The 139,962-nt window shown below is 46.2% G+C and overlaps 2 protein-coding genes across 8 annotated transcripts in view; both read left to right on the top strand.

Moving 5' to 3' along the window:
- The first annotated feature begins 19,646 nt into the window (after positions 1 to 19,646).
- On the top strand, positions 19,647 to 89,143 carry NIPSNAP1 (nipsnap homolog 1). The gene is made up of 10 exons (XM_077296974.1): positions 19,647 to 19,813; positions 25,069 to 25,196; positions 47,317 to 47,362; positions 47,917 to 48,011; positions 48,078 to 48,148; positions 48,325 to 48,465; positions 52,136 to 52,167; positions 63,300 to 63,394; positions 85,256 to 85,339; positions 86,622 to 89,143. Exons 1-10 carry the CDS (start codon positions 19,728 to 19,730, stop codon positions 86,684 to 86,686), a joined length of 843 nt encoding a protein of 280 aa, XP_077153089.1. The 5' UTR covers positions 19,647 to 19,727; the 3' UTR covers positions 86,687 to 89,143.
- Positions 89,144 to 122,264: 33,121 nt separating this feature from the next.
- THOC5 (THO complex subunit 5) overlaps positions 122,265 to 139,962 on the top strand; it is an 83,450-nt gene continuing 65,752 nt past the window's right edge. For 2 of the 7 annotated variants that reach the window (XM_077296851.1, XM_077296834.1), the window contains exons 1-10: positions 122,616 to 122,747; positions 123,131 to 123,228; positions 124,342 to 124,485; positions 125,478 to 125,591; positions 126,103 to 126,200; positions 126,296 to 126,442; positions 126,775 to 126,889; positions 130,748 to 130,880; positions 136,202 to 136,237; positions 136,734 to 136,811. In XM_077296851.1, the coding sequence (XP_077152966.1) occupies positions 123,151 to 123,228; positions 124,342 to 124,485; positions 125,478 to 125,591; positions 126,103 to 126,200; positions 126,296 to 126,442; positions 126,775 to 126,889; positions 130,748 to 130,880; positions 136,202 to 136,237; positions 136,734 to 136,811 (943 nt within the window). In that variant the 5' untranslated portion in view covers positions 122,616 to 122,747; positions 123,131 to 123,150. Of the gene's footprint in view, positions 122,748 to 122,796; positions 122,947 to 123,130; positions 123,229 to 124,341; positions 124,486 to 125,477; positions 125,592 to 126,102; positions 126,201 to 126,295; positions 126,443 to 126,774; positions 126,890 to 130,747; positions 130,881 to 136,201; positions 136,238 to 136,733; positions 136,812 to 139,962 lie in introns of those variants that run through there. The other 5 variants (XM_077296841.1, XM_077296859.1, XM_077296869.1 and 2 more) reach the window with 5 other exon arrangements.

The following is a 139,962-nucleotide window of genomic DNA, read 5'->3' as shown; positions in this document are numbered from 1 at the left end:
GCAGAGCATCACTATCTATGTATTCCTAGTGTATGATCAGTGGCCCAAAGTCATTTAACCCCTTAAAAACATCAGTCACTTATTCAGTTCTGTGAAAAATAAGCTATTTGCCCACTTTCATGCCAATTCTGAAGCCCAGAACCCAGTTGGTCCAGGCTAACAGGACCTGGGTTTGATGCAAGGCATCACTATCTATGTAGTCTTAGTGTGAGATCAGTGGCCCAAAGTCATTTAACCCCTTACAAGCATCAGTTATTCAAATCTGTGAAAATGGGCTGTTTGCCCACTTTGATGCCAATTCTGATGCCCAGAACCCATTTGGGCCAGGCTAGATGGACCAGGTTTTGATGCAGAGAATCACTATCCGTGTATTCATAGTGTGAGATCAGTGGCCCAAAGTCATTTAACCCCTTAAAAACATCAGTAAGGCTGGTTTCATATTTGCGGTTGTGTCCGCAGCGTTTGTGCGCAATTTACCGCATGCGTCATGTATTCCTATCTTTAACATTAGGGATGCAGGTGCCTGCGATTGGTTGCGTTTTGCCGCGTTTGACGATGCATGTGTCGTTTCGCTGTCTGCGGCTTGGCACGGTAAACGCTACATGTAGTAATTTCAAAGGCGTCAATTTGCCGCCTCAAAACGTATGCGGTTGTTAGCGGAAGGAATGCGGCAAAAAAACGCATTACGGTCTATGTGAACGCATGCGTTCGCAAGCACATACGTTTGCTTGCGTTTGTGAACACATGCGTTGTACCACAGGAAAACATGTCTAGACACTGATTAGCCACCCCCCACATACAAACTGATAAAAGGAGGGAGTGGGCATTTGCAGGTCACTACTCAGACTGGGAGGAATCAACACTGTGAACAATGTGAGTATCAAAGCCAATGTCTTTATTTTCTATTTTCTGTCTCTATGTCCTAATTTCTGACTTTTTTTTCTTGCTGCATGCATCAGAATGTCATCTTCTGAGGAGCAACAGCCTGGGCCTGCACAAGGTGGAATTGAAAGTGAAGTGAGTACTCACCTCTTCAGATTGGTAAGTATTCTCTGTCACATCTACACATGTGACAATTTTTTTTTCCTTTTTTTAGAGCACTTCTTCCACTGTGGCAGAGGCTGAGCAGGAGCAGTGTGGACACGGTCGGGTGGCAAGGCGGCAGCGTGTAAGTATACCTGGCTTACTGTTTATTGCATCCTCACTTTACTATTCTTGAATGTGCATTTCTTTACTTTCCTCTTTCTTTACCTTTTTCTTCTTGACTCCTTTTTTTTTCTTGACTTTGAATATTCATGCCAGTTTTATGTCTCTGTTGTTTTCTTTCTTTTCCTTATGTTAATGTCTCCAACATTAATGTCTTTATTTATTTTTTAGGTTGCAGAATGGGATGAGGACCTCATTGACAATGACATCCTAATCTCCCTGGTCCACGAGCGAGTCCCGTTGTGGGACACCTGGGTTCCGCAGCACTCGTACAATGTGACGATCCGGCGGCTATGGAATGAGGTGGCCAAAGAGATGTGGGATGGCTGGGACAATGCCCCGACTCGGGTCCGAAATGCATTTTGTAAGTATTGCAATGCGGTGTGATGCAGCAGTGACCTTGGCCGGGATCACACAACTGTGTGTGATGAGAGAAACTCTCAGGAATTTCTCTCATCACACACAGTTGTGTGATCCCGGCCAAAAGTCCATTGTCTAACCATTCTTTGTTTTTCAACAGTGCTCAAAGTCAAAACACGTTAGCGTTCGATGAAGGATCGCTTCAACAAGGACCTTCGTCAAGAGAGCCGGGTTCCTAGTGGTTCTGGAGCAAGGATCCGCAAATACAAATATCACCGCATCCTTGCATTTTTGAGATTGGTTCTTGCCCAGAGAACGTAAGTATTTTTTGTGGTGTAATGGGTTGTGTTGTATTGCCTAATCTGTATTTTTCTATTCCACAGGAGTTGGCACTTTACTATTGTAAATGTTTGGTACTAATGTTTTTTGGTTTTTTTTCACAGCACATGGAGCAGCACTCTTGACCCTGGTTCTGGAGCGGTCCTTCGTCAAACAGCTACGGACTCGTCCCAGCCATCCAGCAGCGCTGCAGCAAGTGGACCTGCAACATAGACTGGAGTCCAGGAAACTGGTCCATCAGGTGTTCCCCTGCCCCAGTCCTCTGCCTCTGCCTCTTTTTTGGGGGGGCTCATCCCGGCAGCGCCAGAGGGCCTCGGACAGGTCACTCATGCCCGAGTTTTTGCACTTGAGCTCGGTCTTTCATGATGGACTCAAGGCGATGGGTGACCGACTGGATAGTGCCATAAACCATATGAATACACTTATCCAGGAGGTCACCGAAAGCCTTGACCAAGTGAAAGCCGACCTCCAGAGGCCAGCACATCATTTTTTTCATCAAATAGAGAAGGGCATGTCGGAACACCTTACTCCTGATCTCCAGCTTAGTGTCATGCAGGCCTGCAATGCTGCTTACGTGCAGTCTATGCAGCAGAGTCGGTATTTTCAGCAGCCAGTGGTGGCATTTCCACCTGTGCCAACACTGTCACGCTTGACCTCAATGCCAAGCTCTGCTGCATACCACTGCACGGCCACCACCATTCCAAGCACTGCCGGAAACCACTACAGCACCACCACCATGCCGAGTGCTGTTGGACAGCCCACCGCCATCACCATGACAACTGCTGCTCTTGCTTGGACCTCCTCCACTGCCACCACCATGCAGGAGCAGCAGCAGCAGGACCCAGGCATGGCCTTCCGCTCTACCACCATGATGCAGCAGCAGGACCCAGGCATGGCCTTCTGCTCTACCACCACGATGCAGCAGCAGCAGGACCCAGGCATGGCCTTCCCCACCACCACCATGGAGCAGCAGGACCCTGGCATGGCCTTCCGCTCTACCACCACAATGCAGCAGCAGCAGCAGGACCCTGGCATGGCCTTCCCCACCACCATGCAGCAGCAGGTTCCTGGCATGGCCTTCCGCTCTACCACCACAATTATGCAGCAGCAGCCGGACCCTGGCATGGCCTTCCCCACCACAACCATGCAGCAGGACCCTGGCATGGCCTTCCCCACCACCACAACCATGCAGCAGCGGCACATGGACCCTGACAGGTCGGCCACCATCACTGGGCCGCAAGAAATGAGCCCACTGACGCTCCCCAGACCGCAGCGCTGATCCCAAAAAGGGAAAAAGAAACAGCGGACTATCGCTATCCCTCCCCCCTCACCTCCCAATGTGTCTGTAATGTCAGGTTTGTCTCACCCTTCCAGTGTGTCTCTGCCCTCACATGCGTCAAGCACCATCCCCGAACTCCCAGACCCCAGTACTTTAATTGCCCCTTCTCCTGCCACCCCTGCGTCCTCCACAGTTAGCCTGGCCTCACAGCTACACCCCCCCCCCCAGTTCCGTCACTCTACCCCAAGCAGGGGCAGTTAATTTTTTTTTATGTTTAAAAATAAATGTTAATGTTTTTTGCCCCCAATACTGTTTGGTTATTTGTGTATTTTGCCGCCTGCAACACACACCATGCGCCAAATAAACACACTACGCCGTACGCTTTGATTTTTTGCCACCTCATAGCTCGAGTAGTTGTTAAGTACAACACTGCAGCTTTGTGTGTTTGGTATGGAGCTATGAGTTGTCAAAAAAAATAAATACTTGTATTTTCTCCATAATCTCTTCAGTCTGCTTAATCTGTGTCGCAGACTGAAGAGACAATGGCGGTAATACAAAGCAGAACTATACTCAACAGCTCATGTGTCAAAAAACTCATTAGTTATGACACCTGACCTGGTGAGTAGAGAACTGCCTTGTATAACCTCCATTTTCTCTTTAGTCTACGTAATCTATTTCACACAAACTGAGGAGACGATGGAGGTCATACAAGGCATATCTATATTCACCTTGACAGGTGTCAGAAATAGTGAATTAATGAGGCTGAGTTTTGTGCTCATGAAGTCATTATTTCTCACACATGACTTGGTGAGTATAGATCTGCTTTGTATTATACCTCCATCGTCTCTTCAGTGTGCGTACAATAGATACCGCAAAACAGAATCAGGATGTAATGACGTCAACTACCTTACCACTAACAAAATAAGTGGTTTTTAGAGGAAATACATAGGAGACTCGGTAAAGATATCAAAACACGTAGTTTATTAACAAAAAATATTAGTAACATTTAAAACATAACTGGTACAGACCAAACCCAACAGCACATTTTACACAATATTATCTTGCCATGCCACACGTCCAATATCAGAATCAAAATAGGCAGCAAGTTGGGTCAGCATGTGGCCAACTTCAACAGTTGACCGCAGCGGGTGATGCTGGTAATCTGGCAATGGGTTTGCAACTGGTTCATCCAGTTCAATGTTGGGTCGCTCCATAGCCATTATGTAATTGGAGAACCACACAGGCTTTCACCACCTCATCGACTGTCTCCATTTTTAGATTAATGGCTGTTGCAAGAATGCACCATTTTGAGACAAGAATCCCAAAGGTACACTCCACTGTTCTTTGTGCCCTGGTCAGTCTGTAGTTATAGATCCTTTTAGTGTGGTTCAAGTCCCGACTGGAATATGGCTTCAGTAGGTTTTCACACATCTGAAAAGCCTCATCCCCAACCATAACAAATGGCATCAGTGGGCCTTGAGTGTTGGGGAGAGGTCGTGGCAGGGGAAAATTAAAATTTTTGCCATACACACGTCGGCCCATATCAGAGTTCTTGAAAGTCTGTGAGTCATTGCCACTTCCAAAAGCTCCAATGTCTACGGCAATGAAGCGACAGTCCGCATCTGCTATTGCCGTGAGCACTACAGAAAAATATTTTTTGTAGTAGAAGTACTCCGATCCAGTTCTGGCGGGTTTGATAATGCTTATGTGCTTTCCATCCACCGCTCCCAAACAATTGGGGAAATCACACATACTCCAAAATTTTTCTGCAGTTTCCATCCACATGTCCACGGTGGGAAGGGGATAAATTCATTCCGCCATAATTGCCAGACCTGAAATAACAAGCACTTTTCACCTATTGTGTCCCCCCCATTTCCTTATAGATTGTAAGCTTGCGAGCAGGGACCTCACTCCTAATGTCACTGTTTAAATTGTCTTAACTTGTATTGAATTTGTCTGTACATGTCCCCTCTTAATTGTAAAGTGCTGCAGAATATGTTGGCGCTATATAAATAAAAAATTATTATTATTATCCCGGAGAACGTTCCACAAAGCCCGGCAGGTGTCCGCAACTATTCCAGACAAGGTGGAAATTCCAAGCTGGTACTGAAAGTTGAGCGATGATAAGCTCTCTCTGGTAGCCAGGAGTCTGAAATAAAAAAAAAAAAAATACAAGCAATTCTATTTTTGGTGGTGTTTAGCTAAAGACATAAAGGAAAATACAAAGAATACATGGCAGACCAACAATAATTATGACTGGCATTTGTTTAGAATTATTACGTACCTTAATGTGACCTCTGCAGGAATCGCTCTACGGAACTGGGTGTCCTGTCTCCGGATGGCTCCATGGACACGACCAAGCAAATCCCAAAAAGAGTCTTGAGACATCCTGGTATATTCCGAGAATTTGTCCTGGTTGGCATTAAGCTTGCCATATAGCGTGTGGTAGGCTCCACGGCTCTCCCGGAGTTCAATAATGGGGTGTTTCCAAAAACGCCTACGCCGTGTCCTTCTCTATTTCTTTGTTGCTCCCAAGCAAACGCACAGGCAAGAAACCGCTTGATACTTAAATCCAGGTTAAAATAAAAGCTCTCCATGCGAAGATCCATCATGACACAGGATACAGTAGCAAAATCTGTAGATTTCAGCAGCCCAAGGGTCTATATAAAGATATCCCATAATACACGCCAACTGTAGTCCCATTGGCGGTGTCTGTTTATCTAGATTTTTCTATTGTTAAATTTTCCACCGTGCGCACAGAAAACGCAAACTCATGCAAAACGCATGAAAAAGCGTGAAAACGCAGCGTTTTTTTAACCGCATGCGTTACTTTTTTTTCTTTCTAGAAACTATACGGTGGGACTCTATTGACGTGTGGCCAACATTTTTATCATGCATCATTGACATTGAGGTGATCTTGTATACGTTTGTGTGAGATCACCCTGTACCAAAGGATTGTACATCTGCTAAGACGGCCGGCTTTACGAGGAAGTGTATGAGCTGTCTTACTGTTCCATGCTGTATCACAGGACTTGCTCTATCCGGCGCTCAAGATCTTTACATCTACCAAGATTGCTGTCTGCATAAAGTATCGTTTTATCTACTCATCAGAACTCTAATTGGTGGTTATCAATATTAGGCTGAGAGGCTGAAGATTTTTTCTGGATAGCAAGACAATGGAGAACTTTCTTCCGGACAACATATGACTGATTTGTACTTAATGTACTCTTTGATTCTTATGTACTGTACGGAGTAATCTGTGTAGATTTATTTGTAGACAAGTTATGGATTTGTAGGTAACAGTTATATTGTATTCATACTTACCAGGGATGTAGGGATGAATTGCTAAGCCTATGATCCTTTAGGTGTTGCATTTAATAATTTATATGTATGCAATGCCATATAGTTGTTTAGATTATTGGGTGGTGGACATATGAGCATCCTCTTTTTTTCATATTTATTGGATGGCCGCTTTTTTGAATTTAGACATAGTTTTAGCATAGGGTGTAATTATCAGGTTCATTTTAGGTGGCACCAATATGAGTATATTATGCCCTTTTGGTGTTGGGGTTATAGGGATAGGGTGCAATAGAACATGTATGTGATCAGGTTTATATTTTTGCAGTATGTCTTTGGGAATCCGTACGGGTTTCAGGTATTGGCCATTTTCGCCCTGTGGAAATATATGAGTTCATGTGTGGGGGTTGATGGCAGTCACTGGTGCTTCATCCTGCAGGGGTAGCTCCGGTCCTGCCTCACTATCCTGTTACATGGCCTTTTTTCTGGCGTAAGTACAGCTCGTTCACAGAGATTTGTTACCTCTATAGCAGCACTGATGGTTTAAACCACAATTCTGTTTGGACGGGCATGGTTATCCTGATACGGTGATTTATCTGAGAGATTCTATGTGTGGCATGTGTTCAAGTAGGTGCGATCGCGATTTTTTCGCAGCCTCCGCAATAGATCTATGGATGTGAGGCTGCTTTGTGATACGTCACCGTTGTAGGTGTTCTAGGAAGCATGACTCATCTAGGGATTGCCCTGCCGCGGATACCTGGATTGGTTGTCTCGGCTTTTAAAAGATAGTGACGCCTTACCTATGACACGCCCCCAGGAAGAAGCGAGTGCGAAACGCGCGTCGGGGTGACGGAGATTCAGCGTGCCACGAGGCTGAGATTCTGTGCTTGCAGCGTTTGGCTCAGGTAATATGTTTTTGAACCGGGATTATACCTATGTTCTCCACTTTCAGCACAAACCATGAATCCTCAATATAGGAGGTGCAGTTTCAGATTAGTTGGGAACCTTGTTGTGTGGTTGTTCGCTGTGTGTGACGGGCTGCCAAACTGCCCGGGCTAGCTCATCATGGGCATATTTGCTATATGATCTTTATGTCAGCGGGCGACCTGAAGCACTTTACTTGCTAATCTTCAAGTGGGGATTTGTCCCATCGCTTTATGGAGTAATTCACTCCTCAATGCGTTTATTGGAGGATAACAGGGTTATATAGTGTATTTCTTGACATTAAATGTTTTTCCCTTCCTCACCGCATCAATTTCCCAGAAAGTGAAATTATATGTGCATATATTTTTTGGAGCATGGTTTATCTGGGCACACTGTATTTATATTTCGCTGATTTCTGTCTTAGTTTATTATTTTTTGATTGTGAGGCATTGGTTTTAAATGTGTTTGTTTTATGTGTCAATAAAGTAATCTTGTTACAAAATTTAAATAATGCTTCTTGACTAAAAGGAGTTTTAAAAAACTCTGAAGTCAGTATGTTGTTATGTATATTGAAGTATTGCCCATCCAGTGTTTAGAGGAAATGGGCTGGTGCGTTGTGCTTATCATATGTTTATCTGTCTCTTGGCAGTGCACATTGGAGTCCAGTATGGACTTTACGGCCAGAGAATTGACCTGGCGTCAGAAGGCTTCCACTATTTTTCATACGAGTGCCTCACAATCAGTGACCGATGTCTCTAACAGTTACAAGGATTTAATGAAACAGTATAAAAGTTATGTGCACAAAAAGACTAAAGTATGGTGGACCAGGACCACTTTGGAGAACTATGTCTGTCAGAAAATCATTCCTAGGGGGTTAAGGGTGCAGTTGTACCCAACCTTCGATTTGGGTGAGCAACAATTGGTGGATCGGTGGATGGCGGCTGCCTCAGCTTGCTCCCTGGAATTTTTACAAATCATTATAGAGAGTAATACTCTGTCTATTAAAAAGATTGAAGATGAAATTAATAGGTTGGATACTCTCCTTAAAAATGAACTTAAGAGGGAACAACTTGAAACCTTTCTTGGGGAAATTACCAGTGACATGGAAAAATGGGAAAAAGATATTTGCTCGGGAAAAATGAAGAAATATTCGAGGGATATGTCTGACTACGAGAATGGCAGGGTGTATAGGTGGCAGGAGCCCCGCCCAAGTAGGGAGAGGAGAGAATTGAGAACTACCTCCATCAGCTCCACTTCATCTATGTCAGATACCGGCACTGCTAATCAAGGGGCCGATATGGTGCCATGGAATAAGCGCACCAGGTATGGTGGGAATTCAAGATCACATGACTTTTTCAAAAAGAGACCTTATCAAAGGAATGACAAGATGAAGGTAATCAACCTGTCATCACATGTGTTATCTGAGGAGCAGACATCCATTCTTGAAAAGGGTCTTACTTTTTGTCCCTCTTTCTCCTTAGACCCCTTCACATGTGTAAAAGATTTACATCTGTTCTCAAGAAAGCTGATTTTAAAGAGATTACATCACAAGGGGCAGGGTGACACCATTTTTGACACTGAGGAGGAGAGGGAGGCTTTGGCTAACCTAGAGGCTTTGGAATTGGAGAGTAATCCTATCGAGGTGAGTGGATTTCCAGACCATCTGGTTGGGAAGCCAAAGAAATTCCCCACCTTAAATCTTTGCCCGGCAGTGGAGGTTTTCACGAAGCTGGTGGCTGGGGATATTGAGAAACTTGCCCAAAAGGGTTTTGGCCCATCTAACATCAGGCAGTCGGAGAAGAAAGCTTTGGACATCCTCAAGGGCTGGGAGGATGTCGTTTTTAAACCGGCCGACAAAGGGGGAAATCTGGTAATCTGGCCTCACACCCTGTATGAGAAACAAGCATTTAAATTGCTTAATAATAGGGAGTGTTACAAGAAAATGGTTGGGAACCCACTTAGGTTATTTCAGGATCAACTGAGTGATATTTTGGAAGGGGCATTTGAGGAAGGCTTAGTTCCCAAAAGATTATGGGAACTTGTTAAGAACATGTATCCTAGGATGCCCACCCTATATCTTTTACCTAAGATACACAAGGACCCCGTTGACCCTCCGGGCAGACCTATTGTGTCTGGCAACGGGGGCCTTTGTGAGATTGTTACACAGGTTCTGGACTATTATTTGAAGCCCCTGGTGACACAATTACCTTCATATATTAAGGACACCACAGCTGCCCTACGTAGACTGGATAATCTTCAACTTAGCCCAAATAGCATCATGGTGACAGCTGACGTAGAGGCACTCTACACCTCCATAAAACACGCTGATGGGATAAGTGCTGTGGCATGGTATCTGGAGTGTAGCAATTTGGACAAAAAATTGGTACAATTGCTGCTTAGGTTGCTTGAGTTTGTACTTTCTCACAATGTTTTTGTTTTTGGGCGTGGCACGTATCTGCAGTTACAAGGCACCGCCATGGGGGCCTGCTGTGCCCCCTCCTATGCTAACCTCTTCCTGGGGGCTTGGGAGAGGGAGATCTTCATGAGCAACCCCATCCCCCAGGGTCATCTCATCCAGGAGTGGATGAGATATATAGATGACATCTGGTTTGTATGGGAGGGGAGCATAGCGGGGCTTAATACCATGATGACCAGTTTGAATCAGAACAACCGGAGTATTAAACTTACCTTTAAATATGGGAGGTCGGTTGACTTCTTGGATTTGCAGATACGTGCCCGCCCGGAAGGTGACATTGTGACTAATGTTTTTCGTAAAGATACAGCTACCAATTCTTTGCTCCATGCCCGGTCAGCACACTTGCCCTCCACGATTAGGGGGATCCCGATTGGGCAGTTTTTGCGGGTTCGCCGTATTTGTTCCAATGAGACGGACTTTACCACTCAGTCAATGGATTTGGCAGACAGGTTTCTGCAACGTGGGTATGGCCAGAAAACAATTAGGAGAGGGCTTTTGAGAGCTAAAAATACCTCTAGAAATACTCTACTATATGGCAATAGTGGTAACGCAGCAAGGGATAGTAAAGACCAAATACGATTCATTACGGGGTACCACAATAAATGGCATGAATTCAGGCAGATTATTGAAAAGCATTGGGCGGTTCTTCACACAGATCCAATATTGAAGTCAATTATACCTTCAAAACCAGGCATCGTGGCTAAGAGATCAAGAAATATCCGGGATATCCTGGTGCATAGTCATTACGAGCCTGAAAAGAGAAAATTGGCGCCTAATAATCTGGTTGGCTTCTTCCCATGTGGCCGGTGTAAGGCCTGTGCGAATTTTGTAAAAACTAGAAAATTTACCAACTTTGATGGGTCCAGAGTATTTCAGATTAGGAACTTCATATCATGTTCAACCAAGGGTGTAATTTACCATTCTACCTGTCCCTGCGGGAAAGTATATATTGGACTTACCAGCAGAGAACTGAAAGTACGCATCCGGGAGCATGTGCTGGACATAGAAAAAGCTAAAACAATAGATGATCTGGCCAGTTTAAAAACTCTCCCGAGGCACTACAAGAAGTTCCACAATTGTGATCCCCGTCATATGACGGTGAAAGGTATAGATCTTGTGACTGTGGGCCCTAGGGGTGGAGATTTGGGGAAAGCCCTTGCGCAGGTCGAAAGCAGATGGATATACCGCTTGGGCACACTGGCCCCGCAGGGCCTTAATGAAAATCTGGGTTTTGGCTCCTTTTTGTAGGCCACCAGTGTCTTGGTCTTTTTGTGCATATAGGAGTATTAGTCGGTCTTTTTAAACATTTTAAATTGTGTTGTTTTTGGTTTGGTTTTGTGCTGTTTTTAATTGAGTTTTTTCTTTCTAGAAACTATACGGTGGGACTCTATTGACGTGTGGCCAACATTTTTATCATGCATCATTGACATTGAGGTGATCTTGTATACGTTTGTGTGAGATCACCCTGTACCAAAGGATTGTACATCTGCTAAGACGGCCGGCTTTACGAGGAAGTGTATGAGCTGTCTTACTGTTCCATGCTGTATCACAGGACTTGCTCTATCCGGCGCTCAAGATCTTTACATCTACCAAGATTGCTGTCTGCATAAAGTATCGTTTTATCTACTCATCAGAACTCTAATTGGTGGTTATCAATATTAGGCTGAGAGGCTGAAGATTTTTTCTGGATAGCAAGACAATGGAGAACTTTCTTCCGGACAACATATGACTGATTTGTACTTAATGTACTCTTTGATTCTTATGTACTGTACGGAGTAATCTGTGTAGATTTATTTGTAGACAAGTTATGGATTTGTAGGTAACAGTTATATTGTATTCATACTTACCAGGGATGTAGGGATGAATTGCTAAGCCTATGATCCTTTAGGTGTTGCATTTAATAATTTATATGTATGCAATGCCATATAGTTGTTTAGATTATTGGGTGGTGGACATATGAGCATCCTCTTTTTTTCATATTTATTGGATGGCCGCTTTTTTGAATTTAGACATAGTTTTAGCATAGGGTGTAATTATCAGGTTCATTTTAGGTGGCACCAATATGAGTATATTATGCCCTTTTGGTGTTGGGGTTATAGGGATAGGGTGCAATAGAACATGTATGTGATCAGGTTTATATTTTTGCAGTATGTCTTTGGGAATCCGTACGGGTTTCAGGTATTGGCCATTTTCGCCCTGTGGAAATATATGAGTTCATGTGTGGGGGTTGATGGCAGTCACTGGTGCTTCATCCTGCAGGGGTAGCTCCGGTCCTGCCTCACTATCCTGTTACATGGCCTTTTTTCTGGCGTAAGTACAGCTCGTTCACAGAGATTTGTTACCTCTATAGCAGCACTGATGGTTTAAACCACAATTCTGTTTGGACGGGCATGGTTATCCTGATACGGTGATTTATCTGAGAGATTCTATGTGTGGCATGTGTTCAAGTAGGTGCGATCGCGATTTTTTCGCAGCCTCCGCAATAGATCTATGGATGTGAGGCTGCTTTGTGATACGTCACCGTTGTAGGTGTTCTAGGAAGCATGACTCATCTAGGGATTGCCCTGCCGCGGATACCTGGATTGGTTGTCTCGGCTTTTAAAAGATAGTGACGCCTTACCTATGACACGCCCCCAGGAAGAAGCGAGTGCGAAACGCGCGTCGGGGTGACGGAGATTCAGCGTGCCACGAGGCTGAGATTCTGTGCTTGCAGCGTTTGGCTCAGGTAATATGTTTTTGAACCGGGATTATACCTATGTTCTCCACTTTCAGCACAAACCATGAATCCTCAATATAGGAGGTGCAGTTTCAGATTAGTTGGGAACCTTGTTGTGTGGTTGTTCGCTGTGTGTGACGGGCTGCCAAACTGCCCGGGCTAGCTCATCATGGGCATATTTGCTATATGATCTTTATGTCAGCGGGCGACCTGAAGCACTTTACTTGCTAATCTTCAAGTGGGGATTTGTCCCATCGCTTTATGGAGTAATTCACTCCTCAATGCGTTTATTGGAGGATAACAGGGTTATATAGTGTATTTCTTGACATTAAATGTTTTTCCCTTCCTCACCGCATCAATTTCCCAGAAAGTGAAATTATATGTGCATATATTTTTTGGAGCATGGTTTATCTGGGCACACTGTATTTATATTTCGCTGATTTCTGTCTTAGTTTATTATTTTTTGATTGTGAGGCATTGGTTTTAAATGTGTTTGTTTTATGTGTCAATAAAGTAATCTTGTTACAAAATTTAAATAATGCTTCTTGACTAAAAGGAGTTTTAAAAAACTCTGAAGTCAGTATGTTGTTATGTATATTGAAGTATTGCCCATCCAGTGTTTAGAGGAAATGGGCTGGTGCGTTGTGCTTATCATGCGTTACTTTATGCGTCTAAAAAATGCTGCGTTTGCACGCGTTTGCATGCGGTTTATCATGCGTTTCAGGTTGCGGATTAAACGCTGCGGATTCTAACGCACATGTGAAACGAGCCTTATTCAAATCTGTGAAAATGGGCTGTTTGTCCACTTTAATGCCAATTCTGATGCCCAGAACCTATTTGGGCCAGGCTAGAGGGACCTGGGTTTGATGCGGGGCATCACTATCTGTGTATTCTTAGTGTGAGATCAGTGGCCCAAAGTCATTTAACCCCTTAAAAACATCAGATACTTATTCAAATCTGTGAAAATGGGCTGTTTGTCCACTTCGATGCTAATTCTGATGCCCAGAACCCATTTGGGCCAGGCTAGAGGGACCTGGGTTTGATGCGGGGCATCACTATCTGTGTATTCTTAGTGTGAGATCAATGGCCCCAAAGTCTTTTAACCCCTTAAAAACATCAGTTACTTATTCAAATATGTGAAAATAGGCTGTTTGCCCACATTGATGCCAATTCTAATGCCCAGAACCCATTTGGTCCAGGCTGGAGGGACCTGTGTTTGATACGAGACATCACTATCTATGTATTCTTAGTGTGAAATCAGTGGCCCAAAGTCTTTTAACCCCTTAAAAACATCAGTTACTTATTCAAATATGTGAAAATAGGCTGTTTGCCCACATTGATGCCAATTCTAATGCCCAGAACCCATTTGGTCCAGGCTGGAGGGACCTGTGTTTGATACGAGACATCACTATCTATGTATTCTTAGTGTGAAATCAGTGGCCCAAAGTCTTTTAACCCCTTAAAAACATCAGTTACTTATTCAAATATGTGAAAATAGGCTGTTTGCCCACATTGATGCCAATTCTAATGCCCAGAACCCATTTGGTCCAGGCTGGAGGGACCTGTGTTTGATACGACACTTCACTATCTATGTATTCTTAGTGTGAAATCAGTGGCCCAAAGTCATTTAACCCCTTAAAAACATCAGTTACTTATTCAAATATGTGAAAATGGGCTGTTTGCCCACATTGATGCCAATTCTAATGCCCTGAACCCATTTGGTCCAGGCTGTAGGGACCTGGGTTTGATGCGAGGCATCACTATCTATGTATTCTTAGTGTGAGATCAGTGGCCCAAAGTAATATAACTGCTTAATAACATCAGTTAGTTATTCAAGTCTGTGAAAATTGGCTGTTTGCCCACTTTGATGCCAATTCTGATACCCAGAACCCATTTGGGCCAGGCTGGAGAGACCTGGTTTTGATGTGGGGTTCCTAGTTCTATATGTCTGCAGTGTGATGTCAGTGGCCCAAAGTCATTTAACCCTTTGATTAACGCCCTTCGGTATCCACTTTTATCACTATTATTGTGATGATTATTTTTTGCTGTTAAACCTATAAAAAACTGAAAATAAAAAATTGCCGAATAAGAAACTGATGAATAAGAAACCAACTTCAGCTCCGAATAAGAAACTGTTGAATAAGAAACCAACTTCAGCTCCGAATAAGAGACTGATGAATAAGGCCCCTTTCACACATCAGTTTTTTGCTATTAGGCCGGAGTCACACACAACGTATGAAAATTCAGTCCGTTTTTGATTGCCGAGATATGCAGAAAATTTCCTGAACAGTGATCCGTACTCAATGCGAGGATGCGATTTTTTTCTCCAAAAATTATCTGCGTGTCATCCGTATGGCATCTGTACGGCGAGATTTTCTCGCCGGCTTGCAAAATGGACATAGAATGGATCCATGGTCTCAAATATTCGGGAAAACATATATACAGTCTATATATATATATATATATATATATATATATATATATATATATATATATATATATATATATATATATATATGTCATTGAGACACATATATATACATATATTTAAATTTCATATAGCGCTAGATAACAGAAAAGCCGGTAATTCAATTGCCGGCTTTTGCTATCTCCTTCCCATACCCGACAGGATATAAGACATGGTTTACATACAGTGAACCATTTCATATCCCTTATTTTTTAACATATTCCTCACTACTAATGCTAGAAGTGCCTGTGTGCAAAATTTGGGGGCTCTAGCTGTTAAAATAAAGGGTTAAATCATGGAAAAAACTGGCGTGGGCTCCCGCGCAATTTTCTCCGCCAGAGTGGTAAAGCCAGTGACTGAGGGCAGATATTAATAGCCTAGAGACCATGCTTATTGGCCCCCCCTGGCTAAAAACATCTGCCCCCCAGCCACCCCAGAAAAGGCACATCTGTAAGATGCGCCTATTCTGGCAGTTAGCCTCTGTCTTCCCACTCCCCTGTAGCGGTGGGATATGGGGTAATAAAGGGTTAATGTCACCTTGCTATTGTAAGGTGACATTAAGCCTGGTTAATATTGGAGAGGTGTCAATAAGACACCTATCCATTATTAATCCATTATTAATAAAGGGTTAAAAAAAACACACACATTAGGAAAAAAGTATTTTAATGAAATAAAGACACAGGGTGTTGTAATAGTTTATTAAACGCTCAATCCAATTGAAGACCCATGTCACCTGAAACAAAGTTAAAATAAAAAAACAACAATATCCCATACCTCTCCGGCATTACAGTCAAGTCCCACGATGTAAATTCATCAGAAGGGGTTAAATAATTTTACAAGCAGAAGCCTGCTAATGCAGCCACCCCTGCCTGTAAAAACTGGGAAATGAAAGGAAAGCAGGGGATCATAGCTACCTAGTCTTGCAGTGCTGTGCCCCCTGCTGGCATAACCTCATATGAACTCGAGCGTGAGAAAATATTGAGAAAAATTCCCATGCTCGAGTTCATATGAGTTTATGAGTTTATGCCAGCAGGGGGCGCAGCACCGCAAGTCTAGGTGGCTACGATCCCCTGCTTCCCATTCATTCCCCAGTTTTTACAGGCAGGGGCGGCTGCATTATCAGGCTTCTGTTGTAAAATTACTTAACCTCTTCTGATGGATTTACATTGTGGGACTTAACTGTAACGCCGGAGAGGTATGGGATATTGGTTTTTTTTATTTTAACTTTGCTTCAGGTGACAAGGGTCTTGAATTGGATTGAGCGTTTAATAAACTATTACAACACCCTGTGTCTTTATTTCATTAAAATACTTTTTTCCTAATGTGTGTTATTTTTAACCCTTTATGAACATAGGATTAATAATGGATAGGTGTCTTATTGACACCTCTCCAATATTAATCAGGCTTAATGTCACCTTACAATAGCAAGGTGACATTAACCCTTCATTACCCCATATCCCACCGCTACACGGAAGTGGGAAGAGAGTGGCTAATTGCCAGAATAGGCGCACCTTACAGATGTGCCTTTTCTGGGGTGGCTGGGGGCAGATGTTTTTGGCCGGGGGGGGGGGGCAATAACCATGCTCCCTCTCTAGGCTTTTAATATCTGCCCTCAGTCACTGGCTTTACCACTTTGGCGGAGAAAATTGCGCGGGAGCCCACGCCAGTTTTTTTCGTGATTTAACCCTTTATTTTAACAGCTAGAGCCCCCAAATTATGCACACAGACACTTCTAACATTAGTAATGAGGAATATGTAAAAAATAAGGGATATGAAATGATTTACTGTATGTAAACCATGTCTCATATCCTGTCGGGTTTGGGAAGGAGATGGCAAAAGCCGGCAAATGAATTACCGGCTTTTCTGCTATCTAGCGCTATATGAAATATAAATATATGTATATATATGTGTCTCACTGACATAGTATAGGTATATATATATATATATATATATATATATATATATATATATACACCTATACTATGTGTAGACATTAATTTTATCTGTTCTATTCTAACATGTCACTGTGATTTTACTGTACAACGCACTGAAATGCCGGCTTTTCTATAGAACACCAGTGCGTATTTCTCGCAAGTCACACTGATGGTCCGTGTGTAATCCGATTTTTTTCTCACACCCATAGACTTGCATTGGTGATTCTCGGCCGAGATACGCTGACAATTGCAGCATGCTGGGATTTCATTCTGATCCTGAAAACGGCCGAGAAAACAACGGATAAGGCCTCTTTCACAGTAGCGTCGTGCACTGCACGTGGCTATGTGTCGTTTTGCCGAAAAAATGCATCCTGCAAAAGTTCTTGCAGGATGCGTTTTTTCTCTATAGACTAGCATTAGCGACGCAGTGCGACGCATTGTCACACGTCGCAACCGTCGTGCGACGGTTGTGTCGTGTTGCGTCGGACCGTTGCCACCAAAAAACGTTGCATGTCTTTTTGGTGCGTTGTGTCCGCCATTTCCGACCGCGCATGCGCGGCCGGAACTCCGCCCCCTCCTCCCCGCACCTCACAATGGAGCAGCGGATGCGTTGAAAAACAGCATCCGCTGCCCCTGTTGTGCGGCGCTTTCACTGCTTGCATCGGTACGTCGCAACGACGCAATTCGTCGTGCGTCGTACGACGCTAGTGTGAAAGTAGCCTAAGCTGCCCCATAGATTAACATTGGGCCGAGTGCTATGCGATTTTTTTATCGCATTGCACTCGGCCGTATTACGGTCTAGTGTGACTCCGGCCTTAGTTGCAATCTGTCGAATTTTTAAAAAACGAATCCGGCGACTTATGCCGCCAGATCCGTTTTTTACTCATAGACTTGTATTAGTGGCGGATTGCGATGGATGGCCTCACGTTTCATCCGTCGTTCGCCGGATCCATCCAAAATTGTCCGGCAGCTGGAGACAAAGGACAAAGTAACATTTTTGTGTATGTCGATAAATCGGACAGCAACGGATCCGTCGCCTGCTAGAATGGAAGCCTATGGGTGCCGAATCTGTCAAATGACAAAATCCAGCGACGGATTCCGTTTTTTTTATCTGAGCAAGCTCCGATTTATTAAGGATCCAATTAGCCAGATCCGCTAGTCGGATCCGTCGAGAAAACGAATCCGTCACATCAGTTTTTCACAATCACACGATCTGTCGAGCCAATGGATTGTGACTGACGGCAAAAAACTGATGTGTTAAAGGGGCCTTAGGGTATGTTTCCACGTACATCATGGGAGGTGGAGCCGCATATTCATCACTGTAATGGGCGGCACCACGTGACCGCTCATACAGGAGAAGCTGCGGCGCGGAGAGGACGCTTCGAGGGAGCTGGGTGAGTATTTTATTTCCAGCGGGCGGGCGCACAGGGGGTGGGAGGGGGGTGGTGACAAAGATCTTTATTTCAACCGCAAAAAAACCCCACAAAACAATGATTTTTCATTTCTTCTCTCCAGCGAACGCTGCTGGAGAGAAGAATTGAATGGCGGCTTCAGCACCACCCTGGGGGGACAGCGCTTACTGTAGTGCTGTCTCCTGCACGGCACACAGACTGCACACGGACAGCATCCGTGTGCGGTACGTGTTTTACACGGACCCATTGACTTTATTGGGTCCGTGTGATCCGTGCGCTCCCACGAACACTGACATGTCTCCGTGTTTTTCAAATGGACACACGGTCCGTGAAAACACGCTGACATGTGCAGAGACACATTGATTTTAATGTGTCTACGTGAGTCAGTGTCTCCGGTACGTGAGGAAACTGTCACCACACGTACCGGAGCCACTGACGTGTGAAACCGGCCTTAGAAATACTGAGGTAAAAAACTCACCAACTACTCAGTGTGAGCACGTGGGCTAAGGCTGGGTTCACTCCAGCGTTTCTGTGCACAGCGTATGATCCACATACATCTGCATGTGTCATGCGTACATATCTTTAACATTGTGTACGCATGGACATGTTTTTACATGCGGATGCGAACGCATGCGTTGTTTCGTGGTGTGTGGCAAACACAACATGTTGCATTTTCTGAGGTGTCAAATATTGTGCAATCGTCCGCATGCGGACGATTGCGGTGATTGCATTAAAAAATGCATTACTGTCTATGGGAATGCATTGGTAGGCAAGGACATGCGTGCGCATGCGTTCAATACACATGTGTACTTTAGACTGCGCATGTCCAGAAAATGATGTCACCGCCTCCACCATGCGCATAAAAAACGCAAACGCATGCCAAAATGCATTTAAACGCATGCACACACAGCGTTTTTGTTTGCGACATGCACAAGGTGATGCGCAGGTGTAAGCATACGTTTGTGCATGCAGATGATACGCTGTGCACAGAAACGCTAATGTGAACCTAGCCTAAGAATGCTACTTTGTTTTTTGTTTTGTTTTCTCGCCCATAACCATGTATAGGAATTTGTACCCTACATGTTCTTACAAATCCCAGATATTAGCTCATGTTTAGTGCACTGCAAATCAATGGCGACACGTTGAATTTTCCAGTCAACGTCACCCTCCTAGTACAGTCGGTAGGGGGCGCGCATACGCAGATTATCTTCAGGACCTGCGCAGTGCGGGCAGTGAAGCTCCGGGGACGCGCACTGTGGACGCGCACGCTTAGTAATCCACCTGAGCTGCTCCTGTCTTGCATGTGACGCTGAGAGGATGCTGCTGTCACGGATATCCCGCGTCCCGGGGCTGAGCCGCTGCTATGGGCTCCGAGCAGAATCCGTGGCCGAGCTGAGGCGCTGGTAAGAAGGGCGGTTAGTGGCTCGGGCTCTGTAGGGTGTCGTGCAGACCTGACTACGCTCTATGCTGTAGCATGCATTAACCGCTTGTGTGCAGCTCAGTGTGAACGGCTCTCTATATGTGTGGGCAGTGTAATGGTGTTCTAGCTGCAGTGGATGTGATTGACCCTGCTGGGGAAGTTCCTGTAATGGTCCCTGGTATCAGTGTGAGCCTAGGGAGTTAATCACAAATGTCTGCCAGTGGGGATTGCTGGACTCCAGTTGTTTTTATGGTTGGTGACTGACAGGGGGCAAAATCCACTGGTGTCTGTGGCCCCCTCTTCACTGCAGACGCTTCCTTCTCGCCCGGGACGAGCTGCACCTTCTATATTTCGTGCCGTTGTCTCAGGGTCTTTATGGCAATAATGGATTCACTTTTATTGGTGTTTTCTGGGGTCCATATAACTCTGCTTTTATTGCATTTCTTGGAGGCAAAGGTGACAGAACAATTTTGCCATTATAATTTCACACGGTGAAACCAAGTATGTTCTTGATTTTATTTATTAATTTATTTTTTTTTGTTAGATTTTAATGCTCTGAAAATTAGTGTTTTTAACTTCTATATATATAATTTTTATTTTTACCTCTTGGGGGACTTGAACAATACACTTGAATATTGAGATTTTGGCGCATATTGTAAAATTACTGTTTTCCTACTGAAGCCCGGGCATACAAGCATGGCAGACACGCTGGCACACACTTTGCTGACATGACAGCTCATTGGCACCCCACTTGCTGCCTCTTAAATGCCACTTTTGCAATAGAAGTGTGTTAACCTGCTGCAATAAGAACTAGCTCCAAAGTAATTAGTGATGAGTGAACGTGCTCTGATGCTAACCGAGTGACTTTGACGTGCTCGAAAACTATGTGCGAGTCCCTGCGGCCATGTGTTGCACCTGTCAAACAGCCACAGGGACTGGGACATATCATTGGAGAACGCCGCAGACACTCGGTTAGTGCCCGAGCACATTCAGATGACACCTTAGGCTACTTTCACACTAGTGTCGCGCACCGCATGTCGCTATGCGACGTTGCGGCGCACTGACGCTAGCAGTGAAACCGCCGCAGCGGATGCAGTTTTACATTACATCCGCTGCCCCATTGTGATGTGCGGGGGGGCGGAGTTCCGGCCGCGCATGCGCGGTCGGAAAAGACGCCGACGACGCACAAAAAAAGTTACATGTAACGTTTTTTGTGCTGACGGTCCAACGCAACCGTCGCACGACGGTTGCGACATGTGGCAATGCGTCGCTAATGCTAGTCTATGGAGAAAAAACGCATCCTGCAAGCACTTTTGCAGGATGCGTTTTTTTTTCTGCAAAACGACGCATAGCAACGTGCAGTGCACGACGCTAGTGTGAAAGTAGCCTTATCTGAGCACATTCGCTCATCTCTATTAGCACTAGATCACAGCGGCATCTGCCCTGTGAGGAGCAGGCTCAGCTCCCGAGCCTGCTACATACATGCAGTGCACAAAGGGCTGTGGCACAGTCAACTAGACAACAAATTCTTGCACTCTTTGTATTCAGAAATGAGGAATATTTATTCAATAAAGCTATCCAATAAAATGGTAACATTTTGGTCATTTACTTTGACCTTCATCAGACGAATTGCCGGAGTAAATAGATATCAGTATAAAGCAGCGCTGTAGGCCGGTATGAACCCTGCTGGGAAGCGCCCTGTTGGGCACAGTCTACCCCGGCTCTACCCCAGGGTACTGGTCCTGTGTGCACACATGTATGTAAACTGAATTCAGTGTGACCTGATCTCCAGTTTTCAGAAAAGTTGTGTCCCGAGGCACAATTTATTGTGAAAAAAACAAAACAAAAAACATTTCCAACACAGTAGTCACTAAGGCGTTCAAATAAATGATTAGCTCTGATTGATTATTGTTAATGGTCGCATTTCCACGCTATCAATTTGCACACAATTTCTAATCATCCATGTGACAGATGCAGTGACTTGCCTGTAGTAACTCACTGCTACTGTGTTATGTTGTGAAGTTTATTTTTTTTAATGGTCTGCGATGCATGCAGCTTTGAAATGTCAGAAAAACAGGTACAGGGTTTGATAAATAACCTGGGCACCATTCTTTTCTATGCAAATATGACCTGGAACTGGAGCCACAATGTAGTTTAATTATGACTGCATTACCATAGCTTTGGATTGGAGGTGGCTTTACAGAAACTCTTAGGACTGAGCTCACTAGTTTTCCAGTGCAGAGACACATAAACCTGACAAAACTTGTTTACTTACTATGACTATTGAGCAAAAGGTCAATCACTCCCAAGTCCATGAAACAAACACAACCTTTACCCTCCTCGTCCCCCTTGCGTCACAGAATGCACACTTTCGGGAATACGTGACAGGTATACATGATGGAAGGTGCTTTAGATATAGAAAAAAAATGACATAGCACTGGCTATGTTTACACGTTGCGTTTTTTATGTTTTTATTTAAATTTTCAGCTGCATTTTACAGTACCAGCATAGTCTATGAGACTTCAGAATTGTCATGCACACACTTTTTTTTTTTTTTAAAGGGAATCTGTCACCCCATTTTAGGCCTATAAGCTGCGGCCACCGCCATCAGGGGCTTATTTACAACCTTTTTTTAATGCAGTAGGTAAGCCCCCGATGTATCCTGAAAGATAAGAAAAACAAGTTAGATTATACTCACCCAGGATCGGTCCTGCTGCGGTCCGGTCCGATAGGCGTCGCGTTCCGGTCCGGGGCCTCCCATCTTCATACGACGTCGTCCTCTTCTTTACTTCCTATCCCTGCTCCTGGGCAGGCGTACTTTGTCTGCCCTGTAAGGCTTCTTTCACACTTCCATCTTCTGCTGTGCGTCGCTGTGCAGTGAAATGACGTATCGACGGACGTCAAGAAAATAGTGAAAAACGTGTGTGACGCATCCAGTGTAATGACGGATGCGTCGTTTGTGTTGTTGCCACAATTTCAATGGAGACATTTCCTGGAGTCAATTGTCCGGGGACGAGAGAGAGAGAATATGAAAGAATGAAATTGAAAGAATGAAAATGAATATATTTTTTTTTTTCTGGGCATGCTCACATTGAAAAGCGGGATCCGTCGCTGGATTCCTGAGAATGACGGTCAGCGACGGATCCTGCGTCCATAGGCTTCCATTGTAGCTGACGACGGACAACGCAGGACTAGTCGCTGAACGATTTTCCGACGTGACACAAACGGTCCTCTGAACGTTTTTTATTCCCGACGGATCCAGTGCACGACGGATGAAACAGATGACCATCCGTCACAATCCGTCGCTAATACAAGTCTGGGGAAAAAACAGGATCCTGCAAATTTTTTTGCAGGATCCTGTTTTCTCACAAGACGACGTATCTCGACGGGACACTGCCGACGGAAGTGTGAAAGAGGCCTTAAGGGTAGAGCAAAGTACTGCAGTGCACAGGTGCTGGGCCTCTCTGACCTTTCCCGGCGCCTGCGCACTGCAGTACTTTGCTCTGCCCTCAACAGGGCAAATCAGTACACCTGTGCAGGAGCCGCGACAGGAAGCAGAGGACGATGTCATATGAAGATGGGAGGTGCCAGACCGCGATGCCCATTGGACCGTACCGCATCAGGACCGCCCCTGGGTGAGTTTAATCTAACCTCTTTTTCTCCTCTTTCAGGTTACATCAGGGGCTTATCTACAGCATTACAGAATGCTGTATATAAGCCCCTGATGGCGGTAGCCTTAGCTTATAGGCATAAAATGGGGTGACAGATTCCCTTTAAATTTAGGTGTGAAACACTTGCCTCATCAGGGAATTTACAGTGACACATTCCCCCACTATAGACCATCAAGAGGTGTATAAAATGTGCCGTCACCACCCAGAAACCCTTTTCAATGGCAAAATGGTGGCTGTTGGTAAAGAGCTAGGAAACGACTGAGAATTACATTTACCACCAGTCCACCTCATCAGTTTTATAGGCAGCTCATATTCTGAACATACAGAGCAATCTTTTATGTCTCTTGCTATACACCGGCTTAGTGGGAATTTGTGGGATTTTTGGCATTTTTTTTGTGAGTGAGACGTAGTAAATTATAGAGACATGGAATAACCACAGTTAATTTATGTTTTAAGGGGGGGGGGCAGTCACTTTTTCTCACAGGGCCCTGTAGGTTTAAATTTATTTTTTCCTTAATAATAAAGACCTTAATTTAAAAACTGCGTTTTGTGTTGACTTGTGTTCTTTGTCTAATATAAAAATTTGTTTTGTTATCTGAAACATTTGTGTGACAAACATGCAAACAAATAGCAAATTGGGAAAGCGTCAAACACTTTTTTTCCCCCCACAAATGCATATAATGCAGTTTCCTTTAGATAATGTATCAGAATACTTTTGCAAGGCACTGTAATTAGTGGCAGCTGCTGGGTACTACAGATCAGCCCCTTCTCAAATGATTTCAGCATATCTGCAGCTCTCATTAAACCATGCTACAGCCATAGACTTCAGTTAGGCAATCGGAGTCAGCCACGCTATTGTGTCTGGTTTAAAAGAAGGACACCGCCAGAAAGAATTGTCATACGAAGTCTGTAGCTCATTCGGGGTCACTTTTAATCCAGTTTGTGGTCTGTTGGAACCCAGCCTTAAAATTAGGCCGGAGACACACTGGTGCGAGATACGGCCGAGTCTCGCTGGTTAAAAGCAAGCTGTGGCACCTGCACTCCGGAGCGGAGCGTGCAGCTGCATAGCAATACATGGAGCCGCACGCTCTGCTCCGGAGTGCCGGTGCCACAGCTTGCTTTTAACCAGCGAGACTCGGCCGTATCTCGCACCAGTGTGTCTCCGGCCTTAAGAGGAGACTTCAAATTAATTAGAGCTGATCTGAAGTACCTGTTGCCCGACTCCCACTAAACAATGTGACAGAGCAGTGGTGTTCCACGCCATATACTGTTTGCATCCAGCTGGTAACAGCTGATCTGGGGACTTTGATGGTTAGGCCCCCACTGAGTTGGTATGAATGACCTGTCCTAAGAATAGGTCATCAATATCCTACCGTACTAGTGGAAAACATTTTTAAGACTTTAAGATACATCAAGAAACTGATCAATGCAGAATTTTAATTGAAAATAAAATTATGTTCACACTCAATTTACGCAAATTATGCTACTATTAATGTCAGCCTTTGCACTCACTCTGAGTTTGAGTAAATACATTTTCCTAACATTCCATCCATCTTTTTCCCACCAGTTATTCGTCGGATTCCAGAGAGAGCGGCTGGCTTCGGTCTCTATTTGTACGGAAGGTAGATCCACGTAAAGATGCACATTCAACTTTACTATCTAAAAAGGAGACCAGTGGCCTGTACAAAATTCAGTGTAAGAACCAAGTTTGCAAGTTTACAAAGATTTAACTGATTTTCTGATGCAGACAATCCCTTTTTATGCATCAAGTAGATGATGGGCTGATAGGTAAGTTAGTGTTATATCTAAGTATCAAACTACCTGACGAAAACAGTGGACACATATTGATTTCAATAAGTACTTTGCAGCAGAACCTCTTGATCATCATGTTTAAGTCTGGGTTCAGGCAGGTCAGTCTACGGACTGCGAAGCCTGAGCAATGTGTCTCCCGACCCGAAGTTACTGCCTCGTATGTGTTATGACCCTGCAAATTTAGGTCAGGTGACCTGAGGATAGTCCAGATGTTGCAGTCCATATACAGACCCTGATATAAGGTTGTCTGAACCCGGCCTATGGGAACATACTATTTTAGCCCCTTAAAGGGAATCTGTAACCCCAAAAATGTTACCTGAAAGATAAGAAAAACAAGTTAGATTATACTCACCCAGGGGCGGTCCTGCTGCCGTCCGGTCCGATGGGCATTGGGGTCCGGTGCCTCCCATCTTCATATGACATCGTCCTCCGCTTCCTGTTGCGGCTTCTGCACAAGAGTACTTTGTCTGCCCTATTGAGGGCAGAGCAAAGTACTGCAGTGCGCAGGCGCCGGGAAAGGTCAGAGAGGCCCAGCGCCTTCGCACTGCAGTACTTTGCAGGGCAGACAAAGTACGCCTGCGCAGGAGCAGCAACAGGAAGCAAAGAAGAGGACGACGTCGTATGAAGATGGGAGGCCCCGGACCGCGACGCCTGTCGGACCTGACCGCATCAGGACCGCCCCTGGGCGAGTATAATCTAACTTGTTTTTCTTATCTTTCAGGATACATCGGGGGCTTACCTACAGCATTACAGAATGCTATAGATAAGCCCCTGATGGCGGTGGCCGCAGCTTATAGGCCTAAAATGGGGTGACAGATTACCTTTAAAAAAAAAAAAAAAATCAGAGGTTAAAAATATATAAACAATAAATATGTATCCTGAAAGATAAGAAAAACAGGTTATATTATACTCACCCAGGGGTGGTCCCGCTGCGGTCTCGTCCGATGGGCGTCGCTGTCTGGGTCCGGCAGTACTGCAGTGCACAGGCGCCGGGAAAGGTCATAGAGGCCCAGGGCCTGCGCGCTGCAGTACTTTGCTCTGCCCTCAACAGGGGACACAAAGTACTCCTGTGCCAGAGCTGCGGCAGGAAGACAAGAAGAGGACGTCATCGTATGAAGATAGGAGGCGCTGGACACGGACCGCAACGCCCATCGGACCGGACCGCAGCGGGACACCCCTGGGTGAGTATAATATAACCTGTTTTTCTTACCTTTCAGGTTAGATCGGGGGCTTATCTACAGCATTACAGAATGCTGTAGATAAGCCCCTGATGCCGGTGGCCTTAGCTCATATACGATTTTTGGGGTGACAGATTCCCTTTAACCCCTGGAGCTTTTCTTGTTTTTGTGTTTTCCTTTTTCACTCCCCTTCTTCCCAGAGCCATAACTTTTTTTATTTTTACGTCAATATGGCCATGTGAGGGCTTGTTATTTGAGGGAACAAGTTGTACTTTTGAACGACACGATTGGTTTTACCATGACGTTTACTAGAAAACAGGAAAAAAAATTCCAAGTATGGTGAAATTACAAAAAAAGTGCAATCCCACACTTGTTTTTTGTCTGGCTTTTTTACTAGGTTCACTAAATGCTAAAACTGACCTGCTATTATGATTCTTCACGTCATTACGAGATCATAGACACCAAACATGTCTAGGTTCTTTTTTTTATCTATGTGGTGAAAAAAAAAATCCAAACTTTGCATTTCCGTGCGGCCGCCGCACCCCTCAAATTGCTGCATGTGGATGCATCCGCATACAACGTATGTCCCTGTGTACCCAATGTTAGATAGATGCGCAGGGAAACGCAAGACGCATACAGAAGTAGGTGGAGCTTGACGGAGGAAGAAAGGAGGAAACACACAGCCATCTGCAGCCCTCCTCAACGCAAATGTGAACGTAGCCTAAGGGGGTTAAGGATGATTTGTCTGATTATAAAAAGGTTTTCCAAATCGGGCAACCACTTTTAAAGTGAATCTGTCAGTAGGATAAACCCTTCTAAGCTGTCTATATGCAGGTCATAGAAAGTTGAATAAAATGATACCTTGATATCTGCAATCTGAATTATTCTGCGCTATTCAAGACTATGGCCGGGACACTGATCTGCATGAGAATCTGCCTCCAGACTTTACTTTAAATGACGGGATAATACTAGTGTGATGTGTAATGACTGCTCTTGATCTCAATGCAGAACTGTGTATTATACCTGATTCATCTGCAGGTTCCGCTCAGTGCTTCAGCTTCCATTTCACATGCAGACAGTGTTAGGCTACTTTACAGATCGGGTTTTTGCCGTCAGGCACATTGCGGCAATTTTTTTAAAAAACTGATGCAACTGATCGTTTTTTTTTTGCTGGATCCGTTTTTTTTTACATTTTTTTTATTACCCGGGGATAGTTTGGATTTCCTGTTCCGGGGAAGAGAGAGAGAATGATTTGAATGGAAAAATGCATGAAAAAGCGGAAACGGTCCCCGGATTAATTTCACGTTTCATCCCTTTTTAGCCGGAGCCGTCGCTGTGCGTTTTTTTTTTTCGCTGGACAGAAAAAACGTTCCTATGTATGTTTTCTCCGGCCGCCGGAAAACTAATTTTCGACGGATCGGGCAAAAACCGGATGAAACGTGAGGCCATCCATCGCAATCCGGCGCTAATACAAGTCTATGAGAAAAAACGGATCCAGCGGCAACTTTTGCCCAATCCTTTTTAAAAAAAAATTCGCCAGATTGTGCTTGACTGCAACATCCTGATGTGTGAAAGTAGCCTTACAATACAAAACATCAGAGCTGTGAGAGCTGCAGCAAATTTGTTAGTTACATGTCTCACGCTGGTAACTCCTTTTATTTAAAATAGTCTCCGGAGGCAGATTATCATACACCCATGGTCGTGAACAGCTCATTAACCCCTTCCCGACCCATGATGCCACGTAGGCGTCATGAAAACCCGTGCCAATCTGACCCATGACGCCTATGTGGCGTCATGGAATGATCGCGTCCCTGCAGATCGGGTGAAAGGGTTAACTCCTATTTCACCCGATCTGCAGGGAGAGGGGGAGTTGTACTTCAGCCCAGGGGGGGTGGCTTTGCCCCCACGTGGCTACGATCGCTCTGATTGGCTGTTGAAAGTGCAACAGCCAATCAGAGCAATTTGCAATATTTCACCTATGAAAATGGTGAAATATTGCAAACCAGCCATGGCCGATGCTGCAATAGCATCTGCCATGGCTGGAAATCATGTTCTGCCCCCCCCCCACCGCCCCCGATCTCCTCCCCAGTCCTCCGTTCTGTCCGGTACCCCCCTCCGTTCCCCTGTCCGCTCCCCCGTGCTCCTGTCCGCTCCCCCCGTCCTCCGATTCCCCCCCATCCTGTGCTCCGATCCACCCCCCCCCCCCACCCCCTCATACTTACCGAGCCTCCCGAAGTCGGTCCGTCTTCTCCCTGGGCGCCGCCATCTTCCAAAATGGCGGGCGCATGCCCAGTGCGCCCGCCGAATCTGCCGGCCGGCAGATGCGTTCCATGTACATTTTGATCACTGTGGTAAACTTATCACAGTGATCAAAATAAAAAAATAGTAAATGACCCCCCCCCTTTATCACCCCCATAGGTAGGGACAATAATAAAATAAAGAAAATATTTTTTTTTTCCACTAGAGTTAGAACTAGGGTTAGGGTTAGAACTAGGGTTAGGGGTAGGGTTAGGGTTAGGGGTAGGGGTAGGGTTAGGGTTAGAACTAGGGTTAGCGTTAGAATTAGGCTATGTGCACACGGTGCGGATTTGGCTGCGGATCCGCAGCGGATTGGCCGCTGCGGATTCATAGCAGTGTTCCATCAGGTTTACAGTACCATGTAAACCTATGGATAACCAAATCCGCTGTGCCCATGGTGCGGAAAATACCGCGCTGTATTTTCCGCAGCATGTCAATTCTTTGTGCGGATTTCGCAGCGTTTTACAGCTGTTCCTCAATAGGAATCCGCAGGTGAAATCCGCATAAAAAACACTGGAAATCCGCGGTAAATCCGCAGGTAAAACGCAGTGCCTTTTACCTGCGGATTTTTCAAAAATGGTGCGGAAAAATCTCACACGAATCCGCAACGTGGGCACATAGCCTTAGGGTTAGGGTTGGAATTAGAGTTAGGGTTGGAATTAGGATTAAGAATAGGCTTGTGGTTAGGGTTATGGTTAGGGTTAGGGGTGTGTTGGGGTTAAAGTTGTGGTTAGGGTTGGGGTTAGGGTTGGGATTAGGGTTAGGGTTGGGATTAGGGTTAGGGTTGTGGTTAGGGGTGGGTTGGGTTGTAATTAGGGTTATGGCTAGAGTTGGGATTAGGGTTAGGGGTGTGTTGGGGTTAGTGTTGGAGTTAGAATTGAGGGGTTTCCACTGTTTAGGCACATCAGGGGTCTCCAAACGCAACGTGGCGCCACCATTGATTCCAGCCAATCTTGCGTTCAAAAAGTCAAATGGTGCTCCCGCCCTTCCAAGCCCCGACGTGTGCCCAAACAGTGGTTTACCCCCACATATGGGGTACCAGCATACTAAGGACAAACTGGGCAACAACTTTTGGGGTCCAATTTCTCCTGTTACCCTTGGGAAAATAAAAAATTGTGGGCTAAAAATCATTTTTGAGAAAAGAAAAATTATTTTTTATTTTCATGGCTCTGCGTTATAAACTTCTGTGAAGCACTTGGGGGTTCAAAGTGCTCACCACACATCTAGATTAGTTCCTTGGGAGGTCTAGTTTCCAAAATGGGGTCACTTGTGGGGGAGCTCCAATGTTTAGGCACACAGGGGCTCTCCAAACGCGACATGGTGTCCGCTAACGATTGGAGCTAATTTTCCATTCAAAAAGTCAAATGGCGCTCCTTCCCTTCCGAGCGTTGCCGTGCACCCAAACAGTGGTTTACCCCCACATATGAGGCATCGGCGTACTCAGGAGAAATTGCCCAACAAATTTTAGGATCCATTTTATCCTGTTGCCCATGTGAAAATGAAAGAATTGAGGCTAAAAGAAATTTTGTGTGAAAAAAAAAGTACTTTTTCATTTTTGCGGATCAATTTGTGAAGCACCTGGGGGTTTAAAGTGCTCACTATACCTCTAGATAAGTTCCTTGGGGGGTCTAGTTTCCAAAATGGGGTCACTTGTGGAGGAGCTCCAATGTTTAGGCACACAGGGGCTTTCCAAACGCGACATGGTGTCCGCTAACGATGGAGATAATTTTTCATTCAAAAAGTCAAATGGCGCTCCTTCCCTTCCGAGCCCTGCCGTGCGCCCAAACAGTGGTTTACCCCCACATATGAGGTATCAGCGTACTCAGGACAAATTGGACAACAACGTCCGTGGTCCAGTTTCTCCTTTTACCCTTGGGAAAATAAAAAAATTGTTGCTAAAAGATCATTTTTGTGACTAAAAAGTTAAATGTTCATTTTTTCCTTCCATGTTGCTTCTGCTGCTGTGAAACACCTGAAGGGTTAATAAACTTCTTGAATGTGGTTTTGAGCACCTTGAGGGGTGCAGTTTTTAGACTGGTGTCACTTTTGGGTATTTTCAGCCATATAGAACCCTCAAAATGACTTCAAATGTGAGGTGGTCCCTAAAAAAAATGGTTTTGTAAATTTTGTTGTAAAAATGAGAAATCACTGGTCAAATTTTAACCCTTAACTTCCTAGCAAAAAAAAAAATTTGTTTCCAAAATTGTGCTGATGTAAAGTAGACATGTGGGAAACGTTATTTATTAACTATTTTGTGTCACATAACTCTCTGGTTTAACAGAATAAAAATTTAAAATGTGAAAATTGCAAAATTTTCACCAAATTTCCATTTTTTTTCACAAATAAACTCAGAAATTATCGACCTAAATTTACCACTAACATGAAGCCCAATATGTCACGAAAAAACATTCTCAGAATCGCTAGGATCCGTTGAAGCGTTCCTGAGTTATTACCTCATAAAGGGACACTGGTCAGAATTGCAAAAAACGGCAAGGTCATTAAGGCCAAAATAGGCTGGGTTATGAAGGAGTTAACATATAAGAAAAACATGGATTACTCAGGCATAAAACAACTGGTCAGGAATATCAAGAAATCATTTTATTCAGCTTCTGTGACCTACATGCCCATATAGATTACTTAGTGGTTGCTGATTTACTACTTCATATGTAGGTTTCTGTTAAAACAGTACTCTTCAATGGAGGACAATATAGGAATGAAGTGTGTTGTGTTATGTGGGGAAACATTTCTCCTTGTGGAAATTGCCACGCTGGCATAAGGAGACTTGTAGTCCATGCGCATGATATTGTTGGTAATTCTTTGCAGCGGGCACAATGGTGGAGTGATTGCGGTATCTGACAAATTTTTGGAGATGTATACACTTATCATTGAAGTTGCAACACCAAGAAGAAAGTAACAGGGTCCATAGACATGTTAATGAGAAACAAATGATGATAAAATGGAAACGTTTTCGATTTTCATCAACCCCTTCACTACCTTTTGCGTTTTTTGCCCCCCCTTCTTCTCAGAGCCATAACGTTTTTTTTTTTAATCTTTTTTCCATCCACAAAGCAGAATGAGGGCTTGTTTTTTTTGCAGGCCGAGTTGTACTTTTAGATGACACCGTTGATTTTACCATATAGTGTACTGGAAAAAAATTCCAAGTGTGGTGAAATTGCAAAAAAGTGCAATTTCTCCAGTCACCTTACACGACAGTGGTACTGGAGGATGTCTCCCCGCCCTAATGGGGGACAGGAAACACAAAAGAGGTTAAATACCCTCCCCTTCCTGCCACCTCCAGTGTTTTTCCTGTCCCCTATGGGGCATGAAGAGGTCCTGCTGTAGTGCTGCCGTGGCCGGCGATCGGAGCATGCAGTTTAACTTGCATAGCCGGGCAGCCTGGGTCGGGTGATTCTCCTCCCTGCGGCGCTGCTCCCGTCTCCTCACATGGTGTGGACTCGGGACCCCTCTCCCGCGCTCCTTCTGGAGTAAAGCGGAGCAGTGTTGTGCGGCCGGGGTCCCCGCGCGGCTCCCCGGCATTCATCCTCTCCTGCTGGCCTTAAATGGGGGACGCGCGAACCGGAAGTACCCGAACTTCTGGTTCACGGCATATGCGTTCCAGCGTTGGAGCGCTTGCGCGTCTTTCAGCCACAAGCATGATGTGGGGCATAGCGTTTCTTCCCCTACGCCTGGGACCGGGAGGAGGAGCAGAGAATTGGACGCAGCAACCGCGGTATTTAACCCTGGTAGATCACCTTCTGGTAAGGCCCCCTGTCTGTCTGTCTGGACTGCAGTACTGACTGACCATGGAAGGTGACAGACCTGTCTCTGCATCTGCCGAGCCCTGCGTCTTCCCTCCTACCGTGAGTAGTGGGTCAGGTCCCCTTTTTTCCAGTATTCCCTAGGGTGCTACATACTTGGTCCCCTTCTCTCTCTTTTTTAGGGAGACAAGGCCTCTGCCCCTAGGAAGGACAAATCTTCCAAGAAATCGGAAGATCGGAAATGTGGTGTATGTGCATCTAAGCTTCCTTCCTCATACAAGAAGAAGCTTTGCCAGCCCTGCACTGAGGAAGTATTACGCTCTGAACAACCATCCTTGTTCGAGAGCATTAAAACCCTCATTAAACAAGAAGTTCAATCCTCTGTATCGGCCCTTCCCCAGTCTCTGTTACCTCAGCCACCTCCGCCTAAAAAAAGGAAGATAGCAACGGTTATTTCTGACTCAGACTCTGGTGAACTTCATTCTTCTGACTCAGAGGATTTGTGGGAGAATGAGGGCTCCACTTCTTCCCCTAAAGAGGAAAATAAAAAATACTATTTTTTCCTCTGAAGACATACGCGAATTAATCAGTATGGTCAGGGGGACAATGGGCGTTGAGGAGGAGGAGGAGAAACCGTCAGTGCAGGATGAGATGTTCGGTGGGTTAAAACCTAAAAAATTGAAGGGGTTTCCAATACACGAGAATGTGCAGAGTCTCATTCTCCATGAATGGGAGTCTCCTGAGAAGGGGCTTACTGTTCCATCTGAGCTAAAAAATCGTTTCCCTCTTGATGGAGACGTCTCTTTGTGGGATACCCCTAAGGTAGACATACAAGTCTCTAGAGTGTCAAAAAAGACAACCCTCCCGTTTGAGGATTCTTCCCAACTCAGAGACCCCATGGACCGCAAAATGGAGAGTCTACTAAGAAGATCTTGGGATACTTCCACGAATCTCCTTAGAACAAATATTGCGTCTACTTGTGTGGCTAGGTCCCTATTCTGTTGGATCCGCACACTTGAAGACCACCTTACCCAGGGAACATCTAGGGAAGTAATCTTGGATTCCCTCCCTCTTCTCCAGAGAGCTACAGGCTTTCTCGCCGATGCTTCCGCAGAGTCCGTTAGAGTGGCCGCTAAATCGGCAGTTCTTTCTAACTCAGCCAGAAGAGCTCTATGGCTGAAGTCCTGGAGCGGTGACATCACGTCCAAGACAAAGCTCTGTGCCATTCCTTTTCAGGGCCGCTATCTATTCGGGCAGGCTCTTGATGATATACTAGAAAAGGCAACGGACAAGAAAAAAGCGCTTCCTGAACAGAGGAATCCGAAAAAACGTTTTTTTCGCCCCTCAAAGGAACAACCCTTTTCAAAGAGAGTTCAAAGGAAAAGGCAAGACAGGACGCTGGAGCTATCCTAAAGGGGAGAAGGGTAGGAATATCCTGGTTCCCCAGTCCCAGCAAACCCCTGACAAGCAGTGACTACGCCCAGGGTGTTGGGGGTCGACTCTCGGGTTTCATCAACCAGTTGAAGTTCCATTTCGTCGAACCAGTGGGTGCTCGACACTATTCAGAATGGGCTAAAACTAGAGTTCGAGAGCCCTCCCCCTCATCACATAAGGATAACCTCATTACAGAGTCTCAGCCCTCAAGGTGCATTCCTCTCCGGACTTCGAGAGTTACTCCAGGCAGGAGTAATTTCCCCAGTACCTCAACAAGAAATAGGCAGAGGACACTATTCTCATCTATTTCTAATCAAGAAACCTTCGGGGAAGCACCGAATAATAATCAACTTGAAACCTCTGAATCGAGTAATTACCGTACTTACAGGAGATTCAAGATGGAGTCAGTCAGAACAGCGATCCCTCTGATAGGCCAAGACTGGGTGATGGCTACGGTGGATCTGAGGGACGCTTATTATCACGTCCCAATCCATCCAGAATTCCGGAAGTACCTAAGATTTGCAATATCTCAGGATCGGCAGATAGTACACTATCAGTTCAACTCCCTTCCCTTTGGAATCGCCTCAGCTCCCCGGGTCTTCACAAAGATCATGACAGAGGCAATAATATTCATACGTCTTTAAGGGATTTGCATAGTACCCTATCTAGAAGATCTACTCATTGTCGCTCCTTCTGTCTCCCGCCTCAATGCAGACTTAACAAAGTCTCTAGAGATCCTGAAGTCTTTGGGTTGGATCCCGAATCTGGAGAAATCGGACCTACTTCTTTCCAAAAAGAAAAAGTTCCTAGGGGTCCTACTGGACTCTGAGTTGAGAAAATCCTTTCTGCCCAGAGAACGCCAACTCGATCTGATACAGAAGGTAACAGCATTCAGAACCCTGAAAGCTCCTACTCTGCGACATTCCATGTCTATTCTGGGATCTCTAACATCTTGTATCCAGATGGTATCATGGGCTCAAGCGCACACGAGAGTCCTCCAGACCCATGTTCTATCATCCTGGCACAGACAGCAGAGTTCTCTATCCAAGAGAATTTGCCTCCCCAATCATGTCAGGACATCCCTGACATGGTGGCTACGTCTCCGAAACCTCCAACGGGGGGTCAGCTGGGACCACGTCCCGCTAAAGACACTCACATCAGACGCCAGTCAAAGGGGATGGGGAGCCATAGTCGAGGGAACTAATTTCCAGGGCACATGGCCCCCAGACATCAGAGCGAGCTCTTCGAACTTCAGAGAACTGAAGGCGGTGGAGGAGGCGTTAAAAGCCGCATCCTTTCTCGTGCAGGGGCATCATGTCAGGATATATTCCGACAACGTGACCACGGTAGCATACCTTCGTCATCAGGGAGGCACAAAATACAAAAAACTAAAGGCCTTGGCTGCAAACATTTTTTCTTGGGCAGAAAAGCACCTCCTCTCTATTTCGGCAGTCCACCTGAAGGGGTCGGCAAATACTCAAGCAGACTTCTTGAGCAGAAGGGATGTACATCCAGGGGAATGGTGTCTAAATCAGGAAGTCTTCCTCTCCCTGATATCCAAATGGGGGATTCCAGAAGTAGACCTTTTTGCCAACAGTCAAAATGCCAAGCTGCAAACATATTTCTCCCTAAATATGGCAGACGAAGCACTGGGCATGGATGCGTTCTCTCACCCCTGGAGGTTCAACCTCGTCTATGCCTTTCCTCCGATCCCAATGCTATCAAAAACTCTACAGAAGATCCGATCAGAGCGAGTTACGGCGATCCTGATCGCGCCAATGTGGCCGGGGAGGAGTTGGTACAGCGCCCTGTTAGACATGGCTTAGGAAGGTCCAATATGTTTACCTCAGGAGAGCAACCTTCTTCATCAAGGGCCATTAGTACATCCAAACCTCCACAGGTTAAATCTTTCAGCATGGCTTCTGAAGCCGAAATACTAAAGGCAAGGGGTCTCTCAGATGAAGTAATTCACACACTTCAAAAAAGTAGAAAACCCGTAACTAATGCCATTTATGCCAAAGTCTGGAAACAATTTTCATCTTGGTGTCTTTCTAATATTCCAGACCCTTTTCACCCAAATATTGCCCAAATTCTTGACTTCTTGCAGAGTGGTCTAGATTTAGGGCTTAGGCCTAATACCTTAAAGGTACAAGTTTCAGCTCTTAGCTCATATTTTGACCAGGAACTAGCCAAACATCAGTGGATCAAACGCTTCATAATGTCAGCATGTAGAATCCACCCCAGAGTCCACAACCGTACTCCCCCTTGGGATCTAAATTTGGTCCTTAATAGTCTAACTCGGGTTCCATTTGAACCCTTATCAGAGTCTTCTTTAAGGGTTCTTACCCTAAAAACTGTCTTTTTAGTGGCTATTACTTCTGCCAGCCGGATAGGGGAACTACATGCCCTATCCATACAAGAACCTTATTTGAGGGTGACATCTGATAAGTATAATCCTCCGTCTAGACCCTACCTTCTTACCTAAAGTAACATCAGACTTTCATAGAGGTCAGGACATAGTGTTGCCCTCATTCTGCCCAGATCCCTCTAATGTGAGGGAAGAGTCCTTCTACACTCTGGATGTCCGCAGAGTGGTCCTATATTATCTTTCACAAACAGAGTTGGAGGATTGATCAAAATCTCTTCATTCAACACTCGGGAAAGAACAAAGGTAGAAAGACGACAAAAAATACAATCGCCAACTGGATTAAACAGGCCATATCTCTGGCATATTCATCCCAGAATCTATCACCTCCTCCATCACTGAAAGCCCACTCTACACGGTCGGTGTCAACATCATGGGCAGAGAGAGGTGACTCTTCTACGGAGCAGATTTGCAGAGCTGCCACCTGGTCATCAGTTCATACGTTCACCAGGCATTACAGGCTTGATTTCAACCGGAATTTAACTTTCGGCAGAACAGTTCTGCAGGCTGTGGTCCCCCCCCCTAAGAAATTATATTGTTGGTACTACTCCAGTACCGCTGTCGTGGAAGGTGACTGGAGAAAATAGAATTATTCTTACCGTTAATTCGGTTTCTAGGAACCTTCCACGACAGCATTAATTTCCCTCCCTATTTAATGATGGTTATCGTTGAGTTCCTGCACCTGAGTGGTAATTATACATGCTACTGTGTCCAGAAAAAACACTGGAGGTGGCAGGAAGGGGAGGGTATTTAACCTCTTGTGTTTCCTGTCCCCCATTAGGGCGGGGAGACATCCTCCAGTACCGCTGTCGTGGAAGGTTCCTAGAAACCGAATTAACGGTAAGAATAATTCTATTTTTACAATTGTTTTTTATTTACAATGTTCACAAAACGCTAAAACTGAACTGCGCATATGATTCTCCAGGTTAGTACGAGTACAAAGATACCAAACATGTAGGGTATGTGGAAACTCAAAAAAAACACATCATGAAAAGCAGACTCGCCAAAACCTTGTCAAATGGCAAATGCACTAGCAGGGTCCAGCAGGCCCCCAATGATAAAGGCTGGAGCAGCACAGGTGCAAACTACTGATGAGAACAACCACCCACTCTCCTAAATAATGGAGGGGTTGGCTGCCTAGTAGCAAAAATGCACAAAGTAAGGCTTACATAAGACCCTGTTCACACAGGTGTGATGCACAGTGTCTGGACAGCCTATTGATCACGCCCATAGTATTAGCAGGCGTCCAGCACTATATATGCATGCACCACACAAAAATCAAGCCAACACTATCTGTGTGAATAGTGTCTTATGCAAGCCTTACCTGTGTGCATTTTTGCTACTATTGGGGGCCTGCTGCACCCTGCTAGTGCATTTGTCATTTGACAAGGTTTTGGTGAGGTCTGCTTTTCATGATGAGGTCTGCTTTTCATGAGGAGGTCTGCTTTTCATGAGGAGGTCTGCTTTTCATGATGAGGTCTGCTTTTCATGATGAGGTCTGCTTTTCATGAGGAGGTCTGCTTTTCATGATGAGGTCTGCTTTTCATGATGTAGGGTATGTGCCCACAATCCAGAGTTGCTGCGGATTTGACACTGCGTATTTCTCCTACGCCTCATTGGGGGACACAGGACCATGGTGTTATGCTGCTTGCCACTAGGAGGACACTAAGTAAACACAAAGTTAACTCCTCCTCTGCAGTATACACCCTTTGACTGGCCAGAAACGACCCAGTTCTTGCTTAGTGTCTGTAGGAGGCACTTGGGTCTGTTCAGACCCCACCATTTATTATTTTATTTTTTATTTTCTGTAAATTTTTTTTTTTTTTTATCTAATGGAGTGAAGGAAGTGACGGACTCCTTCCAGGGTCCGCTCTCCCCCGAACCATCAACAGGCGAGCACGGCGAGTATACCTCCCCGTTCCTCTCCTGCGACGTATGGGGCACACCTAACCTAAACCCAGGGCGACGGTTCCTACTCGGTCCCGATCTCCCCCATATAGGAGGGCGAGCACATAGAGTATATCTCTCATGTGCATCTCCCGGGCTCCACTGCACTCAAGCCCTCACCTTGGCGTCTTGTAGTCCCCACGGTAGCCGTAACTCCCCTGCGGCAGGCACATTTACACGGTGGCACAGCCATAAGTCCCCTGAGGCAGGCACATACAATGCTCTCCATCCCCCGGCGCACGGAGGACAGATTGAGCTGGAGGCCGCACCGAGGCTCGGTGAGTAGTCCCCTCCTCACGCTGCAGCATTGGAGGATGCGGTCCGGGTCCCTGGGACTGATCGTTCGGCGCTACACCGCGCCCGCAGGCGCATGCCGCCGGCAGCCTCAGTAAATTTAGTCCCCGGCTTTTCAGCCGGACTAGGCCGTGTTTGTAATTCCCGCCCACCGCCGGAGCCCCGCCCTCAGCTCAGGCGCTTCTCGTTCTGAACGAGAACAGCCCTGTAGATCTCGGCCGCCATATTGGGTCTCCTCTCCTGCGTGGGATTCTGCAGCAAACGCTTCCTCTTTCCTCCCTGGGGACACCGACACAGGACCGTGGGTAAGCTGCCCCTTCCTATAGGGAAACGCTTAACCCCTTCTCTGCATCCACATCCCGGCCAGTGCAGTATTTTGGAGGCACAGACATACACTGTCTCAATCTAAGGAGGCAAAAAGGGGCAACAAAAAGCACACTGTATTTTTTTACCGTATGTGCCACTTGCAATTCTTCTTTGCCACGTGCCCACAATACCCCCTTGTGCCAGAACTGTGACCCGGCCTGTGCGCAGCCGCCTTCTGCTGCCACCTCCAATGTTGCCACCGATCCCGCTGAGCCTAACCCTCCTGTGTGGGCCGCGTCGCTGTCACATTCAATGGAATCCTTAGTCAAGGCTTTGGACTCTTTCCTAGGGTCCTCCTTAAGCCACAACTCACCTCCGTCGGCTGCAACGGAATCTGGGGACGGTGCGGGGCCGTCCGACCACAGGGGGCGTACCGTTCTACGCGACTCCCGGGGTTCCAGGAAAAGGACCCTTCCCTCATCTCCCGTACACGCTCGAGCTTCAGCTTCTGCGAGCTCATCTTCTCGCTCCCCCTCCCCTGAGGGTCGCAGTGTACAGGACTCAGTATATGAGTCGGAGGAATCTTTAACCCAAGACTCCTCTATTGGGCAGGAGACACTTGACTCCCTTATTGAGGCAGTCAACAAAACATTAATGGTGGACGATGAATCTGCTTCTTCTCAGGAACACGTCGTATCGTTTAAAAAGACTAAACGCGTCCAAAAGATATTTGCTAATCACCCTGAGTTTCAGGACATTATCCAAAAACACAGGGAGCACCCCGAGAAGCATTTCACGGCTCAAAAAGCCACGGAAGCTAAATATCCTTTCTCAAAGGATCTGGTGAAGGGGTTGCTTCTCTCTCCTTCTGTGGATCCGGCCGTATCGCAACTCGCATCCAAAACGGTCTTATCACTGTCAGAAGGTTCATCAGTCAAAACTCCTTCTGACCGTCAAATTGATTATTTGGCTCGCTCAGTCTTTGAAGTCTCAGGAGCAGCTCTTCTTCCATCCTTTGCAGCTACCTGGGTAGCTAAGGCTATGGTGGCCTGGGCAGAGGTGTTAACCTCTACCGTCCACGGCAGTAATCTTCCCCCAGAGGCGGCCAGACTAGCTAACCAGATAGCTCAGGCCGGAGATTTCGTTGTTAACGCTTCCATTGATGCGGCTAATTGCGCATCGCAAGCGGCTGCAAACACAATTTCTATCAGGAGGGCCTTATGGCTCCGCGATTGGCGAGCAGATTCTGCTTCTAAAAAGTCGCTGACTTCACTACCATACCAAGCGGGTCGTTTATTCGGGGAGAAATCATTTCTGACGCTACCGGAGGGAAGAGTAAATTTCTTCCCCAGCAAAGACCGGCCCGGCCTTTTTGGAATCAACAGCAGTTTCGATTCCGGTCCTTTCGTAACAACTCCGGTTGGACCTCCTCTTCCCCTGGTTCGGGACGACGGGACAACAGAACTTCCCAGGTCTCATACAGACCAAACCATTCCTTGAAACCCAGACCGAGACCGCCTGCCCCTAAGCCGTCCGCATCCCTTAAAGGGACACTGTCACCCCCTCCAGCCGTTCATAAACTAAAAGAGCCACCTTGTGCAGCAGTAATGCTGCATTCTAACAAGGTGGCTCTTTTAGTTTTTGGTGCATGTATTCCCAAAATAAAGCGTTTGATAACTTCTCCAAAATACCTGTCTTTCGCCATGGAGGCAGGTCTGAACCCCCCTCTTTGAAGCGCCCAACTGCCGTCAGTCATATCTTCTGCGGCGCTGGTCGCCGCCCCCTCAGCGCTGTTTTCCTCTGAAATCCGGCGCCTGCGCTGTGCTCTTCTGCCTGGGGCTGGCGCATTGAACATTGGCCGTCATTCCTCACCTGCTGGGTTCCGGACTGCGCCTGTGCGGGCACTGCAGCCACCCAGCTACTGAATCCCTGCCCCGCAGTGTGTTATGCATTATGCACAGTGCGGGGCTGGGATTCCTGGGCATGCCCACTGCGCTTGTCAGACGCTCCCCCAGGTCCCAAGCCTTCCAGCCCAGCACTGTGCATAATGCATAACACACTGCGGGGCAGGGATTCAGTAGCTGGGTGGCCACAGTGCCCGCACAGGCGCAGTCCGGAACCCAGCAGGTGAGGAATGACGGCCAATGTTCAATGCGCCTGCCCCAGGCAGAAGAGCACAGCGCAGCCGCCGGATTTCAGAGGAAAACATCGCTGAGGGGGCGGCGACCAGCGCCGCAGAAGATATAACTGACGGCAGTTGGGCGCTTCAAAGAAGGGGGTTCAGACCTGCCTCCATGGCGAAAGACAGGTATTTTGGAGAAGTTATCAAACGCTTTATTTTGGGAATACATGCACCAAAAACTAAAAGAGCCACCTTGTTAGAATGCAGCATTACTGCTGCACAAGGTGGTTCTTTTAGTTTATAACGGCTGGAGGGGGTGACAGTGTCCCTTTAAACCTTCTCCACAATGACTCGTTGGCGTGTCCGGCGGACACCGACAGAGTAGGCGGACGCCTTCTTTCGTTCCGTCAAAATTGGCTCTCGGTCGTTCACGACGAGTGGGTCAGAGCTCGTGTCTTCCGGATACCAAATAGTTTTCCTCCATCCCCCTCCGCGTTTCTTCCAGTCTTCTCCCCCCAAATCAATGGCGTCACATCTCCTTCAGGCCATACAGGCGCTTCAAAGGGACGGTGTCATCGCTCCGGTCCCTCTAGACCAAAGGTTCAAGGGGTTTTACTCCAACCTTTTCGTGGTCCCAAAGAAGGACGGGGCTCTACGGCCCATACTGGACCTCAAACTGCTGAACAAGTTCGTACGGGTCCGACACTTCAGGATGGACTCGCTCCGTTCTGTTGTCGCGTCCCTGGAAAAAGGAGAGTTCCTTGCATCCATAGACATCAAGGATGCTTATCTACACATTCCAATTTTTCCCCCTCATCAGCAGTTCCTGCGCTTCGCAGTCCAAGAAGAACACTTCCAGTTTGTGGCCTTGCCCTTCGGACTTGCCACCGCCCCCAGAGTCTTCACAAAGGTCATGGCGGCTGTCATGGCCATTCTTCACGCTCGGGGAGTGGTAGTCCTGCCCTATCTAGACGACCTATTAATCAAAGGTCCGTCCCAGTCTGCCTGCGAGGAGTCTGTCAGCATCACCGTGGATCCTCTTTCTCTCCTGGGTTGGAAGATCATCTTCGAGAAATCATCTCCAGTGCCGGCTCAGCAAATCTGCTTCCTGGGCATGATTTTGGACTCTTCCCGCGGGTTAGTCATTCTCCCTCCGGAGAAGGTCTTATCCTTACAACAGGGAGCGCGCAAGCTCTCCCGCCCAGTCCCTCACTCCATTCGCTTCGCGATGCGCATCCTCGGGAAAATGGTTGCGGCGATGGGAGCCGTTCCATTTGCGCAGTTCCATCTCCGTCCTTTGCAACAGGCTCCTGTTAGCCTGGGACAGGAGCCCGACTTCCCTCGACCGTCGTTTTCGCCTGCCCCCACAGGTCAGGCAGACCCTCAGGTGGTGGACGCTACAGTCCTCCCTGAACCAAGGGAAGTCCTTTCTTCCTGTGCGTTGGTTGGTGGTGACCACCGATGCCAGCCTTTTGGGCTGGGGTGCAGTTTTCAATCACCACACGGCACAGGGTCGTTGGTCCACAAGAGAGTCGCGTCTCCCAATCAATATCTTGGAAATTCGAGTGATCACTCTTGCCTTACGCAACTTTCACCACCTTCTCGCAGGCCATCCCATCAGAATCCAATCCGACAACGCCACAGCCGTGGTGTACATCGACCGACAAGGAGGAACCCGCAGCAGAGCGGCCATGCTCGAAGTCTCCCACATCCTGCGCTGGGCCGAGACCAATCACTCCCTCATCTCGGCGATCCACATACCGGGCGTGGAGAATTGGGAAGCGGACTTCCTCAGTCACCAAGGTCTTGCCTCGGGCAGTCTTCCAGCAGATTTGCCTTCGCTGGGGGACGCCGGATGTGGATCTCATGACCTCGAGGTTCGACAACCAGGGTCCCCAGTTCATTGCTCGTTCCCGCGATCCTTGCGCCGTCGGGGCAGATGCCCTGGTCCTGTCGTGGCATCGGTTCCAGCTGCCATACATATTTCCGCCTCTTCCTCTGCTCCTGAGAGTCATCAAGAAGATCAGAGCAGAGGGGAGACCGGTGATTCTCATCGCGCCCAACTGGCCGCGCCGAGCATGGTACGCAGAACTCGTCCAAATGGTCGCCGACACCCCCTGGGGCCTTCCAGATCGCACGGACCTTCTCACAGGGCCTGATTTACCACCAGAACTTTGGGGCCCTGTCTTTGACGGCTTGGCCGTTGAATCCTGGATTTTAGCCCAAGCCGGATTCTCTCCAGGAGTTTCTTCTACCATGATTCGCGCTAGGAAACCCGTATCCATGCGCATTTATCATCGCACCTGGCGCATCTTCTTTTCATGGTGCAATACCCATGGACGTTCTCCCTTGGTCTTTTCCATTCCGTCCATTCTGGAGTTTCTCCAAGCAGGTTTAGAGTCAGGCCTTGCCCTAAGCTCGCTCAAGGGACAAGTGTCCGCATTGTCTATTCTTTTCCAACGAAAGATCGCTTCCAAACTCTGCCGGTTAAGACATTCATCCAAGGAGTCTCCCGGGTGGTCCCTCCCTATAGAATGCTTTTGGCGTCATGGGATCTTAACTTGGTTCTCGGAGTTCTTCAGGAGGCCCCTTTCGAACCATTGCAGGACATCTCTCTCACCCTCCTTTCATGGAAGGTGGTCTTTCTCGTGGCGATTACGTCAATCAGGAGAGTTTCTGAGTTGGCGGCTCTCTCTTGCCGACTCCCCTTCCTGATTTTCCACTCAGACAAGGTAGTTTTGAGGACCTCTCCCTCCTTCCTACTTAATGTCGTCTCCTCCTTTCATCTAAATGAGGACATTGTCTTGCCGTCATTCTGTCCGGCACCAAACCATCGTATCGAGAAGGCTCTCCATACTCTGGATGTGGTTAGAGCCCTTCGGCGGTACATATCTCGCACGGCTCCCTTCCGTAAGCCGGATATCCTGTTCGTGCTTCCGGAAGGACATAGGAAAGGTCTACCTGCCTCAAAGGCCACTCTAGCCAAGTGGATTCGCTCCACCATTCAGGAATCCTATCACGTCAGGAACACTCCTGTCCCAGCAGGGATTACGGCGCATTCGACTAGGTCGGTCGGTGCTTCTTGGGCCATTCGGCACCAGGCGTCAGCACAACAGCTTTGTAAAGCTGCGACTTGGTCCAGTCTGCATACCTTCACGAAGCACTATCACATCCATACCCAGGCTTCGGCAGACGCTGCCCTCGGCAGGCGCACTCTGCAGACAGTTGTACCTCAGTAAGCCAGTGGTACATGGGGTTTTAGCAGTGCAATTGCTCCCCACCCAGGGACTGCTTTAGGACATCCCATGGTCCTGTGTCCCCCAATGAGGCGTAGGAGAAAAGGAGATTTTTGTGTACTCACTGTAAAATCTTTTTCTCCGAGCCAATCATTGGGGGACACAGCACTCACCCTGTTAGCCTATTGGCTGGTTGTTGTTGGTATTTTTTTCCTTAGTTTTGGACATAGTTTACTTGTCTTGGTTTTACTCCTACTGCTTTACTACCGAACTGGGTCGTTTCTGGCCAGTCAAGGGGTGTATACTGCAGAGGAGGAGTTAACTCTTTGTGTTTACTTAGTGTCCTCCTAGTGGCAAGCAGCATAACACCATGGTCATGTGTCCCCCAATGATTGGCTCGGAGAAAGATTTTACGGTGAGTACACAAAAATCTCCTTTTCTGCAGTGTCAAACCCACAGCAGATAGATGTTACAGCATAGTGGATGGGATTTCTTGTCCATTATGCATCCACAGATGCCCACAGCTCACCCGCGGAGATGGACATACGGCGCATTTCTCCAGATCGCGGCATGTCAATTTCTAGCGTCTCCGCAAGAGAAATTACATCAGTAGAACGTATTGAACGTGGTAAATCCACAGGTAGATGCAATAACAGTGCAATGACACTGCTGCCTTCAACTCAAAATTATTTCACGGATCCGTATATTTCTTAACCAAGAATCTGCAAAAACCCTAGTCCATGCCCTTATCTCCCGCCTTGACTACTTCAACCTCCTGCTTTGTGGCCTCCCCTCAAACACTCTCGCACCCCTCCAATCTATTCTAAACTTTGCTGCCCGACTAATCCACCTATCCCCCCTCTATGCCCCGGCCTCTCCCTCTGTCAATCCCTTCACTGGCTCCCCATTGCCCAGAGACTCCAGTACAAAACCCTAACCATGACATACAAAGCCATCCACAACCTGTCTGCTCCATACATCTGTGACCTTGTCTCCCGGTGCTTACCTGCACGCAACCTCCGATCCTCACAAGATCTCCTTCTCTACTCCCCTCTTATCTCCTCTTCCCACAATCGTATACAAGATTTCTCTCGCGCATCACCCCTACTCTGGAACTCTCTACCACAACATATCAAACTCTCGCCTACCATTGAAACCTTCAAAAAGAACCTGAAGACCTACCTCTTCCGACGAAGCCTACAACCGGCAGTAACCACCGATCGACCAAACTGCTGCACGACCAGCTCTACCCTCGCCTACTGTATTCTCACCCATCCCTTGTAGATTGTGAGCCTTCGCGGGCAGGGTCCTCTCTCCTCCTGTACCAGTTGTGACTTGTATCGTCTAAGATTATTGTACTTGTTTTTATTATGTAAAGCGCCATGGAATAAATGGCACTATAATAATAAATAACAGGAGATCAAAACACTATCTTATTGCAATTTGCAGTAACCAAAAAAATGTAATTCTGGCATTTTTTTTTATTATTTTTTTTATTGTTACGCAGTTTACCAATTGGATTATTTCCTTCTCTAAAGGGAACCTGTCACCCCCCCAGGCATTTTTTTTAACTAAGGCTACTTTCACACTAGCGTCGGGCTCGGCCCGTCGCTGTGCTTCGGGCCGACGTTCCCGACGCTAGCGTTGTCTCCGCCGCACAATGGGGGCAGCGGATGCATTTTTCCAGCGCATCCGCTGCCACATTGTGAGGTGCGGGGAGGTGGGGGCGGAGTTCCGGCCGCGCATGCGCGGTCGGAAAAGACGTTTACGACGGAGCAAAAAAACGTTGCAAGCAACGTTTTTTGCTCCCGACGGTCCGCCACTGCACGACGCATCCGTCGCACGACGGGTGCGACGTGTGGCAATCCGTCACAATGCGTCGCTTAATGTTAATCAATGGTGAAAAAACGCATCCTGCAAACACTTTTGCAGGATGCGTTTTTTTTCGGCAAAACGACGCATTGTGACGGAATGCAGTTAACGCTAGTGTGAAAGTAGCCTAAGAGTCACCTTGTGCCGCACTAATGCTGCATTCTGTCAAGGTGGCTCTTTTAGTTGTGGTCCCTTTCAATGCTAAAATAATCGTTTTTATAATATGTCCGATACCTCGAATTTGTCCGGGGGGCATGTCTTTTCCCCCCAGAGACAAACGCCTCCCAGCCGTCACTCAATACTCTGCGCGCCGGGCGCCGCCTCCTCTGCCTTCATTAACGTCCCACTGGGGCTCCCGGATTTACAGCCTTGTCAGTGACCACAGCGGTGCGTCCCTCGCTTCCCAGACGACCTTCCGACGTCGGAGCAGCAGCCGCAACAGTAACCACTTTGAGGAAGTCAACACGCAGCAGTCGCCCGTGTGTTCTGCGGCCTCGGCGCCTGCGCTGTAAGTTCGAAGGGCAGCGCAATCTGCGCATGCCCCCCCCCAAAAAAAAGGCAGAGGAGGTGGAGCCCAGCGCGAGTGATGGCTGGGAGGCGTTTGTGTCTGGGGGGGAAAAGACATGCCCTCCCCGGACAAATTCGAGGTATCGGGGACAAATTATAAAAACGATTATTTTAGCGTTGAAAGGGACCGCAACTGAAAGGGCCACCTTGACAGAATGCAGCGTTAGTGCTGCACAAGGTGGCTCTTTCAGTTAAAAACGCCTGGGGGGGTGACAGGTTCCCTTTAAAGGGAACCTGTCACCCCAAAAATCGAAGATGAGCTTCGGCCACCGGCATCAGGGGCTTATCTACAGCATTCTGTAATGCTGTAGATAAGCCCCCGATGTATCCTGAAAGATGAGATAAAGAGGTTAGATTATACTCACCCAGGGGCGGTCCCGCTGCAGTCCGGTCCGGGGCCTCCTATCTTCTTACGATGATGTGCTCTTCTTGTCTTCACCCCGAATTCACATTAAACTGAACTAGAAAACACCCCAGTAATGTTTTATGATCTAAAGCTAAATCGGACCACCTCTAACCAAAGGTTTTTTTTTTTTGTTTTGTTTTGTTTCGTGCTTTCACTCCAGTTCATAACGTAAAGCCAGAATGCCTGGACTCCTACAATAAATTGACGTGAGTACCACTTATTCACACGGCTATGTAGGTAGGAGTCAGTCCTGTTCTTGCACTGTCTTCTTGGTATGCATATACATCCTCAGAAAAAAAGTGGCACAGATCGGGCCACATTATTATTAATAATAATCGTGCACAGAAGGACAGAGTGGACATTAGTCAGATGATTCTTTAATTTTTTTTTGTAATTGTGACTTTCAAAATGACAGTTCAATTCTGCTTCACTGTTATGTTCATAATGGATCCTATATTAAAGTTTTCATGTAAATTGGCCCTCGTTTGTATATTTTATATTGCTCAAAACCAGATTACATAATTAAAAACTTGTGCTTGCCTTCCAGTCTTGTGCTGCGTACTGAGAATTTGCTATATATTTCTGCTTGTGCTTCTGACAATTTTCCTTGTCTATGCTCAATCTGCAAGTTTTATATAAATAATCCGGTAACAGGGAACCCCCTCTATAGTGTGTATATGACCTAATAGTATTTTAGGATAGACCCTTTAATTCACATGGTTTTTTCTTGTAATATACTTCTTTCCTACTTTGCATGTAGAGAAGAAGTGCTGCCTAAACTACACCAAGACGCAGATTACCCATGTGACTTGGTGGGTAATTGGAATACATGGTATGGGGAGCAAGACCAAGCAGGTGGGTACAGACCTTTTTGGGAGGGTATGTAAATGGTTTCCGGTTAAATGATGGTTTCCATTTCAGTTCATCTGTGGCGGTTCTCTGGGGGATATCCTGCACTTATGGACTGTATGAATAAGTTGAAAAATAACAAGGTAATGAGCAAAGACAATATTAAAGCCATTTAGTAGACATACTGTTTAAATCTATAATGCATAACTTTCATTTACTCACTTTACTTTTGCCCCCACACCAAGTTTTTTCACAAAGTAAAATACATCCCACCGGCTTGCCAATTCTGCCAATGCCTCATATTCTCTCTTTTCTGCAGGAATACCTGGCTTTCCGTGAGGAGCGTAGTCGCATGCTGCTTTCCCGTAGAAACCAACTGCTTCTGGAGTTTAGTTTTTGGAATGAGCCAACACCTCGTAAAGGTCCTAACATCTATGAATTGCGTACATATAGATTGAAGGTCTGTTTAAAAGCCTAATTTATGATTACTGACTGATGTACATGCAGCTGGGCATAGAACTATATGGACAGTGACTGTACTTCCATCATTCGGCCCCTTCCATTAGTAAAAAAGGATATGAAACAAAGCTATCAGGATGTGAATAAAGGTTTAAAAAAAAAATGCATTAGAGAGTTATTCCAGCTCTGCTCACTTCTGTATTGGGAGGTGAGCAACTCTGGTGATGTCACATCTACTGATTCCTGCCAGGATGAATGGGTGGAACAAGTACACAAATTCTTCCCAAAATAATAAGGTAACAGGCCACAAATCAGGTACCAGTAAAGTTGGCCGTGCACACCAACATCGCATAGAATGATTCAGAAGGGTTGCGAGAAATCCAAACCTGTTGGATTTTTTGGTTGCAAGTTGCGGGTGACTTGCTTTCATAGATTTGAATGTAAGACCAGTATGACTGTGATTCGCGTACAGTATGTCTGCAATTTTCTTTTCTTCTCAAATCACAGCTCTAAAATAGTTACGTAACACAAGTTGCACAAATTTTTTTTGTTGCGCGACTTGTTTGAGGCGCAACATATGTTGCCATGAAATTGCAATCCTAACCTAAAGCTTATGCATATGGTGCAACTTTTTACAATATGGCTTTCATAAAAGTGAAAACATAAGTTTTTCTCTTAATGCTACATTTTTGGAAAACCCCTTGATTTAAAGCTGAAATTCTACTTTTCAGTTACATTCTCATGGTTTTGTTTCACACCTATTGTTCTGGTATACAGAGGCTGTATGATAAAAACTCTGCCCCTGTACAAATATTTATCCTGTATGTACAGATTTTTAACTCTTTAAGCGTTTTGCAAATAAAGGGGTTGTCCAGGCAAAACATATTGATGAATTATTCATAGGATAGGTGTTCCATATCTGATCGAAGGGAATCTGACTCTTAACACCCACACAGAGCAACGCTTATTTGCTCCAGTAACCGCAAGATGTAAAGACCTTGCACGGAGCTGTATATAATATGTAGTTGGCACTTCTGGATACTGCAGAATAGCACTTATCAAAATCATAAGCTAGTAGCATCAGCCATGGCATCCCAATGCATCTACACTGTGCAATCGTGTTACAGGGGGCTGATAAGGTGATGGATTTACGTTTTTGATGGTAGCATCTAAGGGATTAAACAGGAGGGATAGCCGTTATCTGTAATCAAGACCAATTTTGCCAAGTGTGAGCTGTATTTTATAGTTAATGGTGAGGTCTCAGATGCTGAGCATGCACCATATACAGTACATAACTGTATGGCAGATTGTCATACATGGGTTGATGGCTTCAAAATGTAGCACATATGCCTAATCCTTTTACTGTCAAGGAAATGTGTAATACTTATGTATCTAATACATCTTAACTTTTACAGCTCAAATGGAACTGGAGGCAAATAAAGTTTTACTTCCTGGTTCTGTGTCTTGTAAAGGAGGGAGAAAACTACAACAGTAGGGAAGAGGAGTTTGTCATTTCTGCCCTGTACAGTGGGAAGATACCAGATCTTGTGTTCACATTTACCTCTTCACCGATTAGAATGGATTTGTGTTCACTGCTTGTATCATACTGTGTGATGTGGATGTATGTTGTATACTGGTCATCAGATTGTGATGATCTTGGGTCTATGCAATTAGTGATATTGGAAATGTAGAACTGGGCAAAAGGGTTAGAGGAGTTTCTAGGTGATAGAGGAGGTACTGATAAATAGTTGGCCTGAACATTTATAGCATACTAAAATAAATCTCATTATCTGTAGAAACTAGTATTACCTTTGATAAGTGTACATGCTATGCTAAGTTTTAGCAGAAAAGGTTTTCATTTTGAAATTGTGATTCAGAAATCATCTTTAGCAAAATCTTTCCAGAAGCTCAGATGAAATCCTGTGTGAAATTGTCTATCTGCCACACACTTCTGATTTGCTCTCATCTGATTATCGGTTTTGGAAACTCCCCAAAAAATCATTTGAAAGGATGAAAATGTACAATAAACGAGATGGTAATTCATGCTGTTGAGTCACAGTTTGTAGAACAAGATAACTTGGTATCACTTCAATAACGTGGGTTTTTTCGCTAGGCCCACTACATATCGATACACCCTCGTGTAAGTCTTAGAGTCTGTTTGAGTCCCAATTTTAGTCACAAATATGAATTTTGATGATTTTTTATTATTATTTTTAAGTAACCTTAATACATGTGTTTGAATTGTTGGATAGAATTTTTATAATGTGACTGTCTACATGCGAAAAATGTGTGTGTGTGGGTAATCATGTTATGCCTGAATGAAGAGGGAAAAAAAAAACAAAAAAACAACTGTATATACTCGAGTATAAGCCGACCCGAGTATAAGCCGCCCCCCCCCCCCCCCCCCTTAATTTTGCAACAAAAAACTGGGAAAACTTATTGACTCGAGTATAAGCCTAGGGTGGAAAATGCAGCAGCTACCGGTAAATGTCAAAAATAAAAATAGATACCAATAAAAGTAAAATTAATTGAGACATCAGTAGGTTAAGTGTTTTTGAATATCCATATTGAATCAGGAGCCCCATATAATGCTCCATACAGTTTATTATGGCCCCATAGATGCTCCATGCAGTTATGGTCCCATAGATGCTCCATATAATGCTCCATGCAGTTCTTTGTGGCCCCATAGATGCCCCATATAATGCTCCATGCAGTTATGGTTCCATAGATGCTCCATATAATGCTCCATGCAGTTCTTTATGGCCCCATAGACGCTCCATTTAGCATTGTGCCACATGTAATGCTGCTGCTGCACTAAAGAAAAAAATGACATACCTCTCGTCGCTGCTCCTTAGCGTCCCGTCTCCTCCGCACTGACTGTTCAGGCAGAGGGCCTCGCGCACACTAATACGTCATCGCGCTCTCTGACCTGAACAGTCAGTGCAGAGGACGCGGAAGACGAGGCGGCGGTGGAAAGGTGAATATGACATACTCACCTGCTCCCAGCGCTCCTGGCGTGGTCCCCGCATGTCCCACGTCTCCTGGAGCGGCAGCTTCTTCCTGTAGTGACGGTCACGTGGCACCGCTCATTACAGTAATGAATATGCGGCTCCACCCCTATGGGAGTGGAGTCCATATTTATAACTTTAATGAGCGGTACCATGTGACCGCTGAACAGGGGAAGAAGCTGCCGCGCCCAAAGACCGTGGGACATGCGGGGACCGCGTCAGGAGCAGGTAAGTATTTGACAGGTGTCGCTCCCCCTCACCTGCCGGCAGCTTCCCTGATGGACTCTTCGGGCGCGGGAGCTCTTCCAGCTTTGAGCGGTCACTGGTACCGCTCATTACAGTAATGAATACGCGGCTCCCTATGGGAGTGGAGTCGCGTCCATATTCATTACTGTAATGAGCGGTACCACGTGACCGCTCACCACTGGAAAAAGCTATCAGTGCCCGGAGACCATCAGAGATGCAGGGACCTCGCCAGGAGCAGGTGAGTATGTCACAGCCGCCACTCCCCTCTCCCCCGCCGACCCCTTCCCCCAGGGACTCGAGTATAAGCCGAGAGGGGCGCTTTCAGCATTATATATACACATACACACACTGTATAGTCTAATTTGATTGAAGACTAGGCATTTTGAGATTATACTAATAAGATGTATTTTGTTCTAGCCAGGAACAATGATTGAATGGGGAAATAATTGGTAAGTTGGAATAATTTCACTCTGCAAGCAATTTAATCCTAATTGTTTCTTACATTATTTGTATATTGATTTCAGTGTGTACCTTATCCTTGAAGACTATCATAAAATGTTTTACATATTTTTAAACTTAAAGGGCTTGTCTATTAATTAGAAAATAAGTTACTAAGTTTGGGATGTACCGGTACTACTTTTAGTAAAACCTATATTCCCCATTGAATAACTATTCTTGAGCATCTTTCCTGTATTGGTGAATAAATTGAGAACTGGGTGTTACTATTCCCCCTTTCATAGAGGCGTGACCATACATAGTATGGCCTGTGAGCACTAATTGGACAGTGTCAGACTGTAAGGACACACCCCGAACAATGAACTTGTCAATGTACTCTTGGAAGTCTAAAGGAGGAATGGCACAATACAGAGAGATAAGAGAAGATGCTTCAGAATTCTTGAAACCTCTTTGAGACGATCACTCAATATTATACTGGAAAAAATTGGTTGCTTTAGAAGATAATATAGATAATATACCAATATGCATAATTTATACTGTAGTTAGACATGGTTAACCCCTTAACGACCGCCGATACGACTTTAACGGCGGCAGTTAAAGGTACTTAAACCACAGCGCCGTTAATTAACGGCACTGTGAAAAAAGTGTATAGCGCCCCCTCGAGTCGGATTTTCTCTGGGGTCTCGATTGCCGGGGGTAGCCGAGACCCCAGAGAACATGATTCGGGTCGGTTTTTACCGACCCTTGGGTTGCGATCGCCGGTAAATATGTTTACCGGCCGCCGCAAGCCCCCCCAAAAAACGCGATTTCCCATTTAATTTCTCTGTCCTCCGATGTGATCGCACATCAGAGGACAGAGAAATGGGGTCCCCGATAGCCCCCAATACTCACCCATAGCTCCCGATGGGCGCCGCCGTCTTTCAGGGAAAAAAATGGCAGGCGCAGTGTGCCCGCCGGCCGGGACCCGGCAGATTTTTGGGGTCTCGGCTGCCGGGTGATCGCACATCAGAGGACAGAGAAATAGGGGGATTCGGGGACCCTGTCATACCGGTGTCCCTCGGTCCTCCTGAAACCCCTCCAGGCCGCCGACTTCTTCCCCCAGGAAGAAAATGGCGGTGTGCCGGCCGGCAGAGGAAGATTCTTCCTCTTGTTTTATTTTGGTCACACTGAGATCCTATCACAGTGATCACAATAAAAAAATAGTAAGTAACACCCCCCCCTTATCACCCCCTTAGGGAAAAAATGATAAAATAAAAAAAATTTATGTATTTCTATTTTCCAATTAGGGTTAGGGTTGGTGCTAAAGTTAGGGTTGGGGCTCAAGTTAGAGCTAGCGTTAGGGTTGGGGCTAAAGTTAGGGTTAGCGTTGGGGCTAAAGTTAGGGTTAGGGTTGCTGCTAAGGTTAGGGCTAGGGTTGGGGCTAAAGTTAGTGTTGGGGTTGGGGCTAAAGTTAGGGTTAGGATTAGGTTTGGGATTAGGGTTAGGTTTGGGATTAGGGTTAGGTTTGGGATTAGGGTTAGGGTTGGGGTTAGGTTTGAGGTTAGGGTTGAGATTATGATTAGGGGTGTGTTGGGCTTAGGGATTTGGTTTGGGTTGGGATTAGGGTTAGGGGTGTTTTGGCGTTGGGGTTGTGATTAGGGTTGGGGTTAGGGGTGTTTTGGGGTTAGGGTTTTGATTAGGGTTATGGATTGGTTTGGGATTAGCGTTAGGGGTATGTTGGGGTTACAGTTAGTTAGAATTGGGAGGTTTCCACTGTTTAGGTACATCAGGGGGTCTCCAAACGCGACAGCCAATTTTGCGTTCAAAAAGTCAATTGGTGCTCCCTCCCTTCTGATCTCCGCCGTGCGCCCAAACAGTGGTTTACCCCCACATATGGGGTGTCAGCGTACTCAGGACTGATTGGACAACAACTTTTTGGGGACCAGTTTCTCCTGTTACCCTTGCGAAAATAAAAAATAAAAAATTGGGGGCTAAAAAAAAACATTTTTGTGGGGAAAAAAAATGTTTTTTATTTTCATGGCTCTGCGTCAAACTTCTGTGAAGCACTTGGACGTTCAAAATGCTCACCACATATCTAGATAAGTTCCTTGGGGGGTCTAGTTTCCAAAAAAGGGTCACTTGTGGGGGGTTTGTACTGCTTAGGTACATCAGGGGCTCTGAAAATGCAACATGACACCCGCAGACCATTCCATCCAAGTCTGCAATTTAAAACGTCACTACTTCCCTTCCGAACCCTGATGTGTGCCCAAACAGTGGTTCCCCCCCACATATGGGGTATCAGCGTACGCAGAACAAATTGGACAACAAATTTTGGGGTCCAATTTCTCCTGTTACCCTTAGGAAAATAAAAAATTGGGGGCTAAAAAAAATTATTTTTGTTGAGAAAAAGAAAATAAATGAATAAAAAAATAAATAAATAAAAAAATATATATTTTATTTTTATTATTATATTATATATTATATTTTTATATAATTTTTTTTTTCACGACTCTGAACGCCCAAGTGCTTCACAGAAGTCTATAATGCAAAGTGCTCACCACACATCTGGATAAGTTCCTTGGGGGGTCTGGTTTCCAAAATAGGGTCACTTGTAGGGGTTTTCCACTGTTTAGGTACATCAGGGGCTCTGTAAACTCAACATAACGCCCGCAGACCAGTCTATCAAAGTCTGCATTCCAAAACGGTGTGCCTTCCGAGCTCTGCCATGTGCCCAAACAGTGGACCTCCCCCACATATGGGGTATCAGCGTACTCAGGAGAAATTAGACCCCAAAATTTATTGTGCAATTTATCCTGTTACCCCTGTGAAAATAAAAATTGGGGGCGAAATGATTTGTTGTTGTGTTTTTTTTTTTTTTTTTTGTAGAAAAAGAGCTATATATTTTTTTTTTTTTCACGGCTCTACGTTATAATCTTCTGTGAAGCACCTGGGGGTTTAAAGTGCTCACCACACACCTAGACAAGTTCCTTAAAGGGTCTAGTTTCCAAAATGGTGTCACTTGTGGGGGGTTTCTATTATTTAGGCACATCAGGGGCTCTCCAAAACGCGACATGGCGTCCGATCTCAATTCCAGCCAATTCTGCATTGAAAAAGTCAAACGGTGCTCCTTCTCTTCCAAGCCCTGCCGTGCACCCAAACAGTGGTTTACCCCACATATGGGTTATCGGCGTATTCAGGAGAAATTGCACAACAAATTTTGTGGTTCTTTTTCTCTTTTTACCCTTGTGAAAATAAAAAAAATTGGTTCTTTAGTAAAATGTTTGCCAAAAAAAGTTAAATGTTCATTTTTTCCTTCCACATTGCTTCAGTTGCTGTGAAGCACGTCAAGGGTTAATAAACTTCTTGAATGTGGTTTTGAGCACCTTGAGGGGTGTAGTTTTTAGAATGGTGTCAAGTTTGGGTATTTTCTGTCATGTACACCCCTCAAAGTGACTTTAAATGTGAGATGGTCCCTAAAAAAAAAAATGGGTTTTGTAAATTTTGTTGTAAAAATGAGAAATCACTGGTCAACTTTTAACCCTTATAACTTCCTAACAAAAAAAAATTTGGTTCCAAAATTGTGCTGATGTAAAGTAGACATTTGGGAAATGTTATTTATTAACTATTTTGTGTGACATATCTCTCTGATTTAAGGGCATAAAAATTCAAAGTTTGAAAATTGCAATATTTTAAAAATTTTGCCATATTTGTTTTTTTCATAAATAATCGCAAGTAATATCAAAGAAATGTTACCACTAACATGAAGTACAATATGTCACGAAATAACAGTCTCAGAATTACTGGGATCCGTTAAAGAGTTCCAGAGTTATAACCTCATAAAGAGACAGTGGTCAGAATTGTAAAAATTGGCTCGGTCATTAAAGGGAACCCGTCACCCCGTTTTTTCAGTATGAGATAAAAATACCGTTAAATAGGGCCTGAGCTGTGCTGGACAATAGTGTATTTTGTGTGCCCTGATTCCCCACCTATGCTGCCGAAATACCTTACCAAAGTCGCCGTTTTCGCCTGTCAATCAAGGTGGTCTGGTCAAATGGGCGTGGTGAAATCTCTTCTTCTCCCCCAGATCTTGCTTATCTTTCCGTTGGTGGCATGCGAACTCTGCTTCAGGAAAATGGCCGCCGCGATCCCCATCTGCACACGGGTGGCATCCCGTGGCCATTTTCCTGAAGCCCCGGGCAGCAGAGCGCTCCATCTGCGCACGCGCGGCCTCAGGAAGATGGCCGCCGCCAGCGAAAAAGCGGAGAATAGCGCAGATTGCGCTCTTTTTCTTCAGCTGCGCAGTGCATTCCACTGTTGGGCATGCGCAATCCACTACGCCACCAACGGAAAGATAAGATCTGGGGGAGAAGAAGCGATTTCACCACGCCCATTTGACCAGACCACCTTGATTGACAGGTGAAAACGGCGACTTTGGTAAGGTATTTCGGCAGCATAGGTGGGGAATCAGGGCACACAAAATACACTATTGTCCAGCACAGCCCAGGCCCTATTTAATGGTATTTTTATCTCGTACTGAAAAAAACGGGGTGACAGGTTCCCTTTAACCCCTTTCTGTCATTAGACGTACTATTCCGTCCATGTGGGGTGGGCCCTACTTCCCAAGGACGGAATAGTACGTCCAGCACGATCGGCCGCGCTCACGGGGGGAGCGCGGCCGATCGCGGCCGGGTGTCAGCTGACTATCGCAGCTGACATCCGGCACTATGTGCCAGGAGCGGTCACGGACCGCTCCCGGCACATTAACCCCCGGCACACCGCGATCAAACATGATCGCGATGTGCCGGCGGTGCAGGGAAGCATCGCGCAGGGAGGGGGCTCCCTGCGGGCTTCCCTGAGCCCCCGCAGCAACGCGATGTGATCGCGTTGCTGCGAGGGTCTTACCTCCCTCCCTGCCTGCTCCAGACCCGGATCCAAGATGGCCGCGGATCCGGGTCCTGCAGGGAGGGAGGTGGCTTCACAGAAGCCTGCTCAGAGCAGGCACTGTGAAGCAGCCTGCACTTCTCTCAGATCGGTGATCTGTCAGAGTGCTATGCAAACTGGCAGATCACCGATCTGTATTGTCCGCCCCTGGGGCAAAGTAAAAAAGTAAAAAAAAAATTTTCCAAATGTGTAAAAAAAAAATAAAAAAATATATTCCAAAATAATGAAAAAAATATATATATTATTCCCATAAATACATTTCTTTATCTAAATAATAAAAAAAAACAATAAAAGTACACATATTTAGTATCGCCGCGTCCGTAACGACCCGACCTATAAAACTGGCCCACTAGTTAACCCCTTCAGTAAACACCGTAAGAAAAAAAAAAAAAAAAACGAGGCAAAAAACAACGCTTTATTATCATACTGCCGAACAAAAAGTGGAATAACACGCGATCAAAAAGACAGATATAAATAACCATGGTACCGCTGAAAGCGTCATCTTGTCCCGCAAATAACGAGCCACCATACAGCATGATCAGCAAAAAAATAAAAAAGTTATAGTCCTGAGAATAAAGCGATGCAAAAATAATTATTTTTTCCATAAAATAGTTTTTATCGTATAAAAGCGCCAAAACATAAAAAAATAATATAAATGAGGTATCGCTGTAATCGTACTGACCCAAAGAATAAAACTGCTTTATCAATTTTACCAAACGCGGAACGGTATAAACGCCTCCCCCAAAAGAAATTCATGAATAGCTGGTTTTTGGTCATTCTGCCTTACAAAAATCGGAATAAAAAGCGATCAAAAAATGTGACGTGCCCAAAAATGTTAGCAATAAAAACGTCAACTCGTCCCGCAAAAAACAAGACCTCACATGACTCTGTGGACCAAAATATGGAAAATTTATAGCTCTCAAAATGTGGTAACGCAAAAAATATTTTTTGCAATAAAAAGCGTCTTTCAGTGTGTGACGGCTGCCAATCATAAAAATCCGCTAAAAAACTCGCTATAAAAGTAAATCAAACCCCCCTTCATCACCCCCTTAGTTAGGGAAAAATAAAAAAAATGTATTTATTTCCATTTTCCCATTAGGGCTAGGGTTAGGGCAAGGGTTGGGGCTAGGGTTAAGGCTACAGTTAGGGTTGGGGCTAAAGTTACGGTTAGGGTACCGTCACACATTGAAATTTCCATCGCTACGACGTTACGATTCGTGACGTTCTAGCGATATCGTTACGATATCGCTGTGTCTGACACGCTACTGCGATCAGACACCCTGCTGAGAATCGTACGTCGTAGCAGATCGTTTGGAACTTTCTTTCGTCGCTTGATCACCCGCTGACATCGCTGGATCGTTGTGTGTGACAGCGATCCAGCGATGTCTTCGCTTGTAACCAAGGTAAACATCGGGTAACTAAGCGCAGGGCCGCGCTTAGTAACCCGATGTTTACCCTGGTTACAAGCGTAAACGTAAAAAAACAAACCGTACATACTCACCCGTCGGTGTCCTTCAGGTCCCTTGCCGTCTGCTTCCTGCTCTGAGTGCCGGCCGGAAAGTGAGAGCAGATCACAGCGGTGCTGCGCTCTGCTCTCACTGTACGGCTGCACTCAGAGCAGGAAGCAGACGGCAAGGGACCTGAAGGACACCGACGGGTGAGTATGTACTGTTTGTTTTTTTACGTTTACGCTGGTAACCAGGGTAAACATCGGGTTACTAAGCGCGGCCCTGCGCTTAGTTACCCGATGTTTACCCTGGTTACCCGGGGACTTCGGCATCGCTCCAGCGCCGTGATTGCAACGTGTGACCGCAGTCTACGACGCTGGAGCGATGATCATACGACGCTGCGACGTCACGAATCGTGCCGTCGCAGCGATGAAAATTTCAATGTGTGACGGTACCCTTAGGGTTTAGATTACATTTACGGTTGGGAATAGGGTTGGGATTAGGGTTAGGGGTGTGTCAAGGTTAGAGGTGTGGTTAGGGTTACTGTTGGGATTAGGGTTAGGGGTGTGTTTGGATTAGGGTTTCAGTTATAATTGGGGGTTTTCCACTGTTTCGGCACATCAGGGGCTCTCCAAACGCGACATGGCGTCCGATCTCAATTCCAGCCAATTCTGCGTTGAAAAAGTAAAACAGTGCTCCTTCCCTTCCGAGCTCTCCCGTGTGCCCAAACAGGGGTTTACCCCAACATATGGGGTATCAGCGTACTCAGGACAAATAGGACAACAACCTTTGGGGTCCAATTTCTCCTGTTACCCCTGGGAAAATACAAAACGGGGTTAAAAAATAATTTTTGTGGGGGAAAAAAAAGATTTTTTTATTTTCACGGCTCTGCGTTATAAACTGTAGTGAAACACTTGGGGGTTCAAAGTTCTTACAACACATCTAGATAAGTTCCTTGGGGGGTCTAGTTTCCAAAATGGGGTCACTTGTGCGGGGCTTCTACTGTTTAGGTACATTAGGGGCTCTGCAAACGCAATGTGACGCCTGCAGACCATTCCATCTAAGTCTGCATTCCAAATGGCGCTCCTTCCCTTCCGAGCCCTTCCATGCGTCCAAACGGTGGTTCCCCCCCACATATGGGGTATCAGCGCACTCAGGACAAATTGGACAACAACTTTTGGGGTCCAATTTCTCCTGTTACCCTCGGGAAAATACAAAACTGGGGGCTAAAAAAATAATTTTTGTGGGAAAAAATTTTTGTTTTATTTTTACGGCTCTGAATTATAAATTTCTGTGAAGCCCTTGGTGGGTCAAAGCGCTCACCACACATCTAGATAAGTTCCTTAGGGGGTCTACTTTCCAACATGGTGTCACTTGTGGGGGGTTTCTACTGTTTAGGTACATTAGGGGCTCTGCAAACGCAATGTGACACCTGCAGACCATTCCATCTAAGTCTGCATTCCAAATGACGCTCCTTCCTTTCCGAGCCCTCCCATGCGCCCAAACAGTGGTTCTCCCCACATATGGTGTATCATCGCACTCAGGACAACTTGGACAACAAATTTTGGGGTCCAATTTCTCCTGCTACCCTCGGGAAAATACAAAACTGGGGGCTAAAAAAATAATTTTTGTGGGAAAAAATTTTTGTTTTATTTTTACGGCTCTGCATTATAAACTTCTGTGAAGCCCTTGGTGGGTCAAAGCGCTCAAAACACATATAGATAAGTTCCTTAGGGGGTCTACTTTCCAAAATGGTGTCACTTGTGGGGGGTTTCAATGTTTAGGCACATCAGTGGCTCTCCAAACGCAACATGGCGTCCCATCTCAATTCCTGTCTTTTTTGCATTGAAAAGTCAAACGGCGCTCCTTCCCTTCCGAGGTCTCCCATGCGCCCAAACAGTGGTTTACCCCCACATATGGGGTATCAGCGTACTCAGGACAAATTGTACAACAACTTTTGGGGTCCAATTTCTTCTCTTACCCTTGGGAAAATAAAAAAATGGGGGTTAAAAGATAATTTTTGTGAAAAAATATGATTTTTTATTTTTACGGTTCTGCATTATAAACTTCTGTGAAGCACTTGGTGGGTCAAAGTGCTCACCACACCTCTAGATAAGTTCCTTAGGGGGTCTACTTTCCAAAATGGTGTCACTTGTGGGGGGTTTCAATGTTTAGGCACATCAGGGGCTCCCCAAAAGCAACATGGCGTCCCATCTCAATTCCAGTCAATTTTGCATTGAAAAGTCAAATGGCGCTCCTTCGCTTCCGAGCTCTGTCATGCGCCCAAACAGTGGTTTACCCCCACATATGGGGTATCGGCGTACTCAGGACAAATTGTACAACAACTTTTGGGGTCCATTTTCTCCTGTTACCCTTGGTAAAATAAAACAAATTGGAGCTGAAGTAAATTTTTTGTGAAAAAAAGTTAAATGTTCATTTTTATTTAAACATTCCAAAAATTCCTGTGAAGCACCAGAAGGGTTAATAAACTTCTTGAATATGGTTTTGAGCACCTTGAGGGGTGCAGTTTTTTTTAATGGTGTCACACTTTGGTATTTTCTATCATATAGACCCCTCAAAATGACTTCAAATGAGATGTGGTCCCTAAAAAAAAAATGGTGTTGTAAAAATGAGAAATTGCTGGTCAACTTTTAACCCTTATAACTCCCTAACAAAAAAAAATTTTGGTTCCAAAATTGTGCTGATGTAAAGTAGACATGTGGGAAATGTTACTTATTAAGTATTTTGTGTGACATATCTCTGTGATTTAATTGCATAAAAATTCAAATTTGGAAAATTGCGAAATTTTCAACATTTTCGCCAAATTTCCGTTTTTTTCACAAATAAACGCAGGTACTATCACAGAATTTTTACCACTATCATGAAGTACAATATGTCTCGAGAAAACAATGTCAGAATCACCGGGATCCGTTGAAGCTTTCCAGAGTTATAACCTCATAAAGGGACAGTGGTCAGAATTGTAAAAATTGGCCCGGTCCATAACGTGCAAACCACCCTTGGGGGTGAAGGGGTTAAGTACCAAATTGGCTCTGTCACTGGTTAAGAGTGGCCATATGTTGCATAAGTCTTTTATATAGGTTATGGCTCACATACGGCACCATTTTGAAGCTGATTTTTGAGAGCACCGCATCTAAATCTCTGTAGCCAAATACCTTTCTTGGAAACACATTTGCCTTAACAAATGTCCCACAGTATACTAAGTGGAATTTGACTAAAGCATTTTCCAGTTTTGCTGCATTTAGACCTTTTTGTTTTGTTTGTATGTTTTTTCCAGAAGAGATCATTTGTTAGTGTTGTGAACCACTGGCAGCGTTAATTGGTCACTGGCTGTGTGACTGAAGCCAGGTCTGTTTCATTCTGTAATGCTGCATTGTTTTAGGGAAGATATAGTGTGAAAAGCTGGCTGGAGACAGTGGTCTCGATTTCAGCAAAATGTCTGCACACAAAGTACTCCTGACTGGAGTAACATTTCTGGTGAGGCACACAACAGTATTGTTATGGCCTGTGCTTCTTAATGAATTGGGCTCCTCTTATTCCTGCATGTCCATGGTTACGATTGTCATAGGAAACATCAGTCCTGTCTTAGTGAATCGGGCACTGTGCATCTCGGCTGAATAGCACCAGGCTGCTCCATTGTTGGCTTCTCCATGCCCTGCCCCAATAGACTGAAAGGCGTTTCCCTATGTGTGTACATAGCGAGAGACGTGTCAGTCAAAGGGGTGACAAGCCTCAGAATTGTCAGCCAAGACACATGTAGCTGGATGGTTAAACAATAGAATTTACAGTCTCCAACTATAAGCCATGGGGCTCCAGCACAGATTGCTTAGAATGCCCTGCGGTATTAATATAGAAATAGATTTTTTTTTTTCAAGCTGATTATGCAGAAAAATACTTCCTCTATTAAAATGCAAACTGTAGCAGCTGATATTGTACTTTGTAATTCAGAATCCATTTTGATGCAGTAATAGGAAGTTGCACTTGTCAGTAAGTCATGTGAAACACTGCTGCTCTCAGCACTTACTAAATTGTTTTAGGTCTGAGGGGTAAGGTTTCTCCTTGTGGAGAGTGACATACCAGCTCTGACTTGTCAAAGAAAGGAGGCTTATTGCAATTCTCAGGGAAATTTAATATGCAAATGCCTCTTCAGAGAAAAAGAGGACTTGAACTCTATAGCGCCACCTGTTGGAAGTAGCGATCCTACAAGTCACAATCGACCCTTTAACAGGTCTTACAATGTGACTTGGGATAAAAGCCAAATCAGTATCTCAATTTGCAGACCCGGTGTTTCGGGCTCTTGGCCCTTGTCAGTGCAAAGTGTGCGAGGCTCTGGACTGAAGTCTACAGGGTAAGGTTTCTCCTTGTGGAGAGTGACATACCAGCTCTGGCTTGTCAAGGTAAGGAGGCTTATTCATCGTGCAATGCTTAGACCTCAGTCCAGAGCCTCTCACCTAGCCAAATCAGTGCTCATACTTTGCACTAACGAGGGCCAATAGCCTGAAACACCGTGTCTGCAAATTGAGATACTATCTTGGCTTTTATCCTAAGTCACATTGCAAGACCCGTTAAAGGGTTGATTGCGACTTGTAGGATCGCTTCTTCCAATAGGTGGCGCTATAGAGTTCAAGTCCTCTTTTTCTCTGCAGAGGCAATTTGTATTATTTTACTAGTTCTGCTGCATCAGTTTTGTAGCATCAGGCAATCATAGTCTACATAACTGTTTACATTATTGCATTAAGGGCTCGTGCAATCAAGCATCGCCAGGAGAATCAAGAAGCCGTGGGAGGATTCTTTTCTCAGATTGGCGAGCTGTATGTAGTGCATCATCTTTGGGGTAAGGATTAAAGATCATGAGCGGATGTTTCATGTCCACAGTTTAAAGGGAATGTCTTGCCAAACATTTCAAGAATTGAAAAAAATGTAAAGTATTAATGTGGGTTTTTTTTAAATTTGTATAAAATATGAAAAATAAAGTAAAATGTTTTGATGCTTTAAAACACTAGAGGAGCTGCTGTGTTTCGCCACAGGTACATCTATTCTTTTTTTTCTCTTATTGTGTGGCAATGAGAGTTCATTCTTGTTCTCAGTTTTTGCCCTGTCTCCCCTACATACAGACCCCCAGTTGTACATTTAGTACAAATAATTAGGTACACCGCATTAGATGTGATGCAGCTGAAAGTACCTGGGATCTTGTAGTCCTGATCTGAATTGGGGATCTGTATGTAGGGGAGACAAGGCAAAAACGAAGAACAAGGATGAACTCTCATCGCCACACAATAAGAGAAAAAAGAATAGATGTACCTGTGGCTAAACATTTTTGTCTCCCTGATCATAGCACCATGGACATGTGATTACTTGTATTAAAGCGTAATTTCAAATCTCAGAGGGATAAGAGTTTGGGAATATAAACTGATGACGACCTTTGACACACTCAGTGCAGGAACAAATGTATCGCATGGATTTATGCCTTTTTACATCAATTAAGGAATTTGCACCTCAGACTGTGTGAGGGCATCACAACACAGAACTAGACCCCAATCAGAGGACAATAAAACATTCACAATCCTTATCTATGAACTGTTCCAATATTTATGGACACAACTGTTTATCACTCTCACATCATGGTAGTTCTGCTTCACGTCACCTGTCTTATCTATGGCATTTATTTCTGGGCTGTATTGTGCATAGATATGTGATTCTTCAGAATTTGTATTAGTCTATGCCTGATGAAGAAACCTGAGTAGTCTCGAAAGCTTGCAGTTTGTTACTATCTTTTCAGTTAGCTATTAAAAAGTATCAACCACTGAGGACTTACGATTCTAAATATTTTCCACTGACTGCTATCCAAGAAGTATCGTTTCTCCTTACGGAGACCGACATGCTAAGCATGCCGAGATGAGGAGACTTAAAGCCGCAAAGCTCCTCTGGGTAATATGCTAATTATGCAAATTGTCTCTTCAGAGAGGAAGAGAGCTTGAACTCTAGTGCCACCTATTGGAAAGTAGCAATCCTACAAGTCAATGTTGACCCTTTAACGAGCCTTGTCACATGACTTAGGATAATAGCCAAACCAGAACCTCAATTTGCAGACACTTTGTTTCGGGGTACTGCCCCTCGTCAGTGCAAAGCGCATTGCGGCTTTAAGTCTCCTCATCTCGGCATGCTTAGCATGTCGGTCTCTGTAAGGAGAAACGATACTTCTTGGATAACCGTCTGACACCTCTCACACAGCCAAACCAAATCTCCGCTTTGCACTGACGAGGGGCAGTACCCCGAAACAGTGTCTGCAAATTGATGTTCTGGTTTGGCTATTATCCTAAGTCATGTGACAAGGCTCGTTAAAGGGTCAACATTGACTTGTAGGATTGCTACCTTCCAATAGGTGGCACTAGAGTTCAAGCTCTCTTCCTCTCTGAAGAGACTATTTGCATAATTACCACTGACTGCTAGAAATTCCAAAGCAAAGCAGAGCCCTGGGCTCTCTCCGAATCATCAACAGGTGAGAACGCGGAGTGTCGCCTCCCCGTACCCTCTCCTGCGACGACTGGAAGCCATGCCTGAGCTCACTTTAGGGGCGATGGTTCCTTCACGGTCCCGTTCTCCACACACCAGCAACAGGCGAGCACATAGTGTCGCCTCTATGTATCTTCTCCTGGAGCCAGTCCGATAGCCAGACATTCTGCCCTGTTCCGCGGATATACAGAGGCCCCCACCATGGCGTCCGTGCAGCCTCCACTGCATCACCACTGACTGAAAGCAGAAGGAGGCAGCAAGTTCCTCTCCCAACCCCTGGCTATGGGGATGGTGGATTGAGGGGGGAGTCCCACGACCAGCAATACTGCAGCTCCAGCTCTGCTGCATCACCTCTGTGAGTGTGACTGTGGCTGGCACCATCTGGACGCAGAGAGGGAGTCCTGGTCCCTGGGGGGAGCGGTGTCACGGCATCCAGCTGTGTTTTACACCGCTTTTTCGGGCTCTCAGTTTGCGCCCCCTTTGGCGCTCATTTTCAGCAGGCTTCATAAATTTAGTCCACGGCTTTTTGCCGGCCTAGGCCACGTTTTGCATGGCTCCGTCCACGCGGTCAGTGCCGCCCACACTTCTGGCGCTTCTCGTCTTAAACGAGAGGTGCCCCTCCTGCTCTCGACGGCCATCTTCCTGCACCTCAGAGGGAATACTAGAGTCTGTTTCCTGACAGCGGTGGCAATAACAGCAGCGCTGACAGAAGTGCTGCAAGGAATGAGGATACAGACATCTTCCCTGGGGACATAAGAGCAGGACCTGGGTAAGCTGAACCCTCTGGAGCTGACAGCTTAACCCCTTCTCTGCAAATTTTATCTGCGCATTTTCTCTGCACATACTCCCTCTATCCTTTCAAGGGCACACTATGTCTCAATCTAAGTCATCCAAAAAGGCTAACAAAACTGTGTTTTTTTACCTCATGTACCACTTGCAATACTGCCATGCTCCGAGCTCACAGTACTCCGTTATGCACCGCTTGTGACCCAGCATGTGCCAGGGAACCACCCGCCTCCACTACTGACCTCAGTGAGCCTAGTCCCCCTGAGTGGGCTGCGTCTGTCACAGTCTGTGGCTTCCCTGGCCAAGGCAATAGGCTCTCTCCGGAACCCCTCCTTAAGCCAGGACATTAGTTTGCCTGCTGCGGAGGTCCCTTGCGACGGTCAGGAACCTTTGACCAGCAGGGGTCGTACTGTCACAGGGTGCTCAGGTTTCTAGAAAAAGGACCCATGACACGTTCCCTGAGCATGCTCATGCTTCGGCGTCCGTGGGTTCAGTTTCTCGCTCCCCTTCTGAGGTTCGCAGCGAACATGATTCAGAATAAGAGTCTGATGCATCCTTAGTTCTGCGAGTCCTGGACTATCAGGAGACACTTGATTCTCACATTGAATCAGTTAACAAGGCTCTGAGGTTGGACGAGGAATCTATATCTCCTCTGGATCACGTAGTGTCTTTTTAAGAGGGCTAAACGTCCTCACAGGGTGTTTGGCAATCATCCTGAGTTTCAGGACATTGTCCAGAGACATAGGGACCAACCAGATTAACGGTTCACAGGGCAGAAGCCTATTGAATCGAGATATCCCTTGGCTCCTGAGTTACGGAAGGATTGGCTACAGTCCCCTTCAGTGGACCCCCCCTGTATCACGTCTTTCATCCAAAACGCTCCTATCCTTGTCTAATAGTTCCTCAGTCAAAAATCCCACTGACCGTCAAATTGACAACCTTGCTCGGTCAGTCTTTGAGGCCTCTGGAGCGGCGCTCTATCCATCTTTTGCCGCGACCTGGTGACTAAGGCTATGGTCGCTTGGGCTGAGTTTTTAACTGCAGCCATTCAAGATAGTGATCTTCCCCCGAAGGCAGCAAGCCTCGCTAGTCAGATATCTCCGGCCGGGGATTTCGTAGTAAGCGCTTCTTTAGATGCGGCCAACTGTGCTGCACAGGCTGCCGCAAATGCCGTCTCCATCAGGAGGCTATGGCTCAGAGAATGGCGAACGGATTCTGCTTCCAAAAGATCCTTAACCTCTCTGCCTTACCAAAGTGGTTGCTTATTTGGAGAAAAGCTGGACCAACTTATCTTCGACACTACGGGAGGAAAGAGAAAATTTCTTCCACAGCAAAGGTCCACTCGGCTGTTTCGCGGCCAACAACCGGTCCGGAACCGGCCTTTTCGCAGCAATACCAACTGGTCCTCTACAGCCTTCTCTTCTGTAACAGTGCGGTCCCCACGTAGGGACAGAGGTTCCCAAGGTCTCATATAGACCTAATCGAACCTGGAAGAGCAGGCCAAAACTGTTTGGATCCAAAGGAGCCAGATCCCATAGATCCTCTACACCAGTGTTCCCCAACTCCGGTCCTCAAGAGCCACCAACAGGTCATGTTTTCAGGATTTCCTTAGTATTGCACAGGTGATTGAATGCTTGCCAGTCCAGGTGATGCAATGATCACCTGTGCAATACTAAGGAAATCCTGAAAACATGACCTGTTGGTGGCTCTTGAGGAGCGGAGTTGGGGAACACTGCTCTACACAATGACTCGTTACGACATCCGGTGAGCACTGACAAAGTAGGCGGCCGCCTACTTTCATTCTGCGAAGCCTGGCTCTCGGTCATTCACAACGAGTGGGTCAGAGAGCTGGTGTCATCCTGATACAAAATAGTGTTCTTCCCCCCTCCCCACGTTCTTTCCTGTCTTCTCCTCCCAAAACAAAGGCAACAGCCTTTTTCAGAGCCTTAGATGCGCTCCGAAGGGACGTTTCTAGCATCCATTGACATCCAGGAAGCTTACCTTCATATTCCGATTTTTCCTCCTCACCAAAAATTCTTACGGTTCACAGGGAACACTTCCAGTTCGTAGCCTTGCCCTTCGGCCTTGCCACCGCCCCCAGAGTCTTCAGCAAGGTCATGGCGGCTGTCATGGCCATTCTTCAGGCTCTGGGTGTGGTGGTGCTTCCGTACTAGACGATCTGCTGATGCGGGCCTGTGAGAAGTGCGTGAGTATCACGGTGGATACACTTTCTCGCCTGGGCTGGAACATAAACTTAAAGAAGTCCTCCCCAGTACCAGCTCAGCAAATTTCCTACTTTGGAATGATCCTGGACACTTCCCGCGGGTTTGTAATTCTCCCTCCCGAAAAGGTCTTCGCCTTACAACAGGGAACTCTGATGCTCTCCTGCTCTATCCCTCACTCCATACGATTCAGTATGGGGATTCTCGGCAAGATGGTGGCAGCGATGGAGGCGGTCCCATTCGCACAGCTACACCTCGGCCCTTTGCAACATGCGCTTCTGACTGCTTGGGACAATAATCCGTTCTCTCTCGACCGTCGGTTCTGTCTGTCTCAGCGGGTCAGGCTGACCCTCAGGTGGTGGACGCTGAAGTCTTCCCTGGATAAGGGAAGTCTTTTCTTCCAGTACTTTGTCTGGTGGTCACCACCGACGCCAGTCTTCTTGGCTAGGGTGCAGTTTTCCGCCATCTGCCAGCACAGGGACGTTGGTCCATTCGGGAGTTGCGTCTCCCGATCAACATCCTGGAGATGCGAGCAATCAAGTTAGCCCTTCTGCGTTTTCATCATCCCCTGGCAGGTCGTCCCATCAGGATCCAATCTGACAACGCCACGGCTGTGGCGTACATCAACAGTCAGGGTGGCACCCGTAGCAGGACGGCCATGCACGAAGTAGGTCACATTCTTCATTGGGCCGAGAGAAACCGCTCGACTATCTCGGCGGTTCACATCCCGGGCGTAGAGAATTGGGCAGCAGATTTCCTCAGTCACCAGGGCCTCACCTCGGGAGAGTGGTCTCTTCATCCGGAGGTCTTTCAGCAGATTTGTCTTCACTGGTAACTCCTGGATGTGGATCTGATGGCCTCAAGGCTAAACACCAAAGTTCCCAAGTTCATAGCTCGGTCCCACAACCCAGTAGCATCGGAGCGGATGCACTGGTCCTTCCGTGGCATCAATTTCGGCTTCCGTATGTATTCTCCCCCGCTCCCCTTCCGAGGGTCATCAAGAAGGTCAGAGCGGAGGGGTACCAGTGATCCTGGTTGCGCCTGTTTGGCTGCGCCGGGCGTGGTACGCGGAGCTAGTTCAACTCGTCGCCGACGTTTCCTGGTGACTGCCGAATAGCCCAGATCTGCTTTCCCAGGGTCCGATTTACCACCAGAACTCTGGGGCCTGTAAGAGATGTAAGACTATTCTTACTGAGTGTGTTGGGGGACACTCGCTTGACCGCGACATTCAGCACACGGGCACGGGTTTTAAAACCAAAACAGTCCTTACGGTTTATTACACCTCATAAACCATACCACGAGCAGTCCATTTACATACTGTACCAGGACCTCACTTTAAGTTTTAGGCCCTTATTCTGTGGCAACTACACACGCTGGTCCTCACTGACCAGTTGCCACGGGTTACCACACAGTTCCTATTCCAAGCACCAACAGCTTGTGGAGGTACCTTATGGGAGCTCCTGCTCCATCTGCTGACTCCTTGTCAGTCCTCTCTCCTGGGGAAACTGCCTTACAGGGTTCACCAACTTGCCTGGCCGGCACACATCAGTCAGTCCAGAGCCACCGAAGGCCGGTAGCTTCCCCAACACCGATCATCCAGGTCCCCAGTCTCTCAGGTGCTCCAAGAAGACTCCACTCACAGGAGCACCTAACCCAGACTGTCCAGGACCATGATCACACTGTGGACTACAGGACGTCCATCCCACCTGGGACCTTCCAACACAGGAGCATACACAGCCCATACACAGGCCCTCAGGAACCCTCAGGAACTCTCAGGAACCATGTGACCCACACCCTGGCCAGACTATGTACTCGTAACCACGCCCACAGTAATGGATCACATGGACTGGTCACGTGATCCTGACATCACTGCAGGTCGATTCTCACGGTCTCAATACGACTCCGTGTACCTGTTACAGGGGTCACTGCATCACAGGCCCTATGTTTAACGACTTGGCCGTTGAGTCTTGGGTTCTAACTCAAGCAGGATTCTCTCATCAAGTGATCTACACTATGATTAGTGCTAGGAAACCCACGTCTATACGCACCTGGAAGACCTTCTTCTCATGGTGCAAAGATCGTGGACGTTCTCCTCTCGTGTTTTCCATTCCTTCCATTTAGCAGTTTCTGCAGTCCGGCTTGGAGTCAGGTCTCTCGCTTAGCTCACTTAAAGGACAGACTTCAGCCTTCTTCGTTTGGTTCCAGCGCAGGATTGCCACCAGATTACAGATGAAGACATTCATTCAGGGAGTTTCCTATGCGGTGCCTCCCTATAAAATGCCGTTGGAACCATGGGATCTTAATTTGGTCCTCGGGGTTTTACAGGAGGTCCCTTTCGAACCGCTGCAGGATGTATCACTAACTTTCCTTTCTTGGAAAGTAGCTTTCCTAGTCGCGGTCACGTCAATCAGGCGAGTCTCGGAGTTGGCAGCCCTGTCCTGCCAAGCTCTGTTCCTGATTTTTCCATCAAGACAAGGTGGTTCTGAGAACATCCCCGTCTTTTCTGCCGAAAGTTCTTTTTTTTTTTTTTTTTTAAATCTCAACAAGGATATTATTTTGCCCTCATTCTGTCCGGCACCAGTACATCGTAAAGAGAAGGCTCTTCACGCTCTGGATCTGGTGAGAGCTCTTAGGAGGTACGTCTTTCTGCAAGTCAGATGCCCTATTCATGCTTCCGGGGGGGCATAGAAAGGGCCTAGCCGCCTCCAAAGGCCAAAATAGCCAAGTGGATTCGCTCGGCTATTCAGGAGTCCTACCGTGTCAGGGGCGAACCAGCAGGGATTAAGGCACACTCCACTCGGTCAGTAGGCGCCTCTTGAGCCATTCGGCACCAGGTGTCAGCAGAACAAGTCTGCAGAGCTGCGACCTGGTCCAGCTTGCATACTTTCACAAAACATTACAGTATTCATTCTCAGGCCTCTGCATATGCGGCCCTCGGCAGACGGATTCTGCAGTCAGCAGTACCACATCTGTAACTTGTTGGTACATGGGGTACTAGCAGTTGTGGTGTTCCACACCCAGGGACTGCGTAGGAGAAATGGGGATTTTTGTGTACTCGCCGTTAAATCCTTTTCTCCAAGCCAATCATTGGGGGACACAACATCCATCCTGTTAGTCTGACTTGTGTCTGTTCCTTAGTTTTGACATAGTTTATTCTTGTTAATGGTTATAAGCTCCTACTGCTTTGTTACCGTCACCGATCTGGTTCAAACAGAGCCAGCAGGAGAGTGTATAATGCAGAGGAGGAGTTAAAGGGAACCTGTCACCCCGTTTTTTCCGTATGAGATAAAAATACTGTTAAATAGGGCCTGAGCTGTGCATTACAGCAGTGTATTTTGTGAACCCCGATTCCCCACCTATGCTGCCAAAATACGTTACCAAAGTAGCTGTTTTCGCCTGTCAATCAGGCTGGTCTGGTCAAAAGGGCGTGGTGTCTTCCCCCAGATCTTGCTTAGTTTTCCGTTGGTGGCGTAGTGGTGTGTGCATGTGCAAGGTCCCGAATCCACTGCACAGGGGAGTTTGGCAGCATAGGTGGGGTATCGGCGTCCACAAAATACACTGTTGTAATGCACAGCTCAGGCCCTATTTAACAGTATTTTTATCTCATACGGAAAAAACGGGGTGACAGGTGCCCTTTAATCTTTCTACGTTCACTTAGTGTCCTCCTAGTGGCAGCAGCATAACACCCATGGTCCTGTGTCCCCCAATGATTGGCTCGGAGAAAAGGATTTTATGGTGATTATACAAAAATCCCTATTTGAATAATTTCTTTAACACCCTTAAAGATTGGCTATATCTTTTTTTTTTTTGTGTGTGTGTTTTTTTGTTTTGTTTTTTTTTCCCTTTTTTCAAGACCAATAGCTCATGACCATTTTTTTTTTTGTTTTGTTTTTGTGGGATGCGTTGGAGTTTTGAATTACACTGCTCATATCATTTACTGTAACCACCCGAAAACATTTACGTTTTATTTTATACAAATAGTATCACAAATATTGTTAGTCAGTAAAACCATAACAAACCAGTAGTAAGTAAAGTGCCATTGTAATTCTGAATATTTAGTATGATTAATGTGTTTGGTTTTTTTTACTATTTTAGCGGATTACAAAATACCTCAACTTTGCAGGGAAACATTTTTTCAAGTGCCAAATAGTTTTTTTTTTTTTTTTTTTTTTTTTTTTTTTTATCGGTGCCATTTTGGGATATATGAGTAAGTTTGTGGGGGGGTGTGGTGTGTGTTTTGTTTTTTTTTTTTTTTTATTATTATTTGTGGCGACCAAAAAAATGGAAAAATGACAATTTGTGATATTTCTTTTTTTTCCCCCCTTTCCAAGATGAGTAAAACAATTTGAAATTTTCACACATCTGGCTTTTACTATTCTTTTTTTTTTCTTGTTGGGCTATGTCTCCACGGTACGGATGGGCGGCGGTATCGCCGCAGCGGCGAAGCCGCTCGGCGCTAAGCCCCGCCCCCTTTCTGGGACGCGATCATGCCGGATGTGTTAACTCTTCACATCCGGGATGATCGCTCTGTCCCATAGGGCCCTGTGATATGCCTTGCGGGGACGCTGCGTCCCCGCAAGGTGTATGGACATGCTGCGATATGAAAAGACGCGCAGCATGTCCGTAGTCGCAGGGCCGCCGCGTGTGGGTTTCCACGCATAGTGGAGACAGGATTTCATCAAATCCCCTCCACTATGCTGGAACATCTGGACGCTGCTTGTTTGATGCTGCAGCGCTGCGCAGCGTCAAACAAGCAGCGTTTCCTGAACGTGGAAACATACCCTTAGTGAGGTGTACATTGGCATCACGGTGGCTCACTGGTTAGCACTGTTGATTTGCAGCAATAGGTCCTGTGTTCAAATCCCATCAATGATAATAACTGCAAGGAGTTTGTATGTTCTCCCTTTATTTGCAGATATTTCCTCCAAGTACTCCGGTTTCCTCCTATACTCCAAAGACATATTTATAATGAATCTAGATTGTAAGCCCCAATGGGGACAGCAATGATATAAAGTGCTGTGGAATTAATGGTGATATATAAGTAAGTGTAAGATAAAAATGTGTATATATATATATATATAATGTGTATATGCTTTTTAGAGTGCTTAGGAGACTTAAAATTGCAATCTTTCAATTGCTTGTTCTATTTACATCAATACTGAATGCAACTGCACAAGTATTGTTCTCCTGTGAAACCCAACCTGTGTCTAAGGCCTCTTTCACACTTCAGTCTTTTGGCGTCAGTCTGAAACCGCCATTTTCGTCAAATAGCAGATCCGCCATTTTTTTCCCCATAGACATGCATTAGCGACGGATTGTGGCGGATGGTCATCTGTTCCATCCGCCATGCGACGGATCCGTCGAGATTTGGCGGACGTCATCTAGACATTGACGGCCACTGTAACGTTTTTTTGTCTGCGCCGAATCGGCGGTTCGCGACGGATCCGTCGCGTTCGTCATTCCATAGAATGGCCGCCTATGGGCGACGGATCCGTCATTACCGTCATTTCGGCGGATCCGTCGCCCCAATCCTCTTTATCAATTGCGCATGCTCCAAAAAGTAGATACTTTTCCCAGACAACCCCCAAGTAACGGATCCGTCAAAAAAACGGATCCGTTAGAACCGTTTTCTCAACAATTGTGACGGATCCGTCAATCCGTCACTATGTCGGAGCTGACTGACGCCAAACAACTGAAGTGTGAAAGAAGCCTAAGCTTCACGTGTGTAACAACATGGCATAAGAGGCATTCAGCAGTCTACCAAGGTAGCCCATTGCACCCACAATCACGTTGCAAGGGGGGACAAATGGATGCCCAGGCTGTATAGCGCGTCTTATTTACTGCGGACAGAGATTGCCATTTAAGGCGTTTACAACAGCAATCTGAGCTAGCTCAATATGGTGCGCTAATTAGCAGATGTCAGCTTTATAACAGTCAGCACCTGCCCTGTTTAGATAGGGCTCAGCTCCTGAGCATGCTCCACACACTTGACCCTTTCCATGATGTAAATCCCTTATGGAAGGTGAAATGGTTAAAGGGCTTGTCTTGCAAATGCGATCAGTTTTATATAGCAATAAATGGAGAGAGCCGATGCATACATGGACATCTCTTCACGCACTGCTGGTCAGTCTTCAGCTGAAAAGGCTGAAGATGGGTCCCTCATCCTGGAGACAGGTGCAGATCCCAGAGATACCATAAATATTTCTTGTGAGTAGACCCTTTCAATTAGCAGATTACACTACTTATGTCTAGTAAGGTAATCTCTTTTAACCATTAAAATGGCCACCGTCTTGTTAAACTGAATATGAATAGGCCAGGTGCCTGTGCAGTAGGAAAAGTCTATGCTGGGAACTCGACATATCTTGACAGTACATGCTATAGGTATCTCCAGGAGCAGGGCCTCCTACTGCACATGCTCATAGGCACCTGTCTACTAACCTTCTAGGACAGGTTCCTGTGAGTGAAACAAGAAGGTAACCATTTTTACTCTATAATGATTGCCTCCCTAGGCAAAAACAAGTGATTTGCTAATTAAAAGTATTTACTAGAGATGAGCGGCTCGCTTCGCTTGACCCCAGTCCACATTCCAGGTTGGTCCTTACTGGCTGTGGACAGGAGCTGTGTGAAATTCCTGACCTTCAGGGATTTTGTTCTCCTTTTATGACTTCATGTGCAGGTGTGTTGCATAGATGACATCACACAAGGCTGGCGAATCAATCACTGCACTGAGAAACTCGCAAGGTCGCAGCTACTGTCAATGACCAGAGAGCGCTGACCTGGACCATGAACTGGTGCTTGTGTGAAGCGATCCGCTCATCTCTAGTATTTAGGAATTTAAAATTACATTTTACTTACTTCTATAATGTATCTTTATATCTGTGAACCCTTATGTCCTAATCCTCCCCTTCTGAGCTCCTGCGGCATATCCTGGGACTGAACATGGCTCCTATCCCAGATAGCTGAGCTCCTGCTACATCTGCTGTTACTGAACATGGCTCCGATCCCAGATAGCGGAGCTCCTGCTGGTACTGAACATGGCTCCAATCCCAGATGGCTGAGCTCCTGCTGGTACTGAACATGGCTCCGATCCCAGATAGCTGAGCTATTGCTACATCTGCTGGTACTGAACATGGCTCCTATCCCAGATAGCTGAGCTCCTGCTACATCTGCTGTTACTGAACATGGCTCCGATCCCAGATAGCGGAGCTCCTGCTGGTACTGAACATGGCTCCAATCCCAGATGGCTGAGCTCCTGCTGGTACTGAACATGGCTCCGATCCCAGATAGCTGAGCTCCTGCTACATCTGCTGGTACTGAACATGGCTCCGATCCCAGATAGCTGAGCTCCTGCTGGTACTGAATATGGCTCCGATCCCAGATAGCTGAGCTATTGCTACATCTGCTGGTACTGAACATGGCTCCGATTCCAGATAGCTGAGCTCCTGCTACGTCTGCTGGTACTGAACATGGCTCTGATCCCAGATAGCTGAGCTCCTGCTAAATCTGCTGGTACTGAACATGGCTCTGATCCCAGATAGCTGAGCTCCTGCTAAATCTGCTGGTACTGAACATGGCTCCGATCCCAGATAGCTGAGCTCCTGCTACATATGCGGGCACGGAACATGGCTCCGATCCCAGATAGCTGAGCTCCTGCTACATCTGCTGGTACTGAACATGGCTCCGATCCCAGATAGCTGAGCTCCTGCTACGTCTGCTGGTACTGAACATGGCTCTGATCCCAGATAGCTGAGCTCCTGCTAAATCTGCTGGTACTGAACATGGCTCCAATCCCAGATAGCTGAGCTCCTGCTGGTACTGAACATGGCTCCGATCCCAGATAGCTGAGCTCCTGCTGCATCTGCTGGTACTGAACATGGCTCCGATTCCAGATAGCTGAGCTCCTGCTACATCTGCTGGTACTGAACATGGCTCCGATCCCAGATAGCTGAGCTCCTGCTTCATATGCCTGGACTGAACATGGCTCCGATTCCAGATAGCTGAGCTATTGCTACATCTGCTGGTACTGAACATGGCTCTGATCCCAGATAGCTGAGCTCCTGCTACATCTGCTGGTACTGAACATGGCTCCGATCCCAGATAGCTGAGCTCCTGCTACATCTGCTGGTACTGAACATGGCTCTGATCCCAGATAGCTGAGCTCCTGCTACATCTGCTGGTACTGAACATGGCTCCGATCCCAGATAGCTGAGCTCCTGCTACATCTGCTGGTACTGAACATGGCTCCGATCCCAGATAGCTGAGCTCCTGCTGCATCTGCTGGTACTGAACATGGCTCCGATTCCAGATAGCTGAGCTCCTGCTACATCTGCTGGTACTGAACATGGCTCCGATCCCAGATAGCTGAGCTCCTGCTTCATATGCCTGGACTGAACATGGCTCCGATTCCAGATAGCTGAGCTATTGCTACATCTGCTGGTACTGAACATGGCTCTGATCCCAGATAGCTGAGCTCCTGCTACATCTGCTGGTACTGAACATGGCTCCGATCCCAGATAGCTGAGCTCCTGCTACATCTGCTGGTACTGAACATGGCTCCGATCCCAGATAGCTGAGCTCCTGCTGGTACTGAACATGGCTCCGATCCCAGATAGCTGAACTCCTGCTACATCTGCTGGTACTGAACATGGCTCCAATCCCAGATAGCTGAGCTACTGCAGGTACTGAACATGGCTCCTTTCCCAGATAGCTGAGCTATTGCTACATCTGCTGGTACTGAACATGGCTCCGATTCCAGATAGCTGAGCTCCTGCTACATCTGCTGGTACTAAACATGGCTCCGATCCCAGATAGCTGAGCTCCTGCTACGTCTGCTGGTACTGAACATGGCTCTGATCCCAGATAGCTGAGCTCCTGCTAAATCTGCTGGTACTGAACATGGCTCTGATCCCAGATAGCTGAGCTCCTGCTAAATCTGCTGGTACTGAACATGGCTCCGATCTCAGATAGCTGAGCTCCTGCTACATATGCGGGCACGGAACATGGCTCCGATCCCAGATAGCTGAGCTCCTGCTACATCTGCTGGTACTGAACATGGCTCCGATCCCAGATAGCTGAGCTCCTGCTACGTCTGCTGGTACTGAACATGGCTCTGATCCCAGATAGCTGAGCTCCTGCTGGTACTGAACATGGCTCCGATCCCAGATAGCTGAGCTCCTGCTAAATCTGCTGGTACTGAACATGGCTCCAATCCCAGATAGCTGAGCTCCTGCTGGTACTGAACATGGCTCCGATCCCAGATAGCTGAGCTCCTGCTGCATCTGCTGGTACTGAACATGGCTCCAATCCCAGATAGCTGAGCTCCTGCTGGTACTGAACATGGCTCCGATCCCAGATAGCTGAGCTCCTGCTGCATCTGCTGGTACTGAACATGGCTCCGATTCCAGATAGCTGAGCTCCTGCTACATCTGCTGGTACTGAACATGGCTCCGATCTCAGATAGCTGAGCTCCTGCTTCATATGCCTGGACTGAACATGGCTCCGATCCCAGATAGCTGAGCTCCTGCTGCATCTGCTGGTACTGAACATGGCTCCGATTCCAGATAGCTGAGCTCCTGCTGGTACTGAACATGGCTCCGATCCCAGATAGCTGAGCTCCTGCTGCATCTGCTGGTACTGAACATGGCTCCGATTCCAGATAGCTGAGCTCCTGCTACATCTGCTGGTACTGAACATGGCTCCGATCTCAGATAGCTGAGCTCCTGCTTCATATGCCTGGACTGAACATGGCTCCGATCCCAGATAGCTGAGCTCCTGCTACATCTGCTGGTACTGAACATGGCTCAGATCCCAGATAGCTGAGCTCCTGCTACGTCTGCTGGTACTGAACATGGCTCCAATCCCAGATAGCTGAGCTCCTGCTGGTACTGAACATGGCTCCGATCCCAGATAGCTGAGCTCCTGCTGCATCTGCTGGTACTGAACATGGCTCCGATGCCAGATAGCTGAGCTCCTGCTGGTACTGAACATGGCTGCGATCCCAGATAGCTGAGCTCCTGCTACATCTGCTGGTACTGAACATGGCTCCGATCCTAGATAGCTGAGCTATTGCTACATCTGCTGGTACTGAACATGGCTCCGATCCCAGATAGCTGAGCTCCTGCTACATCTGCTGGTACTGAACATGGCTCCGATCCCAGATAGCTGAGCTCCTGCTACATATGCCTGGACTGAACATGGCTCCGATCCCAGATAGCTGAGCTATTGCTACATCTGCTGGTACTGAACATGGCTCTGATCCCAGATAGCTGAGCTCCTGCTACATCTGCTGGTACTGAACATGGCTCCGATCCCAGATAGCTGAGCTCCTGCTACATATGCCTGGACTGAACATGGCTCCGATTCCAGATAGCTGAGCTATTGCTACATCTGCTGGTACTGAACATGGCTCTGATCCCAGATAGCTGAGCTCCTGCTACATCTGCTGGTACTGAACATGGCTCCGATCCCAGATAGCTGAGCTCCTGCTACATCTGCTGGTACTGAACATGGCTCCGATCCCAGATAGCTGAGCTCCTGCTACATCTGCTGGTACTGAACATGGCTCCGATCCCAGATAGCTGAGCTCCTGCTGGTACTGAACATGGCTCCGATCCCAGATAGCTGAGCTCCTGCTACATCTGCTGGTACTGAACATGGCTCCGATTCCAGATAGCTGAGCTCCTGCTGCATCTGCTGGTACTGAACATGGCTCCGATCCCAGATAGCTGAGCTATTGCTACATCTGCTGGTACTGAACATGGCTCCGATCCCAGATAGCTGAGCTATTGCTACATATGCGGGCACGGAACATGGCTCCGATCCCAGATAGCTGAGCTCCTGCTACATCTGCTGGTACTGAACATGGCTCCGATCCCAGATAGCTGAGCTCCTGCTACGTCTGCTGGTACTGAACATGGCTCTGATCCCAGATAGCTGAGCTCCTGCTGGTACTGAACATGGCTCCGATCCCAGATAGCTGAGCTCCTGCTAAATCTGCTGGTACTGAACATGGCTCCAATCCCAGATAGCTGAGCTCCTGCTGGTACTGAACATGGCTCCGATCCCAGATAGCTGAGCTCCTGCTGCATCTGCTGGTACTGAACATGGCTCCGATTCCAGATAGCTGAGCTCCTGCTACATCTGCTGGTACTGAACATGGCTCCAATCCCAGATAGCTGAGCTCCTGCTACATCTGCTGGTACTGAACATGGCTCCGATCCCAGATAGCTGAGCTCCTGCTACATCTGCTGGTACTGAACATGGCTCCGATTCCAGATAGCTGAGCTCCTGCTACATCTGCTGGTACTGAACATGGCTCCGATCTCAGATAGCTGAGCTCCTGCTTCATATGCCTGGACTGAACATGGCTCCGATCCCAGATAGCTGAGCTCCTGCTACATCTGCTGGTACTGAACATGGCTCCGATCCCAGATAGCTGAGCTCCTGCTACGTCTGCTGGTACTGAACATGGCTCCAATCCCAGATAGCTGAGCTCCTGCTGGTACTGAACATGGCTCCGATCCCAGATAGCTGAGCTCCTGCTGCATCTGCTGGTACTGAACATGGCTCCGATCCCAGATAGCTGAGCTCCTGCTACATTTGCTGGTACTGAACATGGCTCCGATCCCAGATAGCTGAGCTCCTGCTGGTACTGAACATGGCTCCGATCCCAGATAGCTGAGCTCCTGCTGCATCTGCTGGTACTGAACATGGCTCCGATCCCAGATAGCTGAGCTCCTGCTACGTCTGCTGGTACTGAACATGGCTCCAATCCCAGATAGCTGAGCTCCTGCTGGTACTGAACATGGCTCCGATCCCAGATAGCTGAGCTCCTGCTACATTTGCTGGTACTGAACATGGCTCCGATCCCAGATAGCTGAGCTCCTGCTGGTACTGAACATGGCTCCGATCCCAGATAGCTGAGCTCCTGCTACATCTGCTGGTACTGAACTTGGCTCCGATGCCAGATAGCTGAGCTCCTGCTGGTACTGAACATGGCTGCGATCCCAGATAGCTGAGCTCCTGCTACATCTGCTGGTACTGAACATGGCTCCGATCCTAGATAGCTGAGCTATTGCTACATCTGCTGGTACTGAACATGGCTCCGATCCCAGATAGCTGAGCTCCTGCTACATATGCTGGTACAGAACATGGCTCCGATCCCAGATAGCTGAGCTCCTGCTACATCTGCTGGTACTGAACATGGCTCCGATCCCAGATAGCTGAGCTCCTGCTACATATGCCTGGACTGAACATGGCTCCGATCCCAGATAGCTGAGCTATTGCTACATCTGCTGGTACTGAACATGGCTCTGATCCCAGATAGCTGAGCTCCTGCTACATCTGCTGGTACTGAACATGGCTCCGATCCCAGATAGCTGAGCTCCTGCTACATATGCCTGGACTGAACATGGCTCCGATTCCAGATAGCTGAGCTATTGCTACATCTGCTGGTACTGAACATGGCTCTGATCCCAGATAGCTGAGCTCCTGCTACATCTGCTGGTACTGAACATGGCTCCGATCCCAGATAGCTGAGCTCCTGCTACATCTGCTGGTACTGAACATGGCTCCGATCCCAGATAGCTGAGCTCCTGCTACATCTGCTGGTACTGAACATGGCTCCGATCCCAGATAGCTGAGCTCCTGCTGGTACTGAACATGGCTCCGATCCCAGATAGCTGAGCTCCTGCTACATCTGCTGGTACTGAACATGGCTCCAATTCCAGATAGCTGAGCTCCTGCTGCATCTGCTGGTACTGAACATGGCTCCGATCCCAGATAGCTGAGCTACTGCTACATATGCTGGTACTGAACATGGCTCCGATCCCAGAAAGCTGAGCTCCTGCTACATATGCTGGTACTGAACATGGCTCCGATCCCAGATAGCTGAGCTCCTGCTACATCTGCTGGTACTGAACATGGCTCCGATCCCAGATAGCTGAGCTATTGCTACATCTGCTGGTACTGAACATGGCTCCGATCCCAGATAGCTGAGCTCCTGCTACATATGCTGGTACTGAACATGGCTCCGATCCCAGATAGCTGAGCTCCTGCTACATCTGCTGGTACTGAACATGGCTCCGATCCCAGAAAGCTGAGCTCCTGCTACATCTGCTGGGATTGAATATGGCTCGAATCTCAGCACATTAACCACTCAGATGCCTCTGATAGTGACAGTGGCATATGAAGATTTAGACAAAAGGCATTTGCTCCCTTTGTCAGATCATGGACACCCGTAGAGCACGATTGCGAGGTGCCAATATGTTGCTTTTACAATTAGAGGCCTGACAAAGCCTTCGAGACTGTCATATTGCTCAGCTTATCAGAACATGAGGGGTTAAAAGCACTGTCAAGAAATAATTAGGATGAAGCCCAAGTAAAAATAAGTCAAACATAGAATCTAGTATTTTATTAAACCTATATAGTTTTGTTTACATAGTATGATTGGAAGGATTAATGGCACAGAAATTGGTCAATAAATCAAGAGCACTTTGTTTTATTGGTGCCTTCACTGTAAAACACCTGTGTATTAGAGACATTAGCACACACGCTTATTGTACATCATTAATCCAGTGGTGGTTTACAAGAAAATTGAGCAATAAAACAGTGTGGTAACAGCTCATGCTTGATTTATGGGGTGACGTCTCAGCCATTGACCTTTCTTATCTTACTGTTGTGACAAACAAAAGTTACCAGAGCAAGTCACTTGTTAAACCTCCAGTGACAAATTAGCTTCCTTAATCATTTGTGTTTGGCGTTTTTGAAGAACTCCGACTGCTAATTGTACTACTGAAGCTGTGGTACACATTTTTCCTGTTTTAGCATTTAAAAGAAAACCTGGGCGTGGATGGTGATGATGGAAGTAAGAATAAACTAGCGCATGTGGACTCTGCCTAAGGCCATATTCAAATGTTGCGTTTTTACTACATTTTTTGTCTGCACGCAAAACCTATTCTCTTGGCAGTAAAGAATCTACTTTCAAAAAAGAGGTTTGCTGCATGTTCTGGTGCTGTTGTCTACAGTTTAATCAAATCAGTTTAATTCAACAGAAATGAATGGTTGCATTTATTTCAGCATTTTTGCACTCATTGCTTTCTATGGTGCAAAAACACTGAAAGAATTGACGTTGTAGCTTTTTTTTTTTTTTTTTTTTTTTTTTTTTTAAAGCAGCAGTTTTGCAATTCAGTCAGGAAAAAACACATACCGTACTTGATTTCTGAAATCTCATAGCTTTTGCTAGTACTGTAAAAAGCAGTAAATACTCCTGCAATGATTCAATATGTGAACATAGCCTTAGGAATACTCAGTTATCAAACTTCTTTTCCGATTGAATAACATAATAAACAATATTAGTTTAAAATTTAAAAAAAGATAAAATGTACACTGTGCAAAAGCTTTAGGCAGCCGTGGAAGAAATGATGCAAAGAAGAACGCTTTCAATAATGGATCTTTTCATACTAAATTTATCAATTAACGAAATACAAAGTAAATGAAGACTTCTAAATCTAATCAATATTTGGGGAGACCACTCATTGTCTTCAAAACAGCAACAATTCTAGGTACTTGCAGAAGGTATGAGATTGATGGATTATAGTCAGGTGTATGAGTTAACAAATACCAAACGAGTGATGATAATCATCCTTTTTATATGCAAGTTGAAACTGTCATTAACTGAGACAGAAACATTTGTGTAGGATGCTTAAATGGACTTTGCCATCTAGTCTTAGAGCAGCATAATATAGAGACCGCTATCCTGGTTCTAGTGATATGTCACTTATGGGTTGCTTGTTACAGTTTTTAATAAAATCAGCAGGATCTTATCATTAGAGGTATAGTAAACCTGCTGCAATTTAGCTATCTACTGTATTCAGCAACAAGACAGAGCAGTTATGGTGCATCAACTAGGTCTCACATGTAAAGATTTCAAAACAGACTAAGGTTTAATAAAGATAACCACAAAAACCTCCTTGACATAATCTTGTCAACAAGAAGGGCTACAGTTAGCCTATTCAAATACATAGAGAATTTACCCACTCTAGAAAGTATGCATGCAAAGAGAAACAAGAGTTTTTAGGTATCATAAGTAAAAAAACAGATTTTATTGAAAGTTCACAAAACATCATTATACGCATAAATCATCAGAAAAAGAACACAAATAAAGTGATACATGTGCAGAAAGAAACCAGGGATACCAGGAACCACTAATTGCACCTGCCCATCTGTGCCTAGGAATCAATCCTTTTCTAAAGTGCATGTGCAGTGAAGTATGACACTGGTAGGCTTGCCTCCCCCAAACACACTATATTACGGCAACTGGAGTCAAAAAGTGAAGCACCATATGGGGCAGACAGGCACTTACCACGGGCAGAGATTAGGGGATCCTGGGCCGGGTGTAAAGAAGCCCAGGTTTAAAGAGCTGCTATTTGAGTTAGTTTGAACAAGCGCTAAGAAATGGACAATGTTGAGGACCATAGTCGCAGTGGTCGGCCAAGGAAACTTTGTGAAGCAGATGAAAGATATATCATGCTTGCTTCACTTCTAAGCCAGAAGATTTCCAGCCGTGCCATCAGTTCAGATCTGTCAGCAACTAGTGGAACCAAGCTACACCCATCTACTGTTACAAGTCTGGTCAGAACTAGTTCTCATTGAAGAATTGCGGCAAAAAAAACCCCATACCTTCAACATGGAAACAAGGTCAACTTACTAAACTATGCTCAAAAACATTGGAAAATGACAGCAGATGTTCTGGACTAATGAGTCAAAATGTGAAATATTTGGCTGTAACAGAAGCCAGTCTTTTTCTGAAGGCCTGGAGAGCAGTACAATGAGTATTTGCAGACAACAATGAAGCATGAGGAAGGTTCCATGCATGGCTGCATTTCAACAAATTGAAGTTGAGGATTTAGTCAGGATTAATGGCTTCCTCAATGTTGAAAAATACAGGAAGATACCGTACCTATCCATCATTCAACACTTTCAGTGAGGCATCTGATTGGCTCCACATTTATTCTGTAGTTGGACAATGACTTCAAACATACAACCAATGTCATTAGAAACTATCAGCGTAAAGTAGAACCAGGAACCCTGGAAGTGATGATACAGCATCCACTGAGCACTGATCTCAACACTGAGTCTGTCTGGGATTACATGAGAAGACAGAAGGATCTGCACAAGCTTACATCAACAGAAGACCATTGGATAGTGATAAGAAGATATTTGAAGCAACCTCTCTTTTGCGTTCTTTAAAAAAAAAAAATGGGAGCAAGTGTACTTAGAAGAACTGATGCTGTTTTGAAGGCAATGGGAGGCTCACACCAGATATTTATAACATTTGGATTTCTCTTTTGTTCATTCACTTTGCATTATGAAAATTGATTTTTTATCTTTTTTTTTTTTTAAACATTCTTTGCAGCATTGTTTACACAACTACGTAAACCTTTTGCACGTTTGTGTGTGTATAATCTATATATTAAGTATCTTTATGTAAGCTCCAATAACAAATATCCACATGTACTATAAGTATACACTTATTTTTGCTGAAATAGCTTCAGCCTTCCCTTTCAGCTTTAAAACTAAAAATGAAACCCTAACACATACATAACCCAGAATGGTACAATTATAAAAATCTTGACCTGCAAAAACAAGACTTGTACTGCAGCGTCAGTGCAAAAGAGATGGGGAGCCAGTTGGTTAATGAAGATTTATCAGTTATTTAAACATTGTACAGGAGGGTAGCAGGTGAACTTGAATTAGCAAGTAGGAGAGGTCTGCAGTGCACATAGCTTTGAAGGGCTACACCAAGGTATTGTTCATGAGGCCCAAACAGAACTATGAAGTATTTTTTCCCACTTAGAGTTTAGAAATTAATTAAAATTAGAACCCTATGCCAGAACAGTTGATGAGAATCCGTTCCTGGTTGGTTGGCTGGATATTGTCTCTACTCAAAGGCTCGTTAATGCCAATTTCTGTAACTATATCAATATCTTATGTTGCTTCCTATTCCTGTTTGGAAAAAATGTGTAAATGTATGTAACATGGTTTTGTTTAATAAACATCTGATTAAAAAAAAAAGTAAGGTTTAAAAATATTTCACTTATTTTATATATTTTGGACATGGAATCTAATATACAGTATGTTTAATATTTTTTGTTTTTTATTGGTATATTTATTAGCTTACAAGGATCTACAGACTAGAGAAGAAACTAGGAAATATGCATGGACCAAGAGAGGCTGGGATGAAAATGTATATTATACAGGTACTATGCTTACTTTCTCATTCCTACGTTAAAATTCTACATTATTAGGATGGGTCCTCACAGGAGCAGACAGGAACTGAAGAGGGCCCCTGAGCAAGATGAGTATGTGGGTCCTTTGTAGTCTAATAATTCACTGTAATGCATTCATTTATGTATTGCTTTGGGGTAAAAGTGGGCCCCTTACCTCTTGGGCTCCTGTGTGGCCTCACAAGTTGCAGCAAGTCCATGTCCGTCTCTGGGTCATCAGCATCAGATCGGTGATGTTCTGCAGCTCCTTCACTAGTTTAATATAAACAGTGAGTGTCGCCTGTACAGTGCTCTGTTCGCTGTGTAGTGGCCGTTGCCAAGAATTGGGACTTGGCTCCTATTTAATTGAATAGGAGCTGAGCTGCTGTACCTGGCTTCACCCGCTGTGCTGTGTGTTCTGCGCCATACTCTGGCAATGGCCAGGTGTAACCGGACTTGAAAGTAGCTGATCAGTGAGGGGGCCTGGTGTCAGTTTTGCACTGATCTGATATTGCTGACCTATAGTGTATGCGTCATCGGTATCAATGTAATAGACATTGTATGTACTGTATGAGTTTATAATTTTACACATATGCCCATCCTGTACCTGTACTGATTTGTGCAGCTCTGGGTAACTAAATCAGCCTATAAATGAAAGTTTGCAGCTGGATTATGACAGACATGAACAGGTCACATCAGACATGCATGTTCTATGATTCTCCAAGTATTAAGCCTAATTATTTAGTATACGTATGCACTACACAGGGTAAAGACTAATGCAGTAGTATGAGAGGTAAGTGAGCAGTACTCAAGAACCGTGTATTTTAGATTTACAGAACTTATTTTTAATTTATGGTATGAAAAGGAGGATATGCCGTTCATTTTTACAGTTATGTAAGAACGAAGAGATGACTGTGTTATGCTTATTTGTATGCCGCTGTAAAATTGTGCTGTGCTCGAGTGGAAGCTATTATCACAGAGCGATTCTCACCTGGAAGCGTTGCTCCATACATATGGCATCTGATGGCGTATGGTATGGTGGCAAATAAATCCCAGTAGCTTCTTAGTATAACTTTTCCATGTACATGATGCTTTTGGCTTGGGGTGAGCAGATAATTAAAGTATATAATGTCTTTATGCAATGTGCAAGGCATGTGAAACGAGTTTGTCAGTTTCTGAAATTCTCAAATTGCATAGGTGAGGGAGGGAGGGATGGAGTAGTTAACCAAGTGTTCAATATCATTATACTGCTTTCTTTTGTTTTTGTTTTTTGCAGTACCTCTTGTGCGGAATATGGAGTCCCGTATCATGATTCCTTTAAAGATCTCTCCTCTTCAATGAAGCAAATATCCGCACTTCAAGGAAACCATTCCCATATATGAGCAGTTAGTACATTCTACTGCTTCACAAGTGATCTCTACATCCATAAGAGCAGATTAATATCCGTGTAGCAAGCCTAGTGCTAAAGGTGTGAAATAACCATCCTTAGAATTTCTTAGTATAGTGACTTTTAAAGGGAATCTTTCAAGTTCAGAAACCGCTATTCACCTTCATATATAGGGTTAATCTGCAGGTAAATGGCATTACCTGACTACCTTATTGAAGCGGCAGATAATTTTTTTTCTCTCTAAGGGTACCGTTACACTAAACGATTTACCAACGATCACGACCAGCGATACGACCTGGCCGTGATCGTTGGTAAGTCGTTGTGTGGTCACTGGAGAGCTGTCACACAGACAGCTCTCCAGCGACCAACGATGCCGAAGTCCCCCGGTAACCAGGGTAAACATCGGGTTACTAAGCGCAGGGCCGCGCTTAGTAACCCGATGTTTACCCTGGTTACCATCGTAAATGTAAAAAAAAACAAACAGTACATACTCACCTTCTGATGTCCGTCAGGTCCCTGGCCGTCTGCTTCCCGCACTGACTGTGAGTTACTGTAAAGTAAAAGCAGAGCGCAGCGGTGACGTCACCGCTGTGCCCTGCTTTCCGGCCGGCTTTCAGTCAGTGCGGGAAGCAGACGGCGAGGGACCTGACGGACACCGGAATGTAAGTATGTACTGTTTGGTTTTTTTTACATTTACGATGGTAACCAGGGTAAACATCGGGTTACTAAGCGCGGCCCTGCGCTTAGTAACCCGATGTTTACCCTGGTTACAAGCGAACGCATCGCTGGATCGGTGTCACACACACCGATCCAGTGATGACAGCGGGAGATCCAGCGACGAAATAAAGTTCCAAACGATCTGCTACGACGTACGATTCTCAGCGGGGTCCCTGATCGCTGCTGCGTGTCAGACACAGCGATATCGTATGGATATCGCTGGAACGTCACGGATCGTACCGTCGTAGCGACAAAAGTGCCACTGTGAGACGGTACCCTTAGTTCTGTTCTCTCTGTAGCCACTCTTTCAGTTATTAGGGCACAGCAGGCAGCTCCTAAAATCACAGCTCACCATATAGTGAGTACACTGTAATCACTCCCCAGCACTCTGCATGTGTGCGAAGCAGGCTGTCAAAGTGCTGGGCAGTGATTACACTATAGTGAATGTAGCGATTGTAACCGCTCCCTGTACTGCCTTGATTTCTGGAACTGAGAGGCTGCAGAGGGAATAGAATTTAATTTTCTCCCTATAGCTGTGGCTCCAATAAGTCAGGCATGGTTTTAACACTATTGACCTGCAGATCATCCCTATATTTGCCGGTAAATGGTGTTTCTAGACATGTCGGTTCCCTTTAAGACGTGTACACAAACTCATTGCCATAAAAGGGAACTGTTTTTAATTCACAAGCCCATCTTTGTGGATTTACTAGTAGATGCTCAGAGAATTTCAAATCAGACTACCGGCCATCACCTGAAGTCTATGGTCACACTATCAGAATTTAATCAGTATTTCACATCAGTATTTGTAAGCCAAAACCAGGAATGGGTGATAAATACGGAAATGGTGATGTGTTTCTATTATACTTTTCCTCTGATTGTTCCTCTCCTGGATTTAGATTACAAATACTGATGTAAAATACTGACCAAGCACTGATAGTGTGACCGTAACCTAACAGTTTTGGGAGTGTCCATTTGTAGTCCAGTACTTAGCTTCAACTCCCAGAATGGGCAGTGCCTACTGGCATAAGTACTTAGACATTTTGTCATTCGTAGAAGCCCAAAATACATAAAGCAATATATTAAACTGTACTCAGGGACACAAAGTTGTATTTACTGTTTTTTATGTGGTCATCCACCTAATTTGTCATCTAAATGAGGTTCTAAAATGAACAGATGTAACTTAATGATGTATTTTTGTTTCCAACGTTGTCTCATCAGATCTCTGAGTCAGTCCCGGCATCTCCACTTCTGATTTGTCAGTGAAACAGGAGAGTGCTTTCTGTGCCTGCACGTGTCCAATGCTGCATGTCAAGGGGGCTGGCTAATTTGGCTTAATATAACTGATAAGCCAACCTCCTTCTACTTTCTGGGCATCCACTATGATTGAGAAGGTGGCTGGGTTAGCTACTGAAATGAGCAGTCAGCTAGCGCCCATAAAGCATTGCACTTATGATGTGCAGACGCAGGAAGTCCTCCTCTGAAAAGCACAAATCAGAAGTGAATATGCTGTCCACTGGGATCATGCTGATTATCTGAAAATGTAGAAATAAAAGTATATTAGCGTTCTATGTATTCATATTAGGATGCCCTTTATAGCAAAAGCACCGCCTGTTCATGGCCTACAAACGGCAGCTAATGTCGTCTTTGTCCTTATTCAATGCAATGTAAATAATAATAAATCTCTGCTTAGTGTACATGTTGTTTATATTCTGTGATATGTTGCAGGTGTTCAGCATTAGATGTACAATACTTAAGCATTAGTTTTCAGTATCTGAGAAAACTAATTTGTTTCTTCCTATTTTCAATCACTATATTTCCTACCCGTAAATAACAGCTACACCACCTCCGATGCGGGCACCATTCCAGCGGTGTCGGCGCCAGTTTTCCCTGGGAGCTATGCACAGTGTCAACAGCCGCTTCGCTCTCACTTGCCGCTTTCTGACTTCTTCCAGTGAAGTGGCGGCTGATTGATTGCAAGCACTCCCGAAGAGTAGGGGCCGATATCACTCGAATGGTGCCCCCACCAGCGGGGAATATAGGCTGTTATTTTTATGGGGAAAAATATAGTGATTGAGAAGAAGGTTATCCAAGTGGTGGAAAACCTCTTAAAGTGTTGTCAGCATCAAAAACTAAATTAGCTGCGATTTAATGCTTTTCTAAAGCTTTGATGTGTTATATTCACTAGTACGAAAATAACCAGTATATTTGATTTATTTTAAAGGGGTTGTGATATGAATAAATGTTAATTTGCTCTTTCATTTAGAATAATTTAAAACAAAGCTTACGGTAATTCTTACATAATGCTCCCCGTTGAGCCACACACAGACCAACAGAGGGCCTATGTGGAAAATCAGTTAGGCTACGTTCACATTTGCGTTGTGCGCCGCAGCGTCGGCGCCGCAACGCACAACGCAAACAAAAACGCAGCAAAACGCATGCACAACGCTGCGTTTTGCGCCGCATGCGTCCTTTTTTTCATTGATTTTGGACGCAGCAAAAATGCAACTTGCTGCGTCCTCTGCGCCCGGACGCGGGCGCCGCAGTGACGCATGCGGCGCAAAACGCAAGTGCACCGCATGTCCATGCGCCCCCATGTTAAATATAGGGGCGCATGACGCATGCGGCGCCGCTGCGGCGCTGACCGCAAATGTGAACGTAGCCTTAGTGGACCTATTTCGCTAGCGTCTGTGAATTGCAAAGGGGGCTCACTGTATTCACAGAAGAGACACCGTACCTTCTATTGCACTGATTAATGAGCATTTGATAAAGAAACAGTGGAGGGCCTTGGTGTTTCTATCTGCTTTGCAAACTATTGGCCCAGACTCAAAACAGGCGATGTTCATGCCAGTCTTGCTGAGGAGGTGCACACCACTTAATGAATCAGGAGACCAGATGCAGCATTATGCTCCATCCCCATTTTGACTTTTTAAAGTGATTTACGCTATAATTCTGGGGTAATCACTTTGAATTGGAGCCTATCATTTTTTTATTTTTTTTTTGTGTCCAGAAAAAGCCTGTTTTTAGTTTATAGTATTGACAGGGTCTTGGCAATTATGGCTGAAAAGAAGTCAATGGAAACATCCCTGCTGAGCGATGGGTAGTGAAGAGTTAATGAGAACATCTCTGCTTGACAGAGGCAGTGAGGGGCTCATACATCCAAGCTTTGTGGCCCTGGTATGGGACCGTTGTGCACATACCAACTGCGAGTCACCTGAACTGGAGACCTTGGAGTTTGGGGCACGAACCCTGCGGTCAGTCTGTGCATCGTCAGTGGAAGAGCGACTGCATAGGTAAATATAACTTAATATGGTGAAAAAGAGAATGGACAGCACCTCCAAAAATCATCTCTCTCTCTCTCTCGTCATGCCCTGACCACCGCAGCAGCGATGATACATCGGCAGGGTGGACAGGACAGCCTTGTGCCTCACAGCCCCTATGCTGCAGAACTGAGTCCCCATAACTCCAGATCACACCAGCACAAAACCAAAATCACCTGTGCCAAAGGAGGAAGGATCATGCAATATGCTGAAAAAGAGAATGGACAGCACCTCCAGAAAATATAGCTTAATGTTCTCCCTGCAGCTGTGCTTCAAATTCGATTGCTTCATAGGTTTAAAACCAAATTTACTTGCAGATTGCCACTATGGCAGCTGGTTTCGCTTGTATTTGTTACATCAGACTCCATATTTGTTTTTTTCCATAAACTAGTTTATTAATTAGTTGAGAACAGCATATAGTTACAACATTTCTAAATACAACCAAAGAGGTAGTTTTCATTATAGTGGTACATCCCACCAGATATGAAGGATAGTGCCTTCAGCATTTTCACATCTACAGCAATATCTTAAGAAGATCTGCTGGGCAACGAAACCATCTAGTTATGATTTTGTAATTTTATTTATTTTTCTTGAGCTTTGCATGCCAATGGAAGTCTGTGTGTGCAAAATAAAGTTTTGTTCCATTGCTCCTCCGAGGTCATCTCAATCTCTCTCTCCCACTCTTGAACCATAGGAGCTCTATATTAGTCTGAGATGACAATATAATATATTTGGGAGATCGTATGCTTGGGTGCAACCTCTCCGATCAGCAATGATTCAAACTGAGAAGAGTCAGACTTGAGCACCGAGAAAGGCGTTTGTTTTTTTTTGTGGTTTGTTTGTTTTTTTAAGCCTGAATCAACTCAACGCATCATAACTGATGCAAAAACTCATGAATAGAAATTGGGCCTTTTACCATTTTTACCTCCAACTTCTTGTCCAGGGCCAGATCACAAAGTTGGGCTACATGCACATGTTCAGTATTTGGTCAGTATTTTACATATGTATTTCTAAGCCAAACTCAGGAGTGGGCCAATTGGCGGAAAAGTGTAATAGAAACACGTCACCACTTCTGTATGTGTAAGCCAAAACCAGGAGTGGGTGAGACATGCAGACGTAGAATACTAACCAAATACTTAACTTCCAGGTAACGATCACACATTATGTTCACATGGAGTTTTTTTGCCGTCATTTGTCAGCCAGACAAAAGAAATCCCAAAAACATAGCAGAAAAAAAGCTGTAATTTCCAACTCTGCTCAGAAAACTAATCCCTACAGGATGCAGCAGACCCCCTTGATAAAGGCAAAGGCAACATAGGTGCAAAAAACTAATGAAGCAACCACTCACAAATGTAATTCATGGAGGGGGCGATTGCCTAGTATTAGAATTACAAACAGATAGGGCACAAGTTACGGTTGTGTCGTGCAGTGTCTGGCTTACAGTCCATACTATTAGACCAGTCGGGCTGCCCAACAATATATAAGTGCACCCCACAGGGACCCTAGTTTTCAAGGCCAACAATGATGGGCTTAGCTGCAGTCTGCATAAAAATGTGCAGTAAAATGTGTATGAGATGTTGATCGGTATTTTGGCCAAAATGCACAAGCTTGCAACCCATGTCAAGGGTCCTTATTGTCTTGAGGGACCCTACACGAAAATGAAAATACAACAGAAGAACACGAAGGAAAAAAAACATCAGAAAAAGGCAGTTGTATTTCCCTTAATAAAGCGGAGGCAATGCAGATGCAAAATACTGATGAAACCACTTGCCCCTACAATTCATGACTGAGATGGTCGCCTAGTATTAGAATTGCACACAGAATAAAATCCATGTAAAAAAAAGTTGTTGTTTTTTTTTCATTTCAATTGACTTGGTTAAATTTGAACCTTTATGCTTTTTAAGCAAAAATGGCCCAAGAATTGATATTGCTGCTTTTTCCACATAGAAAAAAAATCATGTGGTGAAAGACAGCATCAAGTGCACTATATGTGCACTAGGCATATTTTCCCATTGAAATGAATAGAAAGCTGATACAAGCGGCTTTTCATGTGGAACACAATACATGTCATCTCCAGGTGATTTTATGGACCTGCACTTGTTGGGCACAACTCCTGCCCACCGACACAAAAAGAAGACTTAAAAGATCCTCCAAAAATTTGAAAAAAGTCAGAAAAAAGCAGAGATGATTACCTGCGCAGGCCTCCAAAACAAATGCACTGACAGATGGCTCTGGTAGGGTATGTGCATACGTTGCGGATTTGCTGCGGATCCGCAGCGTTTTTTGCGGTGCACAGTACAATGTAAATCAATGAGAAAAAAAAAACGCGGTGCAGAAAATTCCGTGCGGGAACGCTGTGGATTAAAAGAAGTAGCATGTCACTACTTTTTTGCGCAAGAAATCCGCAGCAAAACTGCACCAAAAAACGCTGCGGATCCACACACAAAAACGCAACAAATCCGCAGCTGCGTTTTCTGCCAAAACATGCAGAATCCGCACCAGAAATTAATAAGGCTAATCCACAACGTGTGCACATAGCCTAAACTGTGACCTCTGCTCACACAGCATGCATTTTGTAGCACTGGGCGGCCCGCCTGTATGTGCGTTGGTAATAGGCTGTAAGCCAGATGCTCTGCATTGCCTGTGTGAATAATGCCACATACAGACTATTATCTCTTATCTTTTTGTGCACTAATGCCAAACAGCCAATACTGGATTGAAAGTGGCTGTTTCATCGGTATTTTTGCACCTGTGTTTCAGCCATCATTATTCGGTTCCGCTGCACCCTGCCAGTGCATTTGTTTTGGAGGCCTGAGCAGGTAATCATCTCTGCTTTTTTCTGTGTGACTTTTTGCACAACTCCTGCCCTATCCAGGTGTAATGATCCTGTTTCAAACTATGGCATCAGTTCCTCCATTGGGATAACACTGGATGGAACCTACGAAAGAAACTTCACAAAAGTTTAAAGTAAAAATGTTTTCAAAACTAGAAGTTTCGTTTATTTTTATCAATTAACAAAATGTAAACTGAATGAACAAAAGAGAAAATTTAGTCAGATGAATATTTTGGTGTGACCATAGTGTCTTCAAAACTGCATCTATTCTGCTAGGTCCACTTGCACAGGGATTTTGTAGGATTAGGCTACTTTCCCACCATGAGTATTTGAGTTTTTGATGTTGCAGATTTTCTACAGCTGACATGTGCGCGCAATAGCAGCGGGTGAAATCGCGATTCACCCACCACTATTAACCTGTTAAATGCCGCTGCCAAAACGCTGACAGCGGCATTTAACTACCGCTTCTGGCCGCATGGCCGGAAATGAGCGCATCGCCGACCCCCGTCACGTGATCGGGGGTCGGCGATGCATCAGGATGGTAACCATAGAGGTCCTTGAGACCTCTATGGTTACTGATGCAGGCCTGCTGTGAGCGCCACCCTGTGGTCGGTGCTCATAGCAAGCCTGCATTTCAGCTACATAGCAGCGATCTCATGATCGCTGTTATGTAGCTGAGCCGATCGAGTGGTGCCAGCTTCTAGCCTCCCATGGAGGCTATTGAAGCATGGCAAAAGCTAAAAAAAAAAAAAAAGTTTAAAAAAATAAAAATATAAAAGTTTAAATCGCTCCCCTTTTGCCCCATCCAAAATAAAACAAGAAAAATCAAGCCTACACATATTTGGTATCACCGCGTTCAGAATCGCCCGATCTATCAATAGGAAAAAAAAAGCATTAACCTGATCGCTAAACAGCATAGCAGGAAAAAAATTAGAAACGCCAGAATTACGTTTTTTGGTCGCCGCGACATTGCATTAAAATGCAATAACGGGCGATCAAAAGAACACATCTGCACCAAAATGGTATCATTAAAAACGCCAGCTCGGCACGCAAAAAAATAAGCCCTCACCCGACCCCAGATCACGAAAAATAGAGATGCTGTACGGGTATCGGAAAATGGCGCTTTTTTTTTTTTTTTTTAGCAAAGTTTTGAATTTTTTTTCACCACTTAGATAAAAAATAACCTAGTCATGTTTGGTGTCTATGAACTCGTAATGACCTGGAGAATCATAATATCGGGTCAGTTTTAGCATTTAGTGAAGCTAGCAAAAAAGCCAAACAAACAACAAGTGTGGGATTGCACTTTTTTTTGCAGTTTCACCGCACTTGGAATTTTTTTCCCGTTTTCTAGTAGAAGACATGGTAAAACCAATGGTGTCGTTAAACGTACAACTCGTCCCTCAAAAAATAAGCTCTCACATGACCACATTGACAAAAAAATAAAAAAGTTATGGCTCTAGGGAGGAGGGGAGTGAAAAACAAAAACCAAAAAGGGCTGCGGTGGGAAGGGGTTAAGGGAAACAATTAAAAATGCCCTTCCGTAAGATATAATCCATAGTTTGATCCATTCTCAAAATATGCAGGTCCTTTTTAAGAATGTTAACAATAGTTGAAAAATGTGTATTATAATTACCAAAGTAGGTTTATTATGACCAGCATTGTTCACATTATGCCAGACACAAAATGTGACACCTGCGCTAAAAGCCTTCAGAGATGGACAGCCTATGGGAGAAAACAAATCTGCAAACAGGTATGTACAGATGTATGGAAGGGATTGGTAACACTATAAGGCTATGTGCACACGTTGCGGATTAGGCTTAGGAATTTCTGGTGCGGATTCTGTCTCTCCTGGCAGAAAACACACCTGTTTTTTGTGCGGTTCCGCAGCGTTTTTTACCCCTGTGGGTTTCTATAATGGAATGGGTGCAAAAACGCTGCAGATTCACAAAAAAGAAGTGACATGCTACTTCTTTTAAACTGCAGCGTTTCCGCAGCGGATTTTTTCGCAAAGTGTGCATAGCATTTTTTTTTTCTCATTGATTTACATTGTAATGTAAATCAATTGCAGATCTGCAGCGTTTCTGCACCTCAAACAACGCTGCGGATCCGCAGAGAATCCGCAACATGTGCACATACCCTAAAGCATTCCTCTCACCATGCCATCACCAGACTTGCTACTGAGGGGGAGAATTTGACTTCCATGGAAACCCTGCTCTTTTGGAGAATTTTTTTTTAATTGAACATAATTATTTTATGTGTCAGTAAAAATGAAAGTACAGATTTGATGAACCCTTGTAAATCTTGGTGTGTGGACTGTATTTATTCGAATGGAACAAATGGACTATTTGTATGGACTATTCGAATGGTGTGGTATGCTAGTATAAAATGCTATTGCGTCACTGGTTTACCATGACCAGAAGTTAAACCATCTAATATTTTGAAACATATGTACGACATCTCATGAATCCTGTATATGTCCCGGGATCTTGTGGACCAGTGGCTGGAGGGAGTAGTCCAACCACTGGCCCAGAAGTTCGCCTAACTATCAAATGCTTGATATAACCGCATGGCAGGGGGAAAACCTGTTTTATGTTTTTTTAGGCAAGGCGTGCATGATGAGCATTACATGATTTTTCAAGACGCAAAAATTCACTTTCCTTATTTGAAAAAATTCCTAATGATAAACCACCTTGTATGATTGAAAATTTTGTAGGATCGCACTTGAGAAGTATAGACATTGCGATCAGCAAGCATATTATTAATAGAATTGACACAATCTGTCATGACTGTTGTTGGCTGTTCTGGGACAAAGAGCACCTTTCCTGTCTCTAATGCTAGGGGCGCCCCTAGCTCGCCTTGTTCCCTGGATTACTTCTGAGGATGAATTACTTCTGAGGATGAAGAGGCAGGGGCCACGTACCTTGCCTTAGCTCCTGAATCCGCCCTCAGTCTATACCCTTCCCCCCACCCAGGGAAGAGGGGAGTAGTACCATAATACACCAACCAGACTAACAAGGTAATACAAACAGGGATAATGAAAAATACCAAACATACAAATAAACTCACATATATAACAGGAATGCACCAAGGAGTTGAGGATGGGGTTAAACCAAAGTAGGAGAAGAGAATTATCACAAACTCTGTAGCCATGCAGCATAAGCTACTCTGACAATGAGTGCTAGCCAGGAACCCAGCTTATATAGATGGGAGTGGCTAATGGTGCACAGCTCTCAATTGAACAGATTAACCTCTGCACTGCCAAAATTTAACACTGTTTAATAAGAAGGTGAATTGCTTCTAATCTGTGCAGGAGTATCTGTGCAGAGAAATCAGACACTGCGGTCATATGGCTCCTATCTGTTGCGGTAACCCTGTGACACAATAATGGCTAATTAACACCACCACCGAACCCCCTTTGTCTTACATTTTTACTACAACATCCAATTACAAGTGCTTCTCACAAAATCAGAAAGTTGTTATTTCAGTTCTTCAATGCAAAAAATTATACTCATATTATATAGAGTCATTACAAACAGAGTGATCTATTTCAAGTGTTTATTTCTGTTAATGTTGATGATTATGGCTTACAGCCAATGAAGACCCAAAAGTCATTATCTCAGTAAATTAGAATACTTTATAACACCACTTTGAAAAATTATTTTAAAATCCGAAATGTTGGCCTGCTGAAATGTATCTACTATATAATTGTCTAAGGGGTACTTCCGTCTGTCTGTCTGTCTGTCCCGGATATTCATTGGTCGCGGCCTCTGTCTGTCATGGAAATCCAAGTCGCTGATTGGTCGTGGCAAAACGCCCACGACCAATCAGTGACGGCCATAGTCTGGCAGCGAAATGGCTGCTGCTTTACTGCCCTGCAGTCAGCGCTGAGCGCTCACACAGGGTTAATGCCAGCGTTAACGGACCGCGGTGTAACGCACTCCGCTAACGCAGCTATTATTCCTGTGTGACCAACTTTTTACTATTGATGCTGCGTATGCAGCATCAATAGTAAAAAGATCTAATGTTGCAAATAATAATAAAAAAAGGTTATTCTCACCTTCTGACGTCGCTCGCTGTCCTCGGCAGTGCAAATGGCAGGTTCCGGTGCCAAGAATGCTATGCGAGAAGGACCTGCCATGACGTCACGGTCATGTGTCCGCAACGTCATCACAGGTCCTGCGCTCATACCAACCCTGGAACCGGAAGCTGCCGCGTGCACCACACACAGGCGTCAGGACTTCAAGGAGCCTTCGGAAGGTGAGTATATTATTTTTTATTTTAAGTCTTTTTTAACCACGCATATAGTGCCCATATTGCTATATACTACGTGGGCTGTGTTACATACTGCGTTGCCTCTGTTATGTACTACATCTCTGTGCTATATACTATGTAGCTGGGCAATATACAACGTGAGTGTCCAATATACTACGTGCTCTGTTATATACTACGTAGCTGTGTCTGTTCTGTTATACTACGTCGACTGCAATATACTATGTGGCTGTGCAATATACTACGTAGCTATGCAATATACTACGTGCATCTACAATATACTACGTGGCTATGTTATATACTACGTCGCTGACCAATACACTACGTGGCTGTGCAATATACTACGTGGCTATGTTATATACTACGTGGCTCTGCTATATACTACATGGCTGACCAATATACTACGTGCCTGTGCAATACACTATGTGGCTATGTTATATACTATGTGGCTGTGTTACATACTACGTAGCTATGTTATATACTACGTCGGTTGTGTTATATACTACGTCGGTTGTGTTATATACTACGTCACTGTGCAATATAGTGTCGGGGTCGTAACAACAATAAACTCTCATTCACCAGTCATTCCAAATTAAAGTATGAGCCGAGCATCTGGTACCGGGTAAGAATGACTCAGACAAGGTGCTGATTCAATCTCAATTGAATGCCCGTGCATCTACTCATGTCTGCAACGGTCACAACAACTGGCTTTATTCTAAAATACACAATACTATATTGAGTGTTAGGGGAAGGCGTGCATTAGGCGGGGTTTAAACAGTATACGTCTAGTGCTCGATCTCCTCCTGATTCGCTGGACATCTTCTGGTGGATTTTCCTTTTCTTCTCATTCCTTAAGTTTCGATTTCAGAAGAAATGAAAGTTAACTCTTTAGACACTGAACTAAAATAAGAATGAACACTGGCAGCCATCTTTAAATACAATTAAATTTGCAAGCAAGCAGTTAGGAAAAACTTATTGTTTCACAGTATAAGAGTATAAAAGTACAAAAAGGTATATAAGAAATATATTTTCACCTTGACAATCCCCCCTAAACATAAGTTTTTCCCTTAAAGAAAGATCCTTCGAGACTGTCCATGTGATGGGAAAAGGGGAGGTGGATTTCTTCATACAGACACCTCAGAAACTCTCCCCTAGCGAGAGGCCTCCAGGCAGCTGAACCCTTCACTAACCTCACATGGAGTTCTCCCACTGTCCCTAAACTAAATCTCTTGGCATCATCTGAGAATGGGGGGGTTTTGTCTATTCTCTTGAGAGGAATATACTTCGGGATCTCCCCTGGATCAGTACCATCGTACTCTGGTGGATCTATTTCTTGATTGAGGAAGGTGCCAGTCGGAGTTGCTTTGGCAATAACCTTTTTTGTACAAGGGAATAACACAACAGAGAATTATCGATTCAACTATGAGGGCAATTAGTACCAAACAAACTTATTGAAGGAATCCCTTGATCCCACCTAACCAACTGGAGACGAAAGATGTGTCTGCTCCAGCATACATGACACGTCGTCTTATTGTCCTAATTTGTTCAACTTCTTTAGAAACCTTCAGGTCTTTCGGATCTACATTTCGCCATTTAGGTCTGGCTGTCTATATTTCGTCTCGTAAGTCTTTGGTCATACCGTCAATGAATGTATTTACCAATACTCTAACATCACGTGGGTTTATGGGACTGTACTCCATGTCTTCCCATTTCAGCTGTAACCGTCCAAAGTATAGCTCTACACTTTCTCCTTTTGTCACATTTGTAGGAAATCTTAATTTGCGTCCTAGCACGTCACCTGTTTTTGTGCTCACTAACTACCTAGGCCTGCCTAGGTGCACTTATACGTCCATCATATTGTCTTTATCTGAAAAATGGGAAAGGTTGGTTCTCAGGGTCAGCCAATTGCTTTTGCGTAGCTAGCTAGTCAGAGGGCCTCCAGGGATAATATTCCTGTATCTGTCTTACCCTACCTGATGTGGTTGGTTCTCTGGTGGTTGGGGCGTGACATGACATGCTGGTCTACAGCTCCTTCCCAAAAGGATTACTGTCAGCCTACTTCCAAAAGTTAATGTCCCCACTATCCACCAACCACAATCCTGTGTCAGCTTCTTATGTCACTACATGTGATCTTGTCTGGACAGGATTCAGTGTAATTCTCTTAGGTCGGGTTGCAGCACTGGTCATACAAGTGTTAGGGCTCAAACCCTCAACTATATCCTGAAAGGCATCACAGCTATAATTAACAAATCTTTGTTCTCTGTAATATATGTAATTGATCCATTCAACATTTTTATTAATCTGCACCTGTGGGATTATAGAAGCAAAGCCGGCATAAATCTAGTTCTGGGCTTTAAACTGGTCAGGCACCCCCCTTGGCACTCCAATGGCATCAATATATACTAGTGGATCTTCATAACTCATGTGGAGCTGATTGAGACTTCTCCTCTTTCTGGTAGGTTCATCAGGTATCTTTGGATTCCAAGGTAAAATCTTGAACTGCATAGCTAGTTTAACAAGGGTGCATTGGCCTGTCCAGGCATTAGGCAACCTAGGACGGAGCTTACCGTCTCCACATAACCAATAAATGTCATACATATATTGTGTATGTTTGATTAGCAAATCGGTATCTAAGGAACTGTTCTTGCAGAAACCTGTCTCAAAGATGCCTACTGGTGTACCTGTGGTGTCGTGGGAATTATAACAGGTGCAGTTGTCAGCTAATACGGTTATTTCTCCTGGGACCTTTAGTCTGGGTTCCTTATGAATTAGTGGAACGTAATCTGGGCAATCAGTGGGCTTCAAACCTTTCAACCGATTCATCACCCAGGCAGTGGTGTTGTCATCAGGAAAAAGCAATGCATGTGTGTATAGATGTGTATTCGCAGCAGCACAAGCAATACATCCTACAGAGATATTCTGGACTCTTACATTGTATCACACCCATTCTAACCACAGGTTTTTCCTTGGGGCTGTTTGTGTTTCTTATGGAGAAAACCTCTTGCCAACTGAGACCTGGAATGGGGATCACTTCATTAACTACATTTTGCAAACGCTCACCTGGGTCTGCTTTAGGTGTACTGGTAACAGGGGCCTTGGTTGGTCTGAAGCTAATATCCTGGAGCTGTATATGGCCTAAATTCCCATAGTATCCACCATTAAATACATAATTATAATGCCTTCCCAGTACAAACGTCTGCAGATCAGCAGATTGGGGGCTTTCAAGATTCAGGAGAAGGGGGTGACAGCTTCTACCCCATTTACAGCCTCTAGGTGGCTGCAGAAGGGCTGTTAGATGCATTCTTTCACAAAGACTCCTACCCGTCCCATCCTTAGGGAACATGGCTTCGCTAGGTTTATATCCCCAATCATCTCCCGTATTCCAGGCAGCATCTGACCAATAATAACGGTTATTGTTGTCATTTCTGGTAACACACATATAAAACTGGATGATCCCCTCTACCATCCGTTAAGTATCAGGGCATTTGACTACATCACAGAAATCAAATCGCCAGATATTCACCGGGGCTGTCAGGTTTACCCAGAGAATAGTGGGACCTTAGTATTTTCATTTACATTAGGGGCCGAGAAGGTAGTGGCGAGGATGCCCCTCGGTCCCAAGGTCAAAAACAACAGCATACATTTCCTTTCAGTCACTACTGTGACTAAACACTGGTTCGGTCTCTTTTACAGTGTGAGGCGTGGATCCAGGTGCTCTTTCCTTCAAGTTTTACTGCAGTGGGGGTGACCAGGATCTCTGTGTGAGGTCCTTCAAATCTTGTCTGGAGACAATCTCTGCGCACAAACTTTTTCACATACACCAGGTCTCCTGGCACAAAGGGATGGTGTCCAGGAACCTTGTCTGGGTCTGGAAGAGAACTGAAGACAGTTAAATGCACTTTGGCAAGGTGTCCATGTAAGGCCTGCACATAGCTAGTCAAGTCCTGGTACTTGAGCTGCAACTGTTATGGAAAGAAACATTCAAGATTGGGGCTCCTGCCAAACAGAATCTCATACGGTGACAGTCCTGTCTTCCTGTTTGGGGTATATCTTACTGAAAACAAAGCTAGAGGAAGGCATTCTGTCCATGGTTTACCAGTCTGTCATTGCCTTCTGGAATTTAAGCTTAAGAGTTCCATTTAGTCTCTCCACTTTTCCACTGCTCTGTGGATGGAGTATGCAATGCTTGACTTACCCCCAGTGCTGCCATTACCTCTGACATGATCTCTCCAGTAAAATGGGAGCTCCGATCACTTTCAATGACTTCAGGAACTCCATACCTGCATATGATCTCCGCCATCAGTTTCTTCGCCGTTGTCTTAGCCGTAGCTTTGGCAACTGGGTAGGCTTCTGGCCAACCTGAAAATAAATCAAGGCAGACCAACACATACTCATACGTCCCTACCCTGGGTAACTGAATATAATCAATCTGCAGTCTCCGGAATTGGTTAAAGGGCCGGGGAGTGTGCTTGGATGGGGTTTTCACTGTCCTACTCAGATTATGTGTGGCACATATCATGCAGCTCTGTACCTGCCTTTCTACGCAGGTGGAAAACCCCGGGGGCAATCCATTGTTTCTGTAGGGTGTCACACATGGCCGTCTTCGAGTGGTGCACATTCCCGTGCAGAACCTGTGCCATCATTGGGTACAGTACCTGTGGTAGGCAGACCTTTTCACCCCTCCCCCATAGTCCAGTGACGGTATCAGAGCAAGCCCCTATCTTTTGCCACCTATTTTTCTCCTCCTTACTTGCCTGTTCTTGTAACCGGGCTAAGATGTCTTTCAACACAAGTGGAGATGGTGGGGTGTCTAGGTGATGTACTCTAGAGGCCACAGGAGTGCTTGCTGCTTTCTTGGCAGCCTGGTCTGCCAGTGCGTTACCCTTTGTCCGTCCATCAGTGCCTTTGGTATGTGCCTTTACCTTTATGATGCCTGCTTGGGTGGGAAGCTGTAGTGCATTCATAAGTTGCTGGACTGCCTCAGCATGTTTAATGGGGTGGCCATTTGCTGTCAGGAAAGCCCTGGCTCTCCAGATAGGCCCATAACCGTGTGCAATGCCAAAAGCATACCTAGAATCAGTGTAGATATTTACAGTCTTACCTTCTGCTAGTTTGCACGCTTCTGTAAGCGCCTTGAGCTCTGCTTCTTGTGCAGACATATGAGCTGGCATTGACTCTGCCTTGATTACCTCATGTTCTGAGACCACAGCATATCTGGTACAGTAGCGTCCTTGGTCATCTTGGTGATGGGATCCATCTACAAAAAGCTCAAAATCAGCATTAGAATAGGCACACTAGAGACCAGCCGTTTCCTGAAACATCAATTCTAGACAATCATATGGTTTGGAAACCTAATCTTGTTCCTCTGGATCCATTCTTAAAAGAAAAAGAGTGTCCTCGCTCATGTCACCTGTCACCTACTCCTCCCCCCTTTGGATCCATAGGAACTAGGAGAAGAGTAGCGGGGTTCAGGACAGTGCACCTTTTCAAAGTCACATTAGTAGGCATGAATAGCACACCAAAGTTGCAGCTGTCCAGCCATGGACATGTGGCTAGGTTGTACCTGATTAAGGATACTATGTACATCGTGTGGGGTGTGGACCATCAGTGGGTAATCCAAAACAATCTCTGAAGATTTGTGTAGCAACAGCTGGACAGACAACACAGCCCAAACACATAAGGGATTTCCTCTTGCCACCCTATCCAGGCGGCCGCTGTAATAGGTAACAGATCTCTGTTTGTTTCCATGAAGCTGAATCAGCACACCTGTAGCATGTCCTGCATAGGTGAGCTCTGTCTGCAAAGCAGTCTGCAATACTGTACGGCAGTGCTCGGGTGTCTTGGAATCATATACGGGGCCTGCAGTGTGTAACACTATATCACAGGGCAAATTCCCTCTTTGAGTGGACATAGCGTCTCCTGGATGCAATGGGCCATAAGCGGCAAGGTAGGCCTGACACTCTTGGGCTATGGCTGGGCTTCCCTTTTCTAGCTATCTGTTGGGCCAAACAACCTCTATGTGACAGGGTAGAGTTAGCCGGGTTCACTATGGCTCCTACCTGGTGGGTAACTATGTCCCCATACCTTACTGAGAAAAGAACCTAGGATTCCTGAGGTGTGATGTAGTAGCGTGAATGACAGGGGAACCAAACTTCAGATTCCTGGAAAGTCTGGCCTTGTAAGTGTGAAGGTTTCACGGGAAGAGGAGATATAGGGGCCTTTCTGGGCTGGGGGGGGTCTGTCATCTACATCGATTAAAACAAGCTCTTGGTCTGAGAATTGACATAACGGGGCCGGAGAGGTAGTGAAATTCCCATACAAAATTAAAGGCGTATTGCAGTGTGAAGCTGGACTTGCGTGTAGATGAGAGGAGGCAGAAACTGGAGTCTGTTACATGGAGATAAGAAACACTATGACCTCGCAGCTACAGCGGTGGGGGCCAGTGAGCGAGCAAGAATTACTACGGCTAGTGATTTAACCCTTGTCTTTCCTGCTGGGCTAAATTCTTTTGAAAACTCTTTACTATTTTCAATATATCATCCGGAGTGGAAATCTCAATATCGGGTTTACTACAAAAAGGTATGAATGGGCTTTTTATTACAATGGGAATCCCAGATCTTTAAATACTACCATAAGACGCCCATAGAACTTCTCGGCAGTCTCCCCCTTGTCCTGTGTGACATCTGTGAGGGAGGTAGCTTGGTCCGCTAATCTATCTTGTGCCCAAACTTTTAAAGCATTACAAAAATCAACCCCACTCTCATATGTTCCCCCATCCAGGTTCACATTATACATTATGCCACCCTCAATGATTGGAAAATATCCCTCCCCAGCCTTCACTTAGAGTAAATGTAACAGATCTCTCGATTCGCTGCTATTTGTCTATAGAAGGCCATGGGGGAGGTTTCTGGATCGGGTAATTGGTTACAAAGGTTGTCTATCTGGGATGGAGAAAAGGGGGTATACTTTGGCCTGTCAGGAGTAGCTTTCACATCATCTTCTTCAAACTCTGATATTACTGACTCGAGGGCGGGAGGAGGCATACAGGATTGCGTTCTGTCAGTGGCCGATAATAGGTGCCGTCAGCGTTTAGTAAGGGAAAGGTGGGGGCTACAACCCCGGATCTTCTCGCTCCACAATTGTAACAGACCTCTCTACACTGAGAATTAGTAACTCCGCATACATCACAGATCCACGCAGCCGGATCATAGGATGGAGGCGCACTAAGTTTTGGCAACCCAGTATATATTGGTGCCCTGGGATTGAGGGGCACAACCAGATTTCACTTTCAATTTACAATATTTCACAGATCTACCAGCGCGTACAACACTAAGAAAACACAGAGAGACTCAAGAGCGCAGCGACGCGCGCGTCCCCCCTCCTCACCAGAAACAGGAGATAAGGAAGTCACTGCATTCCTCAGCGCAGATAAGGAGAAAAGAGGAGAACTGACAAAGAAATCTCGCAGCGGTCCGCTCCGCCCCTCCCATCTCCTACACAGCATTAATAGAAGCTCAATATCTTCTACAAAGTAACAAATTACAGCAGTTTTCAGACTTAATTTCTACAAAACTTTCCTATGATCCTCCGTGGTCTGGGCGGAGCCCCAAGGACGGCCCGTACGCACACACACGGCAGGTTTCCACCCAGGTTGGATTCTGCACAACACAAACAGAACACACCTACGCTTCTGGAGATCTCTTTCCGCCGCCATTACCGGGCGGTGGCTGGGACTACATTTTCATCATCAGTGGCACGGCGGCCATTTTACAATCTGTAAGATCACAGTTCAAAGGCATTTTATAACCAAACACGGGCTCTGTATTCTCTGATCCTCCCTCTCCATCAACCTATTTTCATCCTTTGTTCTTTAAGCCTCCAACTCGCAGATAAGCTTCTTGACTGCCTCTTGCCCTCCCGTGACTACTGTCTTGACTTCCACGGCATCCTCATCTAACTTGTGGGGCACAGACTTCTGCTTTAAGATACGCAGCTTGACTCACAGAATACTATGGTTTTCTGCAGTAAAACCACTAGCAGCGATATCAACACTTTGTTCTATAGTACGGAGCCTCACGTTCCACGTACTAGGAAAAGAGCCTCACGCTCAATGTTTCCTGTCTGTCCCTAACCTGAACAACAGTGATTACAGACTATCCTGCCACGATATTCCAACCGTTGGGAGGCAGCCTCCTAATGAGACCCCTCCACAAAAATATAGGTGGTCCCCTCTCGGAACGCCTTAAGTTACCTATCTGGACAGGTGGTCCCCTCTCGGAACGCCTTAGTTACCTGTCAGCACAGGTGGTCCCCTCACGGAACGTCTTAGTTACCTGTCAGCACAGGTGGTCCCCTCACGGAACGTCTTAGTTACCTGTCAGCACAGGTGGTCCCCTCACGGAACGTCTTAGTTACCTGTCAGCACAATATCACAGAGGCTGCGTCTCCTATCCCTTTCTCTAAGCTGCCCCACAATCTACAACTGGCTCAATTTTTCACTCCACTTCACTACTAGACAATAGTCACGGGTAGGGTGGTTGAACGGAGTACAATGACCGGTGGAGGAGGTGTGGTGTACACGAGAACGCGCAAAATGCGACGTCTCTCAGTTGCTGGTTCAGAGCGTGGCACAGGATCACATTCGATCTCACCACTCGATCGGTCACCTCCCGGACCCAAGGAGACCACAGACAAACCAATAACGGCTGAGACACTAGCAAGTGTGACACATACAGTGTATATGATCGCCACTTACCGTGTTCGGAGGGTGATCAGTCCTCGAGGTCAGCCACTACGGGTATCATCCGCAGACATCCAGGCATGGGTCCAGGGGGTCTCGGATCGCTGTCCACGCCCCCCGTTGGGCTGCCAAATTGTCGGGGTCGTAACAACAATAAACTCTCATTCACCAGTCATTCCAAATTAAAGTATGAGCCGAGCATCTGGTACCGGGTAAGAATGACTCAGACAAGGTGCTGATTCAATCTCAATTGAATGTCCGTGCATCTACTCATGTCTGCAACGGTCACAACAACTGGCTTTATTCTAAAATACACAATACTATATTGAGTGTTAGGGGAAGGCGTGCATTAGGCGGGGTTTGAACAGTATACGTCTAGTGCTCAATCTCCTCCTGATTCGCTGGACATCTTCTGGTGGATTCTCCTTTTCTTCTCATTCCTTAAGTTTCGATTTCAGAAGAAATGAAAGTTAACTCTTTAGACACTGAACTAAAATAAGAATGAACACTGGCAGCCATCTTTAAATACAATTACATTTGCAAGCAAGCAGTTAGGAAAAACTTATTGTTTCACAGTATAAGAGTATAAAAGTACAAAAAGGTATATAAGAAATATATTTTCACCTTGACAATAGTACGTAGCCTGTACTATATACTACCTATGTCAAGGTGAGAATATATTTTCTTATATACCTTTGTACTTTTATATGTCTTATACTGTGAAACAATAAGTTTTTCCTATCTGCTAGCTAATGCAAATGTAATTGTATCTAAAGATGGCTGCCAGTGTTCACTTTCACTTTAGTTCAGCGTCTAAAGAGTTAAGAATTATTTCTCCTGAGAAGATAACTCTGGAATGTGAAGAAAGAAGTAGCCATCGGAGATGTCCTGACGAATCAGAGAGAGAGACTGAGCACTAGATGTATGCTGCTTAAACTCCGCCTAATGCATTCCTTTTTCCTAAACAATAGTACTGTGTATTCAAAAATAAAGTTGTTGCTGTAACTTCTCTGGACACAAGTGAATGCAAGAGCATCAGCAAAGATTGAATCAGCTACGTGTCTGAATCATTTCTTTTTTTCGGTACCAGATGTTCTGCGCTCACATTATAATTTGGAATGACTGGTGAATGAGGATTAATTGTCGTTATGACCCCGACAATTTTGGCAGCCCAACAGGCGTGGACAGCGATCCGAGACTCTCTGGACCCATGCCTGGATGTCTGTGGATGATACCCGTAGTGGCTGACCTCGAGGACTGATCACCCTCCGCACACGGTAAGTGGCGATCATATACACTGTATGTGTCACACTTGCTAGTGTCTCAGCCGTTATTGGTTTGTCTGTGGTCTCCTTGGGTCTGGAGAGTGACCAGTCGAGTGGTGAGATCGAATGCGATCCTGTGCCACGCTCTGAACCAGCAACTGAGAGACGTCGCATCCTGTGCGTCCTCTGTACACCACACCTCCTCCACCGGTCATTGTACTCCATTCAACCATCCTACCCGTGACTATTGTCTAGTAGTGAAGTGGACTGAAAAATTGAGCCAGTTGTAGATTGTGGGGCGGTTTAGAGGAAGGGATAGGAGACGCAGCCTCTGTGATATTGTGCTGACAGGTAACTAAGGCGTTCCGAGAGGGGACCACCTGTCCAGACAGGTAACTAAGGCGTTCCGAGAGGGGACCACCTGTGCTGATAGGTAACCTAAGACGTTCCGTGAGGGGACCACCTATATTTTTGTGGAGGGGTCTCATTAGGAGGCTGCCTCCCAACGGTTGGAATATCGTGGCAGGATAGTCTGTAATCACTGTTGTTCAGGTTAGGGACAGACAGGAAACATTGAGCGTGAGGCTCTTTTCCTTATACGTTGAGCGAGAGGCTCCGTGTTTTTAGAACAAAGTGTTGATATCGCTGCTAGTGGTTTTACTGCAGAAAACCATAGTATTCTGTAAGAGTCATGTTGCGTCTCTTAAAGCAGAAGAAGTCTGTGCCCCACAAGTTAGATGAGGATGCTGTGGAAGTCAAGGCAATAGTTGAGTCACGGGAGGGCAAGAAGGCAGTCAAGAATGTTGAGAGATTGTATAAGCATGTAGGATTGCCCTCGTCAGGGAGACTACAGCCGGCTATGTGGAATAACCTCATAGAGAACAAGCGAGGCATGTTGAAAGATAAAGGATTGTTAGAGCAAGCACAAGCTCATCTGCGAGTTGCGCGAGGCTTGAAGAATGAAGGATGGAAAGAGGTCGATGGGGAGGGAGGATCAGACAATGCGGAGCCCATGTTTGGTTATAAAATGCCTTTGAACTGTGATCTTACAGATTGTAAAATGGCCGCCGTGCCACTGGTGATGAAAATGCAGTCCCAATCACCACCCTATAATGGCGATGGGCCAAACTCTCCAGAAGCGTGGGTGTGTCCTGTTTGTGGCGTGCAGAATCCAACCTGGGTGGAAACCTGCCGTGTGTGTGTGGGGCGGGCCGTCCTCGGGGTTCCGCCCAGACCATGGACGGAAGTGGGGCATGCCACACTTCCTCCAGCGGCCATCTTAGTGCACCCGGAACTTCCCCCGGAAGTGGGGCATGCCACGCCTCCACCGGCAGCCATCTTGGTGCACCCGGAATTCCTCCCCAGCCACTATGTCCGCTGGTAACACTTTCCGGCGAGTACTATCAGGGACCACCACTTCCTGAGAAACATCCGGCACCGACTGATGCCGCCTCCACCTCTAATGTTCCCGTTTCCACTTCAGTCTCGGGGTCTAGTCTCCCAGTGCAACCCACTGTGATATTTGTAAACACGCCAGGTCAGGGTCCCTTTACCCTCGATGCTCTGACCGGCAGTGCAGCTTTCCAGTCCGCAATGCGTATGAGACGCCAAGTTATCGGAGATGATGAAGAATCGGAGGACCAGGACAACCAGGCCGTTACAATTCCCCCTGCCCTGCCAATGCTATTAGGTCCGTTCGAATCCCCCTGGCCCGGAAGGAGCCCACTATCTACCCCTCTCAACAAATCCTCTAAGTTGCCCCATGACTCTGAAATCTGGTTCCCCTGTCATTCACGTTATTACATCACACCTCAGGGCTCCCAGGTTCTCTTCTCAGTGGGCTATGGGGACATACTCACCCACCAGGTGGGAGCCATAGTGAACCCAGCTAATTCTACCCTGTCACATAGAGGTGGTTTGGCCCAACAGATAGCTAAAAAGGGAGGCCCAGCCATAGCCCAAGAGTGTCAGGCCTACCTTGCCAATTATGGCCCCTTGCATCCAGGAGATGCTATGACTACCCAGGGAGGGAATTTGCCCTGTGATATAGTGCTACACACTGCAGGCCCTATATACGACTACAGGACACCCGAACACTGCCGTACAATGTTGCAGACCGCCTTACAGACAGTGGTCATCCTTGCAGGACGGCTAGGGAGAGATACACTTCCTCGTAGAACTTTGGCTGTACCATTGATATCTTCAGGACTCTTTGGATACCCACTGGGCCCCTGTATGAAGGAACATGTTGAAGTCATCAAGAATTGCCTCCAATCAACCCCAAATCTAGACTTACAAGAAGTCAGAATTGTCTGTTACCACGAGTCTGGATTAGAGGGCATCATGCCCTTGGTAGCTGAATACATGGTGCCCCTGATGCATACGGGTATAAAGCCTCTGGATGGGATAACACCCACAGCACCCCCAACTGCCCCGGAGGGCGAGGTAGTGACACATGATGAAGAAGAACTGAAGCTGAAGTACAAACCCTTCACTCCGGTACAGATCGATGCTATTGTCAGCAAGTTATGTGACCCAGACAAATTTCCCATGCAGTATGTGAGGAGACTGGAGCAGATTAGGAGCATCTATGGGGCTACATGGTCTGATCTATCAGGTATTACCTCAATCAGAGCCTCCGAATATTTCCTCCCCACCATCATGAAGGAACTGGACCCTACTAAAGCAGGACCTCTCAACAAGTTCAAGTCTGGAAAGGAGTTTATTGCTCAACTCACAAAGTGGGCCCAGGATCGTCTCTGTGACGAAGCAGGATCAATACAGGATATACAACAAGAATCTGGAGAAGCTGTGGAGAAATATGCTGCCAGACTAACTATGCAGTTTGAAGACTTGGGTTATTCAACTCATGTGAAGACGCAGGCAGCCTTGTTGGTCCGTGCTTTTATTGATGGTCTGGAAGATCCACTGAAGGATAAGGTCATGAAGCTTCGTCCCGAATTACCTGATGGTCCCCTAAAACAGGCCCTTACTGTTGTGAAGAGTTATCAGAAAATGCTTCAAAGGGAAGAAAAAGAAGCAGAAAAAGAAGCAGAGAAGGAAGTACAGAAAGACAAAGGCAAGAAGAAACCAGCCATGTATATGGCAGAAGCCCCAGAAGTACCTGTTATGGTGTACCAAGCTCAGGATCGGTACAGACACCCATCTACAGGACCAAGAAGGTCCCAAAGCCGACACTACAGGGACAGACCAGATCGTGATGACCAAGGAAGACCTCTATGTTGGGAGTGTGGCAGTCTTAATCATATGAGAAGTGATTGTCCCCACAGGGGGTACCCTCAGAGACCTCTTCCTCCTCCACACTCATGAAGTTCAGGCCAACCGGTGCCCACTTTTCCCGCCACCTGTACTTCTTCATCTTGCGGTACAGTGACTCTGGAAGTGGACAGCCAACCTCTCAAGTTCTTAGTGGACACTGGGGCGGCCACCTCTGTTATCTCTTCATCTCAGCTGCCTCCTACGATTTCCCTGTCTTCAGATTTCCTCACGTGTATTGGAGTTGAAGGCCAACAAACCTCATCACCACTCACTGTTCCTGTCTCAGCTGGCCCTTTCTCTGGTGTCTTTGCTAAATTTCTGGTGTCCGAAACCTGCCCTGTCAACCTTCTAGGAGCTGATCTCCTTCAAAGACTTCATGCTACCATCACCTTCGGTGATCAAGGGATGGAACTGCAGTTACAGGACCCTGCCTCACAACAAGGCACTGAAGATCGTTGTGTCCTTAAAGCTTTCCCTCTGATGATGATGACTCTGCAAACGACACCTTCCCCGGATTTGCCCAATGTACCTACCGCTCTGTGGTCAACTGGACCTGAAGATGTGGGTCTGCTCAAAGTTCCTCCAGTAAAAGTCCACCTCAAACCTGGGCATCCGTACCCAAGACTACCTCAGTATCCACTTAAGGCTGCCCAAGAGCAGAGCCTTGGAGTTCAGATTACCTCCCTCCTGCGTTCTGGAGTGCTAATCAGATGTGTTTCACCCTGCAACACGCCCCTGTTTCCGGTAAAGAAAAAGACAGCTCCTGGAGACCCTCCGAGATACAGACTTGTACAGGACCTCAGAGCAGTCAATTCAGCCACCATCTTGGAAACTCCTGTGGTACCCAACCCAAACATCTTGCTTTCCCAAGTGCCTACTTCAGCAACACTCTTCACCGTTATTGACCTGGCTAATGCTTTCGTCAGTGTCCCGCTTCATGAAGACTCACCGTTTTTATTTGCCTTCACGTTTCAAGGATCTCAGCTGACCTGGACCAGGACACCACAGGGTGCCCAGAACTCCCCTAACCAGTTCACTCATGCTATGAAGATGACCCTGGATCCGTGGGTGTTACAGAATCTTCATGTCACGCTTCTCCAGTATGTTGATGACCTACTCCTCTGTGGAACTGAAGAAAATCTGTTTGCTGCTTCTGAGTCCTTACTCCTCTTTCTCCACTCTGCCAACTGCAAAGTCTCAAGGGCCAAGGTCCAGTGGTGCAAAGAGAAAGTTGTCTTCCTCGAACACTGCATCTCTCAAGGTTCGAGACACCTCACCGAGGACAGAAAACATGCCATCGAGGACATCCCTTATCCGAAGACGTACTCTGCTATGCAGTCTTTCCTAGGACTCATTACTTACTGCAGACAGTGGATTCCGGATGCTTCAAGACTCATGCAACCCTTGTATGACTGTCTTAAAGCTGGAGGACCAGATTGGGAACATGCTGAAAATCCGTATATCTATGCTCAGCAAAAGGACTGTTTTGAGGCTCTCAAGGAAGCTGTTGTCAGTGCCCCTGCTCTGGGTCTTCCTGACTACACTCAGCCGTTCCACCTCTTTGTTTCAGAGTCTGAAGGATATGCCTCTGGTGTGCTAGCACAGAAACATGTTGATCGTTTCCGTCCTCTGGCCTACTACTCAGCCAGACTAGACCCTGTTGCCAGAACTGCTCCATCCTGTCTCAAGGCTGTACATGCGGCCCATGTTCTCCTGGACAAGTCTGCTGACATAGCACTTGGTCATGACTTGGTCATTCAAGCTGGACATGATCTCTCTGCCGTCCTTCAACAAACATCTCCTAAGCATCTGACGAGCCAAAGACATCTCAGGCTTCAGTGCTCTCTACTTCTGCCTTCCAACATCACTTTCCAGAAATGTACTACTATCAACCCAGCCACTTTGCTTCCACATTCTAGGGGGGAGTTACCTGAATGGTATAAGGACTTACCAGACTGGAGATCACCTGGTGACCCACATGACTGTGTAAAAGCACTGGAACAAGAAATTTCTGCACCACAGAATGTGGTAACCCAGGAACTTCTCAACCCTGATTTGCAACTATGGACTGATGGATCCCGATTTGCAGACACCTATGGCAAGTTCCACACTGGATATGCTGTCACCACTGACACAGAAGTCCTTCTGGCTGAAGCTCTACCACCTCACCTGTCAGCTCAGGAAGCCGAACTTGTGGCCCTACAACAAGCATGTTATCTAGCAGAAGGGAAAACGGCCAATGTCTACACTGACTCAAGATACGGCTATGGAATCTGTCACGATTTTGGATTCCTGTGGAAGTCCCGAGGGTTCATTACGGCTACAGGAACCCCTGTTAAACATGCACTAAGGATTAAAGCCCTGATGAAGGCACTGGAGCTCCCCGCACAGATTGCGGTGATCAAGGTTAAAGCTCACAGGAAAGTCAACTCGAAGGAAACTAGAGGAAATCATTTAGCAGACCAAGCTGCCAAAGCTGCTGCCATAAAGAATGTCTCAGCAAAGTGGGAAGAAGAAGAAACAGCACCAGAAAAACCCTGTTGGGAAGACACTGCTACACCCGTGATGCCTGTGCTTACCAGAGCACAAACAAAGGAACAAGCAACCAAAGAAGCTACCCAAGCCGAAGAAGAACGAGACTTTGAGAAGTCCGAAGCCCGAAGAAAGAAGAGGAAGTTGATAGAAGACATGGAAATGGAATACCCTGCCACCGGATCTGGCTGGAAGCCAGCTCGACCACCTGAAGAAAGATTGTGGGAAGAACAAAAGTTGACCTCTAGAGAAGAAAAGAAACAGTGGGAAGCTGCAGGAGCCATTCATGGGAATCGTAGTTCTGCCGGACAATATCAATTTTCTAGACTCTATAAGGTGGATGGGAAACCCTGTCTACCCAAAAGAATGTATCCAGCTGTTGCAGCATGGGCTCATGGATCAACTCATCGAGGAAAGAACCAAGCACTAGCCTGTATCAAGAAGCTCTACTGGGCCCCAGGAATCTCTACCACTGTCACAGCTTACTCAAGAGCCTGCCCAGTCTGTGCCATCTGTAACCCAACAGCCACCGCCAAGGTTCCACTTCAGCATCTTGCCAAACCAGATTACCCTTGGCAGAGAATCCAGGTTGATCATATTCAAATGCCCAAGTCAGGAAAGTATGAGTACGTCCTAGTGGCTGTGGATATGTTCTCAGGATGGCCTGAAGCCTACCCAGTGACCAATATGACTGCCAAAACTACAGCTAAGAAGCTCATCACTGAAATTTTGTGCAGATTTGGAATACCCGAAGTTGTTGAATCAGATCAAGGCCCAGCCTTCACTGCCAATGTCTACGAGGAATTGTGGCACATGTTAGGGACAGATTTGGGTCTACACACTCCTTATCACCCCTCCAGTTCAGCCAAAGTTGAGAGAATGAACTCCACAATTAAGACACAGTTGCTTAAAATGAGCCAGGACCACCCACTCCCATGGCCAGATTTGCTCCCTGTGGTCTTATACCATATCAGACACACCCCACAGGGAAAACACGGCCTGACTCCCTTTGAGATTCTTTTCGGTGCTCCACCTAAAATAGGAGATATTAGGCCCCAAGAGTTGTCTGAGACAAATGATAAAGTTGTACAATTTGTGATTGCATTGTCTAAGGAACTGTCTAACACCCACTCTACAGTTTCTGCTTCTCTTCCAGAATCCACAGGTGACGTGGTCCATGACTTTGTGCCAGGAGACCTGGTGTATGTGAAAAAGTTTGTGCGCAGAGATTGTCTCCAGCCACGATTTGAAGGACCTCACACAGTGATCCTGGTCACCCCCACTGCAGTAAAACTTGAAGGAAAGAGCACCTGGATTCACGCTTCACACTGTAAAAGAGACCGAACCAGTGTTTAGTCACAGAAGTGACTGAAGGGAAATGTTGCTGTTGTTTTTGACCTTGGGACTGGGGGCCATCCTCGCCCCTACTTCTTCGGCCCCTGTTGTAAATAAGAATTCTGGCCCCACTATTCTCTGGGTAAATCTGACAGCCCCGGTGAATATCTGGCGATTTGATTTCTGTGATGTAGTCAAGTGCCTTGAGACAGAACGGGTGGTAGAGGGGATCATCCAGTTTTATATGTGTGTTACCAGACAATACAACAATAATTGTCATTATTGGACAGATGCTGCCTGGAGTACGGGGAATGATTGGGGATATAAACCTAGTGAAGCCATGTTCCCTAAGGATGGGACGGGTAGGAGTCTTCGTGAAAGAATGCATCTAACAGCCCTCCTGCAACCACTTAGGGGCTGTAAATGGGGTAGAAGCTGTCACCCCCTCCTCCTGAATCTTGAAAACCCCCAATCTGCTGATCTGCAGACGTTTGTACTGGGAAGGCATTATAATTATGTATTTAGTGCTGGACCCTATGCATATTTAGGCCATATACAACTCCAGGATATTAGCTCTAGACCAACCAAGGCCCCTGTTACCAGTACACCTAAAACAGGCCCAGGTGAGCGTTTGCAAAATGTAGTTAATGAAGTGATACCCATTCCAGGTCTCAGTTGGCAAGAGGTTTTCTCCATAGAAACACAAACAGCCCCAAGGAACAACCTATGGTTAGAATGGGTGAGATACAATGTAAGAGTTCAGAATATCTCTGTAGGATGTATTGCTTGTGCTGCTGCGAATACACACCTATACACACATGCATTGCTTTTTCCTGATGACAACACCACTGCCTGTGTCATGAATCTGTTGAAAGGTTTGAAGCCCACTGATTGCCCAGACTATGTCCCACTAATTCATGAGAGACCCAAACTAAAGGTCCCAGGAGAAGTAATCGTATTAGCTGACAATTATACCTGCTATAATTCCCATAACACCACAGGTACACCAGTAGGGATCTTCGAGACAGGTTTCTGCGAGGAGAACAGCACTCTAGATACTGACTTGCTAATCAAACATACACATTATATGTATGACATTTATTGGTTATGTGGGGATGGTAAGCTCCGTCCTAGGTTGCCTAATGCCTGGATAGGCCAATGCACCCTTGTTAAACTAGCCATGCAGTTCAAGATTTTACCTTGGGATCCAAAGATACCTGATGAACCTACCAGAAAGAGGAGAAGTCTTGATCAGCTCCACATGAGTTATGAAGAAGATCCACTAGTATATATTGATGCCATTGGAGTGCCAAGGGGGGTGCCTGACCAGTTTAAAGCCCAGAACCAGATTTATGCCGGCTTTGCTTCTATAATCCCACAGGTGCAGATTAATAAAAATGTTGAATGGATCAATTACATATATTACAGTGAACAAAGGTTTGTCAATTTTAGCCAAGATGCCTTTCAGGGTATAGTTGAAGAGTTGGGCCCTAACACTAGAATGACTCTTCAAAACCGACTAGCCCTTGATATGATTTTAGCTGAGAAAGGAGGAGTTTGTGGGATGGTAGGAGAAGAATGTTGTACCTATATCCCTCAGAATTCTGGAGTGAATGGAAAAACCATGATAGCCCTTAAAAAGATAACTGGGTTAGCAGCAGAATTGAAAACTAATGCCGGAGTAGACACATCTTTCTTTTCCAGTTGGTTGGGTGGGCTCAAGGGATTCCTTCAACAGGCCTGTCTGGTACTGATTGCCCTCCTTGTAATTGGATCGATAATTCTCTGTTGTGTTATTCCCTTGTATAAAAAGGTTATTGCCAAAGCAACTCCGACTGGCACCTTCCTCAATCAAGAAGTAGACCCACCAGAGTACGATGGTACTGATCCAGGGGAGATCCCTAAGTACATTCCTCTCAAGAGAGTAGACAAAACCCCCCATTCTCAGATGATGCTAAGAGATTTAAGGTACCTTCACACGAAGCGACGCTGCAGCGATAGCGACAACGATGCCGATCGCTGCAGCGTCGCTGTTTGATCGCTGGAGAGCTGTCACACAGACCGCTCTCCAGCGACCAACGATGCCGAGGTCCCCGGGTAACCAGGGTAAACATCGGGTTGCTAAGCGCAGGGCCGCGCTTAGTAACCCGATGTTTACCCTGGTTACCAGCGTAAAAGTAAAAAAAACAAACAGCACATACTTACATGCGTCCCCCAGCGTCTGCTTCCTGACACTGACTGAGCTCCGGCCCTAACAGCACAGCGGTGACGTCACCGTTCTGCTTTCACTTTCACTTTAGGGCCGGCGCTCAGTCAGTGTCAAGAAGCAGACGCTGGGGGACGCATGTAAGTATGTGCTGTTTGTTTTTTTTACTTTTACGCTGGTAACCAGGGTAAACATCGGGTTACTAAGCGCGGCCCTGCGCTTGGTAACCCGATGTTTACCCTGGTTACCAGTGTAAAACATCGCTGGTATCGTTGCTTTTGCTTTCAAACACAACGATACACAGCGATCGGACGACCAAATAAAGTTCTGGACTTTATTCAGCGACCAGCGACATCACAGCAGGATCCTGATCGCTGCTGCATGTCAAACGAAACGATATCTCTAGCCAGGACGCTGCAACGTCACGGATCGCTAGCGATGTCGTTTCGTGTGAAGGTACCTTTAGTTTAGGGACAGTGGGAGAACTCCATGTGAGGTTAGTGAAGGGTTCAGCTGCCTGGAGGCCTCTCGCTAGGGGAGAGTTTCTGAGGTGTCTGGATGAAGAAATCCACCTCCCCTTTTCCCATCACATGGACAGTTTCGAAGGATCCTTCTTTAAGGGAAAAACTTAGTGTTTAGGGGGGATTGTCAAGGTGAGAATATATTTTCTTATATACCTTTGTACTTTTATATGTCTTATACTGTGAAACAATAAGTTTTTCCTATCTGCTAGCTAATGCAAATGTAATTGTATCTAAAGATGGCTGCCAGTGTTCACTTTCACTTTCGTTCAGCGTCTAAAGAGTTAAGAATTATTTCTCCTGAGAAGATAACTCTGGAATGTGAAGAAAGAAGTAGCCATCGGAGATGTCCTGACGAATCAGAGAGAGAGACTGAGCACTAGATGTATGCTGCTTAAACTCCGCCTAATGCATTCCTTTTTCCTAAACAATAGTACTGTGTATTCAAAAATAAAGTTGTTGCTGTAACTGCTCTGGACACAAGTGAACGCAAGAGCATCAGCAAAGATTGAATCAGCTACGTGTCTGAATCATTTCTTTTTTTCGGTACCAGATGTTCTGCGCTCACATTATAATTTGGAATGACTGGTGAATGAGGATTAATTGTCGTTACGACCCCGACACCTACACATTCTAGAATACCCGATACGTTAGAATTGGGCCACCATCTAGTGTTCAGTATACGCACTCAATAATTGATTGGAGCGCCTTTTGCATCAATTACTGCATCAATGTGGTGTGGCATGGAGGCGATCAGCCAGTGACACTGCTGAGGTGTTATGCAAGCCCAAGTATGGACTCACAATCTAATTTCCATATCAGTATGTCTTTGGAGTGTGGGAGGAAACCACGCAAACATAGGGAGAAGATACAAACTCCTTGCAGATGTTGTCCTTGGTTGGATTTGAACCCAGGACCCCCAGCGCTGCACAGCAACAGTCCTAACCACTGAGCCACCATGTTTATATGGGGTATGTGTTTATTCCCTTGTAGGCTACAAATATTGCATGTTCATTCCCCACCTCACAAGCACAGGAAATATAATATATACCTGTTTTTATGCGATATTTGTTCATTTTCCTAGAATATATCGAGAATATAATATACACTTGTTTATATGGGATATGTGTAATTTCTCCGTCATCTACATATATTTTATGTTCATTCCATGTCTAAGATGCGCAAAAAATCTATACCTCTCTAAATTTTTGGACCAATAAGTCATTCTTTTTATTTTTCCATTTCTTCATTCTTTTTAGCATAGCTCTCAACCATCCCAGATACAGCGGGACAGTCCTGATTTTGAGACCTCTCCCTGCTGCCCCAGCCATGATCTACTTTAGTGATGTGTCGTTCACGAACGAGCCGACACAAAGAGCCGGCTCCCTGCTGTGAACGATGGGAGCCGGCACGCCAGTGAGAGCCACTAAAATTCCTGAATGGATCTCACTGGGCGTAAAATCCCGGACTTTGGCATGTGTAACTCCGCCCACCTGAGCAAAACTCCACCCACTCTTCAATTTAATTGGCTCTAAGAAGTGGGCGGAGTTTCGGACTCCTGATCAGATATTCAATAGGGATCCATTTAGGATCCAAAAAGAGCCGTTTTGTGAGCCAAAAGAGCCGGCTCTTTTTGGTGAGCGGAGCCATGAGAGCCGGATCACCAAAAAGAGCGGACTGCCCATCACTAATCTACTTATCTACTTATCCTGCACTCCACAGTGAGAAGCAGCTGCCACGCCCCCCTCTGTCTTTAGGCCACACCCCTCCAGCTTTGACTATGCCGTCTCCCCTTTCTACCTTTGAACCTCACATGTGAGCAGTTAGGGTATGTTTCCACGGGGCGTATTGCTTGAGTTTTTGCTGCTGATTGGATGCTGCATACAGCCGCAGTGTTCAATCTGCAGCGTCCAGATGTTACAGCATAGTGGAGGGGATTTTATGAAATCCCATCTCCACTATGCGTACAAACACGCAGGTGGCAAACCTGTGTAACCGAACATGTGGTGCGTCTTTCTAGACTGCAGCATGTCTATTTATCTTGTGGAGACGCTCAGTCTCCGCAAGAAAAATATCACAGTCCAATGTATAGGACGCCGTGATTCTGCATGGTTCAATAAACACGTGGAATCACCGCGCATACAAATGGGGGCAGGGCTTTGGGCGGAGCGGAATTCTGCTGTTTCCAAAGCCCTACCAATACACCCCGAGGACACATAGCCTTATCGTGCAGAGCGCACACCGCACCAGCTGCTGTGTCTGTGAGATAAATAAGCAGCCAGGGCGCATGTGCCTGCACCAGAGACAAGTGTCTGCTCCACAGGTTCCCCACGTGTCTGCTCCTCAAGGTCCCCCGCGTGTCTGCTCCACAGGGTCCCCCGCGTGCCTGCTCCACAGGGTCCCCCGCGTGCCTGCTCCACAGGGTCCCCCGCGTGCCTGCTCCACAGGGTCCCCCGCGTGTCTGCTCCTCGGGGTCCCCCGCGTGTCTGCTCCTCGGGGTCCCCCGCGTGTCTGCTCCTCGGGGTCCCCCGCGTGTCTGCTCCTCGGGGTCCCCCGCGTGTCTGCTCCTCGGGGTCCCCCGCGTGTCTGCTCCTCGGGGTCCCCCGTGTGTCTGCTCCTCGGGGTCCCCCGCGTGCCTGCAGCAGATAAAACAGGTACCATGAGCAAGCAGGGCAAAGCACACAGCTGCTGCTGGGGGTGTTTGCCTTTACTTGGTCGGTAGTGATGAGCAAACGTGCTTGGAAATGCCCCCCCATTTTAATTGTTTATTAATGGTGTTGTCCAGGCTTGAGGTGACACTACGTGACTGCACACTTTTGGGTCCAGTGCCTGCACTGCATGTTGTGAGGATGCCCCACTGCCAGGAGCGGTCGGTCATGTGACCAATAGTCAGCAATTTCCATATTTTGGACCACAATCCGACGTGATGTGTTCGGTCTCAATCAATACACTGCCATTGAGTTAGGTCGTGCACATGATTGCATGTATGCAAATTACATACTTGCAGTCACATGACTGCCCGCTCCTGGCCCCCAAGAATTCTCACAGAGCGAAGTGCAGGCACTGTGCGGATTCAAAAGTCTGACTTTAACCTTTAGCCTGGGTATCCCCTTTAAGACAAAAAAATACATTTTATTAAATATTAAAGGGGTTGTCCACTACCTGGATAACCCCTTTTGAAATAAAGTAGTCCCCCTTGTAACATAAAAATACTTTATACTCTCTTTACTGGAGCAGTTCCAGTGGTGTTGGCGCCAAGTCTCCTTAGGCTCATGTGACACTCTGCCATGTGAGCCCTGCAGCCAATCAGCGGCTGCTATTCCACTTCTGCACTCACTACTTTTTGTCGAAGGTTCAAGCACAGGAAGTGAGTGCAGCAGTCTAACAGCTGCTCATGTGGAATAACATCACACGAGACCTGGTACCAACAATACCCACACTGGAGTTATTATACAAGGTGGAATATAGCAATAGAGAAGGGGATGTCTGAGCAGTGGCCCACCCCCCACACTCTACTGCCCAGTATTCAGACCCAATGCCATGTCCGATGGTAGAGCGCACCTCACCAGTAGACTTATAGAAAGGCTTGGGTGTTGTCTGTGGTCTTAATCCGAAAAAACTTGGCACTCTAGATTAATAATTATCATATGCAAAAAGTTTATTGATGTGCATCCATAAAGGCAAGTCGAACGTTTTTGGTCCACATCCGGACCTTCATCAGAACAAATATAAGAGATATGGTGCAGGGAGAAACGTTAATCCTGTCTCTATAAATTCCAATACTGGTAGGGTAGCCTGGATGCAGCAAGAAGTCCTGTCCACGTAGGCGCGTGCCACTGACCCAGCGACTCCGGTCGCATCACACGTGCGCCTACGTGGACAGGACTTCTTGCTGCATCCAGGCTACCCTACAAGTATTGGAATTTATAGAGCCATGCCTCAGAACGGTGGACACTCGTGACTCCATGTGCCTTGCTCAGGTCACCAGCCCTGTCCCGGATTGTGCGATTCTCCTAGTTTTCAGGACAGAAGCCCTGATGGAGCAGCCAACGTGTGGCAGTAACACAGGGAGTTGCTGACTACTAGGGGGGTGGTCTAAAGTGCTGCAAACTTCTCACCCTTTCCCTTCCTTAAGAGATGGGAGGTGCAGATGTCATATAGTGAAGCTACATAAAGACGATAAGGTTCTGGAGGCTCTGACTGTGAATGAAGGAACAAAAAATAAATCCACAGGTCCCAACTAGAGATGAGCAGGACGCACAGATGACGTCCTGCCGGAAGGTTAGAGATTCATGGCCTCAGTTCACGCTGCCAGGTACTACTGACCTGAACGCTGGACCAGAGACCCATGAATCCAGCCGCTCATCTCAAGTCCCAGCTGTCCTGGATCCAGTGGACAGGCCTGGAGTTGGGCCACACTCCCACCACCCCTCTACCAATCCTCTAGCCGTTGGGTAACAATGGTAAATAGGTGTGGATCATGATGTGGCCAAAATTTGCCGCAGCCCGGTCCGCTGCATAGTCTGTCCCTCTTTCAGTTCATCAAACGCTGGGAGGTAAAGTGCTAGAAGAAGGATCCCACCGCCTGGGCGGCACTCCAGCACTGTCTGTCTGCTCCCACTACACAGTCACACAGTGCTGACAGCTATTGCTCTCTGGTATCAGTCCTCTCACACTGGGATGGAGGCCAGTATCGCGTCTATGGAGACTGTAGATCACGTGTTTGTCACTGTGCGCGCTCTGACACACGCGTCTCTACGGACATGACCACACCAACCCGCGTCCAGACAGGCACAGGCACAGGCACAGTCTTTCTGCTTTTACCACCGCCACGTACAGAGGGCGCTCCTCGCACTCCTGCACCTCCAGGTAACCCTTCCCGTCCTGCTGGGAGCTCTATGGTAGAGAGCTGGTGTCAGAGGTCGTGTTTCCTGGCGGCGCACGCGCTAAGCTACCGGAAGTGGTGGCGCCAGCTGCATCCATTGGAGAGTGAGGAGACGTGTAAGTTGTCGGGCTTTTCTAATGGCCGCTTCCAGCGCAGACTTGTCCTGTGTCCGACCATGGCAGACGTTAGCTGCCGGCATATATAGAGCACCCGGAGCTTCTTGTCAGTGCGGGGCAGTCCCGCTCTATCCTCTCTGCAGATAGAGCCGACTCTCTGGTGTCCCCATGGAGTCCTATGTACCGTGCAGACCTGCCGGTGGGCCCATATCTCTGGAGTGCAGCCATTTCTCGGGGCGGGTGGGCTGTCCGTTTCATCTACCCCCAGTGAGGGCCGTTCACAGGAGGGACCGGCTGCCTACAACCCGTCTCTAATTCTTGGGCCGTTGGTATATTTCTGTTCCCAGTGTCAGTAGATGTTTGTGATCTTCCCTGTGTGCTAGGCGTCACATCACCGTAAAGAATGTCTTCAGATGCGAAGAAAAGGAAGCCAAAAGTAATCCGGAGTGAAGAAGGGAAGCGCAGCCGCCATGAGGAGCAGGTACCTGAAGCTAGCCATGTTGTAGCCATAGGCGAGGTGCAGCGGTCCGTATAAAGGGAATCCGTCCCCAGGTATTTGCCATCCAACCTGAGAGAAGGAAATGTACAGAAAGAGAGTCTTATTCCAGCGATGGGTTGCATGCTGTAGTTTTGATAATTCGTATGGAATTGAAGTCCAGAAAATTATATACAGCACTCACCAAATAATGTCCATATTTCTTTTATTCCATGATTTAAGAAAATGGCTTGGATCATGGAAAATCAGGCTTAGAGCTCCTTCTGTCAGAGTCAACACTACGGCCGAAGCAGCCACAGTGTGAGGGTCTAGGACTGATTGCCCCAAGGATCATGGAATAAAAGCAATATGAGCATTATCTGGTGAGTGATGCATATATTTTCTGGACTTCAATTCTATACTGTACGGTTGGATGTCTGTTCTGGTTATTTGTGGATACTGAGAACCAGCGGTTGAGGTTGGTTCTGTTTTATTCTGTTGCGATACTGTGCCGTATGGTGCCAAACATAGAATCTATGTGAGTACTTTTGATAAAATCACTGTTATCAGCAAATTATCCTTAGACGACTAGGAAAAATGCATTCATGTAATCCTTCATAATCATGAGCTCTGTATAACCGCGCAACCACTGCAATAATTCCGTTTTCTGCTTATGCACAGTGTAGACAGAAAGCAGGCAGTCGGTGGTGTGTGTAGGGGTTATACAGAGCTCAGCATTCAGAGAACTGATAGCTCTGCAGCATATAAAACAGTGATGTTTTCAAAACTACAGCAAGCTGCCCAGTAGATGACACATTGCTGGAATCAGGGTCTCTGCCCCTACATTCTGCTATTTTCAGATGGGTAGCAAAAACCTGGTGACTGATTCCCATTAATGAAGTTAAATAGAAGCTGTTAACCCTCACAAGGGAGAATGCCCTCTTCTTACACTCCAGTGTAACTAAAGTAAGAGATCACAGTATACCTGGGAGCCTGTCCTGAGGTTGCACTCTAGGACAGTTTGGGGTGGGCATTTTTAATTTCACTAACTTCTTTGAATGTAATGTCAAGTTTTGTAAAAACCCATTGTTGGCACTATTTTATTTATTTTTTGTACAGGAAGGACGATATTACAATGAGGAATCAGAGGTAGATGTGCGAGACCCAAAAATAGACTACCAGCTTTACAAAGAAACCTGTGACGATCTGCAGAGACTCATGGCTGAAATTCAGGATCTTAAAAGCAAGGGCAGCAAAGACATGGTATTTGCTGATAATTAAATAATTTTATAGATTGTTTAACTTAAAGGGGCTATCCAGCTCCTTTCACATTGCATCATCATATATTGTGCACCTATCGTTTCCATTATCTGTAGTCGTGATGTCACCATCCTCTTACCTCCCAGTGTGGGGATGGAGTTGGGCTATGCCTTAAATTCTGATTGCGCAATTGTTGTAGACTTTCCCTGCATAATTTATAGTATTTGAAATGCTCTTAATAAGTCTCTTGAGGCCTGCTGGGTATTGGCTATATCGTCATACAATAGATCCACTATAGTGTTGTGCCTACATTCATAAAAGAAGCCAACATGCAGGTGTGAACTTAGCCTTAGTGCATCCAATTTATCAGTAGATGCATTTTGGTTACATACATCACTTTTGAGGTTATTTTTATTTTTTTTTCTTAAAAGGAACCTGTCATATCAGATAATTGCATTAGGAAGCTGCCTGGGAGCTGCTGGCTTTCAGTTATACAGGCGTGCCGGCATTGCTTCAGTCACTGCTGATGGCACTCTGAGTGGGGGCTGAAAGCACACCTTGACACTTGTAACAACTGAGAACCACCTTTGCATTGCAGTGCATCAGTGCAGATTTGGCTGTGAAAGTGGGACGTGCTTAAAACCAGGGCTGTGGAGTCAGAGCCCATTTTGGTGGAGTCGGAGTTCATGTCATGGTAATGTCGGAGTCTGAGGTTTGGCTTACCGACTCCACAGCCCTGCTTAGAACTGTTGTGCTCAATGCCATGACTAGTGGCACGCCTGTATGTCTGCAAGCTGGCGGCTCACTGGAACCGGGCTTTCGGTACGGCGATCGGGCACCTTGCTATTGCACTTAACGTGCAGGGTAATCCTGTATCTGGGGGTTAATAGATGATAGATACTGCAATAGATGGCAAAATGAATCGGTTATAATAAATATCAAATCCCTATTCCCATTTGTCACTATATTCGCCATTTAACTGTCTCCTGCATCAGTCTGCAGAGATTGAGGAAAAACGTATCCAGAGCTGCGTACACTTCATGACCCTGAAAAAACTGAATCGCTTGGCTCACATCCGATTAAAGAAGTCTAGAGATCAAACTCATGAGGTACGTGGCTTTTAGGCCATTGTTTGCCCCCCTGTGATTTTAATATCTTCTTAAATACACATATTGAAATTGCAACGGCAGGAAGGAAAAGAACTAGCATTACAATACTGCTCAATATATTATTATATACACTTCAACATTGAAATTGCATCACCAAGAATGAAAATGCCATGGAGTAATGGAAATCAGAGGCTAGATAGACATGGTAGCAATATGCAAGTATAATGTCCATGTAATGCACAGAAAGAAATTGTGCATCTCTTATCGCAATTCAGCCTGATTCACACCTACCATTTTGTGTCTGCAGCTACCATGTAGACCTTGTCTCCATGGTTACAGACTGTAAACAAACTGTGTAATCGACGTTGCAGTAATAATTTCTTTCGTCAGTCTGCTTTACAACATACTTCCTACAAGCAGCACTCTATAGAGATTTCACCAACCCTTCTTTTTTCCCACATCAGTAAACTTTAATTTTCTTTACACATGTTTTTTGTTTTTAACATACCAGGCTAAACAGAAGGTGGATGCCTATCATTTGCAGCTGCAGAATTTGTTGTATGAAGTTATGCACCTTCAGAAGGAGATCACCAAGTGTCTGGAGTTTAAGTAATACTTAAATACCTATTAGTAAAAATACAAATACACATCCTTCAGTTTTTCAGGTCCACATTTAATGATTTGTTACTTTGCCTTCTTCCTAGATCCAAGCATGAGGAAATTGAACTTGTAAATGTTGACGAATTTTATCGAGAGGCTCCTCCAGAGATCAGCAAACCAGAGACTACATCAAATGACCCACATCAGCAAACGTTATCCCGTCTGGACTGGGAGCTTGAGCAAAGGAAAAGGTTAGCTCTAATTGTTCTGCTCTGATAGATCTTTACACCACCAGGTTTCTCATACACATGTGAAGAACATTTCTCTATCGCTTCATTGGGGGACACCGGAAACCATGGGTGTATGCTGCTGCCACTAGGAGGCAGCAGCATACACCCATGGTTTCCTGTGTCCCCCAATGAAGGCTCCGAGAAACAGATTTTACAGTAAGCAACCAAAAATCCTGTTTTTGTTATATTTGTCCATAATGATGTCATTGTACCCAATATCACATTTCTAAGCAATGTTCACATTTTGGAAAAGCATTATCATTTTTTTTTTTTTTTTTCCTTGGCCTTTTTAGGTTGGCAGAAAAGTACAAGGAGAGTTTGGCCATTAGGGAGAAGATTTTAAAGGAGATTGAAGTGAAGAGGGAATATCTGAACAGTCTCCAGCCACAGCTTCAAAGCATTATGCAGGTTATTTCTTTAACTGAATAACGTCCCAGCATGGACCTTTCATATCCTCATATTCTGTGCCTTTAACAGTAAAGGTACCGTCACACTAAGCGACGCTGCAGCGATACAGACAACGATGCCGATCGCTGCAGCGTCGCTGTTTGGTCGCTGGAGAGCTGTCACACAGACCGCTCTCCAGCGACCAACGATGCCGAAGTCCCTAGGTAACCAGGGTAAACATCGGGTTGCTAAGCGCAGGGCCGCGCTTAGTAACCCGATGTTTACCCTGGTTACCAGTGTAAAATGTAAAAAAAACAAACAGTACATACTCACCTTCGCGTCCCCCGGCGTCCGCTTCCTGCACTGACTGAGTGCCGGCCCTAACAGCAGAGCGGTGACGTCACCGCTGTGCTGTGCTTTCACTTACGGCCGGCGCTCAGTCAGTGCAGGAAGCGGACGGCGGGGGATGCGAAGGTGAGTATGTACTGTTTGTTTTTTTACATTTTACACTGGTAACCAGGGTAAACATTGGGTTACTAAGCGCGGCCCTGCACTTAGTAATCCGATATTTACCCTGGTTACCATTGTAAAACATCGCTGGCATCGTTGCTTTTGCTGTCAAACACAACGATACACGCCGATCTGACAACCAAATAAAGTTCTGAACTTTAATCAACGACCAGTGATATCACAGCAGGATCCTGATCGCTGCTGCGTGTCAAACACAACGATATCGCTATCCAGGACGCTGCAACGTCACGGATCGCTAGCGACATCGTTTAGTGTGACGGTACCTTTACTTTAACAACCTGCTCGCTGTTCTGTCACCTCTGTCTTTTGTTTGCTGCCAACATTAGTTTTGGCTCTTGCCTGGTAATACCTAAGTCGATAGGCTAGGATACCAGTGTGATTATCACTGATCATAAATTGGAAACACTCAGCTTGTCACTTGCTGTAGTTAATAAACAATTGAAAAATAGATGAATTTGATATAATTTTCCCATTCAGTTATGGCAAAAGATAGCTGTAATCCCATATCCCAGTATTTATGTTGTCAGCTGATGTAGCTTTATAGATTAAAAGGGTTTTCCATGCTTGGGCTAGATCGTAAGACCGGGGGGGGCCAATACACGGCACCTCACACCGATGAACTGTTGGCATGTTCTGCAATGGAAGTCTATCAAGCTGGAACTCCACAGCTCCGCACTCTCTACAGTGGATAGTAGGGCTGTGGAGTTGGTATAAAATGGACGGACTCCTAAAATATATACCGTATTTCGCGGACTATAAGACGCACCGGACCATAAGGCGCACCCCAAATTTGGGGTGAAAATTGCAGAAAAAAAGATTTTTTATAAGATGGGGGTCCGTCTTATTGTCCGAATTTACAGTATCTTACCTGAGGGCTGGCGGTGGCAGAGCAGGGTCACAAGAGGCATGGTGTCGGCAGAGGTGGGGTGATGCGGTACGGCGTGCACCTGAGCAGGGTCCCTTCCTGCTTAGGTGGGCGACGCCACGGCCTGGTGTCCATGGGAGGGTTGCAGCAGTGGTTACCGGCACAGGTACTGGGATGAGGAGGAGCAGTGCGAGGTATGGCGTGAGAGGGGTCCCTTTCCCCGGTGAGGTGATGGAAGGATCTCGTGGGCACATGGACTGGAGATGATGGAGGTAGTGGTGTACATTGTGAAGCGAGTATTCCACAGGAGCTCATATGTCTGAGTCCTTGCCGCTTCCCGGCGTTCCTCAGCGCAATAATTATTTCAGAAGCCGGTAATAAGTGAGGAGCTTCGCTACCGAGACACAGCCGCCATGACCGGACACTGCGGGAAAAGCGCCTCTGTACTGCTGCGAGCCCTGCTGGAGGCGGAGAGCCGGCCGTGCCATGCGGTGCTAAGGAGCGCCGGGAAGGGGCAAGGACTCAGACATCTGATCTCCTGTGGAATACTCGCTTCACAATGTACACCACTACCTCCATCATCTCCAGTCCATGTGCCCACGAGATCCTTGCTGCACCCATCCTGGGAAGCAAAAGGATGGAGTACAGTATACAGAGTCCAAAGTCCCGGTGAGGTGATGCAGCAGCCCGGTAATGCAGCAAAGCCGGGTGAATCCTGTTGATATCGGTGGGCGCGGCCATCTTCCTGAGGCCGCGCGTTCGCAGATGGAGCTCTGCTGCCCGGGGCTTCAGGAAAATGGCCGCCGCGATCCCCATCTGCGCACGCGCGGCATCCCGCGGCCATTTTCCTGAAGCCCCGGGCAGCAGAGCTCCATCTGCGAACGCGCGGCCTCAGGAAGATGGCCGCGCCCACCGATAACAACAGGATTCACCCGGCTCTGCTGCCTTACCGGGCTGCTGCATCACCTCACCGGGAAAAGGGACCCCGCTCACTGCGCCTCCTCATCTCCGCACCTCTGCCGCCGCACCTCTGCCACCGCACCTCTGGCGCCACGGTAAGCCTGCATTGCGACTATTAGACGCACCCCCCATTTTCCCCCCTTTTTTGGGGGGGAAAAAGTGCGTCTTGTAGTCCGAAAAATACGGTAATAAATTGGGCACAGTAGTTCAGTGCAGGATGTGCTATAAATGTTTTCATAAGACTTTGGGAAAGCTATCAAATGTCCTATAAATGTCTGTTCCTGGTCTAAGGATCTCTGCTTTTAGGTGAGATTAATCTGTGCTTCACTTTATGTACATGCTCAGTAGTGACCAGTGCTGTGGAGTCGGAGGTTTAGGTGAGATGAATCTGTGCTGCACTTTATGTACATGCTCAGTAGTGACCAGTGCTGTGGAGTCGGAGGTTTAGAAGAGATGAATCTGTGTTGCACTTTATGTACATGCTCAGTAGTGAGGCAGTGCTGTGGAGTCGGAGGTTTAGGTGAGATGAATCTGTGCTGCACTTTATGTAAATTCTCAGTAGTGACCAGTGCTGTGGAGTCGGAGGTTTGGCTTACCGATTCCACAGATCTGGTGGATGTTTTCAGGTACTGGAACTTGGCAGGCTTTTTTTTTTTTTTATACTGTAATACCTGAGAACAGTCTCTACTGAATATAAAGATCTGTGGTTTTCCTACTCTGTACAATGTGTACTTCTACTACTGACTACTGCGACACCGAGAAGAAATAACAACACATTTTTATTGAATATTCATGACAATATTAACACACAAAAGGAGATGCAATGCAAAGAATAAATAGGTGGTGTCTTAGTAACATGCGAGAATCACTGGTACATTTAATAAGAAGTCAGCCTCTACAAAGAAATTTACAGTCATGTGACCAAATAAAGATAATAAATATTTTCCACCGCCTTAGTATATAAATTATAAATCTACATGTATTCAGAGAAGATATCTTGGGAAGTCTAAGTGATTGCAAATTATTTAAATTGATAAGTGTATTTGTATATAAATCAACAGCTCCACCTGCTGGAGAATAAAGTGCTATTGGCCTAATACAAATAAACCTGACAATGAAAAAAATTGTATCTATATAAATAGGAATATTTCCTGCATTTCATTTCCTTCTTTTGTGTTTTTAATGTCATGAATATACAATAAAGATTTGTTATTTATAGTTTGTTTGGAGGAGTTCTCCTCTTGTCGGTTTTCTAATTCATTTTTTGAACTTCTATTCACGGTTATTTCCCTCCATCTTTGTGTTATGCTGTGGCACCAAGTATTTGCTGATGAACCACCCCCAATTATCTAATATTGACCTATCCAAAGGATTCCCGGACATCCCCCTTTAATGTTCAATGGGAGAAATGGGTTGCTATCTCAGAACATGATAGAACATGGATGAATGCTTTTTTGTGTGCTACTGAATTTAACCACAGTACAGGGCTGTGGAAGCTTGACATGTTAATTTTCTCTCCTCAGGCTTCTTTGCCAGTACAGGAGTATCTGTCAATGCCTTTTGACTGTTTGCACAAACAGTATGAGATCGCACGACATCTATCAGCACCCCTGTATGTGCTCTTTGTTCAGGCTAGTGCCTACAGCCAGGCATGTGGTGAGTGTGGTTTTCTAAGACACTTTCCTTTCTTATGATTCCATTTACCAAGTCCAGATTATAGCTTTAAAGACATGTGGTTCCCTATAGTTGCATCACTTTTTTGTGTTGTAAAATTGAATTGCTACATGTATTTTTATAAGCTTCAGTAGCGAACTCAACAAAGTTAGAAGCTGATTTTAAATTTGCAGGAGACTGCAGAAAAACTGGGTCCAGCCTATATTTGCTCTCACTTGAGGAAGGTGATTTTCCAATGCTCTTTTCATTTGTTGTGGGTGCTGTGTGGCAGCCATTCTTGCTGTGGTTTTGTGCTTGTGGGGCGGTCAGGAATCGTATAGACTCCGTCCTTCAGCATGGTCGCTGTGAAGCATCAGGCTTGTGCATTGTCACTGCCACCATAGTTAGCACACAAATCCTCTCCTTTAACCCCTTCATGACCCAGCCTATTTTGGCCTTAATGACCTTGCCATTTTTTGCAATTCTGACCAGTGTCCCTTTATGAGGAGGTAACTCAGGAACGCTTCAACGGATCCTTGCGGTTCTGAGATTGTTTTTTCGTGACATATTGGGCTTCATGTTAGTGGTAAATTTAGGTCGATAATTTCTGAGTTTATTTGTGAAAAAAACGGAAATTTGGTGAAAATTTTGCAATTTTCACATTTTGAATTTTTATTCTGTTAAACCAGAGAGTTATGTGACACAAAATAGTTAATAAATAACATTTCCCACATGTCTACTTTACATCAGCACAATTTTGGAAACAAATTTTTTTTTTGCTAGGAAGTTATAATGGTTAAAATTTGACCAGTGATTTCTCATTTTTACAACAAAATTTACAAAACCATTTTTTTTAGGGACCACCTCACATTTGAAGTCAGTTTGAGGGGTCTATATGGCTGAAAATACCCAAAAGTGACACCATTCTAAAAACTGCACCCCTCAAGGTGCTCAAAACCACATTCAAGAAGTTTATTAACCCTTCAGGTGTTTCAGAGCAGCAGAAGCAACAAATAGGGGAAAAATTAACATTTAACTTTTTAGTCACAAAAATGATCTTTTCGCAACAATTTTTTTATTTTCCCAAGGGTAAAAGGAGAAACTGGACCACGGATGTTGTTGTCCAATTTGTTCTGAGTACGCTGATGCCTCATATGTGGGGGTAAACCACTGTTTGGGCGCACGGCAGGGCTCGGAAGGGAAGGAGCGCCATTTGACTTTTTGAATTAAAAATTGGCTCCAATCTTTAGCGGACACCATGTCGCGTTTGGAGAGCCCCCGTGTGCCTAAGCATTGGAGCTCCCCCACAAGTGACCCCATTTTGGAAACTAGACCCCCCAAGGAACGTATCTAGAAGCATAGTGAGCACTTTAAACCCCCAGGTGCTTCACAAATTAATCCGTAAAAATGAAAAAGTACTTTTTTTTTCACACAAATTTTCTTTTAGCCTCAATTTTTTCATTTTCACATGGGCAACAGAATAAAATGGATCCTAAAATTTGTTGGGCAATTTCTCCTGAGTACGCCAATACCTCATATGTGGGGGTAAACTACTGTTTGGGCACATGGTAAGGCTCGGAAGGGAAGGAGCGCCATTTGACTTTTTGAATTAAAAATTATCTCCATCGTTAGCGGACACCATGTCAGGTTTGGAGAGCCCCTGTGTGCCTAAACATTGGAGCTCCCCCACAAGTGACCCCATTTTGGAAACTAGACCCCCCAAGGAACTAATCTAGATGTATAGTGAGCACTTAAAACCCCCAGGTGCTTCACAGAAGTTTATAACGCAGAGCCATGAAAATAAAAAAATATTTTTCTTTCCTCAAAAATGATTTTTAGCCCGGAGTTTTTTTATTTTCCCAAGGATAATAGGAGAAATTGGACCCCAAATGTTGTTGTCCAGTTTGTCCTGACTACGATGATACCCCATATGTGGGGGTAAACCACTGTTTGGGCGCACGTCGGGGCTTGGAAGGGAGGGCGCACCATTTGACTTTTTGAACGCAAGATTGGCTGGAATCAATGGTGGCGCCATGTTGCATTTGGAGACCCCTGATGTGCCTAAACAGTGGAAACCCCTCAATTCTAACTTCAACACTAACCCCAACACACCCCTAACCCTAATCCCAACTGTAGCCATAACCATAATCACAACCCTAACCCCAACACACCCCTAACCACAACCCTAACCCCAACACACCCGTAACCCTAAATCCAACCCTAATCCTAACCCTAATCCCAACCCTACCCACAACTGTAACCCCAACACAACCCTAACCCTATCCTTAACCCTAACCACAAGCCTAATCTTAACCCTATTTCCAACCCTAGCCCTAATTCCAACCCTAAGGGTACCGTCTCACATAACGATTTACCAAAGATCACGACCAGCGATACGACCTGGCCGTGATCGTTGGAAAGTCATTGTGTGGTCGCTGGGGAGCTGTCACACAGACCGCTCTCCAGCGACCAACGATGCCAAGGTCCCAGGTAACCAGGGTAAACATCGGGTTACTAAGCACAGGGCCGCGCTTAGTAACCCGATGTTTACCGTGGTTACCAGCGTAAAAGTAAAAAAAAAAAAACGTACATACTCACATTTCGGTGTCCTTCAGGTCCCTTGCCGTCTGCTTCCCGCTCTGACTGAGTGCCGCCATACAGTGAGAGCAGAGCGCAGCGGTGACGTCACTGCTGTGCTGTGCTCTCACTTTCCGGCCGGCAGACAGTCAGAGCGGGAAGCAGACGGCAAGGGACCTGAAGGACACCGAAATGTGAGTATGTACGTTTTTTTTTTTTTTTTTACTTTTACGCTGGTAACCACGGTAAACATCAGGTTACTAAGCGCGGCCCTGCGCTTAGTAACCCGATGTTTACCCTGGTTACAAGTGAACGCATCGCTGGATCGCTGTCACACACACCGATCCAGCGATGACAGCGGGAGATCCAGCGACGAAAGAAAGTTCCAAACGATCTGCTACGACGTACGATTCTCAGCAGGGTCCCTGATCGCTGCTGCTTGTCAGACACAACGTCATGGATCGTACCGTCGTAGCGACCAAAGTGCCACTGTGAGACGGTACCCTAACTCTAATTCCAACCCTAACCCTAAGGCTATGTGCCCACTTTGCGGATTCGTGTGAGATTTTTCCGCACCATTTTTGAAAAATCCGCAGGTAAAAGGCACTGCGTTTTACCTACGGATTTACAGCGGATTTCCAGTGTTTTTTTGTGCGGATTTCACCTGCGGATTCCTATTGAGGAACAGGTGTAAAACGCTGCGGAATCCGCACAAAGAATTGACATGCTGCGGAAAATACAACGCAGCGTTTCTGCATGGAATTTTCCGCACCATGGGCACAGCGGATTTGGTTTTCCTTAGGTGTACATGGTACTGTAAACCTGATGGAAAACTGCTTCGAATTCGCAGCAGCCAATCCGCTGCGGATCCGCGGCCAATCCGCTGCGAATCCGCGGCCAATCCGCTGCGTATCCGCTGCGTATCCGCTGCGTACCCGCGGCCGATCCGCTGCGTATCCGCTGCGTATCCGCTGCCGATCCGCTGCGGATCCGCTGCGGATCCGCGGCCGATCCGCGGCCGATCCGCTGCCGATCCGCTGCGGATCTGCGGCCGATCCGCTGCGTATCCGCGGCCGATCCGCTGCGGATCCGCTGCGTATCCGCTGCCGATCCGCTGCGTATCCGCGGCCGATCCGCTGCGGATCCGCTGCGTATCCGCTGCGGAACCGCGGCCGATCCGCTGCGGATCCGCTGCGTATCCGCTGCGTATCCGCGGCCGATCCGCTGCGGATCCGCTGCGGATCCGCTGCCGATCCGCTGCGGATCCGCTGCCGATCCGCTGCCGATCCGCGGCCGATCCGCTGCGTATCCGCTGCCGATCCGCTGCGGATCTGCGGCCGATCCGCTGCGTATCCGCGGCCGATCCGCTGCGTATCCGCGGCCGATCCGCTGCGTATCCGCTGCGGATCCGCGGCCGATCCGCTGCGGATCCGCGGCCGATCCGCTCTGTGTGCACATGCCATAACCCTACCCCTAACCCTACCCGTAACCCTAACCCTACCCCTAACCCTACCCCTAGTTCTAACCCTAGTTCTAACCCTAACCCTAGTGGAAAAAGAAAAAAAAAAAATTCTTTATTTTATTATTGTCCCTATGGGGGTGATAAAGGGGGGGGTTATTTATTATTTTTTTTATTTTGATCGCTGTGATAGAACCTACCACAGCGATCAAAATGTACCTGTAAGGAATCTGCCGACTGGCAGATTCGGCGGGCGCACTGAGCATGCGCCGGCCATTTTCCAAGATGGCGGCGCCCAGCGAGGAGACGGCCGGACACCGGGAGGATCGGTAAGTATGAAGGGGTGGTGGGGGGGGGGGTGTCGGAGCACAGGGGGGGTGATCGGACCACAGGGGGGCTTTATTCACACAAGGAGGGAGCGGACAGGAGGACGGGGGAGCCGGCAGGCGGACGGAGGGGACCGGAGGACTAACGGAGGACTGGGGGGGCGATCGGTGGGGTGGGGGGGGTCCACTTAAGTATTTCCAGCCATGGCCGATGATATTGCAGCATCGGCCATGGCTGGATTGTAATATTTCACCAGTTTTTTAGGTGAAATATTACAAATCGCTCTGATTGGCAGTTTCACTTTCAACAGCCAATCAGAGCGATCGTAGCCACGGGGGGGTGAAGCCACCCCCCCTGGGCTGAAGCACCACTCCCCCTGTCTCTGCAGATCGGGTAAAATCGGAGTTAACCCCTTCACCCGATCTGCAGGGACGCGATCATTCCATGACGCATACGCTGCGTCATAGGTCGGGAAGGCACAGACTTTCATGACGCAGCGTATGCGTCAAAGGTCGGGAAGGGGTTAAGGGGATAGAAGTTAGGACCCCCTTATAGGTTTGCTGTGACTTAGCAGTGGGCTTTATACAGTCTGAACAGAATGTTAAACTAAGAACCAATATTTTTCCTTGCTGTCAGGACAGCGCTAATCATCACTCTTCTCCTTTTTGAATAGTACAGAATGTCAGCACACCTTTTCCATACTGTCAGGACACATTACTTTGTCAACAGTTTTTATTTTTTCTTTCAAGATATAGGATATCTCAACACTCTTTTCCTTGTTGTCATGACATGGTATATCCCCACACTCTTCTCCTTGCAGTCACCACGCTCTTCTCCTTGCTGTCACCACGCTCTTCTCCTCCTCCTTGCTGTCCAATCATACATTCTCTGGACACTGTTTACTCTCTTAATTTATGTCTTGCTCTTTCTCTACCCATTTCCCCTTTTTCCCTGATGTCAGTCCACATGAAGAATTACTCTCAGCCCTATCGGCAGGGTGAGTATTTATCTTCGGTTCAGCTTTTTGTCGCTTTTTTCCTGTGTGATAGATTTAAAAATTGCTTTTCGCTTCCAGTATGAAGAATTTTGGCTCTGATTGTAAATGAGAGAGATGCTGTGATGGCCACACGTCTCCTGGGGTGTTGCTTCACTGTGTGCTGACTATTGAGCTTTTGCTGTTCTAAAACTGCTTCGTGGTCTGGGGCTTAGCGCATTACCAGTGGTGATTGCATGACTCATGCATGCGAAAATGTTCTGAGATTTTATCCGGAAAAAATCAATATTGACTATTTTCCTATATCTATTAATGGCGCCATGATGTTAATTAGTACATGCAGATGCATTAGGGTTACACTAAATGCTATTCATTTGTATATACATTCAGATTGACATATGACAGACTTATTATTCACATGGCTGGAGCAGAAAGTACATCGTTTTCGTTTCTTTTTGTACCATTTATAATGAATGAATTTTCCCATCTTGTGTTGTAGACAAGAAGCTTGTGGTCAGCATTGAAGGGAGTGTTGAAGAAGCAAAAGCTTTATATAAACCACCTGAGGATTCTCAAGGTATATAATCCAACATGGAACAATGTAAGGGGGTATTTTCTATGTAAGCGTTGTTATATTCTGTCAGCATAAAGATCTGCTATGAAAGAGTTCTAGCTGTGTAATATCTCACGTGTGCACGTACGATTTCTCTATCGCCTCTCATTGGGGGACACAGGAACCATGGGTGTATGCTGCTGCCACTAGGAGACTGACACTATGCACAAAAAAAAGTTAGCTCCTCCTCTGCAGTGTACACCCCACCGACTGGCATTATGCACTTCAGTTTAGCTTGGTGTCAGTAGGAGGTGGACACGGGTCTTTCATTAGACCCTTATCCACCTCAATGTGCGTCGTTTTTTCTTTCAGGTTTTCCGGAGGGATACAGGGTGAATAGTCACACCTGTAATCCCGCAATACGGACTATGAGTACGGCGTGTACTGCCACCCCGTATCCTCATAGATCCAACAGCAGGACCAAGATCCTGGCACACAAGCGTGCTCAGAAGTCCGGTCCTAGCTCCGTCCCCCACCCACTCGCCCACCAGAGCCTGTCGGTTGGAGGAGCCAGAGCCTGTCGGTTGGAGGAGACAAGGACGTCAATCACCAGTTCCACGGACGTCTAATACCTTCCACGTTTTAAGGTTAGTACCGGACGGCGTGGGATGTTTAGGTGAGTATCCTTTTCCCTCCCTATCAGTCTCTCCTTGGGGGGGTCTCTGCGGATTCTCTGCTACAAGAGCGGGGAAATATGGGCGCTTCCACAACTTTTCCTGCGGCCGCATCTTTACGCGGCGCCTTACAGGCAGCCGCACTGCTGTTACTGCGGCCACACTTTTTCTGGCACAGACCTCCGCAGTAGCGTTTGCGCGGTGGCCCTGGTAACCGGCCGCATTGCTTCCTCCACGGCGGCCACACTTTTACAGGCAGTCGCACTGCCTTGCCTGCGGCCGCATCCTTGCTCTGTGCGGCGCGGCCCCCTACAGGCCGGGGCCTACTTCCGGCACCGCGTCTCCGCCACTTCTGGTTTGCTCTGGCGGGCTTTTCTCCCGCCCGACGACCTTCTCCCCACATTCTACGCCCACCAGCGCCATCTTGGTGCTCCTGGGCGCTCAGCAGACTCCGCCCTCCCCACTTCGCTGGCGCCACACACCGCCGCTCCACCACCTTGCAGAGCGCGCAATCTGGCGGTTTTTCCTGCGGTTCCTCTTGAATTGTGGCAGGAGCTCTTATCGCCTTCCTGTCTACAGTCTTCCCCGGAGGTCCACACGCAAGCCGGACGACGTCCTCCACCTGGTTTCAGTTTTCATCTGCCGTGAGTAGCTCTGCAATGCAGACTGACACTCCCCTCTGCCCCCCAGTCCCCTAACCCTCTGGCATTTCTTCAGGGACCCTTCAAAATGTCCACCTCTAAAGGGGGCCGCTCTCGTCCTCCTACTTCTTCCTCTAATTCCTCTGCCTTAGTCAAATACTTTGCATGTTCGTCTTGTAACTGCAAACTTCCCTCAGGTCAGTCCTCTCCACTCTGTCAGGCCTGCAGCAACCCGATTGTTCCCACCGTCCAGGATCTCCCGGCTGCTCCGATTGAGAGCGATACCCCCACCCCAGGCTGGGTTTCCTCTCTGTCACAATCGGTGGCGGATCTAACACGGGTGTCTCAAACTCTGGTGTCAGTGCTGGACCGATTACCCCTGCAGACTCCTGCAGTAGCCAGCGGGTCACAGGAAGCTCCGTCCGAGCCCTCCATTGCAAGCCGCAAAAGGTCCAGACAGGAACGCCGGTCTGAGTCCTCTTCTCGCTCCATCTCACCACACGGTCCTTCTCTGTGGTCGACTTCCCCTCGGTCCTCCTCCCCTGAGTCAGGCGAGGCGTTCTCAGATGCGCCTTCAGAGGATGTTTCGGAGCTGGATTCGAACCAAATCGCTACCATGAGGGATATGGTTCAGAATATCATTGGAGCGATAAATCAAACCTGTGGCATCAAGGAGTCCTCTACGGAACCCACAGATCAGTCGGTTTCGTTTAGACGGGCTAAACCACCTTCCAAGTTTTAAGCTCCTCACCCGGAATTCGAGGAGATTATGACCAGAGAAAGAGAGAACCCGACCAGATGCTTTCAGAGAGGAAAGTGACTTGGCGTTTTATATCCCTTTTCTCCAGAGCTCACCGCTAATTGGACTGCTTCTCCTTTGGTGGATCCTCCAGTTTCCAGACTGTCCACCAACACAGGTCTTCCACTGTCCGGCGGAGCATCTCTGAAGGATTCTAACGATAGGGTCATAGAATCTTTCGCGAAGTCAGCCTTTGAAGCGGCCTCAGCTAGTCTTTGCCCGGCCTTCGCTTCCACTTGGATTTCAAAATCCATATCCAAATGGGCCAAACAACTCAGTCGGGGTATTCTGGACGGGGCTCCGCCCGGACAGCTGGCGGAACTTGCCAACCAGATTTCTCACGCGGGTGAATATCTGGTCTCAGCCTCCCTGGATGCCGCGTCTTGTGCGGCTCAGGCATCCAGCAACGCGGTTGCCATCCGCCGGACCGTTTGGCTTAAGGCCTGGCAGGCAGATTTGTCTTCCAAAAAGTCCCTTACCAGCCTGCCTTTTCAGGGGTCTCGTCTCTTTGGTTCTAAGCTGGACCAAACCATTAAAGGGAACCTGTCACCTGAATTTGGCGGGACCGGTTTTGGGTCATACGGGCGGGGTTTTCGGGTGTTTGAGTCACCCTTTCCTTGCATGCTGGCCGCAATATTGGATTGAAGTTCATTCTCTGTCCTCCGGAGTACACGCCAGCGCAAGTCAATATTGCCTTGCGACTTCCGCGCCGGCCTGGAGACTTTCTGGGCATCAGGCATCTAATTTAGGCCCTGGCTTCGGCCTAGCTGTAGCCGCCGCCTCCTCTCTGCCCCCAGGATGACAAATATGACACTCTACAGTGTCATAAAGAGGGTGGATCGAGACAGAAAGGGCGCGTTTTTACACAACTTTGCCGCCTTTTTCTCAGCTCTCCGCCCCCTTCTTCCCCTGCCTCTTCTCCTTGGCGGCCATTTCTACTGCAGCAAGGATTAACCCTGCATCTCCCGGTCAGCCGGACCAGGCCAGCCAGTCTCCGGGGAGCACAGGACTGTGGATCTTCGGCGCTGGACCTAGGGGCATACTGGCGGGGCAAGATCACA

This window comes from Ranitomeya variabilis, chromosome 1, assembly GCF_051348905.1.
Source record: "Ranitomeya variabilis isolate aRanVar5 chromosome 1, aRanVar5.hap1, whole genome shotgun sequence".
NCBI classification, from domain to species: Eukaryota; Metazoa; Chordata; class Amphibia; order Anura; family Dendrobatidae; genus Ranitomeya; species Ranitomeya variabilis.
The sequence above is the reverse complement of the archived record's forward strand: the minus strand, read 5'-3'. Positions and strand labels throughout refer to the sequence as shown.

Bases quoted from the DNA above. Each gene is read 5' to 3' on its own strand.
- NIPSNAP1 (XM_077296974.1), top strand. From the start codon at position 19,728: ATGCTGCTGTCACGGATATCCCGCGTCCCGGGGCTGAGCCGCTGCTAT. The intron at 19,814-25,068 runs GTAAGAAGGGCG...TTTTCCCACCAG, and splicing joins GTGGCCGAGCTGAGGCGCTG to TTATTCGTCGGATTCCAGAG. The intron at 63,395-85,255 runs GTAAGGATTAAA...TATATTTATTAG, and splicing joins TGTAGTGCATCATCTTTGGG to CTTACAAGGATCTACAGACT.